Source organism: Eubalaena glacialis, chromosome 13 (assembly GCF_028564815.1).
Source record: "Eubalaena glacialis isolate mEubGla1 chromosome 13, mEubGla1.1.hap2.+ XY, whole genome shotgun sequence".
In the NCBI taxonomy this organism is placed as follows: Eukaryota; Metazoa; Chordata; class Mammalia; order Artiodactyla; family Balaenidae; genus Eubalaena; species Eubalaena glacialis.
Genome location: NC_083728.1, coordinates 56302664 through 56443507, shown reverse-complemented (window position 1 = coordinate 56443507; position 140844 = coordinate 56302664). Strand labels below are relative to the sequence as shown.

General features: G+C 54.7%; 2 protein-coding genes and 1 non-coding gene across 3 annotated transcripts; 1 reads left to right on the top strand and 2 right to left on the bottom strand.

Annotated features, from left to right (window-relative positions):
- Positions 1-24521: 24521 nt before the first annotated feature.
- Positions 24522-28015, bottom strand: SOX8 (SRY-box transcription factor 8). Its single transcript, XM_061209227.1, has 3 exons — positions 27594-28015; positions 26022-26251; positions 24522-25314 (listed from the first exon to the last, which is right to left on the bottom strand). The coding sequence occupies exons 1-3, from the start codon at positions 28013-28015 to the stop codon at positions 24575-24577; spliced, it is 1392 nt and encodes a 463-aa protein (XP_061065210.1). The 3' UTR covers positions 24522-24574.
- Positions 28016-40071: 12056 nt separating this feature from the next.
- Positions 40072-121300, top strand: LMF1 (lipase maturation factor 1). Its single transcript, XM_061210207.1, has 11 exons — positions 40072-40151; positions 43122-43328; positions 50847-51156; positions 85420-85568; positions 103728-103793; positions 106609-106776; positions 118841-119024; positions 119401-119554; positions 119706-119889; positions 120574-120686; positions 121077-121300. The coding sequence occupies exons 3-11, from the start codon at positions 50979-50981 to the stop codon at positions 121249-121251; spliced, it is 1371 nt and encodes a 456-aa protein (XP_061066190.1). The 5' UTR covers positions 40072-40151; positions 43122-43328; positions 50847-50978; the 3' UTR covers positions 121252-121300.
- Positions 121301-132470: 11170 nt separating this feature from the next.
- On the bottom strand, positions 132471-132543 carry TRNAD-GUC (transfer RNA aspartic acid (anticodon GUC)). Its single transcript has one exon. It is a non-coding gene; the product is annotated as a tRNA-Asp (tRNA).
- Positions 132544-140844: the final 8301 nt, after the last annotated feature.

Sequence of the window (140844 nt, the reverse complement as noted above, 5' to 3'; positions counted from 1 at the left end):
GTCTCAACCCCCGCAAATCCTGAGGCCCTTTGCCAAAGAGAACCATGTCGCTGCCTGCGTCTCACTTCCCTCTACTTGACCCGGGGAAGAGGGGGCGCCCAGCCCCGCAGTGACCCCGCCTGGAGTTTAGACAGGTGGTCGGGCCCTGCCTCTGATGTCAGAGTTCCAAAAAGGGCCCCTGGGGCGGACAGGAGTGCAGGGGGCTCCCCCGGGGGCACTGCAGGATCTGTCCCGGCCTCTATCCAGCTGCTGGCGGTTCCTGGGCGCCGGGCAACGAGTTGCCAGTCTTCACGGGCGCTCTCCCTGAGTGCGCTGTGTCCACACCTTCTCTGAAGGATTCCAGTCCCATTGGGTTAGGGTCCACCCCACTCGGGAATGACCACATCTTACCTTCACTAACTATAGCTGCAATGACCCTGTTTCCAAATGAGGTCCCCCTTGGAACTACTGGGGGTCAGCACTTCAACACAGGAATTTTAGAGGGTCACAGTTCAACCCTTAACATCCCCAACAGAATTCCACCATCAACACGACTCGTGTGAGGCTGAAATGTGTGCTGGGGAGTGGACCGCACCCGACAACATTGTTGGCCTGGGTGCAGGTTCTGGGTGTGGGGGCAGCTCTGCAGGGCCTGGTTGGGGGAAGGGGTGGTGGTTCCGAGGGGTGCCAAGGCCCGATGGGCTGCACTGGGAACGGAGAGCACAGAGGGTGGGGTCCCTGGGGTCCTGCCACGTGGGGCCCGGGGCCGTGTTACGAATTTGCCCACCAGCTGACCTGAGATGGGATTACCCTGGGTTATCTGGGTGGGCCCAGTGTCATCCCAGGGGTCTTCAGAAGTGGACGAGGAGGCCAAGGAGATGTGAGTGAACATGGAGGAGGGGGCTGAGCCAGGGACGTGGCGCCTCCAGAAGCTGGAAAATGCAGGAAACGATTCTGCCCTGGAGCCTCTGAGGAGCCGGCCCAGCAGACACCGTGATTTCAGCCCGCGTGGGACTCCCGACCACCAGACTGTGAGAGAATAAAATGTCACTGTCTTAAGGCACTGAGTTTGTGTGATTTGTTACAGCAGCCACAGGACACCAGTACGCCCCTGTCCCCTCCCCCCCCCGGAACAGGGGGTTCCAGGAACGAGGCCCAGAGCCCTGTGCCACCAGGTGGATCCAGCTAACCAGCCACAGAGGCTTTTGACTGAATGCTGGTCTAGTGCCACGGAGAGTTCCCCAGAAGGACGAGAAAGAACACAGTACGGCCACACCTGTGACAGACGCTGCACATCTGATGCCACGAAAGGCCCCGCCCTGTGAGCTCCACCTCGATGAAGGACAGCTCACTTTGATGGGTGACCAGAGCTCTGAATGTGCCTGTCCTCGTGGCCTAAGGCCTGGGGCAGCCTTGGGGGACCTGGAGCTCATGGGAGGCCTGAGGGACCCTGACAGGGCTATGTGCCCCCCTGTCCCACCCCAGGCCCTGGAGGCCTCTGTCCTCTGTCAACCCCAGCCTAAGCGGCCGGCCTGCCCAACTGCTCCAAGCAGACGCAGCCACAGAGAGTGGGCCCAGCCCCAATACACACAGCCCAGAGCCCTGGCCGAGAGCAGCCTCCCAGTGGGAGCAGCCGCCAGCTGTCCAGAGCGCCGTCTCCGTCGCTGAGACTGTTGGGGTTGTGCCACCCCCAAACACTGTCCCTAAACTTGGACAGCGTGTACAGTGCTCCGTGCCACCCCACTGCTCAGACGGGGAGACTGAGGCTCAGAGGGCCAGGGGCCACCAGCTCTGAAGCCCACACCCAGACCCCCACCCTAAAGGGACAGCTCACCCATCCTATTCTGTGGACAGACCTGGAGAGGGGCCAGGAGGGGAATAGACACCCACTGGAGCTCAGGCTGCCACTAGGGTGGGGCGTCTGGACCTCGGCCCCCACCTCTCCCGGAGCTGGGAATTGTAGCCCACGAGAACTGTCAGGCCTGGAGGAACCCCAAGCCCCTGGCCCATCTCCGCCCTTGGGCCACTGCATCCCCCTCCAAGAAGTGCAGCCCGGGTGGGTCTCCAGGGCCCACACCTCATCAAGTGAGAAGGAGCTCCCTTGGGGGCCCTGCAGTGTGGGTGGGGTCCCTCAAGCCAGCCACTGGCCATCCCTGCAGCCCTTGCCCATCTTGCTCACCCCAGGGTCCTCCGGGGTCACGGCGCCTAGGACCTCACAGGTGCTCAGAGACAGAGCTTCACCCCAGACCCAGGGCCCTGCCTCTTGGCACAGCTGCTCAGAGCCCAGCACACAGTAGAGTCTCCCTAAACACCTGTCAGATGCAGGTGGAGTAAGGGGCTCCTGGCCAGCAGCAGCTCCCCCTGCCCCCGGCCACTAGGACTCCAGTTAGAGCTAGACCGCTGCCCTGGGCCAGGCTCGGCCCTACCAGCCTCCACTCCCCAAGCACCCGGCCAGCTCCTCCTGCAGCTCTGTGTCCCCAGCACAGCCGGGACTGCACTGGAGCCAGTGGAGTTTGGAACAGCCCACAAGGAGCCACTAGGGGTCCGGACACAGAGTGGATCCAGGGGAGGTGGGGCTTTCGAGCAGGAAGACCCCGGCACCTGCTTCACAGGCAGATGAGGGGGCAAAGAGGACATGTATGAACCTGTGCCTGCAACCTGCATGTGTATGAGCACCACACATGTCCGCGTGCACGTCCCTGTGTGTGTACGAGCATGGCAGTGTGTGCACATGTGTGCACTTCTGTACGTGTGCATCTACCTTGTGGGGTGCTCCTGTGAGCTTTGGGAGCCATGAAGAGCCCAGCCCAGCGCCAGGATCCCTGTGGGCCACGGCCATCTGTCCTCCCTGGACACTGTTGGAGCCGGGCCCTGGGCCTGGGGTGGAGCTGAGCAGGTCCCTTGGCCCTTCCCACCTCAGACAGTCAGGTAGCCGGTGATGGACGGAGAGACCAAAGGGATGCGGCCACTAGCCAGGAACACCACAGATTGCCGGCAACCAGGAGGCTGCAGGAAACCAGTGCAGACAAGGGTCCAGGAACCCAGGACCACAAATGGGTTAAAACAACAGGAACTTAATCTCTCACAGCTCTGGAGGCCAGGTCGAAAATCAATGTGTCAACAGGGTTGAATTCTTCCTGAGGCTCCAGGGGAGGATCCTTCCTGCCTCGTCCAGCTCCTGGTGGCCCCGGGCCGTCCTGGGCTCCTGACCGCGTGCCCCAGCCTCTGCCTCCGTCCTAACACAGCCGTCCTCTCCCCATGTCTTCTTAATGTCTGCCAGGGTAGGGCAACTCCGGGCCATGCCCAGTCCTGCCCACGGGACAGAGCCCGGTGCCCATGGCGCTAACCTGCTTGCTCCCCAGCATTCCTGGAATCATGTCCTCCTGCAACCCTTGTCTCCGGACACGCTGGGCTCAGGCCATCTCCCTCGATACCCGGAGATCACTGAGGGGAAATGCTGGCTGCAAGACGCTCACGCGGAGAACACCTGCCTCACCTTTCTGCGTTTCTCCTCCTGTGGAGGTGAGGGTCTCCTGCCCGTGGATGGGCCACATGGACGCATAGCTGGTCACCCCGAGCAGAAGCAGTCTCGGCCTAGCAGTGTCATGGAAACCACCGCGGCTGCACGCTCACCCCCACATGCCTGGAGCCCCGTCCGGCCGCGGCACTGCCGAAGGCCCTCTGGTTTCCGTGTCGTGGCTCAGGCTGCCCTGCTTGTTAACAGGCAGGTTTTAAATTCGGGGTTAATACCACGGTCCAGCACTCAGCACCTCAAATTTACAGCAGGAAGTCCTCCAAGGTCCCTCTGCACCCGGCCTTATTTATGGCCTCACACTCGAGATGCCGGATGCCCCCGCCCACCCCACCCCAGGGAGGCTGGACCTGGGCACAGGATGCGGCGCAGGATGGGGCGGCGGTCGCCTAAAGAAGCATGACTCGGGCCAGGCCTTGCCAGCCAACAGCTGTGCCTGAAGCAGCTGCTGGCCAAGGCAGCCCGGTCGGGCCTGGAACAGGCGGGCCAGCCTGGTGCCCTGCAGCCAGGCCAGGGCCCCCACCTGTGCAGCCCCCATGTTCCTCCCTCCTGATGGACGAGGAGACCGGCTTGGTGGACGCTGTGCCCGCCTGTCCCTCCGTGGGTGCCCCCCAGGCCGGGTCCTTAATGTCCCAGCAGTAGGCACATAACCTGCAGGGTGTGCTAGGAGGACGGAGGCTCAGACAGCGGCCTCGAGTCTCCCTCTGCCAGCATCAAGATGGCATTTCAGTCCTGTTTCTGCAAAGCCCTTCCCGTGGACATTGTCTGAACACCTACTGTGCGTTCAGCCCACAGACCAGCCTCTGTGTTCAGCTTCGGCCCCAGAACGCCTCTGTGCCGCCCGCCGGCCTCCCATCCCCAACAGGACCTGTGACCTCCCACCCTCATCCCCAGGGAGGCTCTGTTCTCAACTACCCCCTTTCCTCTATTAAAATCACAGGCCAAATCACACCTCAGAATGGGCTCTGGGGTTGCTTTTCTGCGTGGTCTATCAGGACCCACCAGCTGCCCCGCCTCCCAGACCCCCCAGTCCCCCAGGAGGCAGGTCCCTGGACGCCTCTTTCCCTGTCTGGCAGCTCCCTGGGCACCCACCTCCAACCAGCTCATTCCCCTCAGCGCCTGGGGGTTCCCTCCCATCCACAGGCCCCTGTGCCCCCCAGAGCAGTCCCCACCACAGGAGTTGGCCTGGATCTGGGGGCTCCCCCACCTCTCTGGGCATCAACTGCCTGAGCTAAAGTAGGCACTGCCCTGGGCGGGTAGCATCCCAAAAATTCACATCCGTCGGAACCTCAGAATGAGACCTTCTTTGGAAATAGAGTCTTCACAGATGTAATTAAGTCAGAAGAGGTGGTCCTGGATTAGGGTGAGAGTTAATGGTCTGACACGTGCCCTTCTAAGCAGACAGGACAGACAGAGGGAAGAGGGAGTCACACTGGGGTGAGGGGCTCTGACCTCAAGCTCTGGCCTCCAGAACCTGCAGACAGTGTTTGCTGCTCTTCTAAGCCGCCCAGTTTGTGGGGGGTGGTTCCCATGCCCAGGCACTGACACAGGCACCTCATCTCTGCCCCTTCTCCCATGGGGATCAAGAGCCCACCGGCCCCATGGTCCCACCCTGAAGGACAGTCTGTGAGCAACGAGGTCCTGCCTTCCCTCGGGCGGGCTGGGTCGGGGGCAAGGGCAGGACGCCAGCCATGAGGTCCCAGCCATGGGTGGACACGGGAGCCGTGGGTGGACACGGGAGCCGTGGGTGGACACGGGAGCCCTGGGTGACGGGGTCTGCGGGAGCCAGGCTGGAGGTCCCCGCCGAGAGTCTGCAGGCCCAAGTGGGGGGGCCTGGGAGACCCTTGGGCCTTTGGGGAGCTGCAGGGCCTCAAGGATCCCAGGGCCCCGGGGAAGGGGGCAGTAGGGAGTTACAGGAAGTCCGGCAGAAGCTGGCCAGGTTCCCTGCCAGGGCCTGGCAGAGCCCGCAGGGGTGGGAGGAAGACGTGGAGCCTCATGGGGAGGAGTGGGGACAGCCAGCCGCCCCCTGCTGTTTGCACAGGGCCAGAGGGGTGTCCCAGGCCAGGCTCTGGTTACCTGGCCTGGCAGAGCTGCCCGAAGCTCCGGGCACATTCATCCTGCTGGGCATCCACGCTCTCCTCCCTTGCTGGACGCCTCTAGGGCTATTTCAGGCGCCTGGTGAAGACACGACCCGTCTGGCCAGACAGGGGCATGGCCCCCGCCCACTGGGCCCTCCCTGCCCAGGCGCCCTGGCCCTGCATGCCGTGGTGACTCATGCCCACCATCAGGCCACCAGCCATCTCAGGGCAGGGTAGCCCCCAAGGATTCTGCTCTCCCAACCTCCACTGCAGGGAGACCACTGTGCTGCAGCCACCGGGCCTCTCCTTCCAGGTCCCAAGCCAGCCTTCTGCCCCCTGGGCACTGAGCCACTTCCCCACCTGGAAGGGGGAAGTCAGAGTTCCACCGCCATCCTCACGCTCCCTCGGGGTCCACACCACCCCCCGCCTCACACCACACCATCCTGCTCTGGGCCAGGTCTCAAAGCCCCCACATTGCCAGGTGATTGAGCTAAGGGCCCACCGCTGAGGTCCAAGGGGCCGGGACAACCGTGGGTGACGGTTTCCCTGTAGATGGCGGCAGGAGTGACCAGCTCCCGGGCTGTGGCCACAGTGGGAGGGTCAGACGCTGAGACTGACCCCAATGCCATGCCACAGGGGATGAGACCAAAGACTGTCTGAGTCTACGCCCACTGGGGCCAGGGTGAGTTCACACTGGTGGTACAAAGACCCCAGCCCTCACGGGCACCTGGCTGGGTGCAGAGAGGGGGTTCTTGTCCTGAATCCAAAATGCCACTCTACATGCCAAGCCCTTCACACCGTATGTGCCTGCTCCCTGCAGAGTGACCCCAAACCTAACAGAAGCCCCATACATCATGTGCTGTGAGCATCAGCACCCCTGTTCCCGACAAGGGGGTTCAGCACACGGGGCAGAGCTGAACATGGACCCCCCACTGCCACCTCCCCTTCGTCCCCACCACGTTTTCCAAAAATTCAAATATGCACAGAACCCAGAAAATGAAATTGCTTCTGCCCGTTTCATGCTGCAGTTCCCATTCTACTCCCTATGTACCGGTTACTGGAAAGCAAGTTTCACAAACGGCTTTCTGTAAAGGACTTGTTTTTGGCGAGTTTATACAGCTACCTTTGTTCATATAAAAATCTGGAAGCTGCCTTCTGTGAGCTGGGCCCCTCCCCCTTGGACACTTAGGGAAGTATTTCTGCATGAAATACGGTCCCTGCTCTGAGGCAAAAAACGAGCAGGCACAGTAAATTCTGAGGTGGAATTTGTTTAACCTATCACCCCCCCCCGGCAGTAAGTGTGACACTGGGCGGCCTAGAGCACTGAGGTATTTTTATGACGCTTGGCAAGTCCGCTTGGGAGGCTGGAGAAAACCCGCCAATGGGAGCTGCTGCAGGGGTGGGCTCACTCCCCGGCTGGCTCCTCTCTCAGAAAAGGTTCTGAAGCCTCACGGGTCTCTGCAGCAAACCATTTAATCATAAGTTCATTCGTTCATTCATTCATCCATTCACGGCCGACTTCGCTCTCTAGCCAGGCTGGCTGCTGCTGGACAGGACCATGAAGATACTGCCCCCAGCCCTGGTCTGCCCTGACACGGTGGGACAGGCCATGGGGAGCGGGGAGTTTTGTAACACTCCCAGGAGGAAGGGATGAAGGAAGAAGGAGGGTCCCAAGAAGCTTTGCTGCCCCTCGAGCAGCAACGCGGGTGGCCTTCACAGAGGGTGAGCCCCCTGGCTCTGGTCGTAAGCAAGGAGAGGCTGGGGAACCCGAGAGAGTGGGCTGGGCATCTCCAGGAACGCCCCATCTCCCTGCTTGCTCACACACAGCGTGCTCCATGGGCCTGGGTCTGCAGCCGCAGGGCAGAGCTGCTTCTTCCTGCCAATGGCAAGGATTTGGAAGGAGGTGATGGGCAGACCAGGAAGGTGGGAACTTGATCCGACACACACGACCACACTGGAGACACAGCCCCTCACCAAGAGAGGCCCAGCTCATCACTTCATGGCCCTGGGTTTTGTGAGACTCTGACTTTTCGGCCCCAAAGCGCGATTAGGGCCCGATGACCATCCCATGGAGAGACTGTCCCTCCATGGCCATCAGCCTCCAGGGGCTGCTACAGGGTCTGGGATCAGTAGGGCACTCAGGGAAATGGGGACACTTTCACTGCCCAAACGCCCTCCTGAAATTGAAGTTTTATCATCTGAGTCTTAATTGAAATAAGTTAGGAAAATTCTCCCCCACTTGGTTTTGCAAAGAAAAGGAATCGACCTATGTGAAATGGGGGGTGCCCATGCAGGTGCTGCAGCCCCATCCCAGCTCACAGCCCCCATCTCTCCCCTCAGCCCCCATCTCTGCCCACAGCCCCCTTCTCTGCCCAGCCTGAGGGCTCTGTCCAGCTCAAGCCCTGGGGCCTCGGGCAGCATCCCCACAGTCACCCTGCAGGCTCCCTCCACCCTGGAGGCGCGGCGGGTGCCACCTCTGCTCTGCATCAATATTGACCCAGCCCGGTGGGGGTGGGGGGCCCGGTGGCCCGCAGGGGGCTTGCAGAGTCAGTCACGCCTGCCGTGCTCCCTGGGCCCCTGAAATGTTTGTGGAAAGTTGGAAACCACCCTGGGCTCCACATTTACATTGGGAAAAATAACAGGGTTTTTCTTTTTTTTCATGAAAAGGTCGTTAATGGCTTCTGGAGGGGAAAGAAACCTTGAAACCTTGGTATCAAACTTACCAGGAGTGTGAACCTCACCGTTGTGCCTGCCACGAGGCCCGGCAGGCGTGGAACCAGGGCGGAACATTCCAGGGCGGCTTCTCCTCAGAGCACTGATGCCAAGGTTTGGTTTGGGGGAGGGCCAGTGCAAGACTGGGCACTGTGTGTGTCCAGGCTGTGCTTCCTGCAAAGGGGGACCTGCACAGGTAGCGTGGAACCCTGATGGGTAGACAAGATCACAGAAGCTTCTGGAACCTCTCCCAGGATGTGGACACAGCTGCCTAAGTCACACTGCACTTGACCTGCAAGTATTTCAGTGGCTTTTGTCTGCTCAGGTGGTCAGAGAACAGAGCCCCACTGACAGGGGGGCTCAATAGCAGGAATGTGTCTCCTCCCAGTCCCGGTGCTGGACGTGGAGATCAGGGTGTGGGCAGGGCTGAGTCCTCTGGAGGCCTCTGTCCTCGGCGTGCACACGACCGCCTTCTCCCTGTGTCCTCCGTGGTCTCCCCTGTGCGCGTCTGTGTCCTGATCTCCTAAGGACACCAGGCACGTTGATTAGGGCCCATCCTAACAACCCTATTTTACCTTCACCACGTCTGTAAAGACCCCCTCTCCAAATACAGTCACATCCTGAGGAACTGGGGGCTGGGGCTTCAACACAGGAACTTGGGGGACACATTCTGCTCATGAGAGCTTCAGTCTCTGACAATCGCCCTGGGGTGATGGTGAAAATAAAAATCATTGCCCGGACGCTCAGAGCTTTGTAGGTGCATCATCCCCCTTCAGCCCCACAGACAGGGGCACCGTGATCCCCCCATTCCCAGGCCCAGGGGTGGGGCGTGGAGATGGGGACACACTCGCTGTCCAGGGGTCCCAGGCCTCTGCCATGGGAACCCCAGGGGACATGCAGGACCACAGGGTTGGTGGAGAGGCTGGAGATGACTTGTAGCTCACTCTGAGCAGCCCCCAGGAGTCCTGAAGCCACACCTGCGCTAGGCGCATCACCTCTCTGAGCCTCAGTATCCCCATCTATAAAGTGGGTACAACCAGAGTCCCCACCTGGAGGTCACGTGTGTCAGCGCTTTGGCTGGCGCTGGAGGAGAAGGTTTCCTTTCCATGGCCACTGTCATTACCACCAACGACGCCACAGATTGGGAAATCACATCCAGGTGCAAAGGTGGGCAGAGAGCACACAGCTCCTGCCAGAGGCAGCACCCAGATGGGCCTGAGCGACTGGTGCCCTGGAAAGTTTCTCCTCCCCACCTCCCCCAGGAAGGCTGCTGCCTGTGCGTACCCCTGACACACGGGCCCGGCCCTCACACGCCCGCCCCAGCAAAGGTGGGGACTGGCCACGGAGGAGCACGGCCTCCTGAGATGCCACGGCCTCTGGGGGCACCAGGGGCCACTGCCTGGGGCCAGCACTTCCTGGGGGACCAAGGCCTTCCCGCTCCCCATGGAGATGCACCAGCCTTCCTCCTGACCGTTAATGGGGCCTGATAGCTAACAAATAATGAGAGGGGACAGTATGTAGGTGGATTTTCAGTGGGGGATTTGCCTCGTGTGCTGTCTGGGGAGCGGGGTGAGTGGGACCCTGGGTGACCAGCGGCCACTCCAGCCCCTTCTGGGGCGTGTCTGGGGTTCTAGCCCAGCTGGGCGGTGTGAGGGGCTCACCCCTGACTCCAGCCATGGGCAGCACTTTCCATGAAGCCTGGAAAATCTCCTTGGGGCCCGCCCCTTCCTCAGAGAGTGGTGGGTGACTTGGGGAGGGGGGTGAGCCCCTGGGCCCCACGGGCCGTGTGGACGAGTACAGGGTATGTGTGCACGCAACCTGTGGGGCCCGGACGAGGAGCACCAGCTCCTCACTCTGAGCCACAGTCCTCGGCTCTGGGCAGGCCCCGTCCACACCCCCAGGGGGACCATATCCCCTCCTGCACCTCTGCAGTGTCTTCTCCATGCCGGCTTCTCCCAGGAAGGCCAAAGGCTGTCCGGGATCCTGGGCCCACACCCCCGGCCTGGCCCAGGCCCCCCGCGCCTCCTGCTGGGCCCAGCCCTGACAAGGACTTTCATTTCTCCAAACTCAAAGCCACTCCCTGACCTGGGAGGGCCAAGCCTGCATCCACTGCTTGCATGACATGGCACCTGAGCTTCAGTCCCCTCCTGCCTAGGAGGAAACCCAGCCACCTGGCTGGTGAGGCCCCTGCTCAGCCAGTGTGCCTCCGCCCTCCCCGGCCCGAGCGACCTCACTTTGGTCTTTCAGTTTTTGGAAAAGTTCGGATTTGTCTTTAAATGACCACAATACAAATGGTCTGGATGAGTCACCCCCAAACCTGGGTCATCTTGGCTGCCATGAATCTTTCTATTTTAATTTATTGAGTTGAGATTCACATAACATAAAATTAACCATTTTAAATGTAATTCTCAATGCGGTGCAGCCACCACTTCTATGGAGTTCCGGAACTTTTCTACCCCCCAGAAGGAAACCCCGGCCCCATCAGTCACTCCCCATGCCCCTCCCCCAGCTCCTGGTGACCACTGATCCATTTTCTGTCTCTGTGGATTTGCCTGTTCTGGATGTTTTGCATACACGGAGTTACACACTATGTGGCCTTCTGTGTCTGGCTTCTCTCACTAAGCATCATGTTTTCAAGGTGCATCCGTGTTGTAGCAAGTGTCCGTGCTTCATTTCTTTTCATGGCTGAGTGATACTCCGAGTGTGGACGGACCACACTTGTTTATCCCTTGGCCTGGCCCTTGTCACCCGTTGTCCCAGGACCACGGGAGCAAGCACTGCCAAGCCTCCACATTTGGTCCCAGCCCACATAGCCGGCCACCACACACCTGGTGTCGGCTTTGCAGCGGTTTATGCTGGGGACAGGCTCTCCAAGGACAGGTTGGATTTCACTAACTTTTTTTTTAAGTGAGCTTTTTTTTTTTGGCCGCACCGCACGACATACGGGATCTTAGTTTTTCCTGACCAGGGATCGAACCTGTGCCCCCTGCAGTGGAAGCGCGGAGTCTTAACCACTGGACCACCAGGGAAGTCCCTGGATTTCACTCATTTTAATCAGCCCCGGTGTGGCGTATCAGGGCCCCAGGGCCGTACCAGCTGCCCCTCTGTGCAGAGACACTAATTCCCTGTTCACAGAGGTCACTCACGTCTGCCGTCCCCACCAAAGGGCAGCCCCCATCATTCCAGAAGCAGGCTCTGAGGCTGGTGTAAAGGGGCCACCTGTGTTCTGTCACCTGATCGCCGCAGAGCCCCCACGTGAGGAGCAGTGCCCAGACAGGCTAAGAAGCATATCTCAGGCTGCATGGCCATGGGCAGAGCGGGAGGCCAAGCCCCCCAGCCCGCCCAGGGTCCAGACCTTCCCTCTCCACTCTCCTGAGCTCAGCTTCCAGCTGACTTTCCTGCTGGCATTCCGAGGAAAATCCAATCCTCCTGGGTGGAAACGGCGTCTGTCCAAATGAGTTTTCCGAGTCTGGTTGAAAACACTCTGGGAAGCTCCAGGAGAGAAAATGTGGTTTTGATTTTCTGGGGCAGCCAGGCCCCCAAACTCAGCCCACGTGGCCCAAGCACGAGTCTCTCCGATTCTCAGCCAGACACAGCGCGTCACTGAGCAGGAGTTTGCTGACAGGTGGCCTCTCCCCGGGGCCTGGGGCTCCTGTCCTAGGGTGCTGCTCCCTCCGGCCTCACCTCGGACAAAGCCAGCGTCTGAGCTCTGACTGGTCACTTCTCAAGGTCACTAAGAAACTTGGGCAGGGAAAGAGCTGACCCCATGGGGCTTCCGGGACATCCCGACCAAGCCTGGGTTCACAGCTGCTGCCTCCTACCTGGGACTGTCCAGCTAGGTAGTGAGCTCCTCTGCGCAAGAAGGTTGCCAGGGCAACCACGTGAGCTGGGCACGTGGGCAGAGGCGAGGTCCTCCCAAGCGCCCATGCCCATTCTTGTCTGAGGTCAGAGGTGTTGGTTGTGTCCACCTCTGGCTGGAGGATCCCAAGCCCGTAGGCAGCAGGGAGGGTCCGGCCACCCAGAGTCCATGGAGGGGGTCCGTGGGGGGCTCCTGCTTCCTCTCCCAGGCCAGACTCTTGGAAGTCCACAGGAGCACTTTGGGGGAAACCCGTTGGCCTCCTGGGGCTGAGGTCATGGGGAAAAGGCCCTCCTGCTCCCAGGGGTCCCTGGGGTTCTACTCACTTCCCTGCACCCCACATCAGCTAGAGAGCAACTCAAGAGGCCTTACCAGTCTCTGATGCCTTGTAACACGGAGACCCCAGTTCCCCATCGGCAGAGCGGGGAGACCCCCGCCGGGCAGGGAGTCTGAGCGGTATCATGAAGGGGGTCGGCAAGTTCCAGGGCTCAGCCGGGAGATGGGACTGGGAGGTACCCGAGCGCCCCCCACCCACCCAGACTCTGCCTCCAGAGCCCCTGTCCACCCTTGATGGTCAGCTCATGTGCCTGACATGAGGCGCTGGGGTCAGCAGTGACCACAGTGGGCCCGCCGCTGCCCTCTCGGGGCTCATGGTGTGTGGGCAGGAGTCCCACCTGTCGCAATGACAGCTGACGGTGACCTGGGCTACTGGGGAAATAATCAGATAGGCTCATTGTGTGGGGTAGTGCAGCAGGCTTCTCGGAGGAGGAGGCATCTGGACCGAGGGTGACGAGGTCAGCAAGGGAGAGGCAGGGCAGGCACGTTTAGGGCTGAGGGCACCACTCCCCACTTCTCGCGGGAGGGGAGATGTCCCCTTATGGCAGCAACTTGTAGGACGGTCTGGCTGGTGCGCCTTCCCCTTCCTCCCGACAGTGGACGCAAACAGGTAACCCACTCAGTTCCCGTCAAGTCTCCTGGGAAGCGGCAATGCCCGTTCCGGCCTCTCCTTCTTCCCCTATCTCTCTCTCTTTAAGTCTGGTGCAGGGACATTCTGGCAAGCCAGCCCGGCTCCCCTCGTTGAACCCTCCCTCCCTGCCCATCTCCTCCACCTCCCCTGCAGCCCCCACCCAGGGGTGGCTCCTTGGAGTACTCACCAGGCCAGGCTATTTGCATCCCCGCTTGACACCCACCCAGGAGCCAGGCGCTTTACCTGGTTAATTGTTTCCTACCGCTGTTGGGAGCCCCCACCCACACACCTCCCCCAGGCTGCCCCCTGCCTGCTCCAGAGCTCCCGGAGTCTGTGTGCACCCCCGAGGACCCAAGGGCAAGGTCTCTGGGGCCGCTGGGCACGTGTGTCTCCGTTTCGTGGGCCTCCTCCCCAGGGACCACCCAGCCTCGCAGCCTGGCCCCAGCACTCATGGCTCTGGCTTATCCACCCCATGGCTGCATAGGAATCTCCCAATTTAGTCCATTGCTCAGGCTCCGTGGGGCTCAAGCCTCTGCTCACTCAAGCTGACCTCCTGGCTGCCCATGGGGGAAGCTGCTCCTCTCTTTCCCTATTGGCTCCCTCGCCGCTCTGAGGTGCCCAGGCAGGTGGACTTGGGTGCCCATTTCCCAGATGGGTAAACCGAGTCTGAGCCTTCCCGATATGCCCAGCCCAGGGGAACCAGCAGGGACCATGAATCAGCCTTTGCTGGGGTCCCAGCACCCATCTGGGTGGCGGGGGTGGGAGGGCATTTTGCAGACTGGAGCTCCAGGGGCTCAGTGTCAAGAAGGATTTGGGTGGGGCCTCTCCGGGGCTTCATGCAAATGAGCCTGCGCTGGGGCTGTTTTGTAACAGCCTCGCCCACACTCCGGATCTGCCGCGCCCGCTGCCGCCCACGGACCCTGCGGAATTAGCTCGCAAATGGGAGGAACAGGTGACAGGGAGCCCGCGTGAGGGGAGTCAGCCCCGCCAATCTCACACCCGGGTGTGCGGAGCGGGAGGCAGGCGGGGGCGAGGGCCCGCGACCCCATCAACCCATCACAATCAAGATGTAGTTTGTCTCCTTTCCAAAGGCACCGAGCTGGCTGCATCCCTGCTTTGCAAGAAAACGATTTTCCTGCCAGCTGGGAGCAGGACGCCCACCTCCCCAAAGCTCCAGCTCTGTCTTCCTCCACGACAGTGCCTGCTCCATCCACACTGCGGGCATTCCCGAGGCGATGAAAACCCCTGCTCAGCCTGGCCTGTGACATCCATCTGCCCGGCTGCGGGTGGGGCTGGGGCTGGTGTTTCATGGAAGGAAACACTCCAGCCAGAGCTTCCTGCTCAGGTTGCCTTCTGTCCCTGCCGCTCCCTCTGGGCCTGGCGGTCACGGAGGCAGGGCCGGGCCAGGCTCCGCGTCCAGCAGCCCCCAGTGTGCACCCCACCCCCACCCACCACTCAAGCCAGCTCCCAAGGGTGACTGCGGGGCCTCCCTGGCCTCAAGGCCAGCCTGAACATCCAAATGTGCTGGCTGCCCTCCTGGGGTGTCCAGAGGGGTCCAGACCTTCTCTTAGCCTTAGATCGTCCTCTAACTAGGACACCCAAGAATGCTTCCCTCTGTGGGTGATGCCAGAGCATTCGGGTCCCCTGGCAGGCCAGCTTGGGGGCTGATGGGGCAGGGGCACCTCCGGCATGACCCGCCGAGGCAGAGCCCAGGAGGAGTGTGTGAGCCCACAAGCCCCTTCCATCCAGCTGACAGAGTGAAGGCCCTTTCCCTTCCCAGCGAGGAAGCCCACACTGCTCAGAGGACAGACAGGTGTAGGGTGTCCCTCTTTAGGGCAACAGATCCTGGCGCGTCCTGCCGCTGGGGTCTTGCCCCAATTTGCTCTTCTGCCCAGGGCTTGGCCTGGGGCCCCGGCCAGCAGAGTGACCACGGGGGAATCACAGACCCTTCAGGCCTTTGCTGAGATCACACTGGCTGAGCACAGGCCAGCCCAGTGCCCAGAGCACACTGTACGGTCGCCACTGTCCTCATGACCCCTACTCTCTTCTGCATACCCGCCTGCCCCCCCAACCCCTTACGAATAGATGTCTCCCCAGGTCCTCACAGAGCATGTAGGTTTCCTCTTTTAACAGAACCACGCTCCCCCCCAAGACATTCCTCTCCGGGGACCTGGGCAGCTGTGAGGGGCTCCCGCCCGCCTTGCCCTCCTCACCCTCAGCAGGAGAAAGGCACTCTGGACTCCCTTTTACCATCGTTGTCTTCACCATCACTTACCTGTTTCAGGATATTTTCTTTCTGTCTGCTGAATAGAGTGGAACATTCTACAATGTGGAAACATGGGGACATGGGTCCCCTGACTCTGGGGAGAAAAGTTCCAGAGACCCCACTTTCCATAGAGTGATCAGCAGAACTTTGGGTTGATTTTGGAAGAAATCCTCCTACATGTTTTTCTCACTGCCCTACCTTAAAAAACAACAACAAAACAAAACACAAAAGCCTTTATCCTGGATGTGAATGGAATCTCCCGGGTGAATGGAATCTCACGGTGATCCATGCTTTGGGAGACTCCGCGATGCCTGGCTCCTTCTCCCAACCATGCTGGACCCCAATGTGTGTAAAGGTCATAATTCACTTACTTACTCAAAGGGCACTTGGGAGGCTCCCAGTTTGCAGCCTACAGAGAACCTTCTAGTCTTGTGAGCACAAGAGCTTTTGGCTGGGTGTGCACACCCAGGAGCGGGACTGCGGGGTTGCAGGGCACCTATGTGTCACCTGCAGGCAGGACTAAAGCCGTCTTGAGAGATGAGGACCTGGTTCCCCACATCCTCTCCAGCACTTGGTGTTTTCCCTCCTCTTAATTTTGGCCTTTCTGGCAGATGCCACCCCTTCTGGAGAAGGGAGTTTACACACGCTTCAGCTGTTTCTTGATAATTCAAGGTCTCTATCATCAATGTTACTCACGGTTCTAGATTAAGTAGCTCAGAGCAGACCAGCCCTCCCCATATTGTGTGCTTAGCACCCCCCTCACAACAACTCACCATGCATGGACCACCAGACTGCCAACCAGAGTGCCCGGGGCTCCCAAGGCCTCCTTTGTGCCCTGTCAGCCACCCCTTTTCACTCCCTGCCACTCCTGTACAAATATTGTCACTATCTGAGACATATTGAAAGAGAAAACAGTGAGTCCCCGGGCATCCTGCCATGCTGCTGCCCTGCCCTTCTGTGACCACTGGGCCTTCGTCCGGCTTCAGGCTTTGGAAGAACTGAGACTCACCTCATCTTCCTCTGTTCATTCACGGATTCACAGTCAGCAAATACTCCCTGAGCATCTGGTCTGTGTCCAGAGCAGCCTATGTCATGGATGAAGCTCAAGCCCAGCCACAGTCCTGTCCCTGTTGAGCTTGTAAGGCCACCCAGGGGCACACTGCCCATGCTGGGATGGGGTTGCCACCCCAACACTGCCCCCACCCACAACCCAAAGTGTGTGTTTTCCACAGAGAGGCGTGGGCAGCGCGGGACCTCCCACACCTGTTTATTGGGTGACCACTGTCCTGGTCCTCCAGGGACAGAGGGCCTCCCAGAATACATGACAGTCAGTGCCAAAGCTGGAAATGTCTGGAGAAATTGGGGTGAGTATGGACCCACAGTTGTGGGGGGCTGCACCTGGGTCCTGGCCCAGACACTCTGCCTGCCTTGGGCATGGCTCAGGTCTGCCCCTGTGTCTTCTCAGTGCTGCTGCCCACTCAGGTCCAGTGAGAAAAGAGCCAGCCAGGGCTGCCCAGATGGGCTCCTGAGGCTGAGTGAAGGAGCGAAGGATGATGCCATTTACCAGGATCTGTACTAGGCAAGGCTGAGGTCACAGATCCCTGCTCAGAGGCAAGACTCTGTGGAGGGGATTTACCTGGTGGTGCAGTAGTTAAGACTCCGAGCTCCCAATGCAGGGGGCCCAGGTTCGATCCTGGTCAAGGAACTAGGTCCCACAAGCATGCAGCAACTAGGAGTTTGCATGCCACAACTGAGGAGTCCATGTGCCTCAACTAAGGAGCCTGCAAGCTGCAACTAAGGAGCCCACCTGCCACAACTAAGGAGCCCACCTGCCACAACTAAGACCCGGCGTAACCAAATAAATAAATAAATATTAAAAAAAAAAAAGACTCGGTGGAAACATCTCAGGGAGACGCCTCCATGACAACCCGCAGAGGAGGCTGGTCCCTGTGTAGGTTCCTACAGTCCTCTTCACTTGTCCTGTGTGACCCTTTCTTGCTGCACTGAGAGCGGGGCAGGGCTAGGTTAGTCTCCTTCTCCTTTAAAGCCCGGTACTTGGTGTCTGATGGTCATTGGATGGATGGAGGGATGGATGGGGAGCATGTCGGCCCTGTCCAGCAAGCAGGCCGACTCCTTGCTGAGGTGTGGGTCTTAACTCCAGCTCAATGACAACTTTGGGTGATGTGTATTTAGTGGCTGCTCCTAACCAAATCCTGTGCTAAGGACTCATCTCCCATGCTTCTGAGCACCATTCCTGGGGAGGTACACACAATCCTTCCCATCTTACAGAGGGACCTCAGAAGCCAGAGAGGCCTACCAGACGCCAGGCACCATGACCCTGCCTTGATAACCCCCTTCCCGTTTGGAAAAATGTAGAAGACTCAGGTTTCTAGAGCTAGGGTCATCCAGGCCCTCTGGCCACCTTCATCCCACCCCTCCCTCTCCCTTTAGTGAACAAGATCCTCAGAAGACCCATGTGACCCCAGGAAACTGGGGAGAAGGAAGGGGAGGCCCCCCCTTTGGGGGTGATGCCCAGAGTGTCCAGGCCCGCCTTAGTCCCATACTTGTGTGTGAGAGGGGACGCACACACAACCATCGGGGGTACAGGGTACAGAAGCATCAACAATGTTTCCCAGTGGTGTCCAGACGCCCTGCCACCGATGGGACACTTGTTATCTGGAAATGGATGTGGTCTCTGCTCCATGCAGCCCTGGCTTGATGGAGCTTCCTCCACCCAGGGACACCCAGTACTTGCCCTCTGCCTGCACGAGGGGCTATCCTCTAGACAGAGCAGCCCCTCATCCTCCATCAGCCGGGATCTGGAGCTGGTCCAAGTGTCCCAGTGGTGGTGTCACCTGTCCCTTAACATCCAGCCCGGGAAGGGGCATTGACTGCCTGGTCACACACCCTGCTTATTCTCCCGCATCCCCATCGCCCCGTGGCAGGGGGACCCCTCTCCCAACTTGTCTGGCATTTCAGCCCCCTCCCTTCCACCCCCGAGATGACACCCAGGGGGCCCAAGACATGCCGTGAAGGAGCATGAAACCAGGGAGCCGGGCACCGGCTCCTCCAGGCAGTTTCCAAATCCAGCCCCCCAGGGGGTCGCAGGGAGGAGCCGGCTGATCCTCCCCCGCGATGCACTCCTAAGTCACAGGCTCAATTTTTCTGGGTGGGAGAGCTAGATCTGTGGGTGGCACTTTTTTTCCTGGTGACGTCTAAATAACCATGACAGCAGCAGCAAAGGATGGCGGAGCCTGGCTCTCGGAAGAGTTTCTTCTGGGTCTTCCAGGCTCCCTCTGCCCTCCCCCCCTCCTCTTCCCCTCTTCTCTCTTTTTTTCTCCCCTCCTCACCTCACCTGTCTCCTCTTTCCTCTCCTCTCAGTCTCTCTCCTCACCCCCCTCCCCGTCCCTGCCTTCTGCTTCTCACAATGCGGGGAGCACCCCCACTGCCGGCCTCTGTCCCCTGAGCCCAGGAAGTAGAGTCCAGGGGCCAGGATGCCCACCCGCCAAAGTCCCCTCTGTATCCAAATATTTACACTGTGTCTGCACACAAAAATTAATACATCGATTTTGTCAGCTGATTCCCACTGCCCGCTTGGCCCCTGGAGAGTCAGGCCGGCGCTGGCCCGTCCTGCCCGCCACAATGGCAGCGCCCACAATGCTGCCCAGAGGCCGGCTGGTAGCGCATACAAAGCACCCGTCCGGCCATTATCATTCCGGAGCCGAAATCCACCCCAGCGTGCATCTCATCGGTCATTCAGCAGCCCTTAATGACTTGTCAGTTCCTTGCCCTGCCATTTTCTGTCTAATTAATTCTTTTATTGTGCACCGGATAAAGCAAGACAAAGGCCTCCCTGGCAATAATGATTCATTAAAATGCAGCGCCTTCGCTGGCGCTCTTGGCCCTGCACCAGCCCGGCTGCTCTGCTCGGCCGCCTGCACTCCCGCCAGGCCTCCAGCACCTTAACCCTTTGCGGGGTCCTGCAGGTGGCACCCTGGCACAGGGAGCCGGCGAGCAGGGCCGACCTGACCCAGTTAGGGACCTCTTGGAAAGGCCCAGCAGCAGCCTCAGCAGACCGAGCCCTGCATTCTGGCCCTAGCCCCCTGGGGACGGCAGGGGCTATGGAGAGCTTGGGGGGGGGGGCGGGGGCGAGGTATCCGCTGCACACAGGACCCTGCTGGGGACAGCCCAGCCTGGGCAAGGGAGGCAGGAAGGCTGTGCAGGCCTCCACCGCCGGCCATTCTGGGGCTGAGCTGAGGAAGTCACTATGAGGCTGGGGGAGATGAGGGGAGGGAAGACCCCAGGGGTCCGGGGACAAGTCTGCCAGCAGGATGGGGCAGGAAGGTTCCCGTCCCGTGTGTCCAAGTGCTGGTCTCAGGCTCACCAAGTAAATCCTCAAGGCACCTCGGTGAGACCATCATCACCCCATGGTCATGGGGGGAAACTGAGGCACAGAGGGGTTGACGGGCAAGTGGCAGAGCTTCTATCCACCGGCCCAGCCTGCCTTACTGCAGGGAAGCTTGGAGGACACCTCGGTGCAGCGGGAGGGGTCCCAGAGGCGGAGGCTGGGAGGGGGGCATCCCAGGCCCCTGGCCTTTGAATGCACATTCTCTGCCCATTTCACTTTTACTTAATTTTCTTACCGGCAAATCCACCTTATTCTGCAGATGAGCAAGAAGCAGCATCATGTGACTGAAGGTGGTAATAATAGCACCAGTAGTTCTCTCAGGCATCTGTGCAAATGCTCCATCGCGGGCAGGTCCTAATCTCACTGAGTCTCCCCAATATGTCAGGGGGTCTTTTCCATCTTTCCTCCCTCCCAGGGGGAGGCCAGGTACCCCAAAGCCAGCCCGAAGAAGCAGAAGACAGGACACCCCTCACAGCCTGGTTACCTAGGCACACAGCCAGGGGTGGGCAGTGCTGGGCTCTCAGGGCCAGTCCTTGGCCCCACTCTCTGCTCCAGGACGTTCCTCACATGAAGGGGGTGCTGGAGCCCCATGTGCCTCTCCCTCTTTTGCTCCTTCCCTCCCTGACTTTCCCCCTTGGAAGCCTCCTGCAGCCCCATCCTTGGGGACATCTGTACATCTGCTCCCTCCTGGAGGAGAAGTGCCCGGGCCAGGGGGCCCGAGTTTGGGGGCAGAGTGCGGCTACAAGTCTCCTTCCTCGAGAATGATTCCTTACCCCCAGTGCCTGGTGGAGCAGCCCATCTCCCCTGTCTTGGGGTCTACACTGTCTCTGGGGTGAGACTGGGGGATTTAGCATCACGGGCTTTGTGGCCTCCAGACTAGGTCCTGGTCAGCACAGGTTTTCCACGAAGCCTTTTGGAATGTGTCCAAGGAGGCCGTCCACACAGGGTGTGAGGGCTTGCCTAGTGTCTGGTGGCCATCGAGTCACCACCTGGAAACACATCCCCCAAGCCCCACCTGATGCCATGGACCGCAGCCCCTGCAAACCTGGTCAGCCAGAGATGGCGTCCACAGAGACCCTCTGTCCTGGGCTGGGCTGGAGACCCCAGCTACACACTGGGGAGGAAAGAGTGGGTTCCATACCAGGCCAGGACTCTAAGTCTGTGATGCCCATCCTGAGTGCTGTCCCCCTAAATGTGGCCCAAAGTTGCAGCAGGCTGGGTGGGTCCTGAATCTGACCCTCGGGATCGGCCGGGTGAGCGGGCCTTTGGACCTCTCCCAGGCAGCTGCTCAGAGGACACGGGCCTTCCCCGAAGCTGACAGCTACACTGGCTATGAACTCCCATTCAAACAGAAAATCCACTTCTGAAAGCCAATATCATCCCAGGAAGAGTGATTGTGAACCAGAAGGGGCCTTTCCAACCCATCAGAGCAGGGCTGGATCATAAATGCCATTTCCCCTTTCTCCCTGAACAGGGCACTCTGTTCATCTGAGATCAGAGGCAACGCTCTCTGTTCTGCATGAGGAAATGAAAAATGAGGAACTTTTCCTGCCAGCCTGGCCCTGGGATGGGCCAATGGAACAGCCTAAATGAGAACAGGACTCCGGACCAGCTTGAGCAGACGCTCTCTTAGACTTGGGGCGAGGCGGGGCGAGGCCGACCTTGGGAGTAACCTTGTCAGCTGGGCTCTCCTCAAAAATCCTTCACCAGCCTGAGGACCAGGGTAGCCCAGGGAACCCTCTCAGCAGCCCTGACCCCCCGGGGGGCCGCCCCAGCTGCCTTCTCAGAGTGTCACTGAGGGACCCAGCATTTGGAGAGACAGAGTCCCCACCACTTCTAGGGTCCTTGGCTGTGGGCTAGGCCTGCGATGCCTGCCTGAGAATGCTCCCAGCGGGGAGGCCACCAGCCCAGGCCCCAAAGAGGGGAGGGGGCCCTGGAGGGGCAGAGACAAGGTGCAGGGCACTGGGTCTCCATGCCCTTGGCCAGGCAGGGTGTGGTTGCGCCAGGACCATGTGGCTGTCCTTCCTCTCCCTGGAGCGTCACGAGCTCAGATGTAGGAAACCCATGGGAACCTTGCCCAGAACCCGGGGCCATGGGGGCTGTCACACAGGGTGGGTCAGCGGGAAAAGACCGGGACCTGGGGAGTTAATACGCAGGAGCCCCTCCAACTCCAAACAAAACTGGCAGAGCCTCCAGCCCTCGGGAACCTGGCAAGGCCTGAGCGATCCCAGAACAGCAAAGGGGAGGCCTTGCTCCCTCTGTCAGCAAGCTGGACGCTGGAGGCTTTCCTTGGTTTGGGGTGTCAATGCGAGGGCTTAGAGGGCCATATGGACCCGGACAGCCCTTCGCTGGATGCAGGGCAGGCTGGGTTGGCTCCTCGCAGGCGGCCGGCTGTGAAGCCCACGGGCCTCCGTGAGCCTGGATGTCTACATCCCCCCACCCCAGACCCGCCTCACCCGGGAAGCTTGGCACACACTGGTCTCACGAACCTTCATAAATCCGGGCAGCTCTTCCCAAACGCTGCTCTTGGCAGGCCCTGGATGTGGCTCCCCAGCGCGGGGTGAGGGACGCGCCCTGGATTGCAGCCACGCGAGCGGCTGGGCAGGCGAGGGGATGGGTGCGTGGCCCCATACCCAGGCCACCCCATTAAAATTGCATAGGCAGCTGCCTTGCGTATCTGGGTTCTCTTGAGAAGCATAATCTTCCTCTCACCCCCAGATGCATCTGCACAGCTCAGAGGTGGGTGCCCCCAGGCCCGTGTGCTGGGGAGGCCCAGCCGGGGAGTGAGGCTGCCCCTCGCTTGCTGTCGCTCCCACAACCGTTTCTTCCTAGAAACCCTTTCTGCCAACCAGACAGTCCTGCCCGGGGCCTGCAGGGCGGCTTTTATCCAGCTCCCAGCCTGGCTCTGAGCCAGTGCCCGAAAAATGTCGTCAGCCACCCAGAAACCAGCTCTGGGATTCGCCTGGGAGGAAACCACGGCCCAAATCTGGCCCATCTGGACCCATTTTGCCTACTGAGGAGGTTCCCCCCCCCAACACACACCGGAGGAAGATGCATCCCCGGCTTCCTGGAGGCTTCTGAGATCTATACTTTTCAAATTCAGATGCAGCACCCAAGAGGGAGGGTGGTCTGGCCAGCCGGCCCCTCCCCCCAGGGAGCCTGGGGTTAACCCTCACAGAGCCCACTCCTGCCTTGGCCAAGCCCCTTCAAAACAGGACCCCCATGATCTCAGAGACCCACAGCCCCCACGCTTATGGAAAGCAACACACAAAATGCAGCCCACGTAGATAAAAAGCATTTTTTAATTTTATCAAATTGATCTGTACAAAAGTTAGCGTTGCTTGGTCAGAAAGTAGCGAAACACAGCAGGTAAGTGACAGCGAAAGTCCAAACTTGACACCGAAAAATAGATTGCATAAAAATGAGTTTGCTGTAGTTCCCTGCCCCCACCCCCAGGAAGAGATATGCAAAACAAAAAAATTTTTTCTAGAAAATGGTAGGAAAAAGTAGAAAAGTAAAAAGAAGCAACATCTCAGATGTACTTAAATTTACAAAGTTTTAAAGGCACAATTTTCCATGAAGTAGGCGGTTATCATTGCTCAGCACACAGCGGAAGCAGGACAGGGAAATCAGGTATTATTCTTCTAAAACTAAGAATCTAAAAGCGCTTAGTGGAGGTTTTAGTTTCACAGCTTGTAGGTGGCGCCTGGTTCCTAAGAGCCGAGATTAATGCGTTTCTGGAGCCACCACGTCCCAGGAAATTCCCGCCTCCACCACTTGGCACGGTTGTGAGCAGGAATGAAATTCAGCGACCCTGCCTTCTAAACCTTCTTAATGCCGGGTGCCAGGGGCACCCCAAGCTGATCAGAGACACCACAAGACAAATCCCTTCTCCTGCCTCGGGGTTCCGGCCACCTCCGGGGGGCCTGGAGCTGGGGCTCTGCCTGATGCCTCCCAAACACCCAGGCTCCCAAATGCCTGGAGCAAGGGCCCCACCCCATCTGCCTCCACCCCCGGCCTTCACCCTCAGCTCTGAGGCTTCCGTTTTGTCTTAAATTCTGCTCTCTGCACAGATTACTTCATTAATTAAAGATAAAATAATACAGAACATAAATACATTTTAACAGCTTTCAAAACAAATCAAACACATTGAAGCTTCAAAAATAAAAATTTAAAAAATAAAATAAAAAGAGAGAAGTGTTAATCACAGCCAAACCTTGCTCGGAAGAACCCTAACTACAAGGAACACCTCAGGTCTAATGGGCTGGTCCCGAGAGGTGCTCCCGCGGACACATCCCCGCCAGGCTGTGGGTGACGGGTGATGACCGGCCTCAGGAACGTCATCCATTGGTCCTGGGGAGTTCTCAGCGCCGAGGCTGGCCAGGACCTTGGAACACGGGTGGCCTGGGGACCCCACACCTCTTCCCTCCTTTTGTCCTTTGTGCTGTGGCTGCTGCTTTGCAGACACTGAGATGCAAAACCCAGACGCTGGCGTCTGCTCGGAAGAGGGACCCAGTGACTGTCCGTCAGAGTCGCAGTCCCCGCAAAAAGAGAGAGAGAAGGGAAGGAGGGCTTTGTCCATGGATGGGAGTTTGGAAGTCTGGAAGCAGAGGGGACTCGTTTACAAAGCCTGGCTTCCCGCGGACCTCAGCAGGCACTTGACGGAGCCGCGGCTCCTCCCCACGTCACACACCTTCTGGAAGCCCTCGGAGGTCTGTCTATCTTTGCCGAGATCAAGGTTGTCCTCGGCCGCAGCCCGTCCACGCGGCTGCACCCTCAGGGTCTGGTCAGGGTGGTGTACACGGGCTGCTCCCAGTTACTGGGGGGGCTGTGGGCAGGCGGCACGGAGAGGCCACCGAGCAGGGGCGAGGCGTAGGGTCGGCGGGGCGAGTGGAAGTAGGGGTACTGGTAGAGGCCGGATGGGTAGCCGGGGTAAGGGCTGTAGTAGTTGGGGGCCTGCAGGTCGGTGTAGTCGCACTGTGAGCTGGTGAAGGAGCTGGCAGCCGCGGCGGAGGCGGCCGTGGTGACACTGGCCTGAGCGCTGTAGGAGCTGTAGTCGGTGTGCCCCGGAGAGCCGTGCGACTGGTCGCCGTAGTGGCCGGGGCTCAGCTGCTCCGTCTTGATGTGCGGCCTCGTGGGCCCTGCCTCAGTGGGCGACGCAGAGGCCGACGGGGCTCCCTTGTGGGCCCACACGGGGGACGCCCCGATGCCAGCCGCCCCGGAGTGCGAGTAGGAGGTGCCTCCGTAGGAGCTGGCGGCCGCGGGCTGGCCCGTCTCTGTGGGTAGGGCCGAGTGGCCGTTGAGGGGCAGGTACTGGTCGAACTCGTGTACGTCAAAGGTGTCCATGTTTCCGATGACCTCACTGCTCAGCTCAGAGATGTCCACGTTGCTGAAGTCGATGTTCTGGCGCCCGCTGTCCACCAGGCGGCGGCCTTCCAGCTTCAGCTCCTGCTTGCCCCCATGGTGCAGGTCAGTCTTGGGGGTGGTGGGGGGGGTGGGCGGCCCATGGGTCTGCCCTGGGGACAGAGCACATTTCAGGGATGAATGCCCCTTCTGTAGGGGGCGGCCAGGCTGGTGACGTGCACACAGGAGGAAAACCAGCCCCGCTAACTGCCGCAGGTAGGAATCAACGGCTTTTTGTTCCTGTACATTTCCCAGAAATTCCAGCAAAGCCAGACCTAGACCTCACTCCTCGGCCGAGGAAATTCCATTAAGCACTGTTCTAGGGGAAGACCTGGGGCCAGGGAGGCCCCATGGTGAAGAGCAAGCTGGAGGGGGGGGGAGGAGAGGAAGTGCCCAGCCCCTCGCCCACGGCAACAACACAGTCCACACAAAACCTGTCTCCCCAGGCCCGTGGCTGTAGCCAGCGTGACTAAGACTGCTCAGCTGGCCAGGATTCCACCCGGGTCAGTCTGATCCTGAAACTGGGCTGCTAACCACCAGGCCGGTGGCATGAGTGAATCCTAGGTCAGAAGCAGCAAAAAGGCCAGCGGAGCAGAAACGCCTTCGGGAAGGACAGAAAACACCCAGGTCACAGGGCGCTGGACCAGGGCAAGCTATCAGGGCCTCAGTCTCAGAGGGGGCTAAGCAGGCCCCCTTGGACATCGGAAACAGCTGCCTTTTGGGGCTATGGGGCCTTTTCCCGGGTACCCGGGGAAGGTTTGGTTCTCTTGAGGGCGCCTGCCCTGGGAGTGAGCCCCTGCTCCCACCCCCAGGAGCCCACCTGTGTGGTCACCGTGGTGGTGTGCGTCACCGAGGCCGGCATCAGTCTTGTAGACGGCACCGCCCGGGTGGTGGCCCAGCTCGGCGCCTGAGTCTGAGTCGCTCTGGCCAGTCTTCACGCTCTTCCTCCGGCGCGGTTGGTACTTATAATCTGGGTGGTCCTTCTTGTGCTGGACCCGCAGCCTCTCTGCCTCCTCCACAAAGGGGCGCTTCTCACTCTCACTCAGCAAGCTGCAGGGCAAAGGGCAGGAGCAGGATGACGAGGGGGCCGGCACCACCCCAGGAGTTGGCCCGTGCATCAGGTGAGGCGCTGGGGAGGACCAGGGAAGCCCGAGTGCAGGCCCGCGACCTGGCGGGCACCAGGCAGGTGCTCCCCTTCTCTGAGGACGGGAGGGATCAAGCCGGGGGTGAGGGCATTAGGTGAGGTCAGAGGAACAAGCCAGAATAAGACCCAAACCTTCCGGCTTCCATCTTCCTCCTCTGACTTCCCCCCTCCCTGAACCTGTCCCCTCCCTTTGGGACTTTCTAAGGCAGGTGGGTGAAGAGGCTAGGACCCAGCTGAGAATACACTGTGGACAAAGGGAGGCTTCCGGGAACCAAGCCGGGACTCTGTGGGCAGCTGGGCTTCCCAGACTTCCAGAAACACTGGCAAAACCCAGTGGTCCTCACTGAGGCACAGAACACACACCGGCCCCCCCATACCCTTCCAGAAGCTCATGTCTGCCTGCAGGACAGGGTCTAGGGATACAGAGGCACGGGGCTGCCATGGGTCCATAGCACCCCGACTGGACAGAGGCCGGAGCACAGAAGACATAAACACAAGCTTTGAGAGCCCACTCATGAGGTGAGGAGCAGGAAAGGAGACCAGCGCCCCGGACCCAGAGCCGTTCACTTTAAACCCCAGTAGAGAGCGTTTGGTGGGGATGGGCTGTCCCAAGCAGCAACCCTGTCACTGCTGCCCACTGCTTGCCGTCCTACTTTCTGCAAAATGGCCAGCCTCATCACACCAAAGTGCACACCAGTGCTGAACACCCCCTCCATCCCCCTCCTTCCCCCTCCTTCCCTGGTGAGGGTGCAGAGGTGGCAGAGCATTGGGAGAAGCTGCGGGGAAGGTGCCAAAGGTGCCGGTGGGGCAAACACACACCGTTCCATCTGCCTTCTGGACTCCCTCCACAGGGTGGTCGGGGAGTCCTTTCCAAGGAGAGGGCACCTCCAGAGAGTTGTGTCCTGCTTCCAGAAAGAGGCCACTTTCCTCTGGGAGGGACAAGCCTCCAGGCTCTGCGGCCACTCACAGCTGGGGTCCCCAACTCGGCCTGCCATTCACTGCCTAGAGAAGGCTGTTTCTGGGCTCAGGGAATGTGCTAGGGGCTGCACACTGCTCCTGCTGCCCTCTGCGTGCCCAGGCCGTCCTGTACCCCGCGTCCCATCCGTCTGGCCAGATCGGGTTTTTCCACTACGACTCGCCCTGGGAACAGCCACTGGGAGCAGGGCCGAGGCCGGGCGCTGCGCCACCGCCCAGCTCCACGCACCCCAGGACCCGCTCCCCGCCCCGGCCTGGGGACAGTGCACTCACCGCCACAGCTTGCCCAGCGTCTTGCTGAGTTCCGCGTTGTGCAGGTGCGGGTACTGATCCGCCAGCTTGCGGCGCGCTGCTTGCGCCCACACCATGAAGGCGTTCATGGGCCGCTTCACGTGCGGCTTGGCCTTGAGCGCACCGCCGCCGCCGCCTCGCACCGGCATGGGCACCAGGCTCCAGTCGTAGCCCTTGAGCACCTGCGACACGGCGTCGCGGATGCAGGCGGGGAAGCGCTCGTCCGCCGCCTCGGCTGCGTCGCCCCGGCCACCGCCCCCCGCGCCCGCCGCACGGCCCAGACCCTCGGAACCGGCAGGCGACGGCGGCGCGTCCGAGTCCGAGTCCTCCACGTGCGACATGGAGCTAGCAGTGCCAGATGGGCTGCAGGGCGGCTGGGCGCGGGTCTCGCTCATGTCCAGCATCGGGGCCGCGCGCGGAGAAGCGCGCACCAGGGAGGTGCACCGAGTCCGATGCCCGGCTGCGCTGCAGCCTCTCTGGGACCCGAGGTTGTCGCGCGGTGGCCCGACCCGCGTCCCGCAGCCTCCCAACCCCGGCCCTCTTGCCGCCGCCGCCGCCGCCGGAGCTCAGCCCCCGCTGGGCTACCCGCAACAAGTTTCTTAAAGCGGCGGCCACAAGGCTCCTCCCCCCGCCCGGCTCCCCATTGGCCGGCGCGCAACCCACTGCCACCGGGGGCGGAGCTTGGCCGCCCCCCGCCCCCTCCCCCCACTTTAAAGAAAGCGCCGCAGTTCCCCCTGCGCCCCCTCCCACCCCGCCTGGCGCCGCACCACGTGGGGCCGGCGCGCACGGCAGCTGAGGACCGGATCCCGGGCTGTGCAGCACGCCGCGGGCCCCCCTTCCAGGAGGGGCGGGAAGGAAAAAGGGGGCAGAGACGGGTAGAGGTGGGCGCTCCGGGGTGCCCTTTGCCTGCTGGGGTTCTCCGCTGCGCTCCCTCTGCTGGCTCATAGCTGCTCCTGTGCGTCCGGGCCCTGGTCCCATTACCCAGCCTCGGCCTCCCGCTGCGCAAGGAGGCGGGTCCTCAAGAGCCTCCCCCACAGCTTGCGTTGAGCCCCGATGTCTTGCCCACAGCCCAGAGGCGCCGGGGTCAACTGCTGCCAGCCTGCGGCCCAGGGCGGGGGGTCGGCTCCCCGCCCGCAGGGTCGGCGCGACGTGCAGGAGCCTCCCGCGCGCCAGTCTGCACGCCGCGCACGTCCAGGTAACGGCGCGCCCAGGGGCCACGGCTCGGAGCTGGGCGATCCCAGGACCCCAATCCCGTCCGGGCGTGGAAAGTGCGGCGGAGGCGCTGCCGCAGGAGCCGCGGCAGCCGAAGGGGGCGGGAGCGCTGGGCGGGGCCTGGGCTGACCCTAGCTGTTGAGTCCCTAGGGCGGCCCGGCGGATGGCGTGGCCGGACGCGGGGGCCCAGGGCCTTCCGGGCGTGACCCGGGGGTTGGGGGCACCGAGGCCGTCCGGCGGGGCGGTCCTGGGTGGTCTGGCGGAGGCGGAGGCCGCTCCGGGCGCCTGGAGTGGAGGAGGTGGGCGCGCCAGCCAAGGAGAGAAGGGGGCGAGGTGTGCCGCCCTGTTGGGGGCGGCGGGGTCGGAGAGGGGACATTTCCCCGGAGGCAAGCGCCGGGCCGCGGCTCCGAGTCCCCGCCCGAGGCCGCCCCCGCGAGTTGGCCGTGGGCCCGGCGGTCCCGGAGGGCGGCTCGGGTTCTTTCGCCAAACCCGCCGAGAGGCGACGGCCCGGCCGCCCAGAGCTTCGCCAGACTCCCCCACCACCCAAGACAGCCAACTCGGAACACGCGCGTCTCCGACCTTGCGACCCGGGTGACCCTAGTCTAGGGCGCCCAGTTCCCCAACCACGCACCTCCTGCCGAGTCATGGATTCCCGGGCGAGTGGCCACGGCAGCCTAAGGAGTAGAAGGGGCGGGTCTGTTAGCAGAAAACACCAAAGCTGAAGAGTCTCCCCTACGTGCTTTTACCAACCCAGGGGCTGCCACCAAGGCTCTGACCTCGCAGGGAGAGCCTCCTGCCCTCACCCCGCCCCCACACGTGAGACAGGGCTCCAGCCAGTTTCCAACTGAGTGCGCCGTCGCCTGGGCTGTGAACTCCTTAGTTAGGCCTTGGAGCCAGTTTCTGCCAGACGTCGAGTGGGCTCTGGGGGATGCCGGGGATGCCCGGGACCCCCGCAGCCTTGCATCTGGAACAGCTGGCACAGGGCCTAAGAGGCAGGGGCCAGCGCCCAGGCTGCCCTGTTCCCCACCACCTTCGGGTGGTGGAAGGGCTACCCCCCTGGCCCAGGTCAGGGAACCCGACCTCCAATCTTCCAGGAAAGCACCATGAGGAGCCTTGCTGTAAGGCGAAACAGTGTGCTGGGAGGACGCCCTGATGCCAGCGGGAGAGCTGGCCTCCAGAGTGGCCTGTTCCCTTGCCTCCCCTCCTGTCATCTGCCTGCCTTTGCAAGGTCACCTGCCAGGAACATCCTTCCCGCTAGTCTGCGGTGGCTTCCCTTCGGAGGTCCTGCCCTCCTCTTGGAGTCCCACCCTGCAGTCGGAGGACACCAGGGAGGCCCAAGTGAGGGCTTCCCCAGGGGCATCCACCGGACTTCCTGGCCCATAGGGACCCATGCAAATAAATTCAGGATTGAAGTGGGGGGAAGGAGGCAAGGATGACAGACCTGGCCCACACTGTCCTGACTCCAACCCTGTCCTGGGGATCAGATCCCACCCCTCCCTGCACTGGGCGTGCCGTTGGGCACCAGGTCTGCGTTTCCATGAAGAGCTCTGCTTTGCCAGGGAAAATGGAGCACAGGTTGCATTGGGTACACTGGGCAGGGCAGCCTCTCCCCGCTCCCCACTGACCCATGGTGGGGCACCACACAGCTATGTCTCCTAGGACACAGTCAGGTAACCTCTGGGACCCTTGGAGGAAAAGAGGCTGAGCTAGGAGAGTCCAGTGCCAGATCCAGGTCACAGTGTGTGACATGTGCAGTCCTAGGCCCCACCTTCAGCTCTACCAGGCTGCAGTGACCACCCCAGGGACTGATGGGGTCCTGGTGGGCAGCTTCTGTCATATATGTGCAGGCCACCATTCCCAGGGGATGGGCAGGCAGATCCCTGCCAGGGCTTGGCTCAGGCTGGCTGCTGACACGGAGGGTGGCACTCAGAAGTGCCCCAAAGCTCCCTCGTGGTCTTGAAGGCTGTAAAATTTGCCATGTGCTATCCAGCCCCACCCATTAGTGCTGACCTCGATTCATATCCTCATCTGCTAGGCAGCCCCTGAGTGGACACCAGGACGTAGCCTTCAGAGGAGGTGGTGGCCACAGTTAGTTCCTGTGTTTACCAGTACTGATGAAGTGCCCGCTGTGTGCCGGGGCTTTTCTGGGCAACACAGCACAGAACCACACTACACCATCCTAGCCTAGAAGATGCTGGCGTTTGAGGAGGGGGCCAAAAGTGAACACACCAAGGGGCTGAGACATTCACCATGGGCGGCAAGGGATGGTGGTGGTGAGGTGGTCCAGGAAGGTGGCTTTGAGGAGGTGACAAGTTGGGGCCTGACACTTCTGACCAATCGAAGAGAGAGGAAAGAGCATGGCGGGGGGCGGGGGGGAGCATGTGCAAAGGCTCTGTGGCAGCAAAGAGCACAGGTTATCTGAGAACAGAGCGAGGTTGAGGGGCGGCTCTCAGTCCACCCCCGGCTCCCCTCTTCTCTGAGCTCTTCCTTTCTGTCCCCACCCACCCCAGTCCACATGCCTCTACCTTCATCTGTGGGCTCTGCAGTTTCAGGGAGATGATCTGATTGGCCAAGTTTGGACCAGGTACCTGCCCCGGGACTATCAGCCTGGGACGTGGGAAAGCTGATGTAAGCAAGGTTTCTAGACCCACACCCCTGGCAGAGGCTCCAAGGGGACCTGCAAAGAAGGAGGTGTGGGCTGCCAGGCACCCCCCGTGCCTATGAGACCTGGCCAGTGGAGGGCTGGAGAGCTCCAGGGAAACCTCTTCCAGGTGCAGAGACACCCCCCAGCCCATCCACTTGTTGGCTTCTAGGCTGGCTCGGGAAGTCCGTGTGAAGGGGCTGCTGAGGGCCAGATCACCACGGAGAAGGACACCTGCCCATCCTCTGCCCATCCCCTGCCTGGCTCTTCTCTCAGACAGTCAGGGCGGCCATGTCTGTAGTTGGTACAGTCTTTAAGAGAAAGGCCTTGGGGGCAGGTCATGTGGGCCCATGAGCCCCAGGCCGATGTGTCCCCTGTGTGTCCACAGCCCTGGCCTGGGCCTCTTGGCAAGCCAGCCTGAGGCAGTTGGCATCACATCCTGGGAACCCCGGCTCAACCTCGGGGATTAATTGGTACTTTTAATTACTGGCCGGTCTGCAGAACCAAACTTCCAGGCCAAAGATGAAGGGACAGCTCTGAGCAGAGGCCCCATAAAGGCAGCCTCGTCCTGGCCCACCAGGTCTCCAGAGAGAGAAGAGAGGGGGCTCCCAAGGGTGCCAGGGGTCCAGCATCCCCCGGTAACAGACTCTCGGGGCTCTGGGCCAAACCTTTTGCTGAAACTCCCCTCCCTGACATAGTTGCCAGCTGGTGTGGAAGCTTTGGTTTGGGTGGAAGCCGGCTCCTTGGTTGGGCTAATATCCCGTCGGGAGCTGGCCGTAGCTGTTCCTTGTCCTGTGCAGAGGACACTGGAAGATCACGCCCGGATTCCTCCCCTCTCTGCCCGCAGGGCCAGGGTGTTGGGGGCCAGCCCGTGGCAGGTGCTGGTCCCATGCAGCTTGCTCCTGAGCCCTGTCACTGCTTCCAGTGGACACCTCCTCAGGATGCCTCCCCACCTCCAGGTAGGGAGAACCTGCTCCAGGCTGTCCCTCTGCACCTTTTCGTCAACTCTAAGGCCTCCTGATAAGTAAACCCATACTGCCTGGGGGTGACTGCTGACTGCCGCTGGGACCCCCTGCTGTGGCTGTTCTTCTCTGGGGAGGGGGCAGTGCTTAACCCAAGGACCCCAAAGCACATTGTCTGCCCAGTGAGATGTGTGTGCACAGATGTGTCGGAACAGCTGTGGTCTCTGCTCTGGCCTCCACTCACCCCCTCCTGGTAGTGGTCCCCGAGCCTCCGGCTGTGCCCATCCATCTCTCTCCTGCAAGTGGGCTTGGAGCTGACTCCACCAGCAGCCATTAGGTCTCTTTGACTGAGGGAAGAGGGTGATTCTGCAGCCAAAAATGTCTCCAGGCAGGGTCCCGGGGGTACAGGGAGCACCAAGGGGTCCAGGCCAGGCACCAGCAGCGTCTTCCACAGAGCAACTGAGTGCTGAGGCGTTAGCGTTTCGGCATCGGGGTGTGCCTTCCTCTGGACGTCTCCCCCGTCAGCCAGTAAATTCCATTCCTTGTCCCTGCAGAAGGGCTCTGCGTGCTACCAGACTCCTGGGTCCCTGGACCCCAGCCCCATGCTGGGCCCTCACTCCCCTGGGCCCTGGACTCCACCCTCATGTTGGGTCTTCTTCAGTCTCCTGAACTCCCAGACCCCACTCTCATTCTGGGCCTTCGCCCCCTGGACCCCAGCGATGGGGCCGGGAGAGACTTTCTCAGCCCCCCTGCAGGAGGGGACCCAGGACGTTGAAGCTGACTCTCACTTCAGAAAATCAGCTTTCTGAGCCCAAACAGGCTGCCAAGAGCTATGCTTGTCCTTCCAATCTTGGCTTTCAGATTTAATGAGACCTCTTGTCCAAGTTGAACCCCTCAAAGTGTGACTGCGACGGGCCAACATGGCTGGAAGTAGACACGTCACAGAGAAAATCCCTTTCCGAATAAGGGGCTCCGGCCGGCAGGGACCTAGCTGCCTCTACCATAATGGAAGGTTCCAGAGACCCACTAGTGTCAAAGGCAAGTTAAAACACACACTGTCAAAAGATTTCCACCCAGGTCTCCCAGGTACTTGTTTTTCTGAACACAGAGTAGGAGGTTTAATTAAGATGCTCTCAGGCGGGCACATCGGGGTTCTTCTGCAGTGAGGTGGGAGCCGGCCTGCAGGAGCTCAGACATGGGTGTGGCAAAGCTTTGCCTCTGGGGGCGTTGGGCTGGGGCAGAGGTGCAGGAAACTCCTGGTCTTCTCTTCGTGGGTCCCTTGGTCCCTCTGGGCCTGGCATGGGGAGCTGGAGGGGCAGCCGCTGGCAAGAGCAAACCCAGCCTCCTCGGCTGCAAACCCCAACGTCTCCTTCCTCTTGGGACATGGCGTGTGTAGAACAGGACCGTCAGCCACCTGCTCCCGAGCCCCAGGACCTGAGGACTTCAAGATATGGGCCAACTTTGCCACTCAAACTGGTGATTCCCACCCAGTCACCTGGTGTTGGTTTGAGAAGGAACGGGCTCCTTGGCCAGGTGCAAGCAGGAGCCTGGCAGGTCATCAGAGGGGGTAGCTGGCACCCCGGGGGCAGGTATATTGGAGGCTCCTGATGGCTGGGGGCCTGCTGCTCCCTCTCCGTTCCCTTGGACAGAGGGGCCCTGAGCTGGCTGTGTGGAGGTGGGTGCCGGAGTGGCCTGGATGAGCCAGCTCTGAAAGCTCTTGATCACGTGACCCCTGCGCGTTATCTGGAAGTACAGTAATGAATTAACCCGAGCGGTTAGAAGCAATTTCTGGCAGCTTTCAACATTCCCTGTGACCACGATGAGATGGAGAGCCCCCCATGGCCGCTGTGCAGGTCCATTAGACTAGATCGGGTTGGGGGAAGTAAGCGTTCTGTATTCTGTAGCTCATTCTGAAAACACTTTTGGGGCTTCCAGGCCAGACCTGTGTTGGTGCTGGGACAGTGGGTGACGTTCACAGGGGCTCTGCCCTGTAGAAGCTTATGCCGGCAAAGCGTTCCAATAAAGTATGGAAGGAGGTTTCCCAGCTGGTTTGTGAACTGGGGCTGCACGGTGGTCCCTGCCCCTGCCTCCTGCCCTTGGGGTGTGGAAAGGGGCAGGAGGGAGTTGTGGGGCTCCCCCGAGAAGGTGCTGGAGTTCTAGAAAGGAGGGCGTCTCCAGGTCACGGGTTCTGGTGCCGTTCTCTGTGGCCTCTAGCTTTGGGCAAGTTACGGGGTTACTCTGGGCAGCAGAGGGTCTGGAGTACCTGTCTGTCCCGGGGGCCCCACCAGACCTGCGTGAGTTGATGTCCATAGGATTCTGGGTGTGCTGTAGACAACACCTGATGTGTCCTGCATTTTCTCAGTGACCTCACCATCATGCGAAGCTGGCAGAGATCTGAGCACACCTCCCACTGTCAGGCCCACTGGGCGTCCTGCAGGAGAACCCGTAACAGCAATGCTGCCCTCTCTTTCCAGAAATGAATCGTCTGCTTTAGTCACGGGTGAGTTTTAAGAAGGTAAGACCTGGTGATGGATGGCATTGGGCACAAGCTCCCCCAGCCCAGCCCTCAGCACCCCCCAGGTTTGGACCAAATCAGGGGTCTTGGATGCAGGTGCCTTCAGGAGCCAGGCAGGGAGGGGAATGTGGAAGCTGTTGAGGGCGAGGCTGTAAGGAGTGATGCGGCCTGTGGGTGGCCGGAGAGAGGCCCTAATGGCCAGCCAGGGCCCTGCTGCTACCCAGACCTCAGCTGACTGCAGAGGCATACCTGAGCCAGGCTGGATGGGAAGCACTGCCCAGCGACACAACAACTTGTGGCTTTGAGGCTGTTTCTTACGTGGCATTATCGTGGTGATTGGTAAATGATACAGTTCTGTGGGCCGAATTCACCTACAGGCCTCCTGATTGTGACCTCAGCAGTTTTCAAGACTTCTTCCAGTTCAGAATATGCTTCCGTGAGAAAAACATAACTGTACACTCTTTTCCCCCATAGGGCTCTACAACCAGAGAATGTCACTGCACTGGGATTATTTGCTTTCCACTCTGCCTGGCAGTCATGGCTCACCAGCTTGCAGGTCCACACAGGGTCACATCTCCTTCTGGGGAGCAGGGGTAGGAGTGCTCGTGGCCCAGAACCGAGGTGCGGGGACAGGAGACGGGCGAGCCAAGCAGAACAGCCGTCCATGAGTCATGGTTCCAGGACAACCAGCAAATGGCCAGCACCTGCTCACCCACCCCCTCCCGCACCTGCCAGCCTCACCAGGGGGTTTTGGCCGCTGGACAGTCAGGGTGGGGCCGGCCCAAACTGACCACCCCTCCAGAAGAAAGTGACAGATGTTAGTACCAGCAGGTCCTGCCCTCCCCATCAACAGATGTCAAGACATGAAAAATTGGGGTAAATGAAGGGTGCACGATTAGATTTGGGCCCAAGCTGGGTTCTTTGGGTGCCAGAGACAGCTGCAAAGGCACGTCAGGGACAATCACCCTGATGCGGTGGGGGCTGCCAGGCCCGTGTGCCCGGGGACAGCTGGACGAGGTGCTGACACGGGGCTCCTTCCTCTGAAGCCGTCCCGCAGCTGCTGGGAGTGCCGCCAGCTGTGAGCTTGTGCGCCTCGGCTCCAGGGCCATGCTGGGGGAGCTGCAGGCAGGCCCACCTAGGGGTTCCTGGGACACTAGCCCATCTTGAGCTGATAGCTCCTCTCAGGGGAGACCCCTTTCTCCCCTCCCCTCCCCTTCTTGGCCCTTTCTGGCTCTGTCCAGGTGGGGCTCAGCTCCAGGTCTCTTGAAACCAGCCCGGAGGGGTCAGGCCTCCTCTCAGCACCTCTGGCCTCTCCCGTGTCTTGGCTTGTTTTCATATAGTTTTTTGCTTGAAAATGTAGGTTCAGGAGCCTCCCCCAGGCTCCTGGTGTTGGTGAACAGCTGCTTCGTAGAGACCCCAGCATGCAGGTGCTGAGCGGTGGGGCGAGAGGAAAGCATCTCGGTGCCCCGACCCAGCACCAGGCCCCGGCCCTCCGGCTTGGGGTTTGCAGAAGAGGTTTGTTTTAGAGTGGGGCATCTTCGTGGGGCACAAGATGTACCCATGTCTAAATATTATTTTAAAACTGTTAGTTGGGCTTCCCTGGTGGTGCGGTGGTTGGGAATCCGCCTGCCAATGCAGGGGACACGGGTTCAAGCCCTGGCCCGGGAAGATCCCACATGCCGTGGAGCAACTAAGCCCGTGCGCCACAACTACTGAGCCTGCGCTCTAGACCCCGCAAGCCATAACTACTGAGCCCATGTGCCACAACTACTGAAGCCGGTGAGCCTAGAGCACGTGCTCTGCAACAAGAGAAGACACCACAATGAGAAGCCCGTGCACCGCAACGAAGAGTCGCCCCCGCTCGCCGCAACTAGAGAAAGCCCACACGCAGCAATGAAGACCCAATGCAGCCAAAAATAAATAAATAAAATAAATAAATTTTAAAAAAAATAAAAAATAAAAAAAATAAATAAAACTGTTAGTTGCTCTCTAGCATAGATGAAGATACAAGTTTAAATGAAGATGTGAGTATAAATGACATGACTTATTCCAACAGGTAAAAGCAATGCCTTTTTAGGTGATTCTGAAACAAGGACCAGAGCAGATTTTTTTTTTTTTTAATTTTGGTGAAATTCACATAGCATAAAATTAAGTATTTTTAGGTGTACAATTCAGTAGCATTTAGTACATTCACCATGTTGTGCAAGCATCACCTCTATTTAGTTCTACAATATCTTCATCACCCCACAAGGAAACCCTGTCCCTGTTAGCAGTCACTCCTCATCCCCCTCCCCCAGCCCCTGGGAACCACTGATCTAATTTCTGTCTCTGTGGATTTGCTTATTCTGGATGTTTCATATAAATGGAATTGTACAATATGTGGCTTTGTGTGTCTGTCTGGCTTCACTCACTGAATATGTTTTCAAGGTTGATCTATGTTGTAGAATGTATCAATATGACTTTTTTATGACTGAACAATACACCAGTGCACTTTTGATTAAATTCAGGCTGAAACAGGCACGAACTGAGCCACTGGCCAGCCTTTCCATGGCCAAGCCCTGCTCGATGGGGTTCATTCCCGTGAAGGTTCTAGACCCTCAGATGGACTGGACCTCTGCAGACAGCTCAAAGGAGGACCCTGGAGGAGACATGAGAACATGAGTTCCCGGTGGACCCTCTGATGGCCTCGCCCACCCTGTGCAAACCCAGGGAGGGAGCCCAGAGCCCATCGAGCTGGAGGCTGGACAAGGGGCCCCTTTCTGCTCTGCACAATGTCCCATTGTGCCCTTCTCAGGGGGGAACAATGCAGCCCCAGCCAGGGGAAGCTGAGGACAAAGGGCCCTTTGTGAAAACTGTCCCCACCTGAAAAGCAGCACCCGGGGTCACACCTGACAGCAGAGCCATCCTTCCTTGCCTCCGTCCCCTGTGCAGCTCCCACATCCAGGCGGGGACCCAGGGAAGCTCAGGCAGGCTTGGGCTGGGGGCCCTGGACTCTCCCCACTCTTCCCAAGTGGCTGTGTGGGCTCATCCCAAACGTGGCACCCGGACAACAGTAGGTATGGGGGGTAGGTGTGGGTTGTGGGTTCCTGTGGAAGGACCTGGAAGCAGGGCACGGCCAGGGCTCCCCAAGGCTTGAGCCCTCGGGCACACACTTCCTGCTAGGGGCTCTCCAGGCTACAGAAGATGCTTGCACCCTCCGTTGAAAATCTCTTATAGGTCTTAGAGATGGGGTCCGAGGGAGGGTTTTTCATGGACAAGAAAAGGGAGCTTTTAAAAAAAATCACACTATAAGATACATGTAAATGCTATTACCCCAACAATGGGAGGGTGGGGCGGCAGCTGGGGGCTGGAGGGGGGGGTTCCAGAAGTTCCTGGTCAAGCCTAATTTGGGAGAGCCTATGTCCAGAGGCAACCCCTGCCCTCATGGGGCTCACACTACAGGTGAAGATATAATTAAACATGCCAGAAAAACTGATCATTTGACCACATAACTATTGATAATTTACATACCAAAGACTAGGAACAAGACGTAAAAACAAACAAACAAACAAAAAACCCAGAACATTTGCAATATACAGACAAGAAGAAGATCTTTCTTGACAAAATTCACCACTCACTTGTCTGGGCTTGTTGTGTGTGGTGCATTTCACATTGTATGACTCGGTGGTTGTCTCTCCCCTGCTAGACTGTGAATTCTTTCAGGATCAAAACTATTTCATATTTACCTTTGAATTCTCAGTGGCCAACACAAATGAAAATGGTATAGTTAAAATGAAAACTATACCTCATGGACTTTAATGTTTTTTTCTTTTAAACTATAAAATGAGAATGTTGATCTACTTCCACTTTGAAATGGAAAGATATTTTAAAGTAGATAAAATCCCAAGCAATATTTAAAAAAAAGAGGATCTTTAATATGTAAAGAGCTCTAACAAATGAATAAGAAAAAAACACACCTACCTCAATCATTTCCTTCCAAGTGCCCCACAGTTTACCCAGTAACCCCTAAGTTCCACTCTCTTACACAGCTCTTCCTTCCTCTGAGGAATGCCTACCATTCCACCTGCTTAGAGACACCTCTCCTGTATCCTCAGAATGTAGAGTTGCTTGTATCCTCACTGGGGTTATGCTTGGGTCATTGGTCAGTAAGCTCTTCCCTACTCTGAATCCTCAGCCCACCACTCTCCCCTGCAGCTGGAGGTCCAGTCTTGAGGGCCAATAGGAGCGCTGACCGTCTAAGGGGACTTTGCTGTCCTGTGCAGAGATGTTGTGGGGTTGGTGGGGGGTAAAGGGGAAGAAAGCTGGAGGGTCTGAATTTTAGGGCCCAGCCGCTGCCTGCACTGTCCCTCACTAGCTGTGTGATCATCACCCCAGCACCCTCCTCAGACAGCAGAGATGGGGAGTTGGGAGGGGACACCTGTGAGGTACCGGTCCACACACCCCATTCAGGCAGTGGCAGCCTGGAGCCCTGGGGTGAAGCTGCTGCTCTGGCCTTTTCTCTGCAGGAATGCGAGTCCACACACAGCCAGGGCGTGCAGCAGGAGCGCAGTACCCTCCAGGGTCCTTGGCTGCCCACATCTCAGCCACCCTGGACGCGGAGAAGGCCTGTGGTCTGATACGTGCTTTCCAATAATCTCTTCCACATTGCATTTCTGCTTCTGAAGTGCCACCCGTCCCTCTCCAGTGTGAGGGTCCAGGAGGGTAGGCGCCTAGGTAGGGGAGTGCACTGGGGGCCTCTGCAACTTTGGCTAATTCAATGAATGAATGAGCGAGTGAATGAATGAGTGAGTGGGTCAAGCCCGCTCCAGGTGGGGCGTCGCGCCGTTCTCCACGAACCCACCCCCCTTACTCTCACGGCTGCAGCGCCCCGAGCGACCTGCGGGGAGCGCGCGCGGTATCAGGACCGCTCCTCGCTCCCCGCGCATGGGCGTGGCTGGTCGGAGTTGGTCGGACCTCCAAGTGTGGGCGGGGTCTCTAGGCGTGGGCGGGGCATTTCAGCGCGCGGCGCTCCTCGCGCATGCGCTCCGACGGCCCGGCGATGGCGGCGCCGGAGGAGCCCTTGAGGAAGCGGAAGGCAGGGGCCGCGGGCCTGGCGCCTGAATCTCCGCCAGGGCCGGGGCGCGACCCCGCGGGCTGCCCAGCCCGCCTCCGCGCGGGCACCTTCTGGCTGACCAGGATCGTGCTCCTGAAGGCCCTCGCTTTCGTTTACTGTGAGTCCGCGGGGCCAGGCGCCCCAGTGTGGCCCCTCCGCTCGCGCCCTGCCCCCCACCCTCAGGCCCACCCCCAAGCGGGTTCGGGGCCGAGCCTCGGCCCTGCGCGCCCCTCCGTCCTGCAGGTCTGGGGGGCCCCCACGCCGACCCCGCACTGACCAGGAGCGCGTGAGGCGGTGACTCCGCTTTGCCGCCTGCAGGTCCCACGAGCTGCGGCCCCGCCGCCCTCCCCGCGGCTCCGCAGCTTTGAGGCCTGAGCAGCAGGTGCGGCCTCACCTGCGGAGTTCTGTGCGAGCCAGGTTTGACCAGGCGGAGAACCGCGCGGTCTGCCCCAGCCTCCCTCTCTCCCTCCCCTCGCCCCAGGCCGCCCCCCAGAACACCGCTGGACACCCGGACGCCCCCCCTCCGCGCGCGCGCGGAGTGCACACCCCCTCCACCCCGGTCCCCACGCCTGGAGGGGCGCAAACGCCCTGAGCCGAGCAGCGGTGCCTGAAGCCAAACTGGGCTTCTCAGACAAACGTGGCAGTGCGGGGGCCAGTGGGGATGGGGCACAGCCCCCGGCTGAGATGGCCTGGGGCCAGTGGGCAGTCCCCCTTCTAGAGGGTTCCGGAGGGCGCTGGTACCCGGCGGGCCGGCCGGGATTGCACGCCGCGGGCACCGGCCGTCCCGGCGTCATTTCTGCGTCTTCAGAATATGCGTTCCAAGGGGGTGGAAATGCCGCGCTTTGCACAGCGACCGTCATCAAACACCGAGCGGGGCGCCGCGGGGACCAGGGCCCGGCGTGCGGTGAGGCTTGGTGTGCGGCGCTGGGGGATTCAGTTACGACTCTCGTGCGCTCTAAGTTACTGTAGAAAATACTTCTTGCCAGTATTGCTTTATTCTCCACGGGATTAGTCATTCTAAACGTTTGAGCTGTCATTTAGCAAAAGATGGAGTCAAGACAAAGTTAATCTGCGAGACTTTAACAGACCCTTAAACCGGCGCCATGACAGTGGAAAAACCCCGGTGGCTTCACTCGCAGAGAGCACAGCTTATAAAAAACTCAGCTCGGCTTTCCAGTGTGCGGGGCTGCCTTTGATCTCCACAGGGGTTCTCAGTTCGGTTAAGAAGGAAACCGTTTTGAACCAGTGGGTGAAGAAGATATTTTAAGGCCGGTGCTGAGCACAGAATGATTTGCTTTGGCAAATGCATTCCCTGCCCCCCCATCTTTTCTCGCTGTTTGGGGTAGAGTCAGTGTTTTTCAGCCGCACGAAGGAACCAGTTTACCATCTTCAGGGACGAGGGTCCCTGGCTGAGATGGCTCGGGCAAGTAGGCAGTCGCCCTGTACTGATTTCTTTCTGGAGGGTTCCAGATCTCCTGGGGACTGTGAGCTACCTCAGAGTCCCTTAAGTCCCAGGAATTTCCCACAATGCCACAGGCTGTCCACAGCTTTCACTTGATGTTGAGTGTTACAGTTGCCCTCATGGACTGCTGACCCCACCACGAGGCTGAATAATGGACCCCTAGCCTATGCTTCCTTCACTCTCTGCACATCTAACAGAGTTCTTAGTGTCATTAGTCTACCTGTCTGTGCGACTCCCTGGGAGCTCCTTGCAGCCAGGGACGGTGTTTAATACCTCTGTCCTCTGTCTTCTAGGAGCAGCTCCTGCTCCATAAAATTTCCTTGACGTTTTGCAGTCTTTATCATTGCTCTGTGCCACCACAGGATACTTTTCCAACTGTGTCCTCCCCCCTCCCCGGCTCAGCACCCCAGGCCCTGGGTGTGACACTCAGGTCAGAGACTGCCCACCCGAGAGGCCCCTTTTTCTCTCTGAGTTGTAGTTGTAATTCCTCAGATCTTGTGTCTTGTTTTGGGGTTTATTCTCTCTCTTTACTGGAGCATATCCCAAAACAACTTTCCAAGAAAGGATACAGAGAAGGTGAACTTTCTGTGTCCTTCCTTGCATACATAGAAATTGTCCACTTGCCTGGGTCTGTGGCTCTCAGAGCAGTTTTCCTGAGAACTTTGTGGTGTCAAGGAGTCTTTACATAGTCTGACTCCCGCTCTTTTGCAGGTGACTAAAGGGAAACACTTTTATTTCTTCTGCTCACATGCTTCTGACACCAGATGTGGGTTTTTTCTGACACCGAGTAATCGTCTGATTGTCCAGACACCACCTGAGTGTCCTGCAAGTCAGTTCGTTCTGACCCTAACTGCCCGGCGTCCCCACAGGCTGAGGGCTCAGTCCCACGAGACACCCGCCCCGCCCCCCGCAGACGCCAATGAGAAGTCCAGGCCGTCACCTGTGCTTCTGACCAACCATATGTAAATTGGGGTTCCCACGACCCCCTCCTCAGGTTCCATAACTTGCCAGAACGGCTCACAGAACTCAGGGGAACACTTTGCTTCTGTTACTGGTTTATCATAAAGGACATGACTCGGGAACAGCCAGATGGGAGAGATGCCCAGGGAAGGTGTGGGAAGGGTTGTAGACCCTCACGCCCTCCCCAGGAGCCACCCTCCCAGCACCTCCCTGAACCCCTCCATTTGGGGTTTGTGCGGAGGCTCCATTACACAGGCAGGACTGATTAAATCCCTGGCTGTTGGAGATCAGCTGCGTCTCCAGCCCCACCCCGTCCCGGGAGGTCAGAGGTCAGAGGTCAGGAGTGGGGCTGAAATTTCCTCTGGCAACCAGCCCCCATCCTCCAAGAATCACCTCATTGGTATAAACCCAGGTGAGGTTGAAAGGGGCTTATTATGAATAACAGATGCTCCTCTCACCCCATCACTCAGGAAATCCCCGGGGTTTTAGGAGCTTTGTGCCAGGAACCTGGACGAAGACCAAATAAATATTTCTTATGATATGACAATACCGCAGGGACCTTTTTTCCTTTCTGGGAGCTTTTCGAGTCTGCTGCCTTGCCATCCTGGCCCGGGTCCTTGTCATGTGATGGCGTGGCTCTGAGCTCCCTTCCTCGTTCCTTCTCAGGGCCCAGGTGAGCTCACTCAGACTTAAGACTCCTGCCCTAGTTTTGGACAAGCTTCTCTGGCCCTGCCCAGTCTGCTGACTCCAGGCCCGTGTCTGTCCAGACACCCCAGTGGGTCCCAGATGTACCCCGTTGGGGACCACCAACGCACTGAGGCTCCCAGCTCAGACCAGAGCCTGAAGCTAAACAAGGATCTGATGGAGAAGAAGGTGAGCTCCTCCCGGGCCCCGGGAATTGTGCCCTCATATGTGACCCACCGCCGTGATGGCCAGGACCGTCTGAGTAACCGTGTGTAGGTGACTGCCATGGTGCTCTCCAGAAGGAACTGCGAGCACTGGAGCGAATGGAGGACTTTTTGACACATCAGCAAAATTATTTATCTCCCCAGTTTCATACGGTACCTTGGAGTCCCCAGGATAATATATCTTTTAAAATCCTACTTCAAAAAGATCTCACAGCTAGTTTCAGCCCAACTCTGATTCCTGGCTTTGCCAGCTGATGGTACTGTCCTTTTGGTTCAGATTTGCTGTGCAGTGTCATGCTTGTGTCTTTCCTTGTTTACGTTACGTGTAGTGGAGTTTATCAGGTCTTTCCTCCCAGCTGCCAGTCACTGTTGGAGCGTCTGAGGTGACCTAAACTGCACCCTCTAACAGCGGCAGCTTGTCTCACTCACAGTCAAGAGGTCTCACCTGGGGTCTGGTAGCTTAGCCTTGAGGCCAGTCAGCGCCCAGCGCCAGAACCACACACACCTGCATTTGCTGAACTCTTAGGTGTTCTTTGGAAATTTTGAGGAAGAAAATGGAATCAAAAGAGCACTCGAATCTTGCTTCATTTTCTGTTGTTCTGAGCTTTCAGCGCTTCCAAGATTCATGGGAAGTTAGTTCTTCCCTCCAGGCCCCTCGATTGCTAATGAAATGCTCTGCTTGGTTTCACAAGCTTCTCTGTAAAATGCTTCCAGTTTGTTTAAGAAACAAACCTGCCCTACCTCTGAGCTCTCTACAGCACACGCCTTTAAAGAAAAAGTACTGGAGGTTATTTTTCTAAGGCCCAGAATTTAGCCACAGTCCATAAAACCACCCATCGGAGAGTGACATTTCGGTGATGATTCTGTTTTAATTTTATAGCACTTTATCTGAAGGGGAGAGAAAACTAAATTTTTTCTTTTTGATTTTTTAAAGAAAATATTTGCAGACATCCTTGATAATGCATATTAGGTGACCTGGTAACCTCTCCTAGGTCAGTCTGTGGGTTACCCCACCAGGGAGCAGCTGAGAGTCTCATGCCTGGGCCCTGTCTCCTTCCTTCCTAGAGCTGGGCAGGGGCTGTCTCCTTTCCTAGAGCTGTGGGGGGGGTGTCGCCTTCCTTCCTAGAGCTGGGCAGAGGGCTGACTCTTTCCTAGAGCGGGGTGGGGGCTGACTGAGCCTTTCTAAGGTTGGTTGTTTGGTTTAGCTTTGAGATCCTATGATTTATTGAAAGTGTTTTTCTTTATTTAGCCATTTCTATAACAGGCGTGAAAATGAATAGGTTTTTTTCTTCTGAAATTTAAATCCATTCTATTTTCATTTTTTCCTGTAAGGTAGGAAGTTTCCTATGATGCTTGCCTTAGATTTACTTTTTTTTTTTTTTTAGTTAAGATGGTATGTTTTATGCTTTGTGTATTTTACCACAATTTAAAACTTTAAATTTTTTTAAATTAAAAATTGAAAATATCGTAAATGGGTGTTGAACTTTGTCAAAAGTTCTTTCTGCATCTGTTGAGATGATATATGGTTTTTATTCTTCAATTTGTTAATATGGTGTATCACATTGATTGATTTGCATATATTGAAGAATCCTTGCATCCCTGGGATGAATCCCACTTGATCAGGGTGTATGATCCTTTTAATGTGTTGTTGGTAGATTTACTTTTTAACTAGTGAGACCAAATCTCGTTTTTCTTTCATGGCATTGGACTGTGGTTGTGGGGCGGGAAGATGTCCAGCTGTTCAGCCATTGCTAATTAGGTCCCCATGTAGTCTGAGTCGGGAGAGACAGGCTCCACCTGGGTGCGTGTGTGTGGATGTGCACACACACACAGCCAGGGCTGGGTGGGCACCACTGTGGGGGTGGCCTCCACGTTACCAGGAAAGTCGGTGGCATGTGGACTTGGGCAGCTTTTGCCCAGTGATGGAGGCAGCAGGAGGGGTGTGAGGAGAAGACCAGGGGAGCCCTCCCTGCTGACCCTCTGGTGTCCGGTGCTCTGTCTTTATTCATGACATCCTGGACATCTGCTGTCGTGGGGGGATCAGGTCTCAATTTTCTTCCTGCAGTTGCAGTAAGCCGCACGTAGTATTCAAGAAATATTTGCCTTTAAAAACAAAACAAAACTATTAACCAAGCTCCAGACCTTATTGGTTTTCCACCAGCACCCCTTCCCATCCGGTGTCCCCGCACTGCGATAGCCGTCATGGCTCCTCTGTCCCCTCTGGTCTGCAGCAGTCTCTGGACTTCCCTGGCTCTTCATGACCTTGACAGTTTTGAGCAGGTCTGGTCATGTGTTTGGTAGAATGTCCCTCAAATTGGGCTTGTCTGGTGTCTTCTCGTGACTGGACAGGTTGTGGGTTTGGGGAGAATCCCACAGAGGAGAGGTGCTCTTCACATCACGGGTGATACTGACCTGGATCACCTGGTTGAGGTGTGTCTGCCAGGTGTCTCCTCTGTCAGGTTCTCCTTTTTCCATCTGTTCTCTGTCCTCTGGAACCCAGTCATGGGGTCCAGTCCATGCTCCAGGGACCCCCCGAGGGGGCATCTCCACATGTTATTTGGATCTCCTCTGTAAGGAATTTATTTGGCAATTGTCATATTTGTTTACACTGTGGGTTGTGGTCCAGCAGTGTTACTCGTGGTATCAAATTGTCTGGCTCTGGTCAGTGGTGGTTCTTCCCAGCTGTCTCCCGTATCCCTGTGACATGCCTCCATTCTTTATTTTTCGAGAGCTTCCTTACTTTGTGGTACTACAGGATGCTGCAGGCTCCTTTCATTTCCCAGCCCTAGAACCAGCCATTTCTCCAGGAGCCCTCGTTCCTTTTATTGGAGAGTGGTGTTAGGAACCCAGATCTGGGTGCTGTGCTGAGAGTGCCCATTGCTACTGGGGTGTCACTGCTTCCAGACTCTTAGCAAACAGAGCTATGTTACATATGTGGGTGTGCTCACTCACATATGGTCATTTCTCTGCATATCCATTTGAATGTATATTAGGGTAAACATGAATTCTCATTGGCATCTCCGATTCTCATCCAATACGTGGGGTGTGTGTTGGCCTTCCCTTCTTGCTTATCTGGAACCTCCTTCTCCACTAGTGAGAAATCTTGCCCCACCATCCCCCATGGTTTATTTGCTAAACCCCAATGCACATGCAAAGCAGTCTTAGAATTGTTCGCCTACCCCCAATACCCCCAATTAGACTCCGGTGTTTCTATACAGTTACTTTTGTCTTTGTCCTTAGTTTTTACTCAGAACAATTTCCAAAGTTTCTTAGGCCAGCCCTCCCTCTTTCCTTGCATTCAGTGTGAACGAGTTATACATTTGTGATAGAGTTTGATTCATTTGTCACAGTCTGCATTCCATCCTGGCATCCCCTGACCTCCTGGCTAGGTTGTTTTGTTAGTTTATATACATTAAAGTTCATTTTTTATGATGTACAATTATGGGTTTTGACAAATGCATAGTTATCCATCACTCTAGTACTGTACCAGAATGGTTACATCTCTTGAAAATTCCCCTGTGCACGTAATCGGCTTCCCCCTGCAGCCCCTGGCACACTCTGGTCTGTGTTCTGCCCCATGGTTTTGTCTTTTCCAGTGTGTCAGATGAATGGAATCCTACAGTGTGTAGCCTTTGGGTCTGGGTTCCTTTACTTAGTAAAATGTACTTGAGGTCTTTCCATGCTGTTGAGTGAATCAACATTCCGTTGATATTCTCTCTGAATATCATACCGTTTTATGAACGCACCACAGTTTTTATCCATTTCAAGCTCTGAGGGACATCTATGCTGTTTCCAGTTTTAGCAATTATGAACAGAGCTCCTGTAAACATTTGCATGCAGGCTTTTGTGTAAATGTAAGTTTTCAGTTCACTTGGGTGAACACGTAAGAGTATAATTGCTGGGTCATATGGTAAATCTATGTTTAACTTTATAAGAAACTGCCAAACTGTCCTCCAGAGTGACCGTACCAGTTTGCATCCCACCAGCAGTGAATGAGAGTTCCTCTTTTTCTGAATCCTCTGGAGCATTCGGTATTTTCAGTTTTTTGGATTTTGGCTGTTATGATAGGTGTGTGGTGATACTGCATTGTGTTGTGTTTTTTAAAGTTTTAAAAAATTTTTATTTATTTAATTTATTTATTTTTGACTGCGTTGGGTCTTTGTTGCTGCACCTGGGCTTTCTCTAGTTGCAGTGAGCGGGGGCTACTCTTCGTTGGGGTACACAGGCTTCTCATTGCGGTGGCTTCTCTTGTTGCAGAGCACCACGGGCTCCAGGAGCGTGGGCTTCAGTAGTTGTGGCTCGCGGGCTCTAGGGCGCAGGCTCAGTAGTTGTGGCTCCCGGGCTTAGTTGCTCTGCGGCATGTGGGACTTCCCGGACCAGGGCACGAACCCATGTCCCCTGCATTGGCAGGCGGATTCTTAACCACAGCACCACCAGGGAAACCCCTGCATTGCGGTTTTAATTGGCGTTTCCCCCACTAACAAATGATATTAAGCATCTTTTATGTGCTTATTTGCCATCTGTGTATCTTCTTTGTGTGAAGCAGATGACTTTCAGTATCTGTTCAGATCTTTTGCCCTTTAAAAAACTAGGTTGTTTGTTTTCTTGTTGTTGAGTTTTAATGGTACTTTATTCTGGATTCAAGTCCTTTATCAGATATGTGATTTGCAGGTATTTTTCCCAGTCTATAGCTTGTCTTTTCATTCTCTTAAAAATGTCTTTTACAGAGCAAAAGTTTTTCATTTGGTAAAGTAGAATTTATCAGTTTTTTCTTTCATGGATCATGCTTTGGGTGTTGTATCTAAAAACTCATTGCCAAACCCAAGTCACATAGATTTTCTTCTATATTTTATTTTAGAAGTTCCATACTTTTATGTTTTACATTTAGGTCTCTGGTCCTTTTTGAATAAATTTTGGTACAAAGTGTGAGTTATGTGTCAAGGTTCATTTTTTTGCATATGACGTCTAGTTGTTCCCAGCACCGCTTGTTGAAAATACTGTCTTTCTCTGTAATTGTCTTTGCACCCTTGTCAGAAATCAGTTGACTGTCTTTGTGTAGGTCTACTTCTGGGCTCTCTAGTCTCCCATTGATTTATGTGTCTGTACTTTTGCTAATACCACACTGTCTTGATTACTGTAGCTTTGTAGTAAGTCTTGAAATTGGGTAAAATGAGTCCTCGAACTTTGTTCGTTATCGGAATTATTTTGGCTATCCTAGTTCCTTTGCTCTTACATATACATTTTAGAATCAGCTTGTCAATATCTATGGAAAAGCTTACTGGATGTTTTGATTGAGATTGTATTGAATCTATAGATCAAATTGGGGAGAACTGACATCTTAATAATGCTGACTCTTCTTCCAATTCATGAACACAATGAATCTTTCCATTTATTTCGATCTTCTTTGATTTCTCTCATCATGTTTTGTAGTTTCCCACGTACGGATTCTGCATATATTTTGTTAGTTTTTTATCTAGGCACTTTTTTTGGTGGCTATTGTAATATTTAAACATTCAGCTTACAGTTGTTCATTGCTGATATATAGGAATATAATTGACTTTTGTATATTGGTCTTGTATTCTGTGACCTTCTTAAACTCACTTATTAGTGCTATGAGGGCTTTTTTTTTTTCTTCTTTCTTTTTTGTCGATTCTTTGGGATTTTCTACATAGGCAGTCTATTAATAGAGATAGTTTCATTTCTTCCTTTCTAACCTATATACCTTTATTTCTTATACTTGCCTTATTGCACTAGCTAGGATTTCCTGTACAGTGTTGAATATGAGTAATAAGAGAAGAGATAGTCTTGCTTTGTTCCAAATATTCAGGGGAAAGTATTCAGTCATTAATCTTTAAGTACGATCTTGGCTGTAGGTTTTTCATAGTTACGTTTTATAGACTGATGAAGTACCCTTCTATTCCTAATTTGCTGGAAGTTTTTTTTACCATGAATGGATGAATTATTTCATGTACTTTTTTGTGGGTCTGTTGATATTATCTTATGGTTTTCTGATTTAGTTTGTTAGTATGGTGATCACATTGATTGTTCTTTTTTAAAATTATTTATTTATTTATTTAGTTGGCTTCCTGGGTCTTAGTTGCGGCACTTGGTATGTTCCTTGCTGAGTGCGGGATATTTAGTTGCGGCATGCAGAATCTTTTAGTTGTGGCATGCGGGATCTTTTAGTTGCGGTATGCAGGATCTTTAGTTGAGGCGTGTGAACTCTTAGTTGCAGCATGTGGGATCTAGTTCCCCGACCAGGGACAGAACCCAGGCCCCCTGCATTGGGAGCACAGAGACTTGGCCATTGGACCACCAGGGAAGTCCCCATGGATAGTTTTTTGAGGGTTGAACCAGCCTTGCATTTCTGAGATGAAGTTGGCTGGTTGTGATGTATTATCTTTATTTCTTCTTTTGTGAGTTTTGGTAGTTTGCGTCTTTCAACTAATTCGCCTATTTCATCTAAGTTGTCAAACTTAGGATCTTAGAGAGATGTATAGTATTTCTGTATTATCTTTTTACACCTGTGGGATCTGTAGCAGTGTTCTTTTTTTGATCCCTGATACTGGTGTCTTCTTTCCTTTGCTTGGTTAGTCTGACTAGAGTTCTAACAATTATATTGATTTTATCGAAGAACCAACTTTTGGTTTTATTGATTTTCTCTATTTTTTTCCCCTGTTCTCAATTTCACTGATTTCACCTCTTTTTAAAAATGTCTTTTCTGGGCTTCCCTGGTGGCGCAGTGGTTGAGAATCTGCCTGCCAATGCAGGGGACACGGGTTCGAGCCCTGGTCTGGGAAGATCCCACATGCCGCGGAGCAACTAGGCCCATGAGCCACAACTACTGAGCCTGCGCGTCTGGAGCCTGTGCTCCGCAACAAGAGAGGCCGCGATAGTGAGAGGCCCGCGCACTGCAATGAAGAGTGGCCCCCGCTCGCCGCAACTAGAGAAAGCCCTCGCACAGAAACGAAGACCCAACACAGCTATAAATAAATAAATAAATTTTTTTAAAAAATGTCTTTTCTGATGCTTGTTTTATATATAATTTACTCTTTTTCCTGATTTCTTAAAGTAAAAGTTTAGATTTGAGGCCTTTCTATTTTTCTAACATGAGTGTTTTACTGTAAATTTTCTTTAAGCAAAGTTCATTCTGGGATAGTTAACCATTTTATGTAATCAGGCACATATTTTATATAAATGTGTGTCTATTTTATATACACGTATACATTGTGTATAAGTAGATACAACACACATAGCTATGTGTACATATACACATACATTGTGACTTCTCCAGGTTGGATCTTCTAATATCTCCCCCAAGATTTTGTGAAATACTCAGACCCCTTGAGTCCACGCTTTGATTCCAAACCACTGGTCAGACCCTGCCTCATCTTCTTGCCTAGCCGAGGCCCTGCACATCTGAAAAGTATCTACAGAGGGCTGTATTCCTGTTCATGTTCCTTTTGTCTTCTTTTCCTTCCAGTTGTGGCATTCTTGGTGGCCTTCCATCAGAACAAGCAGCTGATTGGAGACAGGGGACTGCTGCCCTGCAGAGTGTACCTGAGGAGTGTGCAGCAGCACTTCCGTGGGCAAGTCAGCTGGGAGACCGTGAGCTATGCCCCCACTGTCCTCTGGCTGCTGGACTGGTCTCACATGGACTTCAACCTGGACGCGCTGGCTCTTCTCGGGCTGGGCATCTCCTCTTTCATCCTGGTCTCCGGCTGTGCCAATATGGTTCTCATGGCTGCTCTCTGGGTCCTCTACACGTCCCTGGTCAACGTGGGGCAGATCTGGTAAGAGGGAAGGACGGGGCACCTATAATGCAGGCGCGTGGTAACTCAGGGTTCTAGGGGTGTTACCCCTCAGTGCCCAACGAGGCCTCCTGGCAACAGGAGCAAGCAAGTGAGCTTCCTTCTTACGTTAATTTGGAAAATATCACCCTTTTAATTGGGCTGTGGTAGACACTGCTGGTCGCATTCAACCAAAATCCAGGAGCTTCCTTATTTGGGTGTAATTGCGATTCTGTTGGGAGTGTCATGGCCACACCTGAGATAGCATTGCCAGCCTCTTGTGCTGGGGGGCCATGAGATGGAGGTGGAAGCTGCTGGGTGGGCTGCTGGGAGCACTCTGGTGGTGGGGCTTGATTTGGAGGTTTACTCCTCTGCTCCTGCTCCTTCCTTGTTCGAGAGGAACTGGTGCCAGCAGTCACAGTTCAGGCCAGCCCTGCTGGGGGGAATAGGCTCCAGTGCCGGACAGGTCAGAGGCAGCGTTGGGCTCCATGGAGGGAGAGTCACATGGGAACACGGACGGGGGCATCAGTGCAGCGTGTGGCTTGGATAGGCTTGGAGGAAAATTGAGGGCCATGAAGTGCTGTGCCATGTTTGACAGTGGAGGAGGGGGTGCCACTCTTCTTCAAGTTCTGGGCTCCGGCCCTGGGGAAGAATCACCTACTAGAGGAAGCACAGAGGACTCTGTAAGAGAAGGTGAAGCCTTGAGAGAAAGCTCTGGGGTCGGGGCGGGTGTCTGTGTAGACATGGAGGAAGTAGACAAGGGGGTGGTGTCTGCGTGGATGAGCAGGAAGTAGAGGAGGGGTGGTGTCTGTGTAGAGGAGCAGGAGGTTAAGCACCTCTGGGGCTCCTCCTGCCATGTTCCCACCAGAGCCTTTGTTTTCTGGGAGGAAAGTTTCATTCGGTGGCCTGACATTCTTGGCTGCTGGCCCAGGTCAAAGGGGCTGGCTAGGTCCTGGACCATGACATGAATGGGTTTTAACCCAGACGCCAGACTCCTTCAGTGTCACTCACTCAGCTCATGAGCCATCAGAGGTCCCCTCCCAGCTCCTGTCGTCTGGCCCTGGTCCCCGAGCAAGTGTGAGTGACACTCAGTGTGTGAGCTGAAGGCACCTCTCCCTGTCCAGTCTATGGAAAAGAAGGCTGACGTCTCAGTCACCCTGGCTCCCCTCCCTGCTCCTGGGGCCTTCATGTTGATATTGAACTGTTGACCAGCCAGCACCCTGGTAGTCAGAGCCAGAATTTATTCAGAGACTTTGGGAAACTTCAGTGCCCTGGTGTTGTGGCGTGAGCTGCGTGAATCAGAAGAAACAGCCATGGGCGTCGGTTACCAGGTTTTGCAGGGGTCACCAAGTGGGTGGCAACATTGTACTGTGGTGGTGCATCCTGTGTCCAGTTCCATACAGAAACTGTGTGGGTTCCTAGACAAATGATATTTACATCTGATTTATGGCATTTTCTTTTCTGAAGGCCCAAGCAGTGAGGGTGGAAATAGGGGCTGGCTCCCGGTAGGTGGAATGTGCCTCGTGCCCGTCAGGCAGCTGTGAGGCGAAGGAAGCGTCCTTCATTCCTGTCTGCTCCTCCCCACCTGGGATTCACGGGTGCTGCCACCACGGGCTGTCTGACCGCCTCGGCGGCCACAGGCATTCACTGCCCGCCTCTAGTCTCTCTGGTCAGTGGATGTTTACAGCACAAGAGGACCCTGGCTGGGGTTGTCTGTGATGTCTAAAAGGCTGCTGTTTCTTGGCACGTGTGACTTAGCGCATGTCAGAGGAGGGAGAATTCTGGGTATGTTTGTCCCGTTTTAACAGCTGGAGTTACAGAGATGGGGAGCGCAATGCCCGGCTCCAGTGTCCTGCTCAGAGGACGCACTTGTCTGTAACACGGGGCTCGGGCCATACTGAACCTCGCCCAGCAACCGGGAAAATCGTATCCACTGTCAGTTTGGGTTTTTCTTTTTATTTATTTTTGGTTGCGTTGGGTCTTCGTTGCTGCTTGTGGGCTTTCTCTAGTGGTGGCGAGCAGGGGCTACTCTTTGTTGCAGTGCGCGGGCTTCTCATTGCAGTGGCTTCTCTTGTTGCAGAGCATGGGCTTTAGGCATGCGGACTTCAGTAGTTGCAGCACGTGGGTTCAGTAGTTGCGGCACGTGGGCTCTAGGGTGCACGGGCTTCAGTAGTTGTGGCACGTGGGCTCTGTAGTTGTGGTTCACGGGCTCTAGAGCGCAGGCTCAGTAGTTATGGCTCATGGGCTTAGTTGCTCTGCGGCATGTGGAATCTTCCCAGACCAGGGACTGAACCTGTGTACCATGTGTCAGCAGACAGATTCTTAACCACCGCGCCACCAGGGAAGTCCCTCCACTGTCAGTTTTGTTTTGTTTTGTTTTTTAATAAATTTGTTTATTTTATTTTTGGCTGTGTTGGGTCTTTGTTGCTGTGCACGAGCTTTCTTTAGTTGCGGCGAGTGTGGGCTACTCCTCGTTGTGGTGCATGGGCTTCTCACTGCAGTGGCTTCTCTTGTTTCGGAGCACGAACTCTAGGCGTGCGGGCTTCAGTAGTTGTGCTCGTGTGCTCTAGAGCGCAGGCTCAATAGTTGTGGTACACAGGCTTAGTTGCTCCACGGCATGTGGGATCTTCCCAGACCAGGGCTCGAACCCGTGTCCCCTGCATTGGCATGCAGATTCTTAACCACCACACCACCAGGGAAGCCCCTCCACTGTCAATTTTAAACAGTAATTTCTAGTCACATCTAGAATGTGTTGGTCAGGAAGATTTTTGAAAACTGGTCTGAGTACACGTGGCCAAAAATAGTCTTGTATTTTTTCAGTGGAAAAGATGTTCTGCTCCCTTCCACTTGGATGTGTTTAAAAATGTGATTTGAATTAATTTAAGCTCACTCAAGGAAAATAAAATAAAACTGTTTTCTCAGAAATGTCACATGAGGGCTTCCCTGGTGGCGCAGTGGTTAAGAATCCACCTGCCAATGCAGGGGACATGGGTTTGAGCCCTGGTCTGGGAAGATCCCACATGCCGCGGGGCAGTTAAGCCCATGCGCCACAACTACTGAGCCCGCACTCTAGAGCCCATGAGCCACAACTACTGAAGCACGCGTACCTAGAGGCTGTGCTCCACTACAAGAGAAGCCACTGCAATGAGAAGCCCACGCACTGCAATGAAGAGTAGCCCCAACTCACTGCAACTAGAGAAAGCCCATCCGCAGCAACAAAGACCCAACACAGCCAAAGATAAAATAAATAAAATAAATAAATTTATTTTTTAAAAAAATGACACGAGATGTTTTAGGTGAAAAATGTAAAACAAACAAAAAAAAACCTGTCAGTGGAGACCAGTGGATTATTTACCGCGTTCTTGATGCCAAACGTCTGTGTTCCCAGCTGAACTGCAGGCTGCTTGCTGTGGCCCACGTGTGGGGCCCCAGGCGAGGCTGGGCAGGCCCCTCGATCTGGAAGGTGTCTCAGGTCACCTTGACTCGGGGCTCCCTGATGGATGATAGTTTCCAGGTTGTCAGAGTGATGCTGGAAACTTACTGGGAGAGTGAGGCCCCCTTAAGTGGAAATTGGGCTTTCCTTTTCTTGATGCCCCAGCATGAGAGTTAGACACACTCTGTTTTTTCACGTCCCATTTATTCTAAGTTGAGGGAAAAGGATATCTGTTTGGGGTGAGATCCTCAGATAATGGACACTGTTGATTGGATGTCTTTCAAGTGTCATCCAGCTTAGTGGCCTGCAGTGGGGACAGGAAGCCCCCATGGGGCGAGGAGGCACCAGGCAGGTGCACGGGGCACATCTTGGCCGGCACCGAGGCCCCTGCCCTGGGGTCCCATGGTGGTGGCTCAGCGCCTGCCCAGCCTGGCTTGTGTGCACTATGGCCGCTGCTTCACTTGAAGCCTTGCTCACTCCCTTCTCTTAAGTGGGTGTCCCCTCTGCTCCTGCTGACCCCAACTGGCATCTGTGATGAAGCCCCAGCGTTGGAAACGAACGTTCTCAGCAGACCTGGGATGCAACATTGCTGCCAAGCGAGGCTGGTGGGGCCCCACGTCGATGTCTTGGGCAGAGTCAGGCAGCATTCCAGATAGCCTGCTTGTCCTGGGATCCTGGGACCGTGCCCGCCCTTCTCCCGCCCTCCTGACATGGTCCTAGTACATGCGCGGTGAGGCTAGCAGGAACCTGATGAATCCACTTCATGGCAGCAGTGGTCAAAGATCTTCGTTTTGGGGAGAGTGGCTTTAGTCATGCAGTTGGTGCTTTGTAGGGTGATGACCTAGGTCCTCAGACTCGGGAAGCGATGCTTTCAGAGGAGCCAGAAAAGACTGGTGTTATCAACTGCTTGTCTAGTGGTGGCAGGAGGGAGAGCAGGATCATAGTGTTCCCACCTTGCAGCAGGAACAAGGGAACCGAGACAGGGCCAGCTGGGGTGGTCTGCCCCTGGGTGAGGGTCCGGCTCTCTGGGGTCCTCTCCTGGAGCTGCACCCTGGAGGCGGCGCAGTGCATGGGTAGGCTTGGGGCCAGCCATGGCCATGCTGAGACCCAACCCTGACCCCATAGACACCCTGGCTGTGTTGTTGCCTTAGCTGTGTCCCCAGCTCCACAAATCAGCATGTCCACACTCGGCCTGTCCCCCAGGTGGGACCATGGGGAGACCTGGGACTTGTTCGTGACTCTTCCTGCTTCCCCCGTGTTTCATCAACCTCCACATCCTCCTGATTTCACCTGCAAGGTATCTCCGGAACCTTCCTCTGCTGCCAGCACCAGTGTGGCCCTGAGTCCATGGTGGCTGTCAGCTCTGCTCCTCACACGCCCTGTGGTTTGTCAGGGACACATGTGCCAGCTTCCTCTGGGTTTCTGCTGTTCCAGGCCCGGCAGTTAGAAGGCGGTACTTTCACATGTGGGCAGATCTAAGGGGAGGACCACAACCGCCCTCCCCACCTGCCCCACCTCATCTTGAAGAGCAGGGCAGGCATGGTTTTGGGTTTTCAGGCCTTGGAAGCTGGGCCCTGTTGCCTCTAGACCAGGGCTGCTGTCAGGCTCCTTTCAGGGAATGGGAACGACTCCCACGGCCCGAAGGAGGGGACCCCGTAGGGTCAAGGTGCCACAGACTCACAAAGCGGGCCAGGCGGGTCGGAGCTATGGGATGGGTGAGGGAGTCCTTGGACTTCGCTGGCCGGAGGGAGGAGAAGGAGGAGCGGATGCACTGCCGTCGTGGCGTTTCCTTAGGCTGTGGTTCTGTTCTGTCTGGGTTGGTTGAGAAGCTCTGAGAGAGGGTGCAGCAGGCAGCAGGGGCGCACCTTCCTGACACCTGTCGTGTCTTCCGGACATGGGAAGGAGACGACGCCAGACGGTTCTTCAAGACAGGAAACGAGGCAGAGGCTTGGCGCCTGGGGGCTGGACATTTGGGGGCCTCCCTGAGGACAGTGCTGCCACCAAGAGCGGGCAGTAAGAAGCCCACCAGGCCAGCAGGTCCCTCAGGAGAGGTGCAGGGCCGGCCCGGGGGGCCCAGAGTTTCCAAGGACACAGGTGTGGCCGCGCCGCATGGCTTTGGGATCACACACTGCCCCCCAGAGTCTCGATCAAGCGTGGCGGGAGTAGGTTCTGATTTAATGGTGCCTGGGGACTGGGTGACAGCAGGAGTCATAGTCGTCCCTGAAGGGCAGACAGCCAGGGCCAGCTCCATGACACGCTTGGTTCCATGTCTGGGTTTCATAGAGGAGGCCTTGCTGGCAGAGGGCGCAGCTCTGGCGGGCAGGACGGGGTGGGGGTTGGCCAGGCACTGGGTCTGCAGCAAGGAGCTTTGGGCCAGGCACATCAGGTGCAGGGCGAGTCTGTCCTGTTCTGGCCAGAACTTGAGTTCACCTCCCTTGGCCATTGCCAGAGCCCCCGGGTGTTGCACTCACAGGAGGGGAGCTGGGCTGGCCTCGAGGTGACGGCCGTTCTATGCGTTCTGTTTGCGGGGTTGGAGGCAGCTCTCCTGACAGGTGCAGATGTTGTTGCTGCCCAGCTACCTCGACTTTTCTTAATTTCACAGACTTCGTTTTTAGAAGAGTTTGAGACCTACTGAATTACTGCAGAAGCAGTGCGGAGTTCCTGTGTGCCCCACTCCCAGTTTCCCGTTATTATCCTCTACATTAGACGGTGCATTTGTCACACTTAACAAGCCAGTGTTGACATTGTTGTTCATTCACCTCTTCTCATTTCTTCCTGTCCCGGGACCCCACCCAGGCCCCACAGACATCTGGTTGCCGCATCTCCTTGGGCCCCCCAGGGCTGGGACCGTGGCTCAGACGCCCCTGTTCTGGACGCCTGGACGCTGTTGAGGAGGACTGGTCAGGGGTTTTGTAGAATGTCCCTCCGGCGGGATTTGTTTGATGTTTTTCTCATTGTTGACGTGGTGATGGGTTTGAGAGGAAGACCAGAGGTAAAGTGCTGTTGTCGACACATCGGATCAGGAGTCTCTGCCCTCAGCATGACCTGTCTGCTGAAGTTGCCCTGACCTCTGGCCGGGGTCATGCCTATCAGGCATCTCCACTGTCCCAAGTCTCCACCTTGTCCTCATTGGAGGTCATCACAGCACAGTCCACATACGGAGGGGGTGGTGGTGTCAGCCCCTCCTTGAGGGGGGCACACACACGGTGACGTGGGCTCTTCCCCACAGGTCTCTCTGGCATCCCCGTGTTTACTCAGTCATTGGCCAAGTCGCCGTGGACTGGAGCATGTTTATTGGTGCCCTGGGTGCCCGTCCTCTTGCTCTAGGCGTTGAAACATCTTGGGGTCAGTGACACTGAAGAGAGACAGAGCCAGAGCTCAGTGACTGTTGCTGCGTGAAATGTGAGTGACCTCACGGAAGACGGACCGGCCCAGTACTGTCCTGCTCAAATGACATCGGAAGCCCGAGTTGTCCCTTCTTCAGTTTCTTCAGTTAGTATCAACTTTCCCAAAAAGTTGGATTTCTGGTTCTGTTATCTGTGCTTTGCTTTGGCAGGAATCCTAAAGGGCTTCTTTGTTGCTCTTAAGGATGGCCGTGTGGCCGTCCTTTCCTCTTCCCACCTTGCCGGCCCCCACAAAGAAGAAAGGATTATCTCTAGAAACTTGGAGCGAGGTCGGGGGCTCCGGAGGTCCCTTCCTGCAGAGGAAGCCGCCTTGGCACTTTCCTCTGGCAGAAGGGACAGAGTATCAACTTCAAAGAGTGCCGGCAGCAGATGCCCGAGGGCTGCAGAGGTGTGGGGGGGACCCCTGCATAGCGGCCGCCTTCGGACTGTTGAGGATGAAAACTTTATTTTGGCCTTAAACGCAGTTGATGTCCACGGCTGCCCCTGCCCGTAGCCCCAGGTGGTTTTACGGGTGTAGATAGATTTGATGTGTAGAAATGAATTCCTGCTACGGTTTTGCGAGGTCCGGGCAACAGCATGGTGCCGTTTCCGCCGTGTGGCCGTGCAGCAGGGCCCTGTCCCCTGGGGAAACCCCATGTCCTTGTCGAAGGAGTGGCTCACCGCTGCCCACGGTCATCGGACACTGACACAGGCCTTCTCTGCTCTCTCAGACGGTGCCAAGACATGGCGGGTCCCAGGACAGACCGTGTTCCTGGACTCGGGGCGGGGGGCAGTCACCCATTGGCTGCATCGGTCGGGCCGCTGCGTCACCCCCTCTGGCCTTTCTGTCCTGCCCTGCTTCTGTTCAGCCGTCTCCACGCAGCACTCATGGACACAGCTTGGAAGAACATGCTTTATCATGAATTCCCATACACCTGCTTCCCGAGTGGGCCTTCGAGAAGCACTCTGTGCCAGGCAAGAAAGTGGGAGAATTCTACAAATTCACAGCTGCCCCTCCACAGCCAGGGGAGAGCAATCTAAAATATTTATCCAGGGCTTCCCTGGTGGCGCAGTGGTTAAGAATCCGCCTGCCACTGCAGGGGACACAGGTTCGAGCCCTGGTCCGGGAAGATCCCACATGCCGCGGAACAGCTAAGCCCGTGCGCCACAACTACTAAGCCTGCGCTCCAGAGCCCACGAGCCACAACTCCTGAAGCCTGGGCACCTAGAGCCCGTGCTCTGCAACAAGAGAAGCCACTGCAATGAGAAGCCTGTGCACCGCAACGAAGAGTAGCCCCCGCTCACTGCAACTAGAGAAAAGCCCATGCACAGCAACAAAGACCCAACACGGCCAAAAATAAATAAATAAAATAAATAAATCTTTTTTAAAAATTTAAAAAATAAAAATATTTATCCATGATGCCTTCTTACAAAGTGAAAAATCGCTGGGAACTGCTTTAGTTTTCTAATCAGAGGCTTTCTGTAAAACAGGAGCCTCGCATAGAGGTCGCTGGGGTGGCTCAAGGCCGAGGGCTGCAGACATGGGCGCGAGGAGGCCCGGCACACACACCCCTCCCTTCTTGGTTCTCTGGCTTCCTTCCCGTGGAGATGAGTGGTCGGTGGGCTGTGGGCCACCTCTGAGGGGCGGAGGGCCTGTCGCTAACAGACAGTTGGAGGTAAGGCGTTAATACAGACCATTTGGGAGCAAAATCTGGAACTCTTAGACCAGGGAGGACTTGAGTTTCTTTAAAGAACAAAACAATAGACCATCCCCCAAAGTAGTTCCGTGGACAGCCATCTCTTCTAAAATAAGTTCCAGCTGTTAAAAATATAATAAAAGCTGTAAAAGTCTAATGAATACTTTAACTTTTCATGTAATTAGATATAACTGCCTGTATTTTAAAATCTTATATCAAGCAGCCTTGAAATTTAAAATTCAAAACAGGTGAAGTTACGAGAGAACGCATTTCCATATGCCCTCAGCAAATGTGACAGCAGTGATGCCACAAGCCCGTCGCCAGTGTCCACGGGGACACTGTTCTGGTGGCCAGGCTGTGGGTGGGAGCTGGGCCAGGCCACCTCTGTCCTGTTAGCTTTCAGTCTCTTCCAGTTGGTTCTGATGAAAATGTAAAACGTCCGTTGTTTGTGAGGTTTTAAAAGTCAGCCCCTTCCCTTTTCTCTGCTCACCAAGGTTATTTATTGGGAGAATTTACTGGGTAAACTTATTTCTCGCATTAGCCAGTGCGTGCACTGGCTGTTCATAGGTTTTTATTATGGAAACTCAGAATCCTGCTCAGAAGCAGAGGGAGTAACGCAGAGCGCTCAGGCCCATGTTCTATGCTCGTTCTGTCCTTGCTCCTCCGTGCAGCTTTCCCTGTAGGAAGCCAGCATCTCTCTGGGTGGGATCGTTAAAACGCCCTTACTCAGTGAGGAAGGGCCCTGGCCTCACCGTGTTCTTTATTGCCCGGCCTGCAGGGTCTGTGTCCTGCCTTCTCAGGTGGGAAATTGCTTCGTGTGGGAAACAGGCAGTCAGGGGGCCCTCCTCGCGCCCCCGCACCCTGCCCTTCCCTCCCCTCACTGGGGGCTTCCAGCAAATCTCAGACTTTGTATCGTTTCATTCGCACCTCCTTAATCAGACAACTTTTTTTTTTTTAACATCTTTATTTACAAACCATAAAATGTAATCATTTAACACGTACAAGAACAATCACCATCTGCCTCTAAAACATTTCATCAGCCTGGGCCTGCGTCCTCACCCCCTGGCACCCGCTCTTGCTTCCTGTCTGTGCCGACATGCCTGCTCTGGCTGCTTCACACGGATGGAGTCACCCCGCGCGGCCTCCGTGTGCAGCTGCCGTCACCGAGGAGGCGCTGCATGGCTCATCCACAGCGTAGCTGGGACCGCTGCCTTGCTCCTTTCACTCCTCATGATCACTTGCAGAGTCAGTTAGAGACAGTTGTGTCCCTTGTATTCTGGGGTCCTCCTGGTGGGTGTTGTGTTAACTTGGGCAGAGTGACGGGCAGAGGGTTCACAGGTGTGAGGAATGTGTTCTGGAGCCACTGCGATCCCAGCCAGGGCCACTTATGTTACATTGTGGGGTTCCTTTCCATGACCCGGGGTCCATACACATGTTTGTGCTCCCCAGGGGTGTGTCCTGGAAGCCCTTGTGGGCGAAGACCCCCAACTCCCTCAGATTCCACAGGGAAGGCATGTCTGACACATCCTCCATTTAGGGTTGCTTTTCTAAGAACCTGTGCTCGTGATAATGGGGTGTCCTTTGAAATGAAAGATTCTAGGGTAGGACATTTTCATGATGTTTGAAGGAAATTATTTACTGCAGTAAAACCAAGTACAGTTGACCTCTGAATACATGGGTCGGAATTGCGTTGAGTCCACTTCTACACAGGTTTCTCACTAAAACCTATGAGAAAACCACTCAACCTGCAGTGAGAGGGCCGATCTAAAAAAAAACTCCACTGCAGAAGTAATAGCCCGCCTAAATGCCAAATTGTTCAAGGGTGAACAGTATTACATTTACTTTTCCAAACATGTTTATTGATACCCTGTTGTGGGCGTGGCCCTGTAGTGTGATTGTACAATGGGGCAAATAGGAAACACTCCTGTCAATGACAGTTACCTGGATACCTAAGGCATGCACCCCAAGTTCAGTAAACTAGGACAGGTCTCCCCTCAGCTTCACCTCCACTCAGACACCTCAGAGCATGTCTCCCCTCAACTTCATCTTTACTCAGACACTTGAGGGCAGGACTCCCTTCAGCTTCACCTCCACTCAGAGAGCTGATGGCTGGTCTCCCCTCATTTTTATCTCCATTCAGATACCTGAGAGCAGGTGCCCCCTCAGCTTCACCTCCACTCAGAAACCTCAGTGCATATCTCCCCTCTTCTTCACCTCTACACAGACACCTCAGGACAGGTCTCCACTTTAGCTTCACTTCCACTCAGACACTTGAGTGCAGGTCTCCCCTCACCTCATCTTTACTAAGAGACCTAGGACAGGTCTCCCCTGACATTTATCTCCACTCAGACACCTGAATGCAGATCTCCCCTCAGCTTTACCTCCACTCAGGGACCTGAGGACAGCAGGTCTTCCCTCAGCTTCACCTCCACTCGCACACCTCTGCACAGGTCTACCCTCATTTTCACATCCACTCAGACACCTGTGGGAGGGTCTCCCCTCACCTTTACCTCCATTTAGACCTTAGAGGGAAGGTCTCCATCACCTTCACCTCCACCTGGAAACCTGAGGGTGTATCTCCCCTTAGCTTTCTCTCCACTGTGTCACCTGATGGCAGGTCTCCGCTCACCTTCATATCCACTCAGATACCTCAGGACAGGTCTCTTCTCACCTTCATCTCCACTCAGAAACCTAAGGTCAGGTCTCCCCTCACCTTCACCTTCACTCAGACACCTGAGGGCAGGTCTCCCTGCACCTTCATGTCACTCAAACATCTGAGACCAGGTCTCCCCTCAGCTTCATCTCCACTCAGACTCCTCAGGACAGGTCACCCCTTAGCTTCACCTCTACTCTTACACCTGAGGTGACTTTTCCCCTAACCTTCACCTCCACTCAGACACCCAAGTACAGGTCTCCTCCACTCAGTCACCTGAGGCCAGGTATCCCCTCAGCTTCCCCTCTACTCTGTCACCTGAGTGCATGTCTCCCCTCACTTTTTCCTTGTACCTCAGTAATGTGACCTCTGTAACTTGTCCCCGTTCTGTTTGGAGACAGTGTGTTAATCTTTCTTTAGTGGGGTAAAATGATGCTTAAATTAGAAGTTTTTGGTAAAGCCGTTCTAAATTAATACATTCTTCCCCTTCTGTCTTTCAGGTATTCATTTGGTAAGTGGCAGACACTTAGGATAGCCTACCATGTTAGAGGTAATCTAGGGTATGTATCTTTGCACGTGTCCTGGCTTCTCGTGCTGGCGTCTCTCGTTCTCTGTGGTTGCACCGTCTCTTTCTGATAACCCATTTGCCCTTGACCTGCATCCTCACCCACGGCCTTCCACCAGATGGGGGACTAATGCCACTGTCATGCCTCCATCTGTCATGCCCTCATGTGCTGACATCTGTTTTCATACTGGTGATGGGCACCCAGCGGGGTGTCCCAGGACATTGTCATTGGTTGTACCCTTCTGGTGATGGAGGGGCTTGTGGCATGAGGACTGCAGTGTCCTGCAGGCCTGCTCTCCACTCCCAGGCGTCCCCGGGGACACCCCACGCAGCGCAAGTTTCCTGGGTGCCCCACAGGCTCGGGTTTTGCTTGGTTCTCTGCAGGGAGAGTTCAGGTCCCACCCGTGCTCTGTGGGCAACGCCACCCCAGAGGCTCCCGAGCTGGCAGAGGTGCAGGGCTCTGGGCACGTGGCTGGGAGTGGTCAGGCGGGCTGAGCGTGCGGCTGGTCTCAACCCCGAGGCCTCTGGGCGGCCCTGGGGACATAGCGGGTTTGTCGGTTGACGCGTCTCAAGGGTCCTCCTGGGCTCAGGGAGCAGAAGCAGGGGCTCCCCGGGGCACCAAGATCCATGTTGGGTGGGATGGGAGCCCAGTACCCTCCCACCCCTCCTGCTCCCACGCTGACCTCTCCCTCCATGCACGGTAGGCAGTCGGGGTCCAGGGCTGCCCCCCTCACTGTCTCCGCCTGGCTTCTGAGGCGCATGCCCCCTGCATCAGAGGTCACTGTCTTCGCGCTTCATTCCTTAAAGGTCATTCCCTTACCAGCCGTGCAGGGCCTCCTGTGACAAGTATGACGGGTGACTTGGAGCTTGTGGCCTAGACCAGGGGCTGGAGACGGGATTCCTTGACTGTCTCACAGTTATTACATCAACAACAGGCAAAGCAGTGCATAGCATTTGTTTTCAGTTCTGTTCGGAGGGGACTCTGGGTGAGGAGAGGCCGTGTGAACACAGGAGACCGTGGTGCCCACCACCATGCACTCTGCTGTGCACTTTGGAGGCCACTAGTGTTGCAACTTTTACTTTAAAAAATAGGTCTAAAATTCTGTGCCCTGTAAGTGTGGCCTGTTTCCTGCTCCCCTGCAGGAAGTGTGCTTTTTGATATTTGCGAGCTTGGGGCTGGGAGCCTTTTTCAAACTTCATGCTGGTCCCTGTGCATTTGAAAACCATGCAGGAATCTGGCGGGCCCGGCTTAGCTGCGGCTTCCGGGAAGGGCTTTCTGGTCTTCTCCCCCAGGACGAGGCTGCTCTTGGCCCAAGGCTGAGTCCTGTGGGGCTCTAGGCGGGGCCATAGGGAGGGAGGCTCCAGGAAGGGACTTCCCTCTGCCCGCATGTGCTCAGGTCAGGGTGAGTGAAGGGTCACCTCAGTCGTTTTCTCCGGGCCGACCTGTGATTCCCTGCAAGTGCTTCTGCAGAGTCCACGCTCAGAGGCAGGCCCCTCCCAGGCCTGGGCAGGCGAGAGCGCCAGGGGGACAGGGCAACCCACTGGAGGACGGGTGATGCACGCTGGCCAAGCCCAGGTCGGGGTCTCCTCGGCTCCGGCTCTTGGCCATCTCCCAGGGTCCTCACGCCCAGGCAGACAGACAGACAGACAGACAGACATGGGGATGCTGGTGCTTTCCTGAGGCCTCACTCCTTCTTTCATGGCTCCTGAGGCCTTGGGAGTGTTTTGTAACTTCTTTGATTTGATTTTATCTTGAGGGACCTCAGTGTGTGCAGATGGTGCCTCCAGGTGACCTCCAGGTGAGGACCTTCGAGTGATGACCTCCTGGCAGGTGACCTTCTGGCAGGTGACCTCGAGGGGATGACCTCCCGGCAGGTGACCTCCAGGCACCTCCATCCCTGTCTCCACTTTTCAGCACTGAGATTCATCTGTCAGGAGCCTTGCTGTCCCAACAGGCACAACATAAGTACGTTTGATTCAGTCCTTAGGAGTTTTCTCTTAAGGGACATATTTCCCTATTTCTCAACTCTGGTTGGGAGGGAGGGGGAAGAGGGAATTTTAAGGAAGGATTCCAAAAGGCTCCATGCCCAGGATGTTCCTTTTGAGGATAAGTGTTTACTGTTTTACTGCAGGCCCATCAGGCTAAGAATTGGACATTTAGGGATCCTTGGTTTTATTGAGAAGCTCAGTGGATGAATTTTTGATTTAGCCTAACGTGAAAACTAAGTGTCAGCTAGTGCACAGTCTTCCTTGGGACTGGGCAAGTGTTGGGGTCCCGCCTCGAACTGCAGGGTCAGGGAACAGGACCACAACAGAGACGGTGAGGGCTGACCACTCGAATTGTACCATGTGAGCCGAAGCACACCAGGTCCTCTCGGCAGGTGCACAGAGTGGGTCGCAGCGTTTAAAATAAACACGCCCAGGCTGCGGTGGCCCTTGCGGGTGAGGCCGGGGAGGCGGGGCAGGCGAGCAGCATCCTGGGCAGGTAGGTGTCTGGCAGCGGAGCTGCTGTGCAGTGGGGCCACGCCTCCTGTGCGGGGCGTGGAGAGCCTGGGCTGCGGGCAGGACGTGAGCAGACAGGCTGTGTTTAGGTCTGTCACCTGCCGCCATACCTTTGGTGCCGTGCGTGCTCTGCTGTGCTCTTGCCGAGTGGGCCACCCTCACTCCTGTGTGTTAAGTCTGTTTCCAGGCAGGTCGAGGGCAGGTCAGATGTTTACGCGGCCTGGACCTCCAGACCCCACGTCCCCTGTCACAGCCGCACCTCCTGCCAGCTGTTGCAAATTAAATGCTCCCTGTGACCTTTACCTCTCTTAAATTCATGCTTTGAAAACAGCTTAATGAGGGGTTTACTGGCCCAATTGGAAGTTTTTATTAAAACCCATTGGTGCTGGAGTGGAGCCTGCCTGCAGGAAGCGATTAGCCAGCCTCATGGCTCAGAGCTGCCTTGGCCACAGCAGGGCCACCAAACCATTTCCAGACCCTCACCGGCCCCGGCTCCAAGCTTTGCCTGGTTCTCATATCCTCCACTTTAATTCATGGTTCATCTAGTTCTCCCCCCAGCCCCATGTCCAATAAAGCAGTTTCTTGTGATTAAATTATTCCCATCATCAGAGGCAGCCGCAGCCGCCCTGTCCTGTGAGCTCACCAGGCTGCAGACCCTTCCGGGGAGCCTGTCCCTGCTGACCCCTTCCCGACCCTCCAACGTACCCCCTGGAATGTGAGCTCTGCTAGGCAGTGTCGGTCTTGATCTCATGTCTTGTGTTCTTCTTAGAAAGGACAGAGAGCCTGGGTCAGGTGACTCTCAGGGCCGCCATGTGACCCAGCAGAGGTGGTCATTTCCAAAGTGAGAGAAACAGGCGCCATTAGTATTCTCACTGTGAGTGGCCCTTGGTGACCCTCCCTGCTGGGGGCTCCCGGCACCCGCCTGCCCCCTTTGGTCTGAGTCTCCTCCTTGGTGTGGACCAGTGTGACCTTGCTCTTTCCTCTCCATCCCCCTCCCGGTCATGGGGAATGCAGTGCAGGAGACGTGCTGCCCAGAGGTCACTGTCCATTGCTGGAGGGGAAGGAGCAGCAGGTGAGGGGCTGGAGCCGGGGGAGACTGAAGGTGCCATCCCCACGGTAACCACCTACCTGATCATGCCTTCCTTACCCTGGAGCCCGCTCGGATCTGCACACAAGCACAGACCAGGCGCGCTGTGGTATATGCATTTCTGCCCTTCTCTTTTTTTCACTTGGTAATATCCAGTGAAAATTACTTAGTGGAACCTAAAAGAAAATATATTTTAAAGACTTTTTTCTTGTTCACATGATTATTAACACTTTGCTTGTTCTAAATTTTTCCCATCTAGTTACCCGTTTCTGCTTCTAAAACAGAATGTGCAGAATTCTAGAATACCAAAGAAGCATTTTGTGGCTGTGATTCATATTTCCAGTCCTGAATCCTTTTGGGGGTGTTTTGTCTGGAATCTTCGAAATAACCTTTTATTTTTATTAAATTGTGTAGATGTTGGACTAGCATTGCCTTTTCAGTTCACAGTATAATTAATAATGACAGCATCGCAGTTGGCTGTGGAGGCTCCTGGGTGCCAGCACCCTGGCCATTGAAGGCAGGTTCATCACCACCCATTTTCCAAAGACTTGCTGTTAGTCCTGCAGCCCAGGGTCTGCCTGCTGGCCAGCCGCCCTCCTGCTCATGCCCTGGCCTCACCACTCCCCCAGCCATGGTGCTGCCTCGACTCTCCTGTGATGCCAAGTGCGTGTTTGGCTCCTCCCTCCCCCCACATCACAGTAGCCATATGGGTCCTTTCAAAGAACTGGCTTTATTTATCAGATTTTTTTAAAATGTGTTCTGGCTCATTAAATTTTACTTTTTACAGGTTGCTTCCTCCTTCTGGGAGGAAGGGGTTTAATATTTTCTAAGATCTTGAGTTGATTAACTCATTAATTGTCCATTCTTCTTACCTGCAAATGAAAATATGGAGAGGGGTGATCACTCCCCTCTGAATGTGTCCCTGGCCACCCTGGCAGCTGACCCCAGTGTCCCCGACAGTGGCAGATAGTGTAGTTTTATAACCTTCAGATGCTGATGCCTCTTTGTCCCAAGTGCTGTTTAGAGAAGAGTGTCAAATGCTTAAGGTTTTATAGGTTATCTTTTGTTGGTCAATTTCTGATTTTATTACACTACGGCCAGATAACATGGCCTAAAGATTGTTCCTTTTTTTTTTTTTTTTTTTAATTTATTTTATTTATTTATTTTTGGCTGCATTGGGTCTTCATTGCTGTGTACTGGCTTTCTCTAGTTGCGGCGAGCGGGGGCTACTCTCTGTTGCGGTTCGTAGGCTTCTCACCGTGGTGGCTTCTCGTGTTGCAGAGCACGGGCTCTAGGCGCGCGGGCTTCAGTAGTTGTGGCTCACGGGCTCTAGAGCACAGGCTCAGTAGTTGTGGCACACGGGCTTAGTTGTTCCGTGGCATGTGGGATCTTCCCGGACCAGGGCTCGAACCCGTGTCCCCTGCATTGGCAGGCGGATTCTTAACCACTGTGCCAGCAGGGAAGCCCGATTGTTCTTTTAATTATTATTTTTTTTAAGTTAGACATGAGAGTAGATTAGAAATTCAAGTTGTATTACACAGCTTCTAACAAAAACAGCTTCCCTTCTTTTACCTGCACTCACCCCATCCTGTTCTCAGGGTAACTCCTTCATCTCCTCAAGCAGTTCTGACTAACATGTTTATATAGATTATTCTTACTGTATCACCTCTAGACATTATCCGTGTACTTCCTGTTATTGCTCTCTCACACTTCTAATGCTCTTCCTCTATCTCAGTTCAGCTGTCACAAATGTAATTTTTATTAAATTAATATTCAGTCTTTACATTATTGCAACTATGTAATATTGTTGATTGCTGAGCTGATAGTGACGTATAATGTTTTTTTCTAATAACTTTTTTTTTTTTTTGGCTGCGTTGGGTCTTCGTTGCTGCACGCAGGCTTTTCTCTAGTTGCAGAGCACAGGCTGTAGGCACGCGGGCTTCAGTAGTTGTGGCACGTGGGCTCAGTAGTTGTGGCTCGCGGGCTCTAGAGCGCAGGCTCACTGGTTGTGGTGCACGGGCTTAGTTGCTCCACAACATGTGGGATCTTCCTGGACCAGGGCTCGAACCCATGTCCCCTGCACTGGCAGGTGGATTCTTAACCACTGCGCCAGCAGGGAAGTCCCTCTAATAACTGTTTTTGGGGGAGCCGTGCAGCTTACGGGATCTTAGTTCCCCAACCAGGGATCGAATCTGGGCCCCCTGCAGTGGAAGCACAGAGTCTTAACCACTGGACCACCAGGGAATTCCCTAATAACTCTTTGTTTTTCCTGGAGTTAATAGTTGCCTCTTCGTTTTTGGTTTTTTTTTAAAACATTTTTTCCTTCCTTTTTTTTTTTTTTTTTGGCCATGCCACACGGCTTACGGGATCTCAGTTCCCCGACCAGGGATTAAACCTGGGCAGTGAAAGCATGGAATCCTAACCACTGGACTGCCAGGGAATTCCTTAGTTGCCTCTTCTTTTTTTGGTTTGCTTTGTTTTTCATCTCTGATCATGTTTCATTCAGCACTTTGTTCCAAATTCAACAGCACAACTGCTTGACCCCTCCCGATAACTGTTTTTTTTACTGAATCAAACACATTAGATAATCTATCAGTGCCTTCTCCCCCTCCACAGAGATTTCTCCTTGGGTGCTGTTACCACCTGGAGTGCATGCTTTTGAGGCCTTGGATTTGGAGATGGTGGGCAGGTTAACTCTGCCAGATTAGGTACCACTGACTGACTGGTCCCTCTCCCCATCTCTGGGATCCTTGTGGTTCACAGGGCAGGTGCCTTGTTGTGCTGGGGGTAAGGCCATAGATGCATCCATGTCTCCACTGCCTTCCTCCCCGTTGTGTTCTGGAGCAGTATTCTCAGGGAGGATCATTTTTAAGCCCTTTTCTTGATCACATTTATATAAAACAGCTAAAAGCATCTGGCGAGATGGGTCCTTCTCTTTACTTCTCCAGCATTAATAGTCACCTGTCTGAGGCAAGGTGAACAGGCTGATTTTATTCACCTTGCCCCAGTGCTGCTTCCTAGCCAGGTAAACACCTTTGTGTCCTGAATCCTGAAAAGTACTGAGGAGCCAGAGAAGGGCTCTTGGTCTCACTGGACACCATCGCAGCCACTGGCTGGCCTGGAACCTCCAGGTCTGGTGTGTGTCCCTGGAGCTTCCTGGCTGCAATGCCCCATTGTCGGGTGCGGGAGGAACACAGCGTCGGCAAGCCTGACCTTTGGCAGCACAGTAACAGGGAGAGGCATTGTTAGGTTAGCTCTGGAGCAGCAGCTGTGTGCCAGTTTCTTTTGTAAATGCTTTGATATTTTAAAACAGAAATTTTAAACGAGGAAACCATGCTTTGTTGCTGTTACAATAGCAGCTCTTGTCCATGGGGGTTCATTGACTGGAGACAGACACCGATGCAGCTTTAGTACCATTAATGGCTCCCGAGTGCGTCAGACAAATCTCTTCTTGATGGCTGTGTCCTCCTCTTACCAAGAATGTTATACCTCTTTTAAAGCAGGATCCTGTATTTATTACGGACATGTTGGCTAATCTCAGATTGATGTCCGTTTGACAGGGTTTTCCATTCGTTTGCAGCCTCAATGCCTGTCTTTTGAGCATTTAGAAGACTGACATACAAACAGGATTCAGGGGTAAAATTTGTGTGATGTCCACTGACCCTTATGGGCCTCCATACGGGCTGTTCCTGCTGTGGGACGTGGCCCCTGGAGCCGCATGCTCCCCTGCCGCTGGCATCCTGCACATCCCCGGGGGCTCCTCCAGCTGCCGCCCCGGCCTTGTCCTTCCCCGGCCCAAATCCCTGCCACTCCTGACGTGGATCTTCCTTGCGCACTGGTGCCCCTCCCCGCAGTGTGCAGACCTGGTCCCGAGAGGAACTTGATCACGGCTCGGAGCCTGCGTGTGGGATGGGGACTCCAGGTCCCCCGACCTGGCACGGGGGTGGGCAGGCGGTCAGCCCCCTGGAAGGAAGCCTCATGCCTGCTCCGGGCACCCGCTCAGGAGACCATGCTGGTGGTGCACACGCACATTGAGAAACCCGAGTCCTTGTTTCCTTTGATTGTCTGTGAAACAAGTGCATGTGTGCCCTGGTGTCTGGGCGATCGCGGGTAGTGAGGCTCATGGGGCCTCCTCTGGCATCAGCCCACGCTCTGGGCCTTGGCGCGGACCCGGGAGAGCGCTGAGCAGAACCTCCGCAGTCAGTTCCCCCCCCAGCAACGGCAACCGCACAGCGAGGGCCATGGGCTGCCTGGCTCTGCTCTCCTCGGCCCGGGCCCAGGCAGCGGCAGGATGGGCGGCGGCCACGGCCACGCGTTGTTCCCAGGTGGTCTGAGGCAGAGTCCCTGAGTCTGTCCTCTTCAGGCAGCTTGTCCTGGTGAAATGTGTCAACAGCACCTTGAAAAGGATCTCGACGTAGCTTCCAAGTCGGTTCAGAGCCCAGGGGGCGCTTCGCCCAGCCCCCCGTAGACATCTTCCTGACCCAACACTGGCCACCACAGCTGGACTGCAGACAAAATTGGGCTTGTCTGGTGTTTTCTCAAGACTGGACAGGTTGGGTGTTGGGGGCTGGGTACCACGGGGCAGGTGTGTTGCTGCGACCTCCCTGGAGCACAGTCACGCGCCTGCCGGCGGCCTCCTCCCCTCAGGGTTCCTACTGCAGGACCGGGAAGGTGCGGGCAGGCTGGGACAGGGCTCCTCACTGTGTTGGGGATGGAAACGGAGGTGTGTCAGAGGCTCAGGTGGGGAGCTGGTTAAGTAATGTGCATCTCTGCTCTGGGTTACTGCATGATAGAATTCAGTGACCACAGTGCTGTTTAACGAGTGAAGCCGTGTTTATGACGTGTTAAGCAGTGTGTCCTGTATTCCATTTTGCCTCTAAAAAAATCTAGCAGATCTGTTTTGAAATCCATGACTAAGGGGTTAACCAGATTTACCTCTGGGTGAGCAGGTCACTTCCTTCTTCTCTCTGGTTCCGATTATCTTCACTAAACATTTTTGCTTTCAATTAAGGATAAATACGTTAGTTTTAATAGTTTTAATAAAGGAAATCAAAGGTGAAGGGACGTGAGCTGGGCCAGAGCACGTGGAGCCTGTGTTCACGACAGGCTTCTAAAAGCCCTGGGCTTACTGAGGCCGCGGGACTTGCCTTGTGGGAAGGCGATTCCTTCCCTGGGATGAGGTCTCAGCTAGGCAGAGGTGGGTTGCAGGCAAGGTTCAGGCCCCGTCTGGGTTGGGGGCAGGGACCCAGCGTGCTGGGATTTGAGAGGGTGGAGGTCTTCGGGGCTGGGGGGGTAGCAGGGGGTCAAGCCACCAAGTAGGGACCTGTCTCTGGCCAGGCCCGAGGTTGACCTGCTCTCTGCACCGCTGCCCAGCAGGAGGCACTGGCCAGGGATGCCTGGATCCCACAGATGGTCATGGATACAGTCCTTAAAGGAGGGCCCATCTGTGAGGTGGTGTCGAGCAGGCAGGGTGGGACGTGACGGTCTCGAGGTCTGAGCTTCAAGGACACCCAGCTGCGGGTGTGGAGGCTGAGCAGGAGGAGGAGTGTGGGTGCAAAGAGCTTCTGACCTGACCTCTTCATCTGCTGTGCCGAGTGCTTGGGTGGGTCTGCAGAACGTGGGGCAGGGGTGTCACTGGGCCCTCGCCAGGCACTTGGCGCTTCATCGGGGCCTGGCTAGTTCAATATCCTTCTACCCGTCGCCTTTGTGCTGTGTCTTGGGTTTTGTATTTTTTGATGGCAAGAAATCTCCTTTCATCTGAGGAAGAGCTGTTTGATCTGCCTCAAGAAAGGCAGGAGGCTTGAGGGATGAAAGCAGTGACACAGGAAACAAAACCCGATTCTCGTCACGCAGCGGACCTCTCCAGGCCTCGGACCTTCTGGACTCTCCGTGGTCCGGGCCCCTTCTTCCTGCGTTCCAAGCGTGCGTGTGTAGTTTTGTTGAGAGGCTTACGTGAAGGTCTTACTACGTCAGCGCGTCCCAGGCTTTAATTTGGTGAAAAACGCTGTTCCAGGGTGGAGAGAGTGGGTCTCACCCTGGTCCGTTTACGCAGGACAGTGAGGTAAGCGTCAGCCTTTCGGCTTAAACACTGTTAAGCGGTTTTCACTGGTGAAACCTTGCCCCCGCCACCACCACTTGGTCCAGGACCCAGATTTGGGACAGTTGACACCATTGAACATTTGGCTCATCTTCAGTAACCGTACAGCTCTCTTCTTTTTTTCCCCTTTTGGATTGTGCCAATATCAGCAATTTTGTCATAATTCCAATGAAAATAACAGCTGGGAAATGTCAGGGGATTTGCAGGTAGCCAGCAGGTGCGCTGTGGATGGGGCGTGGCCAGCTCTCTGGTTTGGGAACAGGAGGCCTTGGGTGGGTGCCCCTTCTTTCTTTCCTGAACACTGAACTGGAGCAAAGCCCTACAGTTTTCTTAGAGAACATGGCTGTCTGTACAGAATCCTGGGTCCTACTTTTCTTCCCTCAGGCCCTCATAATGCCTCGCTCTGTGTGGAAAGAGCCCAGGGCATGAGCAGTTCAGCGTGCAGGGCACGTGGCTCTGCTTCCACCTTACTCCCACCTCAGGCTGCAATTGGACAACCTCGGAGTGGGAGGGAACACATTCAAAGAAGCTCCATCAATCCCATTTCAGCCTCTAGCTCTTAGCCTCCTTGGGGAAATCAGTCACTCTGAAAAACACACCTCCTGTTTTGTTCTGGAAAAAAGTTTTGTTTTTAGAGTTACACCTGAATAGTTTGATCAGACTCACTACTGCAGCTCCCAAGATGATGACTTGCAGCTGTTCTGTAAAGTGAGTGCTCATTCTGCTGGGAGTTTTAAAGACTTATTCCCATACTCACTGTAAGTTTGGCTTCTAGAACAAATGGCAGTGTAAAAATAGCATTTCAGGGACTTTCCTGGTGGCACAGTGGTTAAGAGTCTGCCTGCCAATGCAGGGGACTCGGGTTCAATCCCTGGTCCGGGAAGATCCCGCATGCTGTGGAGCAACTAAGCCATGCACCACAACTACTGAGCCTGTGCTCTAGAGCCCACGAGCCACAACTACTGAACCCACGTGCCACAACTACTGAAGCCCCTGCCCCCTAGTGCCTGCACACTGCAACTACTGAAGCCCACGTGCCTAGAGCCCATGCTCCACAACAAGAGAAGCCACTGCAGTGAGAAGCCCACGCACCGCTACAAAGAGTAGCCCCTGCTTGCTGAAACTAGAGGAAGCCCGCATGCAGCAACAAAGACCCGACACAGCCCATATATATATATATATATATATATATATATATAAAACATTTCGCAATTTGCTTGCACTCAGAGAGAATGCCAGTGATCAGTTTTAAACGTTTCTTTAATTTTTTTTTTTAATTTTTATTTACTTATTTATTATTTTTGGCTGTGTTGGGTCTTCGTTTCTGTGCGAGCGCTTTCTCTAGTTGCGGCGAGTGGGGGCCACTCTTCATCGCGGCGTGCGGGCCTCTCACTGTCGCAGCCTCTCTTGTTGCGGAGCACAGGCTCCAGATGCGCAGGCTCAGTAGTTGTGGCTCACGGACCCAGTTGCTCCGCGGCATGTGGGATCTTCCCAGACCAGGGCTCGAACCCGTGTCCCCTGCATTGGCAGGCAGATTCTCAACCACTGCGCCACCAGGGAAGCCCCTCTTTAATTTTTGAATATGAAAAACATCAAACAAATCTGAAAGTAAACAGAGTGGCCTTGTGAGCCCCGGCAAGCGTCTCAGACGCTTCAGTGCCCAAGACGCACCTGTCTTCCATGTGCGGGTGACCCCTTCCACTCTGCTTTTTAAAGTAAACCGTAGACGTTGCATTATTGCCTTTAGAAATACTTCGTCGTACACCTCTGAGAGATGGGGTCTTTTAAAACAATGTTACTACAATACCAGCATCACACCTGAAAGCTTAGGACGAGTTCTATCAGATATGTAGTCAGCATTCCAATGTTCCTGGTTGTCTCCTAAATAATGCCCTTTCTACATTCTGTCCAAATAGGGATCTGACACATTTCATTGATGTGCCCTTATCACCTCTCTAGAGGCTCCTCCTTTATGCTCCCGGACAAGGTGTTTCTCGCTCTGGGAGTGCCAGGCCCCGCTGCCCTCACTGTGAGCTGGTAGGAGAGCTCCAGGCCGCACCAGTCAGCTTTGCTTCTGGCAAAGATGCTTCTTCGGTGCTGGGACTTTCTGTTGCCGCCAATCAGGAGGCACAGCCTGCCTTTCCCATCTCTCTCTGCAATGGTGAGATTGCTGAGGTCAGGCCTTCCCAGCCTGATCTGTCATTAGAAAGTTCTCCACCAGCTGCACTGCTGGGCCCTAGCAGCCTCGGTGTTCATTGCCTGGACTCATCCGCTAGGGCCTGCAAGCTGGCAATGTTCTAATTCTGTTGTTCTCTTTGCATTTGTTATTGGGGATTTTTTTTAATCAAAGTAACTTTCCCTCATCAACTCTTTGGTTGCTCTAAATGCAGTTTCTCTGGGGATGTCAGAATAAACCCTTCACCCTTTCCTTTACTTAATTTTCAGAAGAACTTGATTCCCAAGCAGCCCAGAGGATTCCCTTTTTTTTTTTCTTTTGGCTGCGTTGGGTCCTCGTTGCTGCGTGCGGGCTTTCTCTAGTTGCCGCGAGCGGGGGCTACTCTTTGTTGCAGTGCATGGGCTTCTTTTTGCAGTGGCTTCTCTTGTTGCGGAGCACAGGCTCTAGGCACACGGGGTCTGGAGCGCAGACTCAGTAGTTGTGGTGCACGGGCTTAGCTGCTCCGCGGCATGTGGGATCTTCCCGGACCAGGGATTGAATCCGTGTCCCCTGCATCGGCAGGCGGATTCTTAACCACTGCGCTACTAGGGAAGTCCGGCAGAGAATTCCTTTTAATGTCATTTCCGGTCACTCTGTTACCACCACTCAGTAGTTGAGCTCGTTTCCTGTAGATTCTCGGTTTTTTTGTTTTTTTCCACTTCAGACCTTAAACTTTTATTTCTTTTTCTTATTTTTGCAGTGTCTAAGAACTCCACTACAGTGTTGAATTGACTTTTAAAATCATTTATGAAAAATTTCAAGCATACAAAAAAAGTTGAATTGTATAGTAAAAAACCCATCTATGGACCACCTAGATTCTACAGTTTATATTTTACTAGTTTTTGTTGTTGTGGTGGTGGTAGCTCATATGTTCATCTTTCTATCCACCACCAACCCTTCATGTATTTTGATGCAATCCAGAGTAAATGTCAGTTGTCAGTATCCTGCCCCTAAATACTAAAGACTCAGTGGGCAGGTCGTTAACAAGAGCTCAGCGCACGTTCAGGGTTTTGCCTTGATGAAGAATTCACACACAGTGAAATGTGCAGATCATAAGTGGACGTTGTTGGTTTTGACAAATGCATACACCTGTGTAATCTAGACTCCCATCAAGACATAGAAAATTACCATCACCCCAGAAAGTTCCCTCATGCCCCCAACTAGTCACCGCTCCCATTTAAGAAAAAGACTGAATCTATTCTGTTCTAAGATTGAGTCCATGTGAGAACTTACAGGACTTTTTGTCTGTTTGCACCTGATGCTCCTCATGAGGAGGGAAGGTTTGCTTCATGCCAAGCTCCTCGCCTAACTTTCCAAAGGACCTGCTCAGTTAATATCTCTCCTCAAAACCCTCATGCCCTGTTCTTTCCACACAAGAAATCCTTGGTTTCAGTGGCCGGTGGGGAAGGGCGTGGTTAGCTATGTGAATGACAGCTGGAGGATTCTGCATATCTGGCAAGTGAAATTAAAATGCCTGAAATGAAAGCATATCTTAGTTAATAGAGAAGTTTCACCTGCTTTCTCATTTATAGGCTATAATGTTTTTTATAAGGATGGGTAGTATTTTTTCTGTTTATTGTTATTAATGTAAGGCACTTAAGTCACAATCTTACCTCTTTGATTTATGTCCTAGAGAGAACGGCCTGTTTTTACTGAGTGCCTTCTGAGCATAGTGTGTGATGATGCATGGCTTTCCGTCTCTCCTTGCTTGGACGGACAGCCTGATAGGTCCTCCTGGTGGAGGTAGTGATTCCTCCCTCCATGCCTATACTGCTTTATTTCCCCTTTAAATCTTTGATTATGCTCAACATTGTCCTCATGCAAGCAGTTTGAGTCTCTTGCTGTCTGAAAAGCTTCTGGATTCTTGGCTCTAATCTCGGAACAGACAGTTCCGTCAGGTGCAAGACTCTGCACTCAGTTCACTGTCTTCTCATCTCCATTGTTGCTGACGAGAACTCGGCTGCTGTTCCTCTTGTCAGTTCTCCGAACATAATGTCTTTCTTTTCTCTGACTGCTTTGGAGGTTTTGTCTTTGGTTTGCAGCAGTTTGACTATGATGTGCCTGCATGTGGCATTATCCTGCTTATGATTCCCTGAGGTTTTTGAGTCTGTAATTTATGTCTTTTACCAAACTTAGCTAATTTTTGCCAGTATTTTTTCAAAGTTTTTTATGCCCCATTTCTCTCTCCTCTCCTAAGATTCCAATTACATGTATGTTAGAGCTTTTGATGTTGTCCGACCAGTTCCTGAAAGTCTGTTCTTTTGTTATTCAATTTTTTAAGTCTCTGCCTCAGATTGAATAACTTTGATTGAGCTCCCTTCATGTTCACCACCTTTTTATTCTCTGTCATCCAATCTGCTATTAAGCTCATCTAGTAAAATTTTAATTTCAGATATTTTATTTTTCAGTTCTAGAATGTTTGTTCTTTTTTTATAGTTCTGTTTCTCTTCCAAGTTCTGTCATCTGTTTATGTCTTATGATCGATCATATTTTCATTAATGTTCTTGAGAATTCTTACTATGGATGCTTTACTTTGTCTGCTTGGAGCTTGTGTTCTGGGTGCAGAATGAGTGGAGAATGGAAATAATTGAGATGAGCAGCGTGTGGTGGGGTGAGTGTTGCAGGCTAGGCAGTGCCATGATGGACTGAGGCCCAGGTGTAAATGTTACATCCAGGGAAGGTGTATCTGAGCAGAGACCTGACCAAAGGGCCATAGGGATGGGCACTGGGGGCAGGGACTTGACGGGCCTGGGCTGCCAGCAAGAGAGGAGACCCCTGAGCAGAGCAGAGGAACAGGTGAGGCAGTCAGGGGGGGCCCTGGTCAGCTTCATTCTCTCCCTGTGGGTCTCTCTGTGGGTCACCCATGGTGTTTTCCCATGATGACTTGCATCAGCTGACTTAGCTGAAACCTGACCCTCTGCCGTACACTGATCCTTCTAGAAGAAAGGAAATCTCTTCTAATGGCATCGAGGACATGATGCCAGAAGCTGTCACGGCCCCTCCCCGAGTCCCTGAACCACCACCAGGCTCCCTTGCAAATGACCCCTGAGCAAGATTGTGGCAGCTGGCGGAGCCCACTGGGTCCTGGTTCTGTGGCCGAGACGCCCTCCCTCCCCTCCTCATTCCGTGGGTGTACGTGCCCTCACAGAGAGGGTCTGTGAGGCGCCTTGCCCTCAGCCATCCCGGCCTCTGGGCCCAGGAGCTGCCCGTCACGCTGACCCCACGGAGGGCCAGAGACAGCGAGCATCCAAGAGGCATGGACAAGTAGAGGTATGGGGAGGGCAGGAAGAAGGCTGGTGTGTCCCCTGCCATGGCGCCAGCAGAGACGGTGTCCACGTGGGGCAGAGGCCTTGGGGATGGCCCGACCTCTGCCCTGACCTCTACCCTGGGCGCCTGCCAGGTGGAGAAGTGTATGTGATTCCCTCCTTTCCAGAGGAGCTGACCCTCCCTGTTATTTCTGACGAGCGTGGACACACTGGCCTCTCCTCCCTCAGGTGACAGGGCCTGCCCATGGGCAGCGAGGAGGACACCGGGAACCGTGTCCACCAGTGTGGGGAAGCTCTTGAGAGCTGTGGGTGAGTGGGTCATCCTCCAGGATTATGTGGGTGAGGGTTACCCCACTTACGTGGCACAGGGGTGGGGGACAGGAGCTCGCCCTGCTGTGGTGCTGGGTGGGCGTGGCCGCTCCGTGCAGGACCTGTGGACACACGTGCCTCCTGGGCTGACAGAGAGCAGGTCTGCCCGACCACCGCCAGCCGCGTTTCAAGCTCAGCAGCCCCACATGGCTAGTGGGCCTGGGCTGCACAGGCAGAAGGCAGGTCAGAACCTCCCCTCGTCTTGAGCAACCCCAAGACAGCACTGCCCGGCATCTCGTGAGGGGTCTCAAGGCACTTTGAGACGAGCTTCAGCTAACTTTCTTTTCTTGTTTTTTTTTTTTTTTTTTAAGATTTATTTATTATTTATTTATTTTTGGCTGCGTTGGGTCTTAGTTGTAGCACACAGGATCTTTGTTGTGGCATGCGGGATCTTTCATTGCGGCGTGCAGGCTCTTCGTTGTGGTGCGCGGGCTTCTCTCTAGTTGTGGCGTGCAGGTTTTCTCTTCTCTAGTTGTGGCATGCAGGGTTTTTTTCCTCTTCTCTAGTCGTGGCGTGCAGGTTTTCTCTCTCTGGTTGTGGCGCACAGGCTCCAGAGTGCATGGGCTCTGTAGTTTGCAGCATTGCAGGCTCTGAGGTACACAAGCTCAGTAGTTTGCAGTATGCAGGCTCTGAGGTACGCAAGCTCAGCGCGCGGGCTTAGTTGCCCCGTGGCATGTGGGATCTTAGTTCCCTGACCAGGGATCGAACCCACGTCCCCTGCATTGTAAGGTGGATTCTTTACCACTGGACCACCAGGGAAGTCCCATCAGCTAATTTTCATGCACAGGAAACAAAAGACAAAGAAATGGTAAAGCATTGTGCCCTTCAGCCAGATATATGTTAAATATTTGGAATATGTTAATCCTGAAAAATCTCTGTTGCCAAGTCTCATTTCCGTTGACAGGAAGCATTCTCATGTTTATCCCAAACCAGTAAAGCTAGCTAAGGTCATTACTATGGATTTTGTTTTCAGGCTAGCTGGTGACACCTGTGTGGATCTGAGCAGCAGGGGACACCTGGGGCTCTGAAGTCTGGTTGCCACAGCAACCGGGTATGAACCAGCACCGTGACAAAGTGCAGTGGGAGGAGGGTCGCTGTGCGGGTCACACAGGTCACTTCCCGTTCTCTGCAGCGCCCAAGGACATCCGTAAAACACAGACTGGCAATTTGCTAAGCGCTTCCTAATTGAGAGCATGCAATTTAAAATGATTTTACTTAAAGCGTGAAGCATTTAACCAGGTCTTTCAAAAACGTCTTCTTGCTAGAAGACATGTTCCATTTACCATCTGATCTCTGGCTTAAATCCTCAAATATGTGAGAAGTGTCCAGGAAGCCGGACAGACGGGGCTCCTGTCCCAAGAGACCTGCCAAGCTCACGCCGGTTCTGGAGGATTCCTGGGCAGACGTGGCTCTGAGCGGGTCCTGGTAGGGGGCACGGGAGGCTCTAGACCAGGCCCGGCACAAGTGGGGCTGAGGTTGGGGAGGTGAGCAGGAGCGTGGCTGCACCTCTGGGGCAGGACAGCATTCGTACCTCCTGGGCCCTGAGGACAGGCCCCAGTCTGTCCCCTTAGGGCAAGGGCAGCTCTGCCAGGTGGTTCTTATGGCCGGAAGGGGTTGGTGGACCTGGGCAAGGCCCCGTGCACCGTGGTGACTGCAGGAGGGTGTGTGAGGTGGATGTAAGGTGTGAGCAGGCTGGGCGGGGCTCTTGACCTCGCTGGACAGGTGCACGCAATCATCAGGCGCCCCGTCCAGGTGGGGAACAGACAGATAACGCACGTTCCCCGTGACGTGCTGGACAGCGGGCGGCTGTTTCTAAACACCAGCGAGAGTTTTCCTTCAAGTTTTGTTGTAGCCTCCCTTGTGTTTTTTACCTGATCTCATTTTATATCGTGTCTCAACAAAAGAGGAAAGTGTGTTAGCCAGTCATTGGGCAGAGCGTGCTGGTCTGGATGGCAGTGTTTGCAGCAGTCACCAGCAGCGTGCAGCTCTCCCTAGTCCCTTCTGGGTGACGGGCGGGCAGACGGTTCAGGAACAGTGTCAGCGGGACCTCCCCCCTGATTTCCCGGCTGCCGTGCAGCCCCCACTCCCCAAGGCCCGACACCACACAGCGAGGCCTGCCCTTTGCTCAATACCCCGTGGCTCCGCTCCGGTGGGCATCGGGGCTCCAGCTGGCCCGCGAGAGCCCATGCAACCCAGGAGCTCCTCCGCCTGCACCTGGCTGGCACTCTGCCCTCAAAACGCCAAATTCCTCCAGTGGAGTCTGCGCCACACATGCCAAGTGGCCGTGATAAAAACTCTCAAGCATGGCTTTGCAGATCAGAAATGTGGAGGAGAACACAGGAGTTCAGCCCCAGGCGGCCTGGACCCCTGGGCCGCCTCTGACGCTCTGCTGAGAAGAGGGGCTTTTTCTCCACCTGCTGCTCAGGCCATTCCAAGGTCGCCCGCTTCTGTGAAACTCGTACTTTGCAGGTGTTGAGCACGGAAGTCACCAGAGTCAAAGACGCAGGGAGGAGCGGGGTCCACAGGCCGTGCTCCTGGACCACGCCAGCTGGACGTGTCCCGTGACCCAGGCCCCGTGTTCTGGACACAGGCCCAGGCGGCCCTCTAGCTTATTAGCCCCAGAGTCTGAGCACCTCTCCTGCCTGAGGTCGGCGAGGGGGCCCAGGGCATGTGGCGAGCAGCAGCCAGTGTCACAGCAAATGGAGTCAGGGCTGCCCGCCTTGTCCTGCCACCTTTCTGACCGTGGTCTCTGCCTGGGCCACCCCCCACCCAGGAGCCACTGTGCCTATCGCGAGGCCCCTGGTAGGGCTGTGGGCGAGACCCAGAACTATCCCCGCCAATGCCAAAGTGACATCCTCCCACCAGATGGGGCCAAGGACAGTGGACCAGGCACTCCCCCAGCTGGCCCGTCACCCTGTGTCTCGTGCTTTGGCCTCTGAACCCCACCTGCCCATCACAGCGGGCTCTGACTGCACTTGTAGGAGGTGTGGGGCTCTGTGGCAGAGCGAACATCGGTACCTGGGGGGACAGGGTGGCCCCAGAACTGTCCCCAAGGTGTAAAAACAGCCGTTCTTTGCCGTCAGTAGCTGCAAAACGGGCTGCTGTGCCCGTGAACACTGGGAGTGACTTACAGCTCCGAGTGCTCCCAGGGTGGGCGGCTCAGGCAGGAGTGACAGCCCGTCAGGAGGGAAGCGCTTTCCCCTTCTCCCGCTTTTAACCATGAAGCTAATGGGTTTCCTACTCATAACGTGGATGGTGCTGTCATCTTTGAAGGATCCATGCCTGCGACATTTAATTACCCTAAGTAACTGTAATAGTTTCGAGGAGGGTATGAGGCCTCAGTTGCTTTCAGAGCCATCGGGTGGCCTCTGCCACTGAAACCTTGCTTTAGGTCACATTTCCTTTCTGGTTGGTGGCTTAGCCTGTGCCATCCTGACCTTGACTCTGGGTGACCACAGTGCCTGGCGAGCCCCCTCTGAGCCCCCTTGACTGTCAGCAAGAATCCCCCACGAGGAGCCGCCCAGCCCCATCCTCGTCCATCCTGGAGTGCCATGCCCACTCTGCGGTGGCCGTGTGTTCTGCATCACCAGGCCCATGCCAGGCCGTCCAGTGGTGGATTATCCAGTCTTCGATAGAAGAGCGTCTTCGCTCTTCACAGGCCCACGGGGACAGAGCCAGAAGTCAGCACCACATCCACATCGGAGCTGTTTGGGGAGCCGGTGCCCCATGTGGCGAAGGAGTGAGGGACCCACGCGTCACAGGTCGGGCCGGGAGACTGAGGGGCCGAGTTCAGCATGTGGTAGGCCTTCCTCAGACTCGTGTGCAGCTCTGGCAGACACGGGCTGGGTGATTCGGAAGCACAAGTCGGGAGGAGGGGAGCATGGAGAGCATCCACTTCCTCTAACCACTTGAGTCTGCTCGGCTGCAGCCGGTCCAGCCCACAGGTGCCCAGACTGCCCAGAGCCTGCAAGGCAAGGGGCTGTGTCTGCTCTCAGACCTGGAGGCCACCGACTGCGGCCGGCCCTGAGCTCTGGTCAGGACAGGGCTGGACGACCCTGCAAGTCCCTGTCGGAGCCGTCCCCAGAGACAGTGGGCAAGTGGCTCCTTGGGAAGGCCACCCCCGCCGCACCTCACCCAGCATGGAGGGTGGGCGCCGACCCTCAGTCTCACGAGGACGCCTCCCAAACGTGGCTGGACGCTGGGCCGCATTCCTGGAAACCAGCCAGTAGCCGCCGAGGTGAAAGTTCTAGCAGCAGGTGGTGCAGCCCATGGAGACTCCCCTGGTCACTTGCTCACCGTCACCCCAAAGCCACTGGTGGGATGTCCCATGCCGTGGGTGAAACCTTCCAGGCCCCCGTGAAGGGGCTGTCGCCTTGCCCTCCTGAGGGGTCTGCGCATAGGCTGGGGTGCACGTCTGGGAGGAGGGTTTGTCTTTCTGGGGCCGCGGAGAACAGTGGTGTTCCTTGTGCCAGCAGCGCAGCTGCTGACCGCCGGCGGGACCCCAGCAAAGGAAGCGGAGCAGGTGGGTGCAGGCCACCCTCTCCTCCTAGCGGTGCCGGTGAGCGCTAATGGCCGGAGGGGCGGCCAGCGAGCAGGCAGCCTCAGCTTCAGCTTGGAAAATGGCTATGCCGAGATGGGGGGCGGGGGTGGCCCCACGCACCCAGCAGGATGAGGGAGGTTCCGAGTTCAGGAGGAGGCAGGAGGGCCAGGTGACACGTACGTCCCTAGGGTGATAGCGGGTCCCCGTCACCTGCTTCCTGGCACTTAGGAGGGTCTCTGGGCTCTGCCATTTGCATTTCGCTTTGATTGGTGTCACTCAAACTGCACATTAAAATTCCGTTCGTCGCGTCTGTGCAGAGCGAGGTGACAGAGAAGGCAGACCCGGGCTCTGGGGACTGCTCTGCCCGCCCACGTGAGGTCTGCAAGCTGCTGAGGGGCTTCCAGGGAGCGCGAGCAAGGCCGGGTCCCCACTCCTGGGCGGGTACGTGGGCTGTTCCAGCCTTGCTTCCTCTGGGGCCTGCCCAGCTCAGCCTGGAACACCGTGTCCGCCTGCCCTGCTCGCGGGGCCGCATTGAGGAGGGGGTGGGGACAAGTGGCCTTTGAGGTCCCTTCTCAGATCTGAAGCGTCTGCAGATAAGTCCTCCCAGAGCCGTGTCATCACTCCATGTTCTACCGTCATAAAACCACACGTTTTAAAATGCCCCCATGTGGAAGGAGTCCAAGCTTAATGAAAATGACTTCTCAAGATAAAACCAGAGGTGTCACTTAAGGAACAGAGTCCGCTTCTTCCTGTTGAGACAAGAAGGGAGTTTGAAGCACATTGTGAAGCAAAGGTCGTCCATGTCCACGAGCAGAAGGACGAGACCAGGACCCAAAATGAGCGACGCTCAGTGTCTGGAACCTCGTAGAGCAGACGAGCACGAGGGCTTCCTGCTTTCTTCCCTTGAGGCATCTGGGGGAAGCCGGGTGTGTGCCCTGGAGGCCGGCTCAGCCCACGTGGGCATCCCACACACTGGGTCCCCAGAGGAGGGTGGCACCGATGTCCCCATCTCGGCCTTGGCCAGAGCGCCCTGTGCTCTGCCTTCCTCTCCCGTCGGTGACAGCTGTGCCGACAGGCCCACCGTCTCCATTGGTCGTGGCCTGGCCACAGCCTGGTGGCGCTCTGGGCTCCAGTCGCCCGCCTCACTCGGCTCCCTCCCCCGGGCGCTCCTCCCCAACACTGTCCAGGCTTCTTTCTGCTTCTGGAATCATCTCCAGATGGTGCAGGGCGCACGCTGGTGGCCCCAGATCCCCCAGCACAGGTGGCTCAGCCGATGCAGTGAGTCCACAGAGACCCCAGGCAGTGACGGCCCACCCGTCGGTGCCGCCCCAGTGTTGGCACTGCTGCCTTTGGGCAAACTCACCTGTTTGTCTTCCAGAGAAGAACCGATGTGGAACTGAGCTTCAGAAATCCAGAGCATATGAGAGTCAGTGGGATTTCTCCCTCCACATTTTACTATGAAAAATTTCAAGCCATAGAAAGTTTCAGACAGTTGTACAGTGAAAACCTGCAAACCCACCACCTACATTCTGCCGTGGCTGGTCCTTGGCTCTACTGGCATCATCACACATCTGTTCACGCCTCATCTTAACGTTCAGTGTGTCTCAGAGTGGGGTTCAAAATTCATTTAGGTTTGTCTGTTTTTTTGAGAAAGCAGTTTACAAACATTGAAATGCACAGACCTTAAGGTGCTTTTGGTAAGTCTTGGCCAGTGCACCACCATGACCAGCACTCCCACCCCCAGGGCGCAGCCCCCCAGGCAGCCAGGTTCTAATTTCTCTCACCTGCATGGGGGCAGCTTGTTCTGGAACCTACATCAGTGGAACTGTAGAGTGTTTGCCCTTGTCTGAAGCGTCTCTGACGCAGCAGAATGTTTTTGAGGTTCGTCAGTGTGGGGTGAAAGGGAAGTCGTGCAGCCCACAAAGTGCAGCGCAGGCTCCTTTGTTGCAGCCCGAGACCAGCTCCACGTTGCGGGTGTCCCGGGGACGCAGTGTGAGGGGCCGTCTCCACGGTAGGAGCAAGAACTCAGGTGTGCTGCTCACACCTGCATTTCTCACATGGGCTCCCCAGCAGGAAGAATGACTGATGCCCCCCATCCAGCGGTGCCGGGCTGAGCCACTCAGAGCCTGTACTTGCTACTCCCCTGGCTCCCTCCCTCACCTGGGCAGATGGGACCACAGTCTGCTCTGTGCTCAGCAACTCACGTCCGGGTCGTCCAGCCTGCTCGGTGCCCGTGTCCACCCTGGTAACTCCTCAGGGGCTGCGCCGTGTCTGTGGGCGCCCTGCAAAGGGCAGGAGCCACGGCCTGAGCTGCTAGGCTCAGCCGGGTGCTGTGGCTCGGTTGCTCTTTGCCCTGTTTGAAGGACCATCTGGGTTAAGCCAGGTTTGGTGCAGTTGCTTCCTCGGAAAGTGTCCGCTGCTGCTCACTCGTCCTTTGTGTTCTGCTGCCCTCATTTCAGGATGGGAGTCCCAGCTTCTGGAGACGGGCTTCCTGGGGATTTTCCTGTGCCCTCTCTGGACTCTGTCTCCATTGCCCAGGGGGACCCCCACGTCCCGGATCGTCCTGTGGGGCTATCGGTGGCTGATTTTCAGAATCATGCTCGGAGCGGTAAGTAGAACTTTTATTTGTTATACTTGGAAGGAAACGTACTAAAAACGAGTGGCTGCCTTGCTGCCTTCCCGCCAGCCAGGCCAGCCGTGCCCCTTCCACCACTTTCCATGACATCCGAGGCCTGTTTCTGAGCACTCGATGCTCCACTGGCCCCTCTGGCCTGGCCATTTTCTGTGGGAAACAGCCAGGACTTGAGTCGTTCCACTGGGACACTCAGGGGAGGGCCCCCTGGTCGCCCCTTCCCCCCCAGCCCTCCTGGTGTGTATGGAGCATCTGAAATGTCGGGAAACGTGTTAGCGGGTCACACGACGTCGTCTGTGACCCCGGCCTCGCGCCCTCCTGTCTCTCTGCCGGTGGAGCCCCTTCTCCCGACGCCTCCCCGTGTGGTTGAGGTGGTGCTCAGCTGTCCCGCTTTCCTGCCACGTCCTCTCCCCCTCACGCCCTCCTGCTGTGCCCTGGGACCAGGCACCTCGACGCCCACCTGCCATACAGCCGTGGAAAGTGCACGTCTCAGTTCTAATTACACCTTCGAGTTTCCAGAAACTTAAAATCAGGAGTGAGGTGGTTCACCAGGCAGAGGTCTGGGCGACTTCGTGTACTTTCCCTTCCGCCTCTGCCCTGCTTGTTACACTAAAATGTAAAATACCCATTTCTTTCACATCGTCCAGACAGTCTAGTGTCTGTTTGCTCTAAGTCGTTCCTCGTGGGGGAAAATACAAGCCTGCAGGGGGGTGGGGGCCAGCGCTGGTCCTCCTGCAAAGTCGCTGTCCTCCACTGTGCCATGCTGCCCCTTCCTTGTCAAATGTTCGGTTTACTCATGGGCTTCTTACGTGAGGGGGGGCCTCGTCCCCCGGGCAGCACAGCGCCAGCTTGCCCTCTGCGGCTCTCTGTATTTGAAGCCCCCATCGCCCCACGTCCTGGCTGGTGCCACAGTCTGCTGGGCAGACTAAACTAGCAAGTGACGGCATCTGCTGTTGAGGGGGACGGGCCGATCCTCAAGCAGGACGGGTGTCCCCTCTAGGACCGTGGGTTCCCACTCCCACAGGCTCCCCTCCTGGACTCCCAGGGTGCTGGCCGTCACGCCGTGGTAGCTGCCACGTCTGCGCCGTCTGGCCAGGCTCTGGGGGCACTGCAGGCAGCTGGGTGCAGAGGGATGAGCTCTGTGGCAGGGGGGTGGGAGACAGGCTGGGGTGGTTGGCAAGGTTCCCAACCCAGCAGGGTATGAGCAGCTACAGACACTTGGAAACACCGTGTTGGGTGATTATGTGGGTCCAGATTCCACGGCAAAGTGTGATGCTTTTCCTAAACTCATTTTTCCATTTAATTAGAAAGATGAGCGTGGTTTTCATAGGTCCCTTTGATGAAACACGAAACCGTGAGCTGTCTCGCCACCGCACAGGTGTTCTTAGCTTCAAGGCTGCTGTTCCTTGTCCGTCTAGGACTCAGCTAGATTCTCTCTCAGCTGTCTTTAAAAAGCATAAAAACATATGCATTGTTTCTAAGGACTTTATCAGGACCCTCCTGGGACGGTAGCTTCGGCTGCAGAGCCCTGGGTGGCGGAGCTGTCAGGTTGCTCTGAGCACGGTTCGCGGCTGCACAAACTCCCACGATGCCTCACAGGGGCGGCGAGTCATTAGCATGTTGTAAAGCACCCTTTATGGCATTTTGATTGACTGTTAGCACCAGCTGGATAAAAAATTATCAGGTGCACTAAAAGGTGTAATTACTTGATTCCGTCTGTACGTTGGATATTATTAACCTCCCTTCGTAGGAAAGCAGAACGACAGAGTTGACTTGATAAAAAGGAGTGATGGCAGCAAGTTGTCCAGTCCGTAGGAACTGAGCAGACGCTGCCCGGGATGAGCCCGGCCCTGATTGTCTGCTGCTCGATCAGAACTGGTGACTGTCCCGGACGCTCAGACCCGCTTGTGGTTCTGTAGTCTGGCCATGCTTCACATGCCCCAGAGGACAGATTGGTCCTTTCAGAGCTCAGCCTCAGAGGGGACCCCAGGTCGTGTGGGTGGGGGTGCCCGAGCAGAAGGAAGGAAACCTCTCTGCCCGCTGATGGCCCGGGCCCCCCAGGTGCCCGGGGTGCAGTCGGTGCGGCCACTCCATCCTCAGGTGTCTGGAGAGGTGGCACCAGGCTACCCTTCTCTGGAAGCAGCTGGAAACTGGACACATGGTGACACAACTGTTTTCACACCCAACGACAGCCAGGTGGGCCGGGGTCCAGAGGGAAACTCTCGAGCTGAGCCCTTGACTGCCTGGCTCTTCAGGGAGGCTGGGGTCCTTGCCGCGGGGAGGCAGTGATGGCCGGAGGGCTTCCTGCTGGAGGCAGCGGCCAGGGCACAGAGGGGAGGAATCTGTGCAGAGGATGCAGCTCCAAGGACAAAGCATCACTTCTGTCCAAAATGCATCCTCTGATCTAACCATGAGGAAGCATCAGACATGCCCCAACTGCGGGATGTTCTGCACAGCTTCTGACCAGCATCTCAAGTATCCAAGTCATACCTTAGTTAAAGCCTAAGGAGCCGTCAGCCAGGACGTTAGTGGGAAGCTGGTGAAACCCAAGTAGGGTTGAAGTAGTAGTGACACGTGTACAGGGTCTCCTTGTCATTTTTACAGCTTTTCTGAAATCTAAGATTTTCTTCAAAATAAAAGGTTAAAAAGAAGTAGTATGGGCAACTTAATGCACATGAAGTGGGCAGTTAGAGGACATAGAGGTAGGTAGGTTTCTGACACTGACACGAGGGTCAGCGCAGCTGAATCATTTTATAAACTGAGTCATTAAACATACAAAAGGTGGGCTTCCCTGGTGGCGCAGTGGTTGAGAGTCTGCCTGCTAATGCAGGGGACACAGGTTCGAGCCCTGGTCTGGGAAGATCCCACATGCCGCGGAGCAACTAGGCCCGTGAGCCACAACTACTGAGCCTGCGCATCTGGAGCCTGTGCTCCGCAACAAGAGAGGCCGCGATAGTGAGAGGCCCGCGCACCGCGATGAAGAGTGGCCCCCGCTTGCCACAACTAGAGAAAGCCCTCGCACAGAAATGAAGACACAACACAGCCAAAAAAAAAAAATTTTTAAATACATAAATAAACAGTAATTATTAAAAAAAAAAAAAACATACAAAAGGTACCTCCCACAGAAAACTCCAGGCCCAGAAGACTCCACTGATGAGATTTATCAAATATTTAAGGAAGAAGTGATAACAAATCTACACACACGCATTCAGAAAATGGGAGAGGGGACCCTTCCCAGCTCACTCTCCTGAGGCCAGTAAAGACAAGGACATTTCAAAAAAGGGAAGTTACAGAATACTGTTCTTCAAGAGCACAAACAAAAATTATCAGGGAATTATTAGCAAATGAATCCAGAGTACGTAAAGGTGTTAAGTCCACGTGGGATTTTCCCCAGAATGCCAGGCTGGTAGGACATGAATAAATAGATGTAATTCACCAAGTTACCAGATATAAGGAAGAAAGAGATCAAATGATGTGTTCATCTCATTCTAGGTAGAAAAAGCATTAGACAATGTTAAACACTTATTCACAATTAACAAAAAAAATTCTCAGCAAACTAGAAATAGAAGGAAACTTCTTCAACCTGATAAAAGATAACTATACAAACTACCTACAGCTAACATCATACTAAATGGTGAGAGACTGAACATTTTTCCTCTAAGACTGGGAACAGGGCAGTGGTGGCCAACCTCCTCATGGCTAGTCAACAGTGTGTTGAAGATCTTAGCTTGTGCATTAAAGCAAGAAAAAGTGGTGAAGGCCCTGAAGATTGGAACAGAGGAAGTAAAATTATCTCTGTTCATCACATATGTGGAAGATCACAAGGCCCGTAGAACTAGGGAGTGAAGTCGACCAGCGTGCAGGACTCAGAGCCAGTATTTCCATGAGCTGGCAAAAACTGTCAAAAAAATGAAAGTTTAAAATATACCCCTAACATCCACAACCATAAAATACTTAGGAAGTTTTCACAGAAGTGTGACACTTGTGCTCTGAAAACCACCAAACGTCACTGAGAGGAGACTTGGGCAAGTAGATCTTCCACGTTTGTGGTCAGAAGGCTCGTTATCAGCCAAGGGTCAGTTGTCCCCAAACTGGTCGATAGATTTCGTGCAGCCCCAAACATAATCCTAGAAGGGTTTTCTTTTTAGAAAATAACGAACCAAGTCTTAGATGTGCATGGAAATGCCCAGGACCTAGTCTTGAATGAGAGTAAAGTTGTCGGCGTCACACTGCTTGTGGGTTCAGGCCTTCCCAGAGGATGTGGCCCTTGAGGCGCCAGGGGAGGTGAGAGGCCGAGAGCCGTATCGACGGGGTGGGTCAGTCTGGAAATAGTCCCACACTGAAGTCACGGTCAAGTGACCTCTGGACAAGACAGCAAGTCAGTTCAGCTGAGAAAGAAAAGTGTCTCCCCCGCCGGTGCTGGGTATCCACACGGGCACACGGACCCCACCCCCCACCACACCACACACGACAGTCAGTTCGAGGTGGACGCAAACGTAAAACCAAGACAGTCCTCACAGATAACTTAGAACGTTCACAGTCTCGGAGAGGCAAAGATTGCTTACAGCACAGAAACCATTAACCATAAAAGAAAAAAATGGGTAAACTGTACGTCAAAACGATGAAAATCTTGGGTTCTTCAAAAGATACCATGGAAAAATGGCAAGCCACAGGTTGCGGGGAGCACTCACAACACATACCTGGCAGAACCTCCGTGTGGAGTATGTGAAGAACTCGTGCATGTCACTAACGGACAGTTCACTCTGAAAAAGGGAGAGGTCTCGGCAGGCATGCGCGTGGCCGTCCCAGCACTTGCATGAAACACACATGGATGGACGCTGAGGTCCCACCCGCCCACGTGGACAGAACTTAGCGGCTAACCAAACCAAATACTGGCTCACTCAAGTTGCCATAACAAAATACCACAGCCCAGGTGGCTTAAACCACATTTATTTTCTCACAGTTCTGGAGGCTGGAAGTCCGGGGTCGGTGTTGCAGCCGATTCTGTTCCCGGCGAGGACTCTCCCTGGCTTTCAGATGCCACCCTCACACTGTGTCCTCACCTGTTGGGTCAGCCCCCCCCCCCACATGACCTCCTTGACCCTGCGTGACTCCCTTGGTCCAGACGCAGCCGCACTGGGGGTCAGGGCCTCGACATATGAATGTTGAGGGGCGCGAGCAAGAGGGACTCCCTGCGTGCTCTCCTGTGGGCGTGTAAAACAGTGCAGCCGCTTGAGGCAGTTTGGCATTTACTTACTGAGTTGACCCCACGCCCACCCTGTCCCCCAGAGTTTCCACTCAATACGTAACCCAGGAGAAGTGGAAACGTCACAGAGGCCTTTTACACAAACACTCGCGGCAGCATTATCCACACGCACCAAGAACTGGAAACCAACCACAGTCCACCAGCAGGAGGGTGGGGGCAGCCTGGCCCAAATCCCCCAAAGGCAAACCACCCAGCCGGACAGGGACCCAGTGCCGAGCCCACAGTCATCGTGTGGCTGAGAGCAGTAGCCAGGAAGGGGTCCCGCGTGAGTCCTTGTGAAGGTTCTGGAATCGGCGGAGCCAGCAGGCGGCCGCAGACCCAGAGGCTCTGTCACATTTGGGATGTGGGGTGGGGATTGATGGGCGTGCAAGAACTCTCGGGGCGATGGGGTGAGGGTCCACGGGCATGCACATCCACACAAGCCCCTCAGCCGCAGCTTCAAGACAGGACATAAGTCATTTCCTGCAACCTAACAAGAGGTCACCGTAAGGGGAGCCTCGGGAGGTGGTCTGTCGGGCCCACAAAGAGCAGAGTTGTGCACACCCCACCGAGCCGGGTTTTCCTGGGCTGAGCACCAGGTGACACAACATGCCTTCAAGCCCTGGAAAGACCATCAGCCCCGCCAGGCACTGCAGCTCGAGACAGGCTCTCAGATGCTGCTTCCTACCTGTTGCCCGAGCCAACCGCGGGCCTGGCCTGTGCGGCGTGAGTTCTCGTTATTTATTCCCGCTGATACAGAGGTGACTTGACGGCCCCAAACTGTCGCCACACGGGCCGGGGGGGCAGGGTGGCCACCCCACATTGGTGTGATTGGAACTGGAATTCAGGCCGTCCCACGCTGGGGCTTCACAGCTGTGCGGCTATTCTGTGCGTTGGCATCCTGGGGCCAGACCGAAGCAGCGAGGAGCTGCCAGTTCCTCACAGGAGAGGGCAGACCAGGCCCAGATGCACTCCTTCCCTTTCCGTCCTCAGAGCAAAGAGTGGAGACTCTCTCACCTGCAGGAAATGGTAGATGGTGTAGGTGTCCAAGTCACTGTGGTTAAGCCCTTTAATTATGCTTTAAAGATAAAAGTTTTCACTTTTGGACTTCCCTGGTGGCGCACTGGTTAAGAATCCACCTGCCAATGCAGGGGACACGGGTTCGAGCCCTGGTCTGGGAAGATCCCACATGCCGCAGAGCAACTAAGCCCGTGCGCCACAACTAGTGAGCCTGCACTCTAGAGCCCCAGAGCCACAACTACTGAAGCCCGCGCGCCTAGAGAGCCCGTGCTCCACAACAAGAGAAGCCACCGCAATGAGAAGCCCTCGCACTGCAATGAAGAGTAGCCCCCGCTCGCCGCAACTAGAGAAAGCCCGCGCACAGCAACGAAGACCCAACAAGCCAAAAAATAAGTAAGTAAACAAACAAACAACTGTTTAAAAAAAAAAGTTTTCACTTTTATCTCAATCTGTTTTTGTAGCTGAGTTCATACTGGCCAAAGTTTTCAGCCAGAGCATGTTAAACACCTGTCATGGAAGCCAGAGTCCTTGGCTCCTGGTCCCTGTGCTTCTTCCATGGGGAGTGGGCGGGGATGTTCCACACGGGCGTCCTCAATGGTTCCAGCCCATGCTGGGCCCGAGAACTGTGCTCACTCGATGGCTGACATTCTGGGAACTGAGCCAGTATCCGTGCTACTGGGAGTTCTCAGACCTGGACAACGCCAAGGGGATACCACCTGGGTCAGTCTGACCCCCAGGAAGTCGAAGAACGAAACCTGTCTCTTTTCTGCACCTCCCTCCCTCCAGCCTGGCCCCCCAGGGGTGTGTGCACGTGGCCGTCAGGTGGCAGTGGCTGGCATCTCCCTCTTCCCATAGGAGCCTTGCTTGGTGTGAGGGCTGCCTCACAGGGGTGTCCTGGGCCCACGGGGAGAGTGGCAGTGAGAAGAGGCGGTGCCCGGACATTCAGAGTCATCAAACAAGGGAAGTAGGAACCTGTCCTGCTGCTAGATGTCTGGCAGCGGGAGGAACCCATCCTGCTGCTGGATGTCTGGAGTGGGGGAACCTGTCCGGCTGCTGGATGTCTAGGTGGGTGGGGAAGGCTGTCCTGCTACTGGATGTCTTGGGGGGGGGTGACCCGTCCTGCTGCTGGACGTCTGGGGGTGGTGGGGGTAACTGTCTCCTGGACGGCTGCTTCCACTTGCATTAACTAAGTTGTTAGCGTGGCTTTTATTTTCCTGTATATTCTCTCTGCAGTTCTTCCAATGTCTTTTACTACTTTTCTCCTAATACTAAATTGTTTTTATTTTATTGCTTCACATTTTGAGTTAAGAACTTAATTCCCTAAGACGACATGATACTATACGTAGAGAATCCTAAAGACGCTACCAGAAAACTACTAGAGCTAATCAATGAATATGGTAAAGTAACAGGATACAAAATTAATGCACAGAAATCTCTTGCATTCCTATACACTAATGATGAAACATCTGAAAGAGAAATTAAGGAAACACTCCCATTTACCACTGCAACAAAAAGAATAAAATACCTAGGAATAAACCTACCTAAGGAGACAAAAGACCTGTATGCAGAAAACTGTAGGACACTGATGAAAGAAATTAAAGATGATACAAACAGATGGAGAGATATACCACGTTCTTGGATTGGAAGAATCAACATTGTGAAAATGACTATACTACCCAAAGCAATCTACAGATTCAATGCAATCCCTATCAAACCACGAATGGCATTTTTCACAGAACTAGAACAAAAAATTTCCCAATTTGTATGGAAACACAAAAGACCCCGAATAGCCAAAGCAATCTTGAGAAAGAAAAACAGATCTGGAGGAATCAAGCTCCCTGACTTCAGACTGTACTACAAAGCTACGGTAATCAAGACAGTATGGTACTGGCACAAAAACAGAAATATAGATCAATGGAACAGGATAGAAAGCCCAGAGATAAACCCATGCACATATGGTCACCTTATTTTTGATAAAGGAGGCAAGAATATACAATGGAGAAAAGACAGCCTCTTCAATAAGTGGTGCTGGGAAAACGGGACAGCTACATGTAAAAGAATGAAATTAGAACACTCCCTAACACCATACACAAAAATAAACTCAAAATGGATTAAAGACCTAAATGTAAGGCCAGACACTATAAAACTCTTAGAGGAAAACGTAGGTGGAACACTCTATGACATAAATCACAGCAAGATCCTTTTGACCCACCTCCTAGAGAAATGGAAATAAAAACAAAAGTAAACAAATGGGACCTAATGAAACTTAAAAGCTTTTGCACAGCAAAGGAAACCATAAACAAGACGAAGACAACCCTCAGAATGGGAGAAAATATTGGCAAATGAAGCAACAGACAAAGGATTAATCTCCAAAATTTACAAGCAGCTCACGCAGCTCAATATAAAAAAAAAAACCAAATCCAAAAATGGGCAGAAGACCTAAATAAACATTTCTCCAAAGAAGATATACAGATTGCTAACAAAGACATGAAAGGATGCTCAACATCACTAATCATTAGAGAAATGCAAATCAGAACTACAATGAGGTATCACCTCACGCCAGTCAGAATGGCCATCATCAAAAAATCTACAAACAATGAATGCTGGAGAGGGTGTGGAGAAAAGGAAACCCTCTTGCACTGTTGGTGGGAATGTAAATTGATACAGCCACTATGGAGAACAGTATGGACGTTCCTTAAAAAACTAAAAATAGAACTACCATATGACCCAGCAACCCCACTCCTGGGCATATACCCTGAGAAAACCATAATTCAAAAAGAGTCATGTACCACAATGTTCATTGCAGCTCTATTTACAATAGCCAGGACATGGAAGCAACCTAAGCGTCCATCCACAGATGAATGGATAAAGAAGATGTGGCACATATATACAATGGAATATTACTCAGCCATAAAAAGAAACGAAATTGAGTTATTTGTAGTGAGGTGGATGGACCTAGAGTCTGTCATACAGAGTGAAGTAAGTCAGAAAGAGAAAAACAAATACCGTATGCTAACACACATATATGGAATCTAAAGGAAAAAAAAAATGGTTCTGAAGAACCTAGGGGCAGGACAGGAATAAAGACACAGACGTAGAGAATGGACTTGAGGACACGGAGAGGGGGAAGGGTAAGCTGGGACGAAGTGAGAGAGTGGCATGGACATATATACACTACCAAATGTAAAATAGATAGCTAGTGGGAAGCAGCCGCATAGCACAGGGAGATCAGCTCGGTACTTCGTGACCACCTAGAGGGGTGGGATAGGGAGGGTGGGAGGGAGACGCAAGAGGGAGGAGCTATGGGGATATATGTATATGTCTAGCTGATTCACTTTGTTATAGAGCAGAAACTAACCATAGTAAAGCAATTATACTCCAATAAAGATGTTAAAAAAAAAAGAAAACTTAATACTCTAAATTTTCATTGAGCAGAATTGCAGCTAAAATCAGCAGTTTTCATTGAGATTTGCATCTTTGCTATGGCTGGGGCAGGTCATTTTCATTTTTTTTTTTTTTTTTTGGCTGCGCCGCGCAGCTTGTGGGATTTTAGCTCCCCAACCAGGGACTGAGCCCAGGCCCTCAGCACTGAAAGCACCAAGTCCTAACCACTGGACCACCAGAGAATTCCCTGGAGCAGGTCATTTTTATGTGAAATGGAGGGGATGCAACATAAAAGGAGGCTCTGGAGAATCTGGGCATGAAGACGAGCCTCTGGGCCCTCAGAGGCGGCACGAGGATGTGCTTTCCTGTCCGTACCTGGGCAACCGCCATGTAACCTGCAGGCTGCAGACAGCGGCCTCAAGTCCCTTCTCGCTAATCAGAAGGGGCTCGGTTGCTAACCACCTGTGCTGCCCACAGCTCTGTGCTCACACCTGCTGCACACCCCATGGGGCCCCGAAGCTCCTTGTGTGCACACCGTCCCTGTCTTGTTAACACACAAAAAAAACCATCGCTAAGATGGAGAAAATAGAGGCCCACAGGACCTACCGTTTTGGGGTCAGAATTCAGCAGGGCCAGGAGCCACAGCCATGCTGTGATTGAGGGATACCATGAGAAAACACTGTCTTCACATAACTGGCAGTTTTGTCTGAGATCCTGCCGTAAGGTCACCTGGAATATTATGAAAGCTTCGGGCCAATAAATTTGACAACATAGGTGAAATGGACAAATTCCTTGACAAGTGCAGCTTACCAAAACTGAGATAGAAGGAAACAGGAAATCGAAAGGGCTCCATATCTGGTAAACAAATTGAATCTGTAATCAAAAACCATTCCAGAAAGAAAGTGTAGGCCCAGTGAAATCAAACATTTGAAATAAAACATTTGAAACACCAGTGAAATCAAACATTTAAAGAGGAAACAATAGCAATCCTACACAAACTCTTGGAAAATAGCAGAGGCAGGGACACTTCCCAAATTGTTTTCTGTGACCAGCATAAGAGTGATACCAAAACCTGATGAGGACAGGACAAAAAGGAAAATAGAAACCAGTGTCCCTCACGAACAAAGACATAGAAACCCTTAGCAAAATATTGGCAAATCAAACTCGGCAATAAAAGAGGCATGGTTTATCTCAGGAATGCAAGATTGGTTTAATATTTGAAAATCAATTAATGCAATTCACTATACAACAGAATAAAACTGAAGAACGATTTTTTCTCCTCAACAGATGTAAAAAGTACACGATACAATGCAGTACCCACTCAAGGGCGTGTTAGACGGGGCTTTCTCAATGGTGATAGAATGAGAGCATTCATGTGTGATTAGAAACAGGCCTGTTGTCTGTTTTTGCTGCTGCTCTTCAACACTGTATTGGAAGTCCTAGTGCAATAAAACAAGAAAAAGCCATAAAGATTCCCAAAAAAGAAATGAAACTTACTCACAGACATGATTGTACATGTACAAAACCCAGTGGAATCTTAAAAAGCAACTACTAAAGTGAATACATTAATTTAGCAGGGTTGCAGGATACAAGGTCAATGTGAAAAATAAACTGTACATCATATGGTATTACAAAGTCATTAGAGGGGACTTCCCTGGTGGCACAGTGGTTAAGAATCCGCCTGCCAATGCAGGGGACACGGGTTCGAGCCCTGTTCCGGGAAGATCCCACATGCTGCAGAGCAACTAAGCCCGCGTGCCACAACTACTGAGCCTGCTCTCTAGAGCCCGCGAGCCACAACTGCTGAGCCCACGTGCCACAACTACTGAAGCCCGCGTGCCTAGAGCCCGCGCAGCAACGAAGAGTAGCCCCCGCTCGCCACAGCTAGAGAAAGCCCACGGACAGCAACAAAGACCCAACACAGCCATAAATAAATAAAGATGTCTTTTTTTCACCCAGATTTATATGTAGACTCAAGGTAATTCCTGTCAAATTCCCAGTGGGCTTTTTGGGAAAAGTGACATGTTGATTCTAAAATTTACATAGAAATAAAAAGAAATTTGAAAAAGAACAAAGTTGGAGGACTTATACTTCCTGATTTTAGAGCTTAATTTAAAACTGAAGTATGGGGACTTCCCTGGTGGTCCAGTGGATAAAACTCCGTGCTCCCAATGCAGGGGGCCCTGGTTCAATCCCTGGTCAGGGAACTAGATCCTACATGCCACAACTAAGGAGCCTGTGTGCCACAACTAAGGAGCTGGTGAGCCGCAACTAAGGAGCCCACCTGCCACAACTAAGACCCAGTGCAACCAAATAAGTATTAAAAAAAAAAAAAACTGAAGTATGGTATTGATCTAAACTGGAAAAATAGATCAGTGGAAGAGAAGAGAGTCCAGAGATAGACTCACACCTCTGCTGTCAACTGATACTCAACCAAGGTACCAAGTCAAGTCAATGGGAAAATGAAAGTCATTTTTTACAAATAGTGCTAAAATAATTGGAAATCTGTATAGAAGAATAAAATGAGCTTTGAGTGCTCTTTCATCTATACCGAAGTAAATTGGTATAGATGTAAATGAAGTAAATTGGTAAATTTTGGTAAATTGGTAAATTTTCATCTATACCAAAGTAAATTGGTAAAGTAAAATGAAGTAAATCATGGACCTAAACATAAAAGCAAAACCAAAAAGTTCTTAGAAGAAAACATAAAAGAATATCTCCCAGAAACAGACCCACACAGATGCAGTTGATTGATTTTCAACCAAGGCAATAAGCCAAATCAGTGGGGCAAGAAAAAATAATTTTTTTTAACAAACCTAAAAGGTAGAATCATAAAATTTTTTGAAGATAGCATAGACAGTTACCTTGGGGTAGACAGAGATTTCTTGGACAGGGCACAAAAAGCACTAACCATTAAAGAAAAATATTGATAAATTATACTTCACTGATATTAAATTTCTCCATCTTCAAAATACACCATTACGAAAATGAATAGGCAAGCCCTGCCTGGGAAACACCTGCAGTGTACAAGTCCAGCTGAAATCTAACATTCGGAACATGCAGATCACAGTAGGAAGGTGGGTGCAGGACCTGAACATACTTCACCCTCAAAGGGATGGGAACGGCGACGAGGACGTGAAAACTGTGGGGCGGCATTTTGCACCCAGGAGGGGCTGGGTGTAAAGCACTATCAGCGCCCCAGGTCGGAGGGTCTGCGTGCCATGGGATTCCTGGTGGGAGCGTCACTTGGCTCATAGGGGGTGCGGTGGTGCAGCCTTGCTCAGCAGCCATAGGCCAGTTTCCTACAAGGCAAGACATGGCCCTGCCTGTGGGCCCGCCTTCCGCTGCCAGGAAAGGAAACCTGTCCACACATGTCTACAGCAGCCCTGCTCGTCATGACCGCAGACCTGGGCACCAGCCCAGTGTCCATCGACGGATGGGCAGCCTGTGGTGCATCCACACAAGGGACAGCGCTCAGCTGGGAGAGGGAACCAGCCCCCCGAGGCAGTGATGCAGACAGACCCGAAGTCCCTGGAGGAGCACAGCCAGCCTGAGCCCAGGGCCACGGGCCACCAGCCCCTACAAGTGTGAAACCCCGGGGGCAGGCGGAGGCGGAGGCAGCCCCCTGGCCAGTGCATGTGGAATTGCCTGGAAAGTGGTCATGAAGAATGTTCTGTGGGATGGAAACCTGTGTCCTGTTTTGGGTGGATTCCTGATTGTGTGCAATTGTCAGACACATTGAACTGGACATTTCATCTGTGTGCGTTCTGTTTCATGTGAATTGTAGCTCAACCCTTTGACTTAAGAGGCCGTGTGAGTTTGCTTTTTCACGCAAGGATCCCTGTGAGATGCAACCCCATTAAAGCCACAGACCTTGGAGATTAGGGGGTCACAGCTCACCGCAGCCCTTGGGCCTCGCCCCAGAGCCCGCCGTCGGGAGTGAGCCACACCCCTTTCCGTCCAGATGGCACACATTTCTGCCTGAGCTTGCTGGCAGCGAGTCCAGGTGTGGTGACGGCCCTCTGTGTCTGCCTCCGAGCAACGCCGTCGCTGCTGTAGCGTCTGCGCTGGGCCCACAGCTCCCGCTTCCCTCGCTGGCTGGGGAAGGAGGATTCCTGGAACCCAGCGAGTCTGCACTTGGGTCTGCGTGCTTTCCCTGGAGGCCCAGGACTGCTCTGAGTGGGTGAAGCAGGTCATCTGAAGCAGTTTCCGTGTTGCCGTGTGGGGTCCCAGAGATGCTCCGGCCCCACGGTGGCAGCAGCAGCGCTGAAAGGTGAGCGAGCGAGACGAGACACCAGACCCGTTAGCAAATAAGAGCAGGAGCTCGGTAGGAAAGAGCCTTCAGGTCGGGGCCTCTCTGGAAGTCAGTTCCTACAGTAAAATCGTATTAACATAATGAAATAAACATTGGAATGTGACTCACCCCCAAGACCAAGTCAAGTGGGTATCGCTGCCACTTCCTTGACAAGCCTGCCGGGTCCTGGGATCACCACTCCAAAATGAGAGCGGTTATTCTAATTTGCTTTATTGCATTAGTGTGGGCTGCTCTGTCCTCCTTCCCATGGTGCCGCCGGTGGAGGCGTCCTGGGAACCTCTGGGGAGCGCCGTCCACGGGCTCTGACCTCTGCCCAGCTGCACACCCCTCACGGCTGCCCCCTGCCCAGCGGCTCAGCGCCGTCTTTGTGCTGTCTCTCGGCCACTTGTCTCTGACCAACCTCGGCGGGAGGACGGTCATACCCAGGCCTGCAGTAGCTGTGAGGACTCAAGACTGTCCCCTCCACCCGCTCCACGGCCCCTGCAGGTCTGGGCAGTTTTCACAAGCTCTTGGGGTTTGGGGAGGGGACACAACAAGACCCCCCACCAACAGCATCCATGATTTCTCTCCCTCCCTGCACATTCGGCTCAGAGGTTCCCCCATAGCTGATGCGGTGCCTGCCATCTGCGTAGATGCACTGCACTGGTGAATTCAGAGGGTGGATTTCCATCTAATCATACCCTGGAGTCTGAAGGTGCAGACACTGCCCCAGACCTGGAGAGAAGGGGCTAGGTGGCAACCTTGTGTAGTCTGGGGCCCCTTCAGATGTGGAGACAGGTCAGTCCTGAGAGACCCCAGGCCAGCCTGTGCGCACTCAGGTGAGATCTGGGCGCTAAGCCATGAGCCTCACACGCTGCGGTCGTCCACCTGCTCACAGAGCACGTGGGGTCCCGTGGGTCCAGCTCAGCTCCCAGGGGAGATGCAGAGTACTGCCGGGTCTGAGCAGAACCAAGGCGTCCCGACCCCCACCCCCCATGGCTGTGAGCACGTCCCAGACCAGCAGGCCTGCTCCAGGGAGGGAACGGCCCCTCTTTCCGTACCTGCAAACCCAGGTTGATGATGCTTCTCCTTTGTGGGAAAGGAGCAGGTGTAGGACTGATCACCCGTGTCTGCAGATGGAGAAAAGGATTTCCAGAGAGACAGAGACTCTGACGGTGAGAGAACGGGGTGCAGTGTACGTGCAAAATGGGGGCACTGCCAAGGGAGCTCTCTGTGCTGGCTCGGACCCGAGGGCTGTCTCCCCTCCCCCGGCTGCAGGCCTGGGAGCCCCCCACCCAGTTAGGTGTGATGGGATTTGTGCAGCGTCACAGAAATTGGTGTTCTTTCTGTGGCAAAAGGCCTTGCTTTTTCCCATTTCCAAATGGGAGATTTTAAGGAGCATGTTCTTGGACCCGTGAGCTTTAGAGAGGAGCCCCTGTGCATCCCCCGGGCGCCTGCCCCCACCCGCTGCCCATAAGGCCTGAGGTCTCCTCGGTCACCCCAGAATATTCCAGCATCCTGGCACTCACCCTTTCCCCAGGGAAAGCAGAGGTTGTATGGACAGCTGGAGGTCACTCGGTGTGTTACTGGTCTGTCTGTGCCATTTTTTTGGAATTAATTTTGGGCTGAAAAAGGCTCAAAGAAGGCTTTGTTCCTTTGACACTTACTCTGGAAGAAAAAAAAATCCGTGGAAAATCTGACATCTGCATTGTAGAGAGAAATCAATAGATGGGGAGGAATATAATTATCCTCCACTCCCAAAAGAATGTTTCAGATTTTTAAGTGTCTCATACCAGCTTAGAATTTGAATGACATTTTAATTATTTTGTTTTTTTTCTTCTTTGCCTGGTTTGAATCTCCAAAGAGTGCCTCTCGGATTCCAAGGGATGTAGGGAGCAGAGCCTGCACTCACGGGGAGTGAAGTGTGACAGTGGCTGTGGTTTCCTGCCGAACGAGCAGGCACGTTGCCACAGAAACCAGCGGTTCATCCGCGCCGGCAGGACACGATAGGCTTTCTGAAGCGCTGTTTCTGTACAGATGCGACCGTGTATGGCAGAGTTCACACTGGAAGTTGTCTCCGGCACTTCTGTGATCTAAGCAAACCCAGTTTCTAGAGACTTGACTAACCGCTTCTCAAGGTGACTAGTTCTGTGAGTCTGTAGACAGAGCAGGCGGGTCCTCGGAGCGCGGCTCCACGTCCGCTACACGAGCTCCCCTGACGTGGGGTCGGCCCCACTGCAGGGCGCCAGGCCCCGGAGAGGTGGGTGCGGAACAGCCACGGGGTGTGGATGGCGCCCAGGACAGCTGAGTATTGTGGCCTCCTTGGGACGTATTTGTAAACTCTCTGCTGGGCTGCACAGCTAGCTCATGCCTGGCCCATGTGCTCGGCCAGGACACGGTCACTCGGTCTCACTGTGGAAGCTGCCGGCATGGCCGCCACGTGGGCTCTAGCTTCCCTGTTGTTTCTTGTCCCTGCTCCTTCGGGTGTCGCTGCGTCTGTGCCGCCCACAGGGGCCCGGGCCAGGTGTCAGCTGCCCCCTCAGCCCATCCTGTGGGCTCCACGGTCCAGGCAAGTCCAGGGTGGGACACGTCTTACACCCTGGGCAGCCATCCTGCCTTGCTGGCCGCGTGGCCGTCAGAGGACATGTCGACTCACACTGTCCTACCCCTGGCTCAGAGCCCTCAACTGCCCCGAAGTTCTTCCCCTATGGGAAGGTCAGTTTTATGTGCGAGTCTGGCTGCGCTGCCACCCCAGGTATTCAACCAAACCCCAGTTCGACGTGGCTGCCAGGCTGTTTTGCAGACGTGATTGAAGTCCATGGTGGGTTGGCTCCAGTGAGGAAGGGTGCCCAGGACAGGCTGGGCAGGTGCGAGGATGGGCTGAGGGAACTTGCCCCCGAGCAGCTGCAGCTGCAGAGACCACCAGCCAAGAGAGCCAGGCCGCCATCCAGGCTGCTTTCTTGGCGACACAGTTTCTCACCTTCCAGTCCAGCTGTCATGTGAGACAGACGTTAGGGCTGAATCTGTGCATCCAGCAACGGTTTTACTCCCGTTGGTGAGCAGTTTGCTTCTGACCGTGAAGGGATCGCGTGGAGCTGTGATTCCCAAGGGCAAGTGAACGGGGGAGTGCAGCAGGCAGTGAGCTGACTGTCCTCCTGGCCACTGTGGACCGGCCATGCTGGCCGCTGCCCGGCAGGGAGACTGGCAGGGCTGCAGACAAGCTCGCCCACAGGCTGCACGGCGGAGGCCCTCTCTCCGCAGCCACTTTCCCAGCGGACTGGGCAGCACGGGAGTTCCCTGGAGCCCCTCCCGAGCCTGAGCACCGGGGTCTCCCATGTGCTGTGGCCTGAGTACTGGGTTCTCCCTTGTACTGTGGCCTAAGCACGGGGTCTCCCGCATGCTGTGGTGGGCGGATATTCTCACCGAGGCCACCAGAGCTCCTGAATCATCGTCACCTTAGCAGTTGGGACATTGTCCCTCCCACGTCTTCCGTGGCATCTAAGTCAGGTTGTGCTCGTGTGCTTTGCGAATTTGCCCTTTTCTGAAGCCTCACAGGTGCATTACTGTGGTGATGCTCAGAGTCTAAAAACTGGGTTTTAAAGAAACACAGGAGGAACTGACTTTATAAAAAGGAAAGAGTGGGATTTCCCTGGTGGCGCAGTGGTTAAGAATCCGCCTGCCAATGCAGGGGGACACGGGTTCGAGCCCTGGTCCAGGAAGATCCCACATGCCACAGAGCAACTAAGCCCGTGCACCACAGCTACTGAGCCTGCGCTCTAGAGCCCACAAGCCACAGCTACTGAGCCCACATGCCACAACTACTGAAGCCTGCACGCCTAGAGCCTGTTCTCCTCAAGAAGAGAAGCCGCTGCAATGAGAAGCCCGCACACCACAATGAAGAGTAGCCCCTGCTCTCCGCAACTAGAGAAAGCCCGCGCGCAGCAACGAAGACCCAACACAGCCAAAAATAAATAAATTAATTAATTAATTAATTAATTAATTTTTTTTTTTAAAAAGCGTTTCTTTTTCCCTGTGTTTGCTACTTTTAGTCCTCCCTCAGAAACCCTAAACATGTCTTTCCTGGCCTTTGTTCAGATTTTCCCTTTCATGTCGCTTCAGGCATCACATGAGGTCCGCCACTCCCGCAGGTCCATCCGGAGGTGGCTCACATTCCTCTCTGTCTCCTCGGCAGGGCCTGATCAAGATCCGGGGGGACCAGTGCTGGCGGGACCTCACCTGCATGGACTTCCACTACGAGGTGAGCGGCGCGGGCGTGCGGCGATGTGGGGGCACAGGTGCAGGCTGGGATCGTTTCCCTGTGAATCACCCCGAGGGTGTTTGGCGTCGTGGTGTCAGCTCATCTGCATTTGCCCCGCGTGCCTGTCACTACCTGTTTTCCTCACGTGGGGCCCTGCGTTCCTGCTGGGTCTGGGGCGCCACCTGTCAAGCAGGATGTCTTCTTCCTCGTTTCCTTCCCCGGGGCAGCGGGCAGCAGTCTCCTCCCTCCTGGGATCCCACTTGGGCTCCTGGAGAGGCCCTGCGGGAGGGAGGGCCCCTTGCAGATGCTTCTCTCCTGCCTGTGTCCTGAACCCGCCGGGAGCCGGAGCGAGGAGGCCAACGCTGCACCCCGACAACTGCCTCAGCCGCCCCGTCACGCCAGTGACCGTGCCAGGGAGCCCTGCCCCGTGCCTGCCCGTGCCTGCCTCATCCACTTGCCTGTGTCAGCCACTTCTGGGTCCCAGGGTGGAGGTCTGGGGACGCAGCCCAGCAGAAATCCCAGGAGGGGCAAAACAAGGGCCAAAGGTCTCATGGGCAGGAGACCCCACCCAACCCTGGCCACCGGGGTCCCAACCCACTGGTGCCTGGCTCTCCCACCTGGGCGTCTCCAGCACTGGGGGTCGGTGCGGGGCAGGGGGACGAACAGGAGAGCCTTCGGGAGTGCTTCTGCTCTGAGTCTGCGTTCCCTGCTGGCTGCCACCCAGGCCCTCTCAGCCCCCGGGGAGCGAAGAAGGTCCCCCGGTGGGTGGGGAACCTCGGCTGGTCTGTGAGGGGGTGGGAACAGAGAAGGAAGGTCTAGCCGGCTCGCCTCCCACCTGGAGCGGCTGGTGGGCGCTGGCATGCAGTGGACGCAGTGGGCACACATCCTGCCTGCCTCTGGCGGGGGGGCAGTGCAGGGGATCCCAGGCTCCCCTTTCCCTCTGTCTGGTGGGCGTAACCTGTGTTGATGAGAGGCAATGTCGGGGGCGGGGGGGGGCTCCCCTCGAGGCCTCGCTCCCCCCAGCTGCCTGTGGCTGTAGGTAACGTGGGGCCTTCAGCCCTGAAGAGCGTGCAGGGTCACATGTCCCTCTGCCGCCCGAGGCTGGGCCGCCTCCAGAGCTGGGTCCTGAGATGTGACAGAGGGGCTGCTCCTGTGCTCAATCACCGTTCCCAGTACTGCGCATGGTGTGGCCCGTCCACAGCACACACCTGTCCAGGGGCCACGGCGCCTTCTGGCAGCCTCAGTCTCACGTGCACACATCCACATACACTCGCATACACATGTGTGTACACACCGTATCCAGGAAACGCTCTGTTGTTTAAAAAAGCTGAAACATTTGGAACTGATTTGATGCTGCCTTTTTGTGTTGTTAGTGAAATTGCTGCTAACCACCAGAATATCTCCAGTTTTAGGACTGTGGTGGTTTCATTCCACTCAGGCATTAACCGTCATGTGGTGAATCTGGCGTCAGGAAACACAGGCCTTTGAGCGGAAAGGGCCCCGACAGTTCTGCTCCCCCAACCCCATGTCTCCCCAGGGCCCCGCCCCCACTGAGCCCCCCACCCCCCAGCCCTGCACGCCCTTCCCCAAAGGGGCTGCCTCTCTGTGTCTGATCCGCCCTCCACGTTTACAAGGTGGGAACCTCTGCAGCCAAGACAGAGTGAGAACACAGTTAAACGCAGTTTTATGAGCCAGGCCAGCAGGGATGCGGGGCAGGGAGACAGCAATGCCCATACCGGGTTTCTAACACCCGTCTCCACCCAGAGGGACCAGGTTTCTGGAGAAGCGGCTGCCCCCGGGCTGGAGCAGGAAGGGGCTCAGGTGACCCTGAGCATCTTTAGAGCCAGATAACAGGGAGACGCTCAGGGTGGTTACAGCCCAGCGAGTACGACAGCCCACGTGTCCACACCCATGTGGGTGCGAGTGGAGAGGAGCGACCCTGTCCTCACAGCAGACGCGGCGCCCTTCACGGACTCACTCTCCACAGACGGCAGAGGCACAGTTAGCCTTATGGTGGGTGCTGCGGGTCCATCGGGTCTGGGGCTGCCGCGGCCTGGTGTCCCGCCCCAGCCAGCTCAGCATGGAGGGCCGCCTGCACACAGTACCCATCACGGATGCTGGCTGTCCACACCGGGGCCACCCCAACCCCACACAGTGTCAGCACAGCTGGCCCTTCTGAGCATGGACGGCCGCGTGAGCGGGGAGGACAGGGCCTGTGGTTGGAGGCGCAGGGCCCATCAGCTGGGCCCTAGGCGGCCAGCACCACGGCTGAGTCAACACGTGGGCCTCGGGGACCTGCTGTGCCCTCCCACCCCGCACACGTGTGGAGGCCGTTCCCAGGAACACACACGTGGGGCCGGGACCTGCTCCCCCAGCCTCCACTGTCCTCCAAGAGGAAATCCACCATGTGTGAGCGTCCCATGGTCCCGCCTCCGCGCCTGTGCCCTGTCCCCTCGCAGGGGGCTTGCCGGTGCCCATGCTGCTCAGGGCTCTGACCACAGACTCTTCCCCAGCATCTGAGCTCCTGCGTTACTAGGGCCCTCAGGGTCCCCTTGAAGGGGTCAGTGTCAGAATTACAGGAAGCCAGGCGGATAGAGAAGATCGGGACCCACGGCCCCACCATTCCCCATCCTGGTGACGTGTGAGCTGCTGGAGGGTGGGCCACGCCGCCGGTCTTCCCCGCGCCTCTCCCGGCCAGGGCGGCCCCATGTACCCCCCTTCCCCAAAAGGCCACCAGCGGGCACCACAGAGCAGGGCCAGGGAGGGCAGGTCCCCACCTCCAGGCGCAGCTCATGGGCCTCCTTTCATCCCACAGACGCAGCCGGTGCCCAACCCCGTGGCCTACTTCCTGCACCACTCCCCATGGTGGTTCCACCGCTTCGAGACCCTCAGCAATCACTTCCTGGAGCTCGTGGTGCCCTTCTTCGTCTTCCTCGGACGGCAGATGTGCATCCTCCACGGGGCCCTACAGATCCTGTTCCAGGTGAGCAGCCGCTTGTCAGTTCCCAAGGAAAACCTGAAATTTCCACGTCCTGTTCACCGCGTTTATGGAGGTTTGACCTACATCATACTCATTGCTCTGCCAGTTTTGCCTCCGTCTTTCTGTTCCTCAGTGTCCGGGGGCCCATGTGCTGTGCCGCCCCAGATGATGGGTGCAGCAGCAGCAGGAGTGGGGCGTCCCACACCTGGGGGAGCCGCCTGTGGCTTGCTTGGTTGGTTGTTTATTGTGGCCATTTCTACCAAGTTCTCTTGTTTCTTCTTTACTAGGAAGTTCTGTAGGTTTTGTTTTGGGTATTTTTAGTCATGAATGGGTGTTGAAGTTTAGCAAATGGTTTTTTCTCCACCAGTTGTGAGAAGATCACTTTTTTGCCCTTAATTTGTTAGCGTGAATTACATTACCACTGCTAAAATGGAACCAATTTTACCTTCCTAGGATAAATCAACTCAGTCGTGCTGTGTATACTATAACATGTTAGTGGGTATAACTTGCTACCATTTTGTTTGGGTTTTTCGTGTTGTCAGTGAGTGAAGTTTGTGGTTTTCCATCCACACTGGCCTTGTCTGATTGTGCTCCAGGTTTTACTCTCACCCTCGTAGACAAGACAGAGTTGGTTCTCCTACATCACTGCCTGGCCCAGGGGGAGGGGGGGTGGTCTTTGTGGCCACTGACAACCCTTTCGTGGCTGCCAGACAGGCAGGGTCTCTGTTTTTTTCTGGAGGCAGTTGTGTTTTGTTTTGTTTAATATTTATTTATTTATTTATGTTGGCTGTACCAGGTTTTAGTTGCAGCATGCAGGATCTTTTAGTTGCGGCATGCAGGCTTCTAAGTCGCAGCATGCAGGCTTCTAAGTCGCGGCATGCGGACTTCTTAGTTGCGGCTTGCAGACTCTTAGTTGCGGCTTGCGGACTTAGTTGCGGCATGCATGCAGGATCTAGTTCCCCGACCAGGGATCGAACCCAGGCCCCATGCATTGGGAGCGCAGAGTCATACCCACTGGACCACCAGAGAAGTCCCTGGAGGCAATTTTAATGGCAGACATTTTCCTGGGAATTTGTCCATTTCATCTGTTTTCAAATGTGTTGGCCAAGGATCAAGTCATAGTAATCTCCTGTTTTGCAGAGTCTGGATTTGTGTCCTTTTCTTCAGTGTTGCCTCTGTGACAGCACAGAGCAGGATTCTTTTTCCAATGAGGCTCATTCTCTTTAAGTATCGTGTATCTCAGCTGGTACATTTGTATTTTATTTTATTTCCACATCTTTGTGTATTCTTTTTGCCCTTTTTAGCTTTCTTTTGAGGTTTTTCTCGTTCCATTATTCCCCCTTTCCTAATTAGCAAGTTATACCCTCTGTTTCTTTCAGGCAAGTACACACTTAACTAACTGAAAGTCTAAATTTAATCCCCGTCCTCACTGCCCTTACGGCCCTGTGGCCTCGAAATGCTTTGATTGTCTCCCCCTACCTGCTCACCTGCTTTTGCTGCCAGTATTTTAAGTTGTATTTTGTTTTGTTTTTAATTAATAGACTTTTAAAGAACGATTTTAGATTCGCAGAAAAACTGAGCAGAGAGTATAGAGTTCCCATATCCCCCCCCCACCCCAGTTTCCCCATCAGGAACATCTTGCATTAGTTAGTGTGATACAATTACAACTAAGGAACCAATATTGATACTTTATTGTTAACTAAAGTCCACAGCTTACATTGGGGTTCACTCTTGGTGTTGTGCATTCTATGGGTTTGGACAAATGTAAAATGACATGTATCCATCATAGTATCATACAGACTCATTTCACTGCCCTAAAAATCGTCTGTGCTCCCTGGATTCATCCTTCTCCCGCCCCTAACCCCTGGCAACCACTGATCCTTTCACTGCCTCCATAGTTTTGCCTTTTCCAGAACGTCATATAGTTGGAATCATCCAGGATATAGCCTTTTCAGACTGGCTTTTTTCCTTAGTAATATGCATTTGAGGTTCCTCGTGTCTTTCCGTGGGTTGAGAGCACGTTTTTTATTGCTGAATGATATTCCACTGTCTGGATGCACCACAGTTTATCCGTAAACTATCCGGACTTGGCTGAGGGCAAAATCCTGCCTGGCGGGTGACCCTTGCTCCCAACAGTCTCCAGTGAGGGACACCCCCAGGAGGCCAGGAGTGCTCTGCACTGTCCCTGCCCCGTGCACACTTCAGCCCAGTGGCTCCATCATCCTGAGCTGCGGGAGGACGCTCCAAACAGAGGCTCAAGCATCCTTGTGAGTGTCCACGAGCGTGGACACTGCCTCATGCTGGACCTTCCTCCATTGTCAAAGGATGCCCAGCCATAGGCTCCCACCTTCCTCTGCTGATGGAGAACATGGGTCCAGTCCCCGAGGCAACTCGGAGGACCTGCCTGGCACACAGTCTCAGCAGGAATCCAGGTCTGCTTAGGCTGTGTGGTCACCACGGTGACCAAGAATCACTCTCAAGGCTGTGGGGCGTTAATTAGTTGCTGCTTCAGCCACTTTTACAAGCCTGGGACCACTGGGACCCTTTCAGGGCTGTAAACTCTACTGGGCCTATAGGGACCCTCCAGACATCCCTCAGGCTGTACTGACCACCTACCACTTTCTCTCCAGATAATCTGAAGCCCACCTTTGGCAAGCAGTAAAGAAAAGCAAATTGTCATATCACTTAAAAAACACATTTGAAGGAAGTTTGATTTACTGTGCAGGTGAAAGGGTTCAGCTACTTGAAGATAGGATTTGGGAAGATATTTACATTGACCTTTGACCCAGCAGCCTCAAAATGCCCTTGTTTGTTCACTTGGCATGAGTCTCGTGGTGCTTCAGGACGAGGACCCGCTAACTGGACGCAGCCCAGCTGAGTCTGTGTCCCAGCCTGGGGCACCGGCGCCTCCACCATGGGGGACTGTGCAGACCAGGGGCGAGCGGGGGGGACTCAGGTATAGACGGCTCCCAGCAGCTCAGGCCACATGGCTGGGTCTCCACCTGATTCTGGGTCTGGTGCCCGGGTGGACAGCGGTGGCACGGGGACACTGGGCAGGAGAGGGCCAGAACGGGACCTTGAAAGGCCTTGCCGCCAACCTGCGGCCCTGGACGTTATTCCCAAAGGCAGGCCATGCACTCGCCTTCTGTCCCCCAAGGCCTTGGGAGCCTCAGTCCAGGTGTGTCCCCAGCGTCATTCTCCCCCACCCACACCATGCCCAGGACAAGGTGGGACATGGCCCAGGGCTGTGGCTCTTCTCTGAGGCCTGGTCTGATGCCCCCCAGGGGCCGGGCCTCAGCTGTCCAGAGCAAAGAGAACAAATGGCCCCCTGGCCCAGCTGCACGTGTCCAGCCTCGCAGGCAGCGTGGGGTGCGCAGGGCAGTCTCATGGGGGCGCGTGGCCCTCTGCAGGCCACCCCTGGATTTGCACGTTGCTCCCGTCTCTGCGCCCGCAACCCCGAGGGTCCCTGGTTCTGTTTGTTTCCTTTCGTTCCCCGGGAGAGGGTTGAGGATGTGAGCACACACGCACCTCCTCCCACGCTCAGTTTGCACAGCTGTTCCGGAAGGTTCTGCAAGGCCTCCAGAGGCAGCCTGTTGTCTACTTGGAGAGGTGCACCACCCCCGCTTCAGACCCCCACTCTAATGCCAAGGAGAGACGCTGGAGGGGCAGTGCTCAGCTTCTGCTGTGGGCCAGGCTGGACCTCCCATCCTGGCGTGGAGCGGGCACTCACCAGGCTAGTGGCTCCTAGTCAGTGCAAAGACGCGTCTCAGATCCCAGACTCCTCCCCAACCTCCCACCATGTCCTGCTCTTTCTAATCTCTGTAACGTCGGCCACAGACCAGGGGACATCGCTGTGGGGAACATCACTACGGCTTCAGGTGCAGAGAGCTGCCCCCACCAGCCCCTGAGTGACCCACCCAGAGCTGGGGTCACAGCATAACTGTCCCAGGGCTCCTGGCTGCAGAACATCATCTGTGAGCACAAGTGTCCTCTACTAGGCCGTGGGAGTCCAGAGCCCAACAGGCGAGTCCCAGACACCCAGCCCCTGGCTTCAGGGGCGTCTCCTGGGCCCGGGGTCCCACCTCCCAGCTCGTCTTCCCACCCGGCCCCCACCATGGGGTCACAGCCAGTGTGTGCCAGACAAGGGCACGAAGACGGCATTATGAATCCTCAGGCCTCTTGCTGCTTTATTAGAAACAGGGTTCCATCTCCGAAACTGCTCTGGTGAACCCTAGTCTCTGAGTCAGGGCCCCCTAGCTGGTCTCAGGGTGGAGTGACTGGGGAGGGGTGTCTTTGGGCCCCAGTGGACCAGGGTGGTGGAGGGAAGCCGGGCATCACTCAGAGGTCATTAGGGCCCCACAGCCACTTGGTGGCCTTCAGACAAAGGCTCCTGAGTTCTCACCGGGATAGAACTGCTGGGCCTTGAGAATCCTGTTGTGCCAGAACATTCCAGGTCATGGCGTGTGGACCAGGCATCAGGGCCCAACGTGAGCTCTTCCTGCCGCATGCAGGGGGTCAGGGCCGCTCAGGTGGCCGTGCCAGGAGGATGCATCCTCAGCTCGAAAGTGGGGGAGCCCGAGCCAGGAGCTAGAGGACAGCGCCAAGGGCAGCCTGGCTAGACGCTGACCCGCAGTGGGGGCAGCTCGTGAGCCTGGCCCTCCTGTAGCTGTTTGGAGAAATGATCTTCCCTGGGGCTGGCCCCACGCTGCTCCTGCACCTGAGTCTGCAGCCAGGGCTGAAGGTCACTGGGGTCACTGGGCAAAAGGCTGAGGCCGCACCAGCACAGCCTCCTCAGGAAGCAGAACTCAAAGTCCCCGCCCGCCAAGGTCACCGTGCCAAGTGGACAGCATCGCGCCCGACCTCAGAAGGTTGACTCAGGCTGTGCCGTGTCCTCGCTCACGTGGCCCCAGGGCTACAGGGTGATGGCCTCTCTCCGGTGCTCACACTCGGCGGGGTTTGGGGGGGGGCGGGGTGCTGCTTTTTCCATTTTCCTTTACAGAGCTGGGGACGCTGCCCTCTCAGGAAGGGCAGTGCTGAGCCACTGGGCCCCTCCCCTGGGGTTCTTCCTCGGCCCCCAGTGGCCCCATCAGTTCTGCCCCCCCGTTCGCTGTGGGTGGGTAGGCGGGATTGTGGTCCACCAGGGGTGGCCTGGGCGTCTGTCCCTCCAGGAGGGCTTGGACTACAGCCAGCAGGACGACAGGGTCCCAAACCAATGCCAGGGGAAGCCTGTGCAGCGTCACCGCTGTGGGAGCCACGCTGGCCGAGGCCTTGCACCCACACCCCTGGGGTGTGGCCCTCACGGGTCCAGAGGCACCAAGAGTGCCCCCGATGGCACTCATTTTGAATGGAAAGTAACTACGGTTTGGAACAGAAACAAGGGAAGGAAAGGACCCCCATGGGTCCCTGCTGGTCATGTGTGGGGTCTTCCCTCCACGAGAGCGTGTGCCCAGCCACAACCACGTATTCTCACTCACTGTTAAATCTTTGCAGCCATCATTCCAACAACTGCAACCACGACGTGTGACTCTTCATTTAAACAGCTGGTTTTCTGTGTTTAACAATCGCCCACGGGCTTACAGTTTCCAGCCCCCTGCCCTCCTGCGTGTGCATCCCGGTCATTTTCCTTCTGCCTGAGGGATGTTTCATTTGGTTTTCTAACATTTCTTAGCAGAGGCTGCTGGTGGATGTCTTCCCTTCAGCTGTCCATGGTCTCTGCCCGCAGCGTCTCTGCTGGGGAGTCTGCGGGACCCTTAGCCCCGCTCCTCTGTCTGCGACTTTTCCCCTCTGACTGCTTCTACGATTTTTCCCTTTTTCAGTTTTTCAACAATTTGGTTTGATGTGCCTTAGGTGTGGCTTTCTTTGAGTTTATCCTGTTTGAGATTTCTTAGGCTTCTGTGACCTGTGCATTTATAGTTCTCTTCAATGAGGAGAATTTTCTTCATGTTGTGTCTGCCCCCTTCCCTTCCTGGGGCTTAAATCACAAGTTTGTCAGGCCAGTGGGTGCTGTCCCCTAGGTCCTGAGGGGCTGCCCAGGCTCTGCTCAGCTTTCCTTCTCCCTGTGCTTCACTTTGCAAAGTTCCTGTTGTTCTGGGCTCATATTCACTGACTTTTTCCTTTACAGTGTCAGTTTTGTCAAAAGCCTATCCAGTAAATTATGTTTTGTATACAGTAAGTCCCCTACATACGAACAAGTTCCGTTTGAAGAGCGTTCATAAGTCCAATTTGTAAGTCCAACAAAGTTAGCCTAGGTACCCAACTACCACAATCGGCTATATAGTGCTGTACTGTAATAGCTTTATAATACTTTTCACACAAATAATACTTAAAAAACAAACACAAAAAATAAAACAATTTTAATCTTACAGTACCTTGAAAAGTACAGTAGTACAGTACAACAGCTGGCATACAGGGGCTGGCATCGAGTGAACAGGCAAGAAGAGTTACTGACTGGAGGAGGGAGAGGAGGTGGGAGGTGGTAGAGCCGAAGGATCGTCAGCAATAGGAGATGGAGGTCAAGCTGCAATTTCACTCTCGCCTTACGTTGATGGCACAGGTTCTGGTTCCTGGCTGGATTCAATTCTACCTACCCTCTTGAAAAAATGATACAGTGATGTCTGGGTAGTAGCTCTTTTTTTCTCATCATAGATGACACGGTAGCACTGGATTGCATTCTGAACGGCTGCTGCAACCTTCATGTACCATTCTACATTCGGGTCCTGTGCCTCAAAAACTAACAGTGCCTCCTCAAATAAAGAAAATCCCCTTGCCATTTTCTGCATCGTCCGTGAATCTCTTCGGTTCTTCAGTTACTTCTTCTTCCTCTTGTCTCTCTTCATCCTTTCTTGGCGCTTCGTGCTTCTTAGCAGTACAAGCTACATCACCACTTTTACATTTGCTTCCAGACATCCTGGGCTTGAAATAAAGCTACTGTAATACTGTACTCTATACAGCACTGTAAAGTACACAGAAGCACACCATTTGTAGAGGATGCACGCACATGACAATGTACGCCAGACACGTGAAGTAACTTATGTGATTGGACATGTGAACACATGTTCGCATCTTTGAAAGTTCACAACTTGAAGGTTCATATGTAGGGGACTGACTGTATTACCTTTTTTTTTTTTTTTTGGCTGCGTTGGGTCTTCGTTGCTGTGCGCGGGCTTTCTCTAGTTGCAGCGAGCGGGGCCCACTCTTCGTTGCGGTGCGCGGGCTTCTCATTGCAGTGGCTTCTCTTATTGCGGAGCATGGGCTCTAGGTGTGCGGGCTTCAGTAGTTGCAGCACGTGGGCTCAGTAGTTGTGGCTCTTGGGCTCTAGAGCACAGGCTCAGTAGTTGTGGCGCACAGGCTTAGTTGCTCCGTGGCATGTGGGATCTTCCCAGACCGGGGATCGAACCTGTGTCCCCTGCATTGGCAGGCAGATTCTTAACCACTGCACCACCAGGGAAGTCCCTGTATTACCTTTTAAACTCTCAAATTATCATCTGGTTATTCTTTGGCATTTTCATATTTCTCTTACTTATGACTGTGTTTTCTTTTAAACCCCTTAATTTTTGACAGTAGCTGTTTTCACATTCTTATCTACTGGCTTCAGACCGTCTCTGGTTTCTGACTCTGCCCCCAGCCTGTTTTGTCTCTGCTCTTGCCTTGCAGGCTAGTAACTACCAACCTGGAGTCTGTTAACTTTTGATTGGGTGCTGGACGCTGGTGTTGTTGATTCTCTCCTGACAGCAGCTAATTGACTTGCAAATCAGTTTCAGAGCCTCCTGGGCAGGTCTGAATGTGCCTTCCCTGTAGGGCCAGCCTAGTTCCACAGGACAGGGCCTCGGCCTGGCTCGGGTTCGCAGGACTGGAAGGTCCTCTAGACCCACGTGAGCTCAGCGATGGCACAGCCTTGGTCGTGTGCTTTCCCTGTCCTCACGGAGTCCCCACCGTGCGAGCTCAGTGGCCGCGGGGACCCAGGCAGGACCCACAGCTCCTGGCTGCTGCGCCCATGTGGCATGTGGCAAGCCAGCCCCTAGAGCTCTCCCGGCTTCAGGCTCTGCCCCCTGCCCTGCCCTCCCTCCCTCAGTGCCCAGGCCTGCATCTCAGACAGTCGCTTTGAGGGTCCAGCACCGCTACCTCCCTCTTGGCCTGAAGCAGGAGTCGCTGGTGGAGTTTTAGCCTTGAAGTCAACATGAGGCCACTGAGCGATGAGGCAGGACGGACGTGGACCTGGGCCCCGAGGGGTAGCCCTGTTTCTCCAGGGTAAAGGAGGCGGTGGTGGGGGCAGGTTGGGTCTTGGGAAACTCAGCTCAGGGGAGCAAGAGGAAGTGCACACCTGGGAAGGGGAGACGCAGGAGGAAATGGGCGCCTGGCAGGTTGTCCCTGGGCCTCGTCCTCGGTCAGGGCAGTGGGTCCTAGGGTGACACCGGGCCTTGTGCTCAGCTCTCAGTTGGGGCCAGGCCCAGCGGCTGCATTCTGGTTGTCCTTTATGTTCCCGCTGCTGCCCGCCTACTTCTCTTGTTCGTGGAGGTGAGTGGTGACTACTCCAAGGGTCCCACATCCTTGGGCCACCTTCCTCACTTTTCTTTCCTTCTCATTTTTTATATTTTTCAGTCTAAATGCTTATACTGTTTTACTTATGATTCATCCTTGGAAACGAGAAATGGCCAGAACATGTGTGGGCCCAGGTCCTGCTCTGGTAACTGGTCCTGCACCCCTCATCCCCCGAGGCCCAGGCCTCCTTCCACCTCGAGAGTGCCGAGTCTATTTTTACATCATTCTCATCCGGGAAGGTCAATTGTGTAGCCGTTGACTCTGCTGAATCTGTATTGTTGCCCTCAAAGGTTCTCCCATTTCTGCACCACATTCTGGAAGGACTTCTCAAATCAGTCTTCTAAATCACTGATTCAGACTTCAGCATCATTCATTCTGCTTTTCACCTGTTAGGGTTTTAACGTTGTGCGTGTTACACATGAGGGCGTAGACGAATAGATGCCATTTACTGATTGGGGTCCTTAAAATTAGCAGTGTCTTGTCTGGGTTTCTCTGGACGCCTCTGGGGTCTCGGGAGCCCCGAGTGGCCACAAAGCGAGGCTGTGCCTCAGTGAGGGTGTACGCTGCACCAGCTACACCTGGAGAGGTTGGTGAGTAGGCTGTCTGGGGTGAACTCGGGCAGGTGGGCCCCCCAGGAAGCCCCCGGCTGCCCTGCTTTGCAGCGTTATGGTGGCCATGTCTCCCAGCAGTTTGAGTGTCAGTGGAGAGGTGGGTGCTGATGGCTTGGGCTGGTGGCTGCAGAGGACACGGCTGCCCATCAGTTGCCTGCCGGGTTTGAGTGTGGACCAGCCCTGAGGGGCGGTGTGATGGGTGAACAAGGCGGGCTGTTCCCCGCATGCCTTCCCAAGGGCCGTGGGACATAGGCAGGAGCCCCCAGGCTAGGTGCGGAGGTGTCTTCTAGCTGGAGGCTGCCATGCGCCGGGTGCTTCTCCCAGCTTTGGCCGCCGTCTCATCCGAGAATTAGGCAGTAGAGGGCTCTTGTCACCCGTGTGGCCCCGACAGCTGCACCAGGATGGCAGGCCCTCGGGGAAGCGGCCTGTTCTCACCCTTGATCACCACTCCTGGTGGCCTTAGCTGCACAGCTGAGCCATGGAGAAAAGGGGACCCCCATGCAGCTGACCAGCCCACCCCAAAGCAAAACGCATTTGTCAGGAGGTGTCAGGAGGGGCACAGGGACCATTCCCCTTAAGCCCCTTGCTGACGCAGTGGAGGAGCTAGTGGAGCATCTGAGGTCTCGCTGGTCTGGGAGATGAGAATTGAAGGTCGGGCCCCTCCAGTGCTGTCCACGGGGGAGCTGGGCCCAGGCCACGGGACCCCCGCTGTCCCCCGCAGTGGAAGAGGGCCTGGCGGCACCACAAACCCAGACCGTCAGGAGCCAGCAGTTTTCAGCAAACTCCAGGGTGAAGCCCAGTCGGCCCAAAGCAGCTCGAGACCAGAGGCCCAGGGACCCCGACAGGCCAGGCAGGGCTGTAGGAGAGACCACCAGCCCAGGGCGGGTGCATTTTGGGCACAGGGGTTTGTTAACATCCTAGACAGTGAAGAATAAGAGATAAGTATTTTAGGGCTCAGAACCAGGAAAACTGGTTTTCCAAATTAATCTAGGAAGAGCTGTGAATCCACACCATCTCCCGTCACACACTGTAAGACCCTATCATGATCCATAAAACTGACCTATTGAAAGCCTAGCTCCTCTCTCTCCAGACCCTTTTGAGGCCGGCATCTGTGACCTCACATTCTCCCCAGTCACTAGGTTCAAGACCTAGTTACAAATTGGAATTTGAGGAGCTGGGTGTCAGCTGAGTCTTGTCCGGCCATGGGGCCCCCGGCCTGGGTCTTTGGTCTCACCTCCTTCCTCGATGCCCCCACGTGGCTCCGACCCATCGGCTCCTGTGCAGGGAGGCCCACAGGGCCCCAGCAGATGCGCGTGAGTGACCTGGACAGGGACATGGCCGTTCTGCTACTCGGCCGCTGTCTGCTCGTTCAGGTCTTATTTTTTGCAGAAATGTGTCCATTTGGTTGGACAGTTGAAAATCTCCTTATTTCTCTTGTCACTGTGGCGACTGTACCATTTTCATTGTGGGTTTATTTGCTGGTGGTGCTGGTCCCCATTTCCTTCTACTTTGCTGACCTGTGGCTCCTGGTGTCTTGTTTCCCCTTTTCTGAGGCACGTGCTTGAGGCAGTTTATCTCCCTGTAGACACGTCCGCCGTGGACCCGTGTGCTCTCACCTCCCAGCACCCGACACCCTGGTCATCCCAGAGGCCCTGCTCCCTCCCAAGTCTTACCCCCGCCTCCCCAGCCAGGGGCAGAGCCTGGACCAGAGCAGAGCCGGCTGGTGTGAACCTTACATCACACCTTTCATAAAAAACTAATTTGAAATGGATCCGAGACCTAAACATAATAGCCAGACCTGTAAAACTTTTAGAAGATCTTTACATCTTTGGAGGAGGAAAAGATTTCTTAGATGGGACACAAAAAGCAGAATTGTAAAGTTTTTTTAAATTGATAACTTGGACTTCCTAAAAACGTAACTTCACCTCTTTGAAAACTGCGTAATGAAAAGGCCGCAGCTGGCAGTTGTATGTCTGACGGAGGACTGGCTCCGGGTTCTGCTAGGACTTCCAACTCAGGGAGGCATGGGGGTGTCCTGGGCTGCACCCCAGAAGCCCTCGGCTCTGCCTCTTGCCCTCCCCAACCTCCAGCCTGCCCTCCCACTGTGGTCACCTGGAATCTCCTCACCCGGCGTTTGTGCAGCCCACAGGAAGCTCTGCGTGCAGCTGGCACTGGGGTCCCTGGGGCTCCACAGTCAGAGGCGTCTGCCTAGGGGGCAAGCGGGGCTGCTCTGTTCCACCTTTGCTCTAGGAGAGCCTGGAGCCTGGTGGGGAGGGCGGGATGTGAACCCTGCAGCCTCTCCTCCCCTCAAGTGAAGACCACCCACTCCCTACTCCTGCCCGCATCCTTGACAACAGGGTCAAAATCAGGCAGAAGTTGCCATTTTCAAGTCACTAAAACAACTTACAAGCCTGTCCTAAGCCACCCCCCCACCCCTGTGAGGGACACACACCACAGGTGCCGTGGGGCTGGTCCTGGCCCCGACACCTGGGTGGACCACTGAGCAGCCAGCTGGAGTCCTGGGGCTACCCCGGGCCTGTTGATTAACAGTCACTGTGACAGTTGCCACAAACACAAACTTGTCACCTCCCAGTTGTGTAACTCCAGTGGCCTCCAAGCAGGGTTAGAGGCCGGAATCACAGTGTCGGCAGGTGGGGTCCTCACCAGAGGCACTGGGTAGCGTCTGCCTCTGAGATCATTTAGGATGTAGACATTGCGGGGTTGGTCTGAGGGAGGCCGGGCAAGTGGCCTGGCGGGGGCGTGGGGCCTGCGCCACGGCCTTCCGGGCACCTGGGGGTCAGCACAGGCTGCTGGGAAGGACAGGACCCCCAGCCCCCATGCCTCTGGTGTGGACTCCACGCATCACTGTGGAGCACGTGAAATGCGGTGGCTGGAGGGATCTCTCTCTCCACCCCCAGATGGTCCTCATCATCAGCGGGAATCTGAGCTTCCTGAACTGGCTGACCATCGTGCCCAGCCTCGCCTGCTTCGATGACGCCACTCTGGGCTTCCTGTTTCCCTCGGGGCCTGGCTGCCTCAAGGACCAAGTCCTGAGGATGCAGGAGGAGGAAGCTCGAGGGGCCAGGGCCCCACGGACACGCGGTGGGTGACACCTGAAGGCGGATGTGGCCGGGCAGCCCGGGTGGTCTCGAGTTGATGGCACCCAGCCCTGTGCCCACACCAGTGGCCTGGGAGACAAGGCAGCATCTCCATGCCTGGTCAGGGTCACTCCTGTCTGCTTGGTATGGACGGTGTGTCCTGGTCCTCAGGAAGGGAGGCCCGGTGACCTCAGCTGGGGGGCCTAAGAGGGAGCTGCTGTGTTTCCACATCCGCCTCGGAAGGTGTCCTTGGCGCAGGGAGAAGGGGCTCGGGCTGTGGTGGGGGCAGCGGCACCTCCCTCGGCTTCTGTGGGCCCAAGGGGCCAAACAGAGGCCAGGCCTGGGGGCAGGAGCCCACCCACTATCCCCCCTCCCGGCAGGCAGCGTGGCACGGCACACGGTCAACCTGGCGCTGGGCGTCCTGGTCGCCTGGCTCAGCGTCCCCGTGGTCCTCAACTTGCTGAGCCCCCGGCAGGTCATGAACAGCTCCTTCAACCCTCTCCGGATCGTCAACACATATGGGGCCTTCGGCAGGTACCTCAGGGCCACCGTGACCCCAGGGGGGAGACATGCGGGTGAGGCCAGCCCCGACCTGCAGCCCCCCAGCCTCGCCCTGGTCTGCTCAGATTGGGGGGTGGGGTCAGGGTGGGGAGGTGCAGCCCTGACTGGTCTCCCCCATGCCCAGCATCACCAAGGAGCGCACAGAGGTCATCCTGCAGGGCACCGCCAGCCCCAATGCCAGCGCGCCAGATGCCAAGTGGGAGGACTACGAGTTCAAGTGCAAGCCCGGTGACCTGAGGCGGCGGCCATGCCTCATCTCCCCGTACCACCACCGCCTGGACTGGCTTATGTGGTTCGCCGCCTTCCAGGTGAGGCCCTCGGTGGGGAGGCCCCGCTGACACGGCGAGGCCCGGGAATCCTGTGCTGGGGCACAGCCCGTGGGGAACCTTCCCAGGCTCCCGGCACGGCCCTTGCACAAGGATCTGTGGGTGCCCAGGGCTGGGCCTCACAGCCAGCTTCTCAGAGCACTTCCACCAGAGGGGCTGAGGCATGCGTAGCCAACGCTGGGGCAGCCAGTGTCCACAGAATCTTTGCTCAGGCCAGAGCGAGGCTGCAGCACTGTCGCCATCCCACCTTGCCCAGGAAGATAGCCTCTGGGGGGCTCGGTCACTTGCCCGAAATGCCTGGCCCGGCAGGTGACAAAGCTGACAGGTGAACTGGGATAGCCAGGCCCAGCCCCGCTCCATCCAGGTCCCCGCAGACAGCAGTGGCGACGGCACCCAGGAGAGCAAGCAGGACCGGGGGCCCTGCAAGAACAGGAAGGAGGTGGTCCCAAACCAAAGAACTGCAGCATAGGCCCCCAGGGCAGCCCCCGCCCAAGAGAGGCTGGCCGCCAGCCACACTGGAGTCAGATGCCCCCAGGACAACAGCCGGAAGGCCGGGTGACCGTCACGAGGGAGGGGGCGGAAAGCACACATCCACGGGGCTCTCCAAGGGCCCGGTGGCGGTGCAGGCACCCAGCTATCTGCGCCCTGTCCTCTTCTCACCCCCAGACCTACGAGCACAACGAGTGGATCATCCACCTGGCGGGCAAGCTCCTGGCCAACGACGCCCAGGCCCTATCCCTGCTGGCCCTTAACCCCTTCGCAGGCAGGGCACCCCCCAGGTAAGATTCCCCTCCCAGACAGGAACACACACCCCACCCCACCCCACCCCCGCCAACTGCAGCCTCAGCTGCCTTTCAGGGCTTCTCCCCAAATGCAGGGGTCTGCTCTGGGGGCTGGGCCCACCTCCTGGAAACATGCCCAGACACAACAGTCTGCGAACCTCAGGTACCACTCATCTGCTGTAAGGATGCAGGGCTCAGCCCGATTGGCTCTGAGCACTCGGCCCTCCCGGCTCCAGAGCCCCGCCCGCCCCGCCATCATCTGGTCAGGGGTCTGGTTGTGCCGGGGACTCCTTGGGGCTCTCTGGCTTCCCCTGGGTGGCCTCTCCCTCTGAGGACTCCAGGGCTGTCTTGGGGGCGGAGGCTGACTGTGCTGCCCTCGCTCTGCAGGTGGGTCCGGGGAGAGCACTACAGGTACAAGTTCAGCCGCCCCGGGGGCACGCACGCCGCTGAGGGCAAGTGGTGGATCCGGAAGAGGCTCGGCCCCTACTTCCCCCCGCTCAGCTTCCAGGACCTGAAGGGCTACTTCAGGTCACGGGAGTGGCCGTACCCCAAACCCGAATAGAGGTGGCCCAGGGCTTGTGCCCCAAGAAATAAAGTGGGAAGACCGCGGGCTGGCTGCTCTGGGTGGGGTCTCCACAAGGACATCCAGGGAAGCCGACCCAGAGAGGAGGGGCTGCCAGGGTCCTGGGTGGTCGTCTGTGCTTTCCTGTCTCCCCACAGTCAGTCCCCATGGTTCCCAAGTCTCTTGGCTCTGGGTTCGTCAGAGGAATCCCCAGAAAGCCCCCAGCCCTGCTCCACCCAGATTGCGCCCCTTGTCACCAGGCCCACCCCCCAGACACCAGCATCCTGATGTTGCACCCAGCTCTGGTCTATCCCAGGACCACCTGCCCGTGCAGCCAAGAGGAAAGCCTGCCTCTCCTCTCTGCTCCCCCAAGCGGGTCCCCACCGCGTCCAGGAGGGTCCTGCGCGAGGAAGTAGTCAGGGCTCCCTCTCAGAACCCACGTGCGCCCACACGTCCTCTTCTCCACAGTGACCAGCACCCGAAGATGTGGACAGAGGGCCTCTGTCCTCCTTGGGTGGGCCACCCCCACCAGCCCTGAGTGAGGCGCCTCCTCCCCTCCTTTGTGACCACGTTGCCCAGTCTCACACCTGGAGCCTCCTGCTCCCTGACCTAGGGTGGGAGGACGGGACAGCAGAGCAGTCAGCCCCAGCCTGGGCGCCGGGGTCCCCAGGGCAGCGATTCTGAGGCCCAGTCACTGCAGGTTGAACTGGATTAATGGTGTGTTGCTTGGCAACCCTACTGGGCTGTGGCCCAGAACCTCTACGGCCTGATGTCAGCGGTGAGTGGACACCCACCTGCCCCCCACCATCCGGGGCGCCTGCCGCGCTGTGGAGGTTCCCGGCGGGAACGAGGTGGTTCAGGCTAGGAGGCCAGGCTGAGGTGGGCACAAGTGTGGATCTGTGTGGAGCACCCCCCCCTCTGCCTGCCTGGGGGCCCGGCCGGCCCAGGTGCCAACAAGAGAGGCTGTGTTCCTGCTCGCAGGCAAACAGGCGCCCTGTGTCTGTCGCAGGACAGACAGGGCCTCAGACAAGGAGCCTGGAGCCAGCAAGTCTCCCTGCGGCAGCCGCGTAAAACTACCACCAGCCTGCCGGAATGGGCAGCCCTTACTGGGGGGCTGTCCTTGGGACCCTGCCAATGGGTAGGAGCACCAGGGGTGCCCCTGGGGGGCCCAGGGTGGGTAGGGGGCCTGAGGAGATGCTGTGTCTTGGCTCGGGGTGGCCCTGCAGCCCCAGAACCACAGGTGGCCTCCCTGCCAGGAGCCATGGTGGGTCCCTGCCCCACCAGCCCTTCCCGCCACACTCTGAGCTCGCTGCCACCCAGGGCTCAGGCAGGGGAGGCCCCCAGCACTCCTTGGTGTGGGCTCCTCTCTGAGCCTTGGTCCAGCTGTGCCCCCCAAGGCTCCTGGGACAGCCCCCCAGACATGCATAGGAGGCTGTGCTTAGACCTGTGGGCTGGGCGGGGCCGGGGCTGGAGCCGGTGGCAGGAGTGACACAGGAGGCCCTGAGCCCATCCAGGGGGGCGAGGCGGGGACCGGGAACTAAGTGGCCCCACCCCTCCTGGGACAGGGCAGCATCCTCTCACCCCGGGGGATGTCCCAGGTGATCCCTGGTCAGGGTGGGCACATGGCCCTCTAACAAACCAAGGACTCCGCCAGACCTGCACACCCCTCCAGAGGCTCTGGTCCCCCAGGGCCCACCCATCTGCCAGAAAGGGTGCCAGCCCCACCTTCAGAGCCTGTCCTGAGACCACACCCTCCTATCAAGGACAGCCAGACTGCACCTCTCCTCCACTCAGAGCCCTCCCAGGGCCCCCACCTCACTAAGCATGAACCTGGGGTCCCTGCCTATCACCTCCGCCCACTCCCCTGCATCCTCTCCATCCCGCATGCCCACCAGCCTTGTTGGGCCCCAGGGCCTTTGCACTGGTAGCTCATGGTGCTCACCTCTCTCAGGGCCCCCTCTCCTGCCTCTGCTGGACTCCAGGCTGCTCCTGGTCACACACGGGCTGGCGGGGGGCTCATCCTGGCTCCCCAGTGCTGGATACACTGTTGACCTGATGAAAGAGAAAGGCCCAGACACTTAACGTCTGCTCCACTTGATGCTGCCTCAGTCCAGCTTCAGGACAGTCAGCTGTTTCGGGGGCGGGGGGGCGGGGGGCGAGTGCAGGGCAGGGACACAAGGTTGGGCCTTGGCTCGCCCCTCCCGGCAGCTGTGTCCCCATGAATCGTCCACCTGGCAGCAGGGGGTGCTTGCACGTGAAGGTCCGCCTTACTCAACAAGAGGCTCAGATGCATGTTGGAAACTGAATTTCTGTCAGGCTCAGGCCGCTGTGCCAGGGTTCTACGTTCACCTTCTAAAACTAGGAGTCAGCCTGAGGCTCCTGGGGAGGGGGCAGCAGGAGTCTTCTCAGACCACAGGAGGGGCAGCCTGCTCGCGGGAGGGGCTGCCCTGGAGAGGGGTGAGCAGGGCATGACTGGGGCACCCTGACTTCCCGAGGGACTGGGAATTTCAGATCTGTTCTTCCCACCTGCTCTCTTGAGCTGACGCCCCCTGGAAACCACTGCCTGACAAGCTGGCCCTCGCTGAGACCCCCACCCAATCTGAGGGTGTCTCCCCTGCAGAGCACTCTGCCCCCATGGCTGTCACACGTCTGAATGGGGTCTGTCTGGTGACGGCAGCAACGCCCAGGCCCAGCCGGGACCCCATAGGCTGCAGAGTGTGCCCAGACCCCCACCCCCACCAGCTCTCCAACTGGAGGGCCCTGTGCTCAGCCCTCTTGCTCCAGGATGGCACGTGGGACTCAGGACTCCAGTCACAGGGCAGTGGCTGAGCTCAGGTGATCCACTGAGCCTGGCTGTCGGCCCATCCAAAGCTGCAGGCTCAGCCAGGGGCCTGTCTCAGGGAGGACCCACCGTCTCCCTCTTGCTCCAGGACAGGGCGAGGGGCTCGGGCGCAGGTCCCGTCCCCACGAGGAGGGTGTGTACCAGCCTCCCTCTGTCAGAGGGGCTCTGGGCATCTTCCCCTTCACCAAGAGGTTTTCACTCAGAGGTGATCAGTGCATCTTGGGCGCCTGCTGAGGCCAAGCCCACCCTCTTTGCAGCCTAGTTCAGATCAGAGCCCTCCCATGGGGCGTCTCTGGGCAGGGTTCACAAGCCCTCCTCTCCCTGGGCTTCTGCATCTGCACGGGCATGGCCTGACGCTTTGCGCTCTTAGGCCACCAGCTCTGGAGGGACAGGGTCAGCAAACTCCCAGCCTGGTGGCTTTGTGGGAGCAGGAAGATCTCCACATCAATGCGTGTTGAGTTCAAGCGTGTTACCAGTTATTAGAACGGGCCCGTGAAGACGCAGAAAACCTGAGCTGTTGTGGAGTGCTTCGCTGCGTTCCTCCATTGTCCCCAGCGTCCCCCACAACCTCTGGGCCCCACCGTGGAGTGAGACCCTTCTCCCTCCTGATGTTCATCCAGGGCTTCTCTCTCGTCTCCTCATCAGTCTTCTCACAGCTCCAGCTTTGGCTTCTTCAGTCAACTGTCCTCTTCCACTTTCTGTTTCACATACATACGTTGTTATTTCCTTGCACCTTTTTCAGGTTTGCCTTCTGTCATCTCCTCGAGTTGCAGACTTTCTTTCTATCCCTCCTTCTGATTTCTAGGAAACACAGCTAAGGACCCCCCCCCACACGAAAGTGGCTGCACCCGCAGGCTCTGTTGACCACTGTGGGCTTTGTGAATTCTAGAGACTGTGATGTCCTCTTAACACATCGAATAATAGAGGTGGGGATTTAAATGTTCAAATGAATGGATTTGGGAGGCAGTCTTTTATCACCATGTTTGCCACTCCCAGCACCCCTCACCCCCCCATGCCTCCAGCACCCTGGATCAACACCCCTTTCAGAAGTGAACAAATTCTGGTGGAAAGGATATCTCCAATTCTGAGACAGCTACTTGCATCCCTCTGCTGAGGGGTTCCCTAGTTCAGTTAGCATCATGACAACCTGTCCCCTGGATCCATCCCTGCCCTGTATCCCACAGCCTGAGGATACCATGGACCTTTGTCCCCAGGGATTCAGTTCCAAAGCCACTGGGTAAGGTGGAACTCACATGTCAGCAAACTGACCTTTAAAGCTCCTAAAGTAATCAGCAAAATTGACAGAACTGTAGCTTGACTGACAGAAGATACAAATAACTAAAATCAAAAAAGTGGGGACATTACTACCAACATTACAGACAAAAAGGATTACAAGAGAATAGTATGAACAATTGTAGCCAACAAATCAGGTAACCTAGACAGTGGACAAATTCCTAAAGACACACAAAATGCTAGAAGTGACTCAGGAAGAAGGAAATTTGAAGAGATCTACAGCAAGTAAGGAGATTGAATCAGTAATCAAAACCTCCAGCAGAGAAAAGTACTGCATCAGATGGCTTTGTTACTGAATTGTCCCAAGAATTAAAGAAAAATTACCACCAATCCTTCCAAAACTTTTCCCAAAGAATTAGAAAAGGAGGTAGGACTTCCCCGGTGGTGCAGTAGTTAAGAATCCACCTGCCAATGCAGGGGACACAGGTTTGAGCCCTGGTCCAGGAAGATCCACATGCCTCAGAGCAACTAAGCCTATGCGCCACAACTACTGAGCCTGTGCTCCAGAAGCCACAACTACTGAAGCCTGTGCTCCACAACAAGAGAAGCCACTGCAATGAGAAGCCTGTGCACTGCAACAAAGAGTAGACCCCGCTCGCCGCAACTAGAGAAAGCCCATGCACAGCAATGAAGACCCAACACAGCCAAAATTTAATTAATAAATTTTAAAAGAGGAGGGAACACTTTCTAACTCATCCTGTGGAGGCCAGTATTACCCCGGTTACAAGGCCAGACAAAGACACCAGTATCCTTCGTGAATAGAGATACAAAAATGCTCAACAAAATACTAGCAAAACAAATCTATCAGCATATTAAGAGGATTATATGCCATGACCAAGTGGTATTTATCCTAGGAATGCCAGAGTGGTTCAACATAAGAAAATCAATCAATCAATGCAATACACCACATTAACAGAATACAGGGGCAGAAAGAAAAACATGATCATCTCGATGCAGAAAAATCATGTGAAAAAAATCCAACACACTCTCATGATAAAAACCACTCAGAAAACTAGGAATAGAAGGGAACTTCCTCAATGTAATAAAAGGCATGTATGAAAACTCCACAGCTAATATCATACTCAATGGTGAAAGACTGAAAACTTTCCCTCTATGATCAAGACCAAGACAAGGATGCCCCTTTTCACCACTGCTATTCAACACTGTACTGGAGGTATAGCCAGAGCAATTAGTCAAGAAAAATAATTAAAAGGCTTTGAATTGGAGAGGAAGAAGTAAAACTATATTAACAGATGATGTAATCCTATATATAGAAAATTCCAGCAATCCACAAAAATATTACGGGAGCTAATAAACTAATTCAGCAAAGTTGCAGGGTATAAGATCAACACACAAAAATCAGATGTGTTTCTATACCTGCAATGAACAGTTTGAAAAAGAAACTAAGGAAACAATACCACTTATAATAGCATCCAAAAGAATAAAATACCCAAGAATAAATTTAACCGAGGAGATAAATGACTTGTACACTGAAAAGTACAAAACATTGCTGAAAGAAATTAAGGAAAACATAAATACAGTGAAAGGCATCCATATCCATGGATTTGATGACTTAATATTGTTAAGATGACAATACTAACAAAGTATCTAAGAGTATCAAAGAGTTGATGAAATCTTTGTCAAAATTCCAATGGCCTTTTTTATAAAAATATAAAGACCAATCCTCAAATCCATATGGAATTGTAAGAGGCCCTAAATAATGAAAATAATCTTGAAAAAGAAGAATAAAGCTGATGGACTCACTTCTGATTTTAAAATAGTACAAAGTAATCAAAACTGGTCATGGCACAAGGATAGACACACAGACCAACAGAATAGAACGCTGAGCCTAGAGAGAAACCCTTGCATGTATGGCCAAATGGCCTTTGACAAGAGTGCCAAGACCATTCAATGGGAAAAGGATAGTCTTTTCAACTGATGCTGGGGAAAATGGATCTACATGCTAAAGAGTGAGCTTGGGCCCTTACCTCACACCATATTCAAAAATTAACTCAAAATGGATGAAATACCTAAATGTAAGAGCTAACACTATTACAACTCTTGAAAGAAAACATGGTTACTCTTCATGACCTTGGATTTGGCAGTGGATTCTGAGGTATGATGCCAAAAGCAAGAGCAACAATAACCCAAGATAAATTGGACTTCATCAAATTTAAAACTTTTATGCATCTAAAGACACTATCAAGATGTGGTACATATATACAATGGAATATTAGCCATAAAAAGAAACGAAATTGAGCTTTTGTAGTGAGGTGGATGGACCTAGAGTCTGTCATACAGAGTGAAGTAAGTCAGAAAGAGAAAAACAAATACCTTATGCTACCACGTATATATGGAATCTTAAAAAAAAAAAAAAGTTATGAAGAACGTAGGGGCAGGACGGGAATAAAGACACAGACCTACTAGAGAATGGACTTGAGGATATGGGGAGGGGGAAGGGTAAGCTGGGACAAAGAGAGTGGCATGGACTTACATATACTACCAAATGTAAAATAGATAGCTAGTGGGAAGCAGCCTCATAGCACAGGGAGATCAGCTCGGTGCTTTGTGACCACCTAGAGGGGTGGGATACGGAGGGTGGGAGGGAAGGAGACGCAAGAGGGAAGAGATCTGGGGCTATATGTATATGTATAGCTGATTCACTTTGTTATAAAGCAGAAACTAACCATAGTAAAGCAATTATACTCCAATAAAGATGTTTTTAAAATAAATAAATAAAAGACACTATCAAGTTTGGGGTTAGCAGATGCAAACTATTACATATAGAATGGATAAACAATAAAGTCCTACTGTATAGCACAGGGAACTATTTTCAATATCCTGAGATAAACCATAATGGAAAAGAATATAAAAAAAGAACATATATATGTATAAATGAATCACTTTGCTGTACAGCAGAAACACAGCATTGTAAATCAACTATACTTCAATTTAAAAAAATAAAAACAAAGACGCCATAGAGTGAAAAGATGACCCACAGAATGAGAGAAAATATTTGCAAGTCATATATCTCATAAGACTCTAGTATCCAGAATATATAAATAACTCTTACAACTAAGCAACAAAAAGACAAACATCCCAATTCAAAATTATTTGAATGGACATTTCTCCAAGGAAGACATACAAATGGCCAACAAGCACATGAAAAGATGCTCAAAATCCTTAATCATAGAAATGCACATGAAAATGCACACAATGAGATACCACTTCACACCCATGAGGATGGCTATAATTTTTTTTAATGGAAAAAAACAAGTGTTGGCAAGGATGTAGAAAAATTGGAAACTTCATACATTGCAATTGGTAACAAAATGGTGCAGCTGCTATGGAAAAGTCTAGCAGTTCCTCAAAAAGTTAAATATTGGGTCAATTACCATATGAACCAGCAATTCTACTTCTAGGTATATATCCAAAAGAACTGAAATCAGGGACTCAAACAGATACTTGTATGCCAATGTTCACAGCATCATTATTCACAATAGCCAAAAGGTGGAAACAACACAAATGTCCACCAACAGATGAATGGATAAACAAAGCATACAAGGGGATACTATTCAGCCACAAAAAGGAATAAAGTATCAGCACACACTACAGTGTGGATAAATCTTGAAAACATTATGCCCAGTAAAATAAGCCAGACACAAAAGGTCACCTGTAATATGATTCCATTTATAGAAATATCTAAAACAGGTAAATCTATAAAAATAGCTGACTAGTGGTTGCCAGAGGCTGGGGGGAGGGGAGAATGGGGAGTGACTGCTAATGGTACAGGGTTTCCTTTTGAGATGATAAAATATTTTGGAACTAGATAGAGGTGATAATTGCACAACACTGATATATTAAATGCCACTGACTGTTTACTGTAAAATGGTTAATGTCAATTTCTTCTCAATTTTTAAAAATAAGCCTTCTGAGTGTCCTGAGACCCTGCCCCAGGGGGCTGGGAGACCTCACACTGCCAAGATCTAGTGAGAACAATCGGGGGCGGGGGCGGGGCGGTGAGACAGATAAAGTGCTTCATCCCTTTTTTGCTAAGCGCATAGGGCTGGATTCACTTAAGGCCAAAACATGAGGCTGTGATTAGCCAGTGGGATGGAAGGTGGGCTTCCACAGCCAGCATGTGACACATGGGCACTCTTTTAACTGATGGTCTTGGAAAGACAGTCACACATGGAACTACCAATTAGACGAGGAAAACCTGAGCAAGTGAAAGGGCAGCCGTGGCTACGTGATGTTGGTGATTCTTAAACCTACGTCTGGAGGGCTTTCTGCTGAGGCCGCCTGCCCCACCCGCACCCAGATCAGCTTCTTAGCAAGGCCTTGGGACATAGCTGGGGTCCTGACCCCTCTCCCCACAGGTGTGCGACCACCTCATCCACCAGGACTGACCAGACCGGGTGGAGAGCAACTGACCCTGCCTCTGGGCAGTGTGGTTCACTGTTCTAGGGGTCATACCTGTCTAGGTGTTCCGCATGGTCCACCTGTTACAGCTTTATCATCGATCCCGGTACCTCACGGTCTCAGCCCCCACTTCTCAAAACTGCCTTGACTATCTCTGGCCCATTGCTCACAACAAGCTGAAGTTTCTTGTTAGTTCTAATACAGGCAGACCTCATTTTATTGCACTTCACAGAAATCAGTGTTTTTTACAAATTGAAGCAACCCTGCATCGAGTCTGTGGGTGCCATTTTTCAACAGCATTTTCTAACTTCAGGTTTCTGTGTCACATTTTAGTAATTCTCTTAAAAATAATGAAAATGTTTGAAATATTGCATTTGTGATGGTGCTATGTGATCAGTGATCTTTGATGTCACTATTGTAATTGTTTTGGGCACCATGAACTGTACCCATGTAAGATCATGAACTGAATGGATAAATGTGTGTGTTCTGACTGCTCTACCAACCAGCCGTTCCCCCCATCTGTCTCCCTCTCCTCAGGCCTCCCTGTTCCCTGAGTCACAGCAAGATTGAAATTAAGCCAATTAATAACCCTACAGTGGCCTCTAAGTGTTCAAGTGAAAGGAAGAGTTGCATGTCTCTCACTTTAAATCAAAAGCTGAAGATGATTAAATTTAGTGAGAAAGGCATGTCAAAAGTCAAGGTAAGCCAAAAGCTAGCCCTCTTGCACCAAACAGCCAAGTTGTGAATGCAAAGGAAAAGTTCTTGAAGGAAATTAAAAGTGCCACTCCAGTGAACACATGAATGATAAAGTGAAACAGCCTTATTGCTGACATGGAGAAAGTTTTAGTCTAGATTGAAGATCTAACTAGCCACAACATTCCCTTAAACCAAAGTCTAATTCAGAACAAGGCTAACTCTCTTCAATTCTATGAAGGCTGAGAGAGACAAGGAAGCTGCAGAAGAAAAGCCTGAAGCTGGCAGAGGTTGGTTCGTGAGGCTGAAGGAAAGAACCCGTCTCCATAAAATAAAAGTGCAAGGTGAAGCAGCAAATGCTGATGTAGAAGCTGCAGCAAGTTATCCAGAAGATCTAGCTGAGATCATCAATGAAGGTGGCTGCACCAAACAACAGATATTCAATGTAGACGAGACAGCCTTCTATTGGAACAAGAAGCCATCTAGGACTTTCACAGCTAGAGAGAAGTCAGTGCCTGGCTTCAAAGCATCAAAGGACAAGCTGACTCTTGTTAGGGGCTAATGCAGCTGGTGACTTTAAGTTGAAGCCAATGCTTATTTACCATTCTGAAAATCCTAGAGTCCTTAAGAATTATGTTAAATCTACTCTTCTATGCTCAATAAATGGAACCACAAAACCTGGATGACACATCTGTTTACAACATGGCTTACTGAATATTATAAGCCCACTGTTGACACCTACTGCTCAGAAAAAAAAAGATTCAAAATATCACTACTCATTGACAATGCACCTGGTCACCCAAGAGCTCTGGTGGAGGTGTACAATGAGATTAATGTTATTTCCCTGTCTGCAAGCACAGCATCCATTCTGTAGCCCATGGATCAAAGAGTAATTTTTGATTTTGAAGTCTTATTATTTAAGAAATGCATATCATAAGGCTATAGCTGCCATATATAGTGATTCCTCTGATGGATCTGGGCAATGTCAACTGAAAATCTTCCGAAAAGGATTCACCATCCTAGATGCCATTATGAACTTTTATGATTCATGGGAAGAGGTCAAATTATCAACATTAACAGGAGTTTGGAAGAAGTTGACTCAAACCCTCATGGATGACTTTGAGGGGTTCAAGACTTCAGTGGAGGAAGTAATTGCAGATGTGGTAGAAATAGCAAGAGAACTAGAATTAGAAGTGGAGCCTAAAGATGTAACTGAGTTGCTTCAATCTCATGACAAAACTTTTAATGAATGAGGAGTTGCCTCTCACGGATGAGCAATAAAGTGGTTTCTTGAGATGGAATCAACTCCAGTGAAGATGCTGTGAAGACTGTTGAAATGGCAACAAAGAATTTTAAATATTACATGAACTTAGTTGATAAAGCAGCAGCAGGGTTTGAGAGGATTGACTCCAATTTTGAAAGAAGTTCTACTATGGGTACAATGCTATCAAACAGCATTGCATGCTACAGAGAAATCATTCATGAAAGGAAGAGTCAATCAATGTGGCAAACTTCATTACCTTATTTTAAGAAATTGTCACAGCCACTTCAACCATCAGTAACCACCACCCTGATCAGTTAGCAGATATCAACATCAAGGCAAAACTCTCCACCAGGAGAAAGACTACAACTCACTAAGGCTCAGATGATGATTAGCATTTTTAAATTAAGGTATGTATGTACATTACTCTTTTAGACATAATGCTATTGCACACTTAATAGACAACAGTATAGTGTAAAGGTAACTTTTATATGCTCTGGGAAACCAAAAAATCATGTGATTTGCTTTATTGCGATGTTCTGGAACCAAAACCCATGGCATCTCCGAGTTGTGCCTGTAGTTTATGTGCAAATAGTGGATGGTATTGTTTCTCTTCTTCCCACCTGAGGCTCTTTGCCTTTTTGGTTTTTTTGGGGGGGTTGGGGGGGTTTTTTATTCGGCCACACCACATGGCTTGCAGGATTTTAGTTCCCTGACCAGGGATCGAACCTGGGCCCTCAGCAGTGACAGCACGGAGTCCTAACCACTGGACTACCAAGGAATTCCCTCTTTCTTGTCTTGTGCTAGCTTCCAGGTTGAGGCCCACCATCTCTCTTATGACCTCTTGTCTTCTTTCTAACCTAGAAGTTGTCCCTTTAAAAAATCTCACCACAGTGAGCTAGTCTACTGCAAAAACCCTTTGGCTGAAACCATGTAAAAATGCTGGGGAAAAAAATCATCAAATTTTGTTTCTGAACTCACAAAAAATATATAATGCAGTGCAAGAAGAGAAGCTGAAAGCCAGAACAGTGCACCGCAGGCTGCAGGGAAGAGGCACCTTGTCCTGATGACATGGGGACTCCCAACAAAGGCCTTTCCATAAAACTAGAACCCTTTCAGGGCCAAAACATTAGACAACAAAATCAATGAAACCCAATTTGGTTCTTTGAAAATATCAGTAAAAGGGATAAACTTCTAGCTACAATGATCAAGCAAAAAGAAGACAGAACACAAATTACAACATCAAGAAGGAAAAAGGGGACATCACTACAGATCCTATAGACACTGAAAGGACAATAAGAGAATATTGTGAACATTATTCTAATAGGCTTGACATCCTAGTTGAAGTGAAAAGAATTCCATGAAATAGACACATTACTAAAAGTGACTCACAAAGAAAGAGAAAACCCAAACAGCCCTATCACAATTAAAGAAATTGAATTCATAATTTAAAATCTCACAAAGAAAACTTCAGACCGAGATGGCCTGATTGGTAAGTTCTATCAACATTTAATGAAGAAATGATGTCATTCTATACAAACTTTCAGAAAATAGAGGAGGAGGAAACGCACACTACTGGTCAGAATATAAAAAGGTATGGGACTTCCCTGGTGGGTCAGTGGATAAGACTCCGTGCTCCCAATGCAGGGGGGCCGGGTTCGATCCCTGCTCAGGGAGCTAGATCCCACATGCATGCCGCAACTAAGAGTTCGCATGCCACAACTAAGGAGCCAGCGAGCTGCAACTAAGGAGCCCACGTCCCGCAACTAAGGAGCTAGCGCAACCAAAGAAAGAAAGACTATAAAAAGGTACAATCACATGAAAAACAGTTTGGCATTTTGAAAACATTAAACATGTACTACCACATGACCCAGCCATTCCTCTCCTAGGTATGAAAACACAGAGACCTTTAAGCACTGTTCTTAGCAGTCTTATTCATAATAACCAAAGAGCTGGGAGCAGCCCAGGGGTCCATCAGTAGGCGAGTGGATGAACCCATTGTGTTGTAAACATGCATGTAAACATGCAAATAATTCTTAGCAATAAACAGATCAAATTATTGCTACACATTTGAACCTCAAAAACATGCTGAGCTAACGAATCCAGAAACAAAAGAATATACACCATATGATTCCATTTATATAGGACTCTAACGAATCCAGAAACAAAAGAATATACACCATATGATTCCATTTATATAGGACTCTAGGGAGGAAAAAAGTCCCAGTCAATCCCTCCCCAACTCTGCCCCGGCTAACCATTGACCTGTTCTCTGTCCCTGGGAAGTGGAACAAAGGAATATCTGCGGGGGCTGGAAATGTTCTATATCTTAATTGTGTGGTAGGTACCTCAGTGTACACATTTGTCAAAAACCATCAAGCTGTACACTTAAAATAGGTGCATTTTGTTTCATGTAAATTATGACTGACTCTCTGCATAAAGCCCTGATTTGTAGTATTTTTTAATTTCCATGATCTAAACACTCCCACCACATCACTCAGCACAGAGCTGGGAAGGGGTGTGCGTGGTCAGTCTCGTGCGGCGGTACAAGCCAGCTCCGGCACAATACCACTTGTCCCTCAGTCAAGTTGGTCTTGAAAAGAAAACAAAGAAACCCTGAAATATCATTATGGCAGGCTAAAATAAGACTTTCAATGCCAAGTGTTGATGAAGGCACAGAGCAGTGGAAATGCTGGTAAAAGCACAGATTGGCGATATCTATTAAAAGTTGACGCTGTACACACCCAGGACCCAGCTGCGCCATGCCTGGGGCGTCCACAACAGAAGCGTGCACTACAGGTCACAGCAGCACTGTTCACTAAAGACCAAACACCCATCAGGAGTGAAGAGGTGGACGGGGGTCGTGCACTCACACGACGGGACACTTTACTGCACTTGGATACACGCCTCGTGACTTCACTTACAATACGACGCTCACAGGCAAGCGGTGCTAAGTGGAGGGTTGTGGTCACATTAGGGGACACCGACATTCAATCTCTGAACATTTTCTGAGCTCACATTTTGTGGACTTCTGTATGTGTTCCAATCCACAATTAAAACGTTTTTGACAGAAAAATCTGTTTTCATCGTTGAGTGTCAGACCCTTTACACTGTATTTATTATATGAGCCCAGAGCTGGGTGTTTGTCTTTTCATAGACACGCGTAAGAAGGTGCTGTGCCCACTTGACTCCGGGTGGAGTTCCTGCGCATCTTGTCTTGCGCTGTGACTGACGACACACTTTCCCTTTGTTGTCTGCCCATCGTGGAAGGGCTTTCTGTTCCCTGAGTTTGTAAACCTGCTGGGTGAGACTCAAAAGCCCCAGACAGTCCTCCCTCCCGCCCAGGGCGGTTTGGTTCTTTTCTAAAGTCTAAGCTTGAACCCTGAGGGACCAGAGCAAGTTCACAAAGCCTCCTGAGATAGAGCTGGCGGCGCCCGGTTGGCCCATGTCTACCTGCAAGGACACCTTGCTCTGGGGCTGAAAGTCAGGAAAGCGGTGACGTGAAGCCGGCAGAACCAGATGACGCCTCTTACCTGCCTTTCCTTCTGCACGGGGTCCACGGTTCCATTTGTCCTGGGAGGGTCATCTGCGTCACTGCCCCCGCTGGCGCTGGCTCGGTAGGGCTGCACCTGGGGCGAGGGCCTCAGCGCCAGCCAGCAGCTGCACTCCCCGCGGGCACACATTTGCATCTCAATAACCGGGGCTGAAGCTGAAGGAGCCAGCTGTCGGAGCCTAGGGAGAAACGCGCCTTGTTCCTTTAAGGGGTGGGCTCAAGGCTCTTCATCAAGTGGCCTCCATCTCCCCGCTGGTCTTCACACTCACACAATTCTTCTAGACGAAAAAAATACGAAGCACCATTAGCGAGCGAGTTATCAGGGGCCAACTGTGTCCCCATCAATGCCCCTCAGTCCATTGTGGCCGTCGTGCAGCTGCAGGGCTGGCGCCGAGCAAGCCGCCGGCTGGGCTGTCCCTCCATCCCGTCTGACCATCCGCACTGGGCGCTGCGGCCATCGAGCCCTTTCACTGTCGTGTCCAGTGGAAGTGGATGGCACGTTCAGAGCTCATGCACTGTCCTGGGGGGACCAGGCCCAGCCAACGCCCCCCAGACGATGGCTCAGCCCCAGTGGATCCCATCCTCCCCTCACCCGCCGGCTGTTCTTGTCGACCCAGTGCCATAAGCCCACCCCTTGCTGACCAATGCCCCTGGCTGCCCACTGCCCCAGGGTCTCGGCACACAGGTCCGCCCCAGAGGCCTTCCCTGGCCCACCCCAACGCGTCCCTCACTGGGAGTCTCGGAACAGGTGTCCCTGGGCCTGGTGTTCCATACTCCTCAGTCCCCACACAAGGGCGTCACCTCCACCAGTGAGGGCCTGCAGGTCAGCGGTGGTGGGTTGAATAGTGTCCCCAAAATACACATCCACCCAGAACCGCAGAACATGACCTTAGAAATAGGGTCTTTACAGATGTGATTAGTTAAGAGGAGGTGATGCTGGGTTAGGCTGGGACTAAACCAATGTCCAGTGTCCTCACACCACGAGGAGACACAGACACAGGGGAGGCCATGTGACCACAGAGGCAGAGACAGTGATGCGGCCACAACCCAAGGATGCCAGAGCCCCCAGAAGCAGGACGAGGCGGGAAGGATCCTCCCCTGGAGCCTCGGACTTCTGGCCTCAGACCAGGAGATGGGACATTCCTTTCTTCCTAAACCCCCCAGGTTATGGCCCTGTGCTGCGAGGACCCCCAGAGACCCACACACCGGAGGAGGAGGCAGCGCCTCTGGACCCAGGAGAGCCTCGCATGCCCAGATCTGGCCGTGCAGAGCATGGGGCCCAGGGTGGCCCCCACAGCCACCCTCCTCGATGACCTGGGGGCAGGTGGGCAAGCACCTCCCGGGGCAGCAGCCCCACCCAAGAGGGTCAGGGATGCAGGGCAGCGAGATGGACGGTTCTGCTCTGGGGACTGGCTCCACCCCATCAGCTCATGCAGGATCCCCCACGCATCTGTGCCCTTGACCCCACCTGCCCCTCTGAGCCCTTCGCACCCAGCCGGGAGCCACTGGGACCCCTCGCCCCTGCCCAGGGGGCACACTGCCCTGGATACAGGCAAATTTTGGTATGAGTCCCTAGGGGAGTGGGACACTGGGCATTCACGGGCGACACCTGGGGAGGACAGGGGCCAAATTCCTCCCTGGATGGTGTGGCAGGTCCCCAGGTGGCCATGCCAGGAGGTACCAGCAGGCCCGCAGCCCAGGGCCGGGCCCTTTGAGCTCCTGCTGCTCGACGCAGAGGGCACGCGCTGGGGGTGGCACCCACTTTCCATCGCTAGCAGCTCCAGGCAGGAATACACTGGGAACTGACATAACAGGCACCATGGAACCACAGGCCCCTTGCTGGGAGGAAGGACCATAAGGACAGGCCAGGGGGAAACAGACCAAGAGGCTCCCTTCTGCTCTGAAGGGGAAGAGCCCCACCTGGGAGGGGATCCACCCCAACGCTCTGCCCTTCCCTAAGGGTGCCAACCTTGTCTGTCACCCTCCGCTGGGGTGCTGGATGGGCCAACCCCATGAGGAGCCGAGGACACGGGTCACCTGGTCCCTCATCTGTGACCCTCAGGGCCAGCTTGGGGGTTCAGAGGGAATCAGGTGTGGCCACAGGGCCTGAACAGTCCAGGCATCAACATCAACACTCCAGGTTTCCACAGGGACCGGGAGAACCAGACAGAGACAGGGCAGGCGGACCGACCGCAGGTTCTTGCCAAACATCTAAGAGACGTTTGGGGTTTGGAATCGCAGATCAGGGCTGTGGGTGGCATCCTATTCCATAGACTTTTCTGAGGAGGAGAGACTCCCACCCTAAGAGAGAAGGAGGGGCCAGCAGAGTCAGCAAGGCCTACTTCAGATGCTGGTGGAGCTCCCGCATACACGTGTGCACACAGGCAGGACCACATATGTACACGTGCAGGCACACAGGCACAGGGGTGCATCTTAAGTACACAGTTGTGTATATGACATTTCATACTAACATCACAGTTACGTAAATTGTGTGACTAGCTAGATATTTTGGAAATAGGAGTGACCACCAGACCTGACCCTCCACCCTGTGGGCCACAGCGGAGGCGGCCACGCCAGGCCTGCCTGGACTGACCTCCAAGCAGGTGGAAATAAGCTCCTGGTGAGCACAGAACACACGGGTTCAGATGCCTCTTCCAAAAGAAGGTCCAGCATCCCGGGGGTGGGGGCATCTCGGCTGTCCGGCGCCCACACGCGCGGTCTCGCTTGCCTGTCCCCACCCCCTCCCCGAGGACACCCAGCAGCACGGCCGCTCTGAGGAGCCAAGATGGCACCAGGAGGACACCGTCTGGCTGCAGGACCCCCGGCCCCCTGCCCAGAGCTGTGGCGGGTCCTGCCGGAGCCCCCAGCCCAGTCTGGGGCTGCACTGACTGACCCACCCAGGGCAGCTGTGGCAGCAATGAGCCAGGGTACAAGCCCCCAGTGCACACAGCCAACCAGCTCCTTCCACGTTCGCTGGTGTCACAGGGTCTTGGCTGGTGGGACACAGTTATCAAGGGGGTTCCCCTCTATCATCCCTGAGTGCTGGGGCAGGAATGGCTGCAAAGCCCAGCGGGGGCTTCCAGGTGGAGGCAGAAGCTGGAGGCCCTGACGCGGCTCTGCCCGCTGACCCCACCGAGACTCAACACCTAATTACTCCTCCTCCCGTCCCAGGGCTGGCAGAGGATGCCCTGGAGGGGCTGCCAGCCAGGCCGTGCCCTAAGGGTCAGAGGGACAGCTGCCTGGAGAGGAGGGGACGACACCTGAGACCACAGGCACCTCCTCTGCCTCAAAAAGGAAGACGCCAGGATCCCTGGACGCAGAGGCATCTGTCTTCCCCGGGTCAGGTTAGCAGGGAGGTGGCAGAGCCAGGAAAACCCGGCACGCAGCCGCCTCTTCACAGCGTGAGAGGGACAACGCCCTACCAGAGGCCAGGGGGACAGCTGGCCCGCCACTGTTGGGGCTCAGGCACCACAGCTGCACAGGCAGCCGAACCCCACTCAGACCCAGGAAGCAGAGCGCACGCTGGCCGGAACTCCTATCTGTGCCGCGCAGCTGGCAAGGGCCAGAGGCAGCTCACGGCGGGGGGGTGCTGGCATCGTCCACCCTTGGCCAGTGTGCCCACAGGTCCCTAAACAAGGTGGGGGCGCTGAGCCCAGGTCCCTGCGAGCAGCACAAGGTACAGCAGCCCATCCCTTCCCGGACAGGCGCCCAGGGCCAGTGCTGAGCCATTCTTACCAGCCTGCAAGGTGGGAACCCACACGCACCTCACAGCTCAGGGACAGAAGCCGAGGGGCTTTGTGGAAAGACTTGCCCACCCCGATGATCCCGCAGCCCCCGCCTCTGAGCTGAAACCGGTGAGTCTCTCGCAGCCTTCTCAGGACCAGTGGGTCCAAGCTGGGGCCAGGAAGGGAAGGCACCCCTGCACCGACAGGAGCCGGGCACACCCCACACCTGGGGCCACACCGGAGAGCAGCCCACAGGGCCGGGCAGCAGGGGAGGCCGCTGCCAGAGCCCCATCATCCTGCCTTACCAGGATAGGCCCCAAATCCAATGACAGTGTCCTTACAGGAGACAGAAGAGGACAGACACAGACTGAGAAGAAGTCACGTGAAGATGGAGATGGGAGCCCCCAGAAGCTGGAAGAGGCTGGAAGGATCCTCCCCTGGAGCCTCTATCTTGGTCTGACTTCTGGCCTCCAGACTGTGAGAGGATGAAGGTCTGCTGTTTTCACCACCCAGGTTGTGGTGATTTGATCTGGCAGCCCCAGGACACTAGCACACCCACCATCCCGCTCTAGTGTGGGTGTGATGGGGGCGGCCCCCTCCCCAGGCTTCTTCCGACTTCTCTGGTCAGCCCTGGGGGCACACCCTTGGCCTCGGCTTCAATGGACACACCCAAGCCAGAAGCAGAAACACCCCTCCTTTGATAACTTAGATGAAATGGACCAATTCCCCCAAAATCACAAACAACCAAACTCACCCAAAATGTAATAGATACTGAATAGTACTATAATTGTCAAAGACGTTGAATTTGCAGTTAAAACTATGGAAGAGAAATGTCCAGGCCCAGGTGGTTTTACTGATGAATTCTACCAAACATTTAAAGAAAAAGTAACACCAATTCTACCCGATCTCTTCCAGAAAGTAGAAAAGGAGGGAACACTTCCGAGGTCAGCATTACCCAAACCAAAGCCAGAAAGGACAAACAAGAAAACCACAGACCAACATCCCTCACGAAATAGAAAATGAGCCAGCAACCAAGTGGGCTCAGCTTCAAAATTTGAAAATCAAAAGACCAAATAAGAAAAACCATATAATCATATCAACAGATGAAGAAAAAACATTAGACAAAATTCAGTATCTATTCATGATAAACAACAACCACCACCTCTCAGCAAATCGGAACAAGAACTTCCTGAACCTGACAAAGGGCATTTACACACCCACAGCCGCCCCTCTCCCCCGTGCCCCCCCTCAGTGGAGAAAGCCATACAGCGGTCTGGCTGGGAACCGACCCCTCTGTTCTGAGGAGCTGGGCAAGGGCGGGGAGGAGGCAGACAGTCCAGAAAAGGCAGGACGGCCACCACTGTCAGATGGGAGAAGCTGGCAGACAAGCTCCGTGTCCCAGACAGAGCATCACACAAAGGCCACCTCCCCCAGGGCAGGGGCCCCGGCCCAGGAGCCACCCCTGTGTCCCAGGGTCTAGTGCTGAACCATGGTCAGGCCCAGGGTGGGCCTGCAGACGCCCCCGCCCCCTGGGGTCCTCAGAGGCTGGGTCTGAAGGGGCTGCACCCCTGGTGTGGTCGCCCCCAGGTCCAGGCTCAGCCCGGGTGTGCCCTCCCAGCGGCTCTCAGGTGGGGGACCCTGAAGGGGCGTCAACACGTCAGCAGGACCCCTAGGGACTGTCATAGGCGACAGCTGGAGGTAAGAGGCTGGCGCTAGGCCCTGAGGCCCCTAGAACTTGCAGGTTCACAGCTGACAGCGTCTAGGCCAGGCAGCCTCCCCATGCATCATTCCAACGTTTCAATAA

Excerpts from the sequence above, each read along its gene's own strand:
- SOX8 (XM_061209227.1), bottom strand. The coding sequence starts at position 28,015 with ATGCTGGACATGAGCGAGACCCGCGCCCAGCCGCCCTGCAGCCCATCT. Across the intron at positions 26,252-27,593 it reads ACGCTGGGCAAGCTGTGGCG|CTTGCTGAGTGAGAGTGAGA; the intron begins GTGAGTGCACTG and ends TTTGCCCTGCAG. Across the intron at positions 25,315-26,021 it reads CCACCACGGTGACCACACAG|GGCAGACCCATGGGCCGCCC; the intron begins GTGGGCTCCTGG and ends CTCTGTCCCCAG.
- LMF1 (XM_061210207.1), top strand. The coding sequence starts at position 50,979 with ATGCCCCCACTGTCCTCTGGCTGCTGGACTGGTCTCACATGGACTTCA. Across the intron at positions 103,794-106,608 it reads GCATGGACTTCCACTACGAG|ACGCAGCCGGTGCCCAACCC; the intron begins GTGAGCGGCGCG and ends TTCATCCCACAG. Across the intron at positions 119,025-119,400 it reads CAGGGCCCCACGGACACGCG|GCAGCGTGGCACGGCACACG; the intron begins GTGGGTGACACC and ends CCCTCCCGGCAG.